The sequence below is a fragment of the Ornithorhynchus anatinus genome, chromosome 3 (genome assembly GCF_004115215.2).
Source record: "Ornithorhynchus anatinus isolate Pmale09 chromosome 3, mOrnAna1.pri.v4, whole genome shotgun sequence".
Taxonomy (NCBI): Eukaryota; Metazoa; Chordata; class Mammalia; order Monotremata; family Ornithorhynchidae; genus Ornithorhynchus; species Ornithorhynchus anatinus.
In genome coordinates, this window is record NC_041730.1 from 54,809,848 (window position 1) to 54,954,026 (window position 144,179).

The window sequence follows — 144,179 nt, forward strand, 5'->3', positions numbered from 1 at the left end:
CCAGGGAAACAGTAGCAATTGGTTTAAAATCAATCTATCATATTTATTGAGCATTTACTGTGTGTAGGACACTGTACTAAGGTATTGGTATTGGGCGAGTGCATTAAAACAGAGTTGGTAGATACATTCTCTGCCTTCAAGGAGTTTATAGTCTAGAGGAGGAGACAGTCTTTAAGATAAATTATGGATATTTACACAATAATAATGATGGTATTTGTTAAGGGCTTACTATGTGCCAAGCACTGTTCTAAGCACTGGAGTAGATACAAGGTAATCAGGTTGTTCCACGTGGGGCTCAGTCTTAATCCCCATTTTACAGATGAGGTAACTGAGGCACAGAGAAGTTGTGACTTGCCAAAAATCACATAGCTGATAAAGTGGCAAAGCCGGGATTAAAACCCAAGTCCTCTGACTCCCAAACTCATGCTCTTTTAACTAAGCCACAGTGCTGTGGGACTGCAGTTGGGGTGAATAAGATGTACAAGCCCAAATACAAAAGCAAGACATTTAGATGGACACTAGGAAAATCAGGTTTCACATTTGTGAAATAGCATGGCCTAATGGAAAGAGCATGGGCCGGGGATCCAGAGAACCTGTGCTCTAATCCTGGCTCTGCCACTTACCTATAGTGTGACTTTGGGCAATTCACTCAACCTATCTGTCCCTCAGTTGATGATGATGATATCTGTTAAGCCTTACTATCTGTTAAGCCCTTTCTATCTGTTAAGCCCTTACTATCTGTTAAGCACTTACTCTTTGCCAACCATTGTTCTAAGTGCTGAACACTGATCTAAGCGCTGCCTCAGTTCTCTCATCTGGGGTGGCCTTGTGGATGGAACATGAATCTGGGAATCAGAAGGTCCTGGGTTCTAGTTCCAACTATCTCTTGCCTGCTGTGTGACCTTAGGCAAATGACTTCACTTCTCTGTGCTTTAGCTACCTCATCTACAAAATGGGGATTAAGACTGTGAGCCCTATGTGAGACAGGGACTGTGTCCAGCTTGATTAGCTTGAATCTATTGCAAGAGCTTAGAACTGTGCCTGGCACATAGTAAGCACTTAATAAATACCATTATCATTATTATTATTATTATTAAATGGGGATTCAAGACCTATTCTCCTTCCTACTTAGACTCTGAGCCCCATGGGAAACCTGATGATCTTGTAGTTATCCCAGGACTTAGCATAGTACTTGGCACATTATAAGTGCTTAACAAATATCACAATTATTATTGTTTGCAGAATTTCCATCAGCATGATTATTTTAGAGAAGAATAATCCATATGAATTTTTCTTTCTTATAAAAATACAAACTCTTTTGAGAACATTCATTTCTGATCATTGTCACCCTCCTTAGTGACAGTAGCTAGGGACCCTGTCACTTGTCCCTTAGTGGCCCAAGGGCACAAATTCACCTCCCTCCCTGTGCCAGGAGATCAGACACTACATAGTTAAAATCCAGGCCTAGGATTCAGAGTTTCTGAATTCCCTTTGTTACCCTAATTTATTCAGTTTGGTTGCCCAAGGACAAAGGAAATGCTACTGCCATGCATTTTCCTAACCTCAAAGAGAAGAGGGCCCCATCTTCTCTGAACCTTAATAGCCTCCTGAAACTAAAGGCACAAAATAAGGCTAGTGTTCCCTTTGCTCCTCACTTCTCTCAGCTCTGGTGGGACATTCTCACAGAGGGACATGGGCTGTTATAAACATAGAAAGAGTTCCTTGAAATGCCTCCACAATAGACTATATGCCTGATGTAGAACAGGATTGTATCCAATTTGATGACCTTGGATTTACCCCAGAGCTCCTCACAGGGCTTGGCATATAGTAAGCACTTAACAAAAAGCACTACTGTTATTAGTTATTATTATGAAACAGTTACTTTCCCAGCTACTCAAACCCACTCACACATTTTCAGACTAACAGTGTTGAGATCAATGGAATTAGCTGCAGTTGTAGGATGGGCAAACAAAGCAGTTCCTTTCTGGAGTTGGACTCTTGTCCAGAGGGTGGTGGCCCCAGGAGATCTAGGGAACATTTTAGTGGGAAACAAAGAAAATGACCCTAAGTGAACTGGGCCAGGTTAGAAGAGAGTCACTGAATTGTAAATTCTTTGAAGGTTGGAATTTTGTCTACCAGTTTTATTGTCTTCTTCCAAATGCTTGGTTCAGTGCTTTGCACACAGTAAGCCCTTAGTAAATATGACTGATGGACTGACTGAAAGAGCAAGGCCCAAGGCAGAGCTTGGACATGATTGTGAATAATGTAACTGCTGAGTGTGACCTCTAAGAAGGGCATAACACTAATGACTGCCAGAAAATTACTTTTGCATGGAGATGCACCTATATGGTAGACAATTTCTGTGTTTTGAGTAACTGAAGTGTCACCTGATTGCATATGTTCTTCTGAACCATTATGGTCTGTGGAGGGACACTGCAGCTGTGACCTGAACTGAGGGACCTCTCCACCCACCACAGCGTCTGTCCACAAGACTTGGACTTGTGCCAACTGCCTCAGGCTCATGGTCCCACTGCTGGGCTAGAAATAGCTCAGGGTATCCCCAGGTCTGTGACAGATCTGTTAATTGGTGGGGAGGGAGGGGGATTGCAGCAGACACCAAAATGGAAGGCCTAGTGACCTTTTTAAGATTCAGTAAACCCTCCTAATTTCATGTTTGTGAGTTGACACAACTATTGAGGACTCTCTAAAATACTATCCCTGGTTTCTAGGTTGGAAGATGTCCTGGGATCCCCTTATCCTGCCAAAGAAGGTAAGGGCACAGGAGTAACAAATAAGTGTGTTTGGACAGGGGAGGGTGAGCCAGTGGGAAGGTGTATAAGAATGCTGAAATGTGATTGATCAATCACGTTTTTTGAGCACTATCTGTGTGTGTATCTCTAGATTAAGATCTTGAGAGAGGGCAATGTAACAGTTGATAGACATGTTCCCTACCCACAAGGAAATTACAGTCGAGGGGGAGGTATCTGCAGATATAAATGTTAAGTGTTGTGGAGCTGAAGGTGGGGTGAATCAAAGGTACAGATCCAAGTGGCAGAAGGGACGCAGAAGGGAGAGGGAATAGAGGAAATGTGGTCTTAGACTGTGAAGGTATCTTGAAGGAGATGTGATTTTCACAAGGTTTGGAAGGTGGGGAGAGTGATAGTCTGTCATATATGAAGGGAGAGAGAATTCCAGGCAAAAAGAAGGAAGAGATTGAGGAGGTGGGTGATGAGATTGAAGTACAGTGATTAGGTTGGTGTTAGAGGAGTGAAATGAATGTGCTGGGTCGTAATAGTAAATAGTAAATCAGGCGAGGTGATGGATTTTTTAAAGCTAGCATGTAAGAATGGGTATGGTGGATTTGACCAGATATTGATCTAGGTAAGGTGAGCCCTCAACAGGCAGATTTGCTCACCAATCAGATCGTCCCTGGAGAAACTAATATAGAAGTTTGTGGGAGGGGCAGTTTAATTAGCAGGAATCTGAAAAACAAAAGTTACCTGGAAGCCATTCATTATCAGAGGAGTCACAGATTAGATATTGTGTACCTATTGTGTACCCCCTGGAATTTTTGTGCTATTATCACAGCCTGGATTTCCAGATAAAGGTGCAGAGCATGGGCACTTTAGTAGTGGGAGTAATAGTATTAAATGTTTACTTTGTGCAGAGCATTCATTCAATCATATTTATTGAAAGTTTACTATGTGCAGAGCACTTTACCAAGTGCTTGGAAAGTACAATTCAGCAACAGATAGAGACAATCCCTCCCCACGACGGGCTCACAGTTTAGAAATAATGATGATATTTGTTAAGCGCTTACTGTGTGCCAAGCACTGTTCTAAGCTCTGGGGTAGATAGAAGGTAATCAGGTTGTCCCATGTGGGGCTCACAGTCTTAATCTTTGGAGAAGCAGCATGGCTCAGTGGAAAGAGCATGGGCTTTGGAGTCCGAGGTCATGGGTTCGAATCCCAGCTCGGCCACTTGTCAGCTGTGTGACTTTGGGCAAGTCACTTAACTTCTCGGTGTCTCAGTTACCTCATCTGTAAAATGGGGATGAAGACTGTGAGCCCCACGTGGGACAACCTGATCCCCCTGTGTCTACCCCAGCGCTTAGAACAGTGCTCGGCACATAGTAAGCACTTAACAAATACCAACATTATTATTATTATTATTAATCCCCATTTTACAGATGAGGTAACTGAGGCACAGAGAAGTTAAGTGGCTTGCCCAAGGTCACACAGCAGACAAGAGTGTACTAAGTGCTGGGAAAGAATATACAAAGGAGGCAAAAGGATTTACTTTATAATTTTTTTAGCTGAGAATAAGGATGCCAAATTCTTATACAATTTGAATCTCTTTGAATTAGAAACACCTGAACGTAGAGGCCTCTTTTTCTCAGACAGGCCCCTACAACCGATGGCACTAATAGTTCTGCTATAATTAGTGATTTTTGGTTTCATGTTAACAAATGACAGTTGGTGGCTACCATTTTTCAGGATAATGTATTCAGGATTTAATTAGTGTCTATCTTTCCATTCTTTGTAGAGCTCTACACTTATTCAAACACTTTATCTGAGTGCTTTCACCAGACACAGGTCAAAATATCTTTCTGTCAAGTGTGTTTTAGGAAGTGGTATGTAAGAGTGGAGGAGAAAGAACTTAAAGCATCACATTAATGTAGCAGATTACATTTTTTTGAATAATAATTAGGAGATTCTTATAACAGAGGAACCAACACTGTGCAATTCTTGAAATCTTATGGGAAAAATGTTAAGTTTATTTTAAGATCCTTACTTGAAAAGATTCTGACAAGATTGAAGCAACATGGCCTAGCAAATAGAGCACAGGCCTGGGAGTCAGAAGGGCCTGGTTCCTAATCCTGACTCCTCCATTTGTCTCCCTAGTGGAACTGTCATTGAGTCACTTCACTTCTCTGTGTCTCGATTATCTCATCTATAAATGAGAATTAAGACTGTGAGCCCATGAAGAACTTGGCCTGTGTCCAACATGTTTAACTTATACCCCAGTGCTTAGTACAGTGACTGGCACATAGTAAGCACTAAACAAATTCCATTAAAAAAATGCCTAAAGGGACTTTAATATTCTACCCTTAGATTGTGGTTGTACAGCAGCCTTGAAAATAAATGCAGAATTCCCTCCAGCCTCATAATTTTAATGAGCCCCGCACATACCCCTAACAGTGGTCAAGAAATGAATGGAATTTTTTCAAATAACATTAAAAATTGGAAGAAAAAAGTATATTTCATGTTATTTGGAAGTGTGCTTTCACCTTTTAACCTTCCTTTTACCCTTTTAAGGGGAATTTGCTTTAGCGATTCCCATGGTATTTGTGTGGTACGTGGGGCTTTCTAATGACCACGTCACTGTGTGAGGAGAGAGGGATGATTCCCAAGCATGCATGAGCAGACCTGCCTGATCCACACTGTGCCAGAAACTTAAATTTAAAATGAACTGGGTCGTTGGCGTAGTTGGTGACCTCTGAGTCTAACTTTTTATGCTCATCATAAAAGTTACAATCAAACTGTTACATTGGCTTAGAAAATAAGAAATTAATTATGAACACCCCATTTAATGCAAGAAGGGTCCAATGTCCACAGTTTCTTAAAAGCATCATTGAAGTAATTTCACTACTGCCAATTGAACATTTATATAGAACACATCTAAATGTGCTCAGTCAATGAATCCCGGGAGAATTTCTGCTTCATTAACTGTTTACATGGTGACCTCAATAGAAAGGTTTTAGCCTGATGAAATGCCTGTTTCTCCTTCTGCCTCGAGCAACAGTGTAATAGGTCTCGACTATTTTTCATGATACATTGAGAATCTAGAAATATCACATTAGCATTCTTAATCTTTACCACACTGAACACTGAAACACCCCTTGTTGAGTTAACCTCCAAATAGCCTCTCTAATGCTGTATCATATGCTAACAAAGTGATCCATCCCTTAAGTCCTCCGTTTCCACTCAGCTGGAGTAAAAGATACATTTGTGTTGGTGTCTCATGCTCATATTTCAAGCATCTCTAATCCTAGATTTCTCAAGCGGCCAGCCTAAGTAGTCCACTCTTCCTTAATGGCACTATTATTTGCATCATGTATTACAATGTCAAGGAAATCTGAGATATTTCAATTTTACAGAGTCTCCTCTTGCCAAAAAGGAACCACTTTCAACTCACCACACAATGAAAAATGTTTTCCGGTTGGGGGAAAGAAAAAATATCAAAGAGGACCATATCTGCCAGAGATTATCTCTGGGAGAGGGAGGGGTAAGGGCATGGAATTTAATTGGGCAGTCCCCTCTGACTGAGAATGCACATTGGCCAGAGGGACGTTTGAAGATGAAATGACCCAAGAAGGTGATTGGGAAATGAAAATGACTCTGTCATGCAGTCAGTTCACCCTTTTCCTCTGCAACAAAGTGCAAAAAGTTTCTCTGGGAATGGGAAAACTTGGTAAAATTCTTGGTCTTCTTGACAGAAGAGTTTGCTGTAGGATCAATACCCTCTCCACTTTCCGATTCTACCCTTTTCCTTTCCCTCCTTTCAATGTGAGTGGCCTTTGTCCTGGAACTATTTCTTTCCAAGTTCCTGAACAGCAATCTTGCTTTGGAGTTTGAGATGGCTCCCAGTAAAATGCTATAATAGAGCTTTCACCTTACGATGTCCCAGAGAAGTGCCCAGTCAGTTAATACCACCTCTTCAACCCTGGATAGGGAAACATATAAATATAGGCCACAAACAGCTCAAAAGTGACTCTGCCATCTGGGCAGTAATCCTTCTGAATGTGCTCACTTTTTTAATGATATTTGTTAAGTGCTTACTATGTGTCAAGCACTGTTGTAAGCTTTGGGGTAGATCGATTTGAGGTAGATGCAAGTTAATCAGGCTGGATACAGTCCTATCCTACAAGGGGATCACAGACTAAGTAGGAGGGAGAACAGGTATTGAACAGGTATTGAGAAGCAGCGTGGCTCAGTGGAAAGAGCACGGGCTTTGGAGTCAGGGCTCATGAGTTCGAATCCCAGCTCTGCCACTTGTCGGCTGTGTGACTGTGGGCAAGTCACTTAACTTCTCTGTGCCTCAGTTCCCTCATCTGTAAAATGGGGATTAAGACTGTGAGCCCCATGTGGGACAACCTGATTCCCCTATGTCTACCCCAGCGCTTAGAACAGTGCTCGGCACATAGTAAGCGCTTAACAAATACCAACATTATTACCCCCAATTTGCAGTTGAGGAGACTGAGGCTCAGAGAAGTGAAGTGATTTCCCCAAGGTCACACAGCAGGCAAATGGTGGAAGTGGGATTAGAACCCAAGTCCTCTGGCTCCCAGGCCTGTGCTTTAGCCATTAGGGCATGCTGTTTTCCACCTGATGGGTTTTTAGTGGTTTATAACTGTTTGGCCTTAATAGAAAATGTTAGAGCATTCAGTCATTCAGTCATATTTATTGAGCACTTATTGTTTGCAGAGCACTGTACTGAGCACTTACTGTGTGCAGAGCACTATACTAAGGGTTTGAAAAGTACAATTTGGCAACAGAGACAATCCCTACCCAACAAATGTCTCACAGTCTAGAAGGGGGAGACAGACAACAAAACAAAACAGGTAGACAGGCATCAAAATAGATAAATAGAATTATAGATATATACACATCATTAATATATAGAGTAATAGATATGTACAAATATACACAAGTGCTGTGGGGAGGGGAAGGGGGTAGAGCAGAGGGAGGGAGTAGGGGCGATGGGGAGGGGAGGACAAGCAGAGGAAAAGGGGGGCTCAGTCTGGAAAGGGCTCCTGGAGGAAGTGAGCTCTCAATAGAGCTTTGAAGAGGGGAAGAGTTTGGTGGATGGGAGGAGGGAGGGCATTCCAGGTCAGAGGTAGGATGTGGGCCAGGGGTCGATGGCTGGAAAGGAGAAAACGAGGCACCGTGAGGAGGTGAGCGGCAGAGGAGCGGGGTGTGCGGGCGGGGCCGTAGAAGGAGAGAAGGAAGGTGAGGTAGGAGGGGGCAAGGTAGTTGAGAGTTTTGAAGCCAGTAGCGGGAAGTTTTTGCTTCATGCGAAGGTTGATAGGCAACCACTGGAGATTTTTGAGGAGAGGGTTTCTGTAAAAAGATAATCTGGGCAGCAGAGTGAAGTATAGACTGAAGAAGGGAGAGACAGGAGGATGGGAGATCAGAGAGGATTGATTATTGACTGTGTGCGGGGAACACTTCTATCAACTCTGTTATAGCATACTCTCCCAAGTGTTCAGTACTCTGCACATAGTAAGTGCTCAATAAATACGATTGATATTTATCTCATCTAGGCACTTCCAAGAAACTTGAACCAACACAATGCTGGTCAAATGCTCAGAAATCTTCTCAGTTTGCTATTCCAGTGTTAGTCACCATCTGGAAGTTCTTCCTTAGGTAGATTTCTCTTCTGTGGTTTTAAGTCCATTTCTTCTTGCTTTACCCTCAGGAAAATCTAAGGTCAAGGACACTTGAATACTCTTGCAAATCAGGACCAAAAATGTACCAAACCACAAAATGTTTTAACCAGCTCACCCTAATACAAAGGTAGTTATTTTTTAATAATAATAATAATAATGTTGGTATTTGTTAAGCGCTTACTATGTGCAGAGCACTGTTCTAAGCACTGGGGTAGACACAGGGGAATCAGGTTGTCCCATGTGGGGCTCACAGTCTTCATCCCCATTTTACAGATGAGGTAACTGAGGCCCAGAGAATTGAAGTGACTTGCCCACAGTCACACAGCTGACAAGTGGCAGAGCTGGGATTCGAACTCATGACCTCTGACTCCAAAGCCCAGGCTCTTTCCACTGAGCCACGCTGCTCCTCAAACTGTTATGACACTCATATCGTAATCTACCATGACAGCAGAATATCTGCTTTTTTAAATAACATGGTGAGTTTGGTTGAAAAGTTTTACCCTAGTGAAATACCTGCCATAGCTCCTTATCTTCCCTCCCAAACCCTGTCCTCTTCCTGACTTTTCACTGTCACTGTGGACAGCACGACTACTATCCTTCCCGTCTCACAGGCCCGCAACCTTGATGTAATTCTTGACTCTGCTCTCTCATTTACCCCACACATCCAATCCGTCACCAACACCTGCCGGTCTCACCTTTACACTATGCCAAGATCCGCCCTTTCCTCTCCATTGAAACAGCTATCATACTGATACAAGCTCTCATAATATCCCTACTGGATTATTGTGTCAGCCTTCTCTCTGATCTCCCTTCCTCCTGTCTCTCCCCGCTCCAGTCTGTTCTTCATTCCGCTGCCCGGATCATCTTCCTGCAAAAATGCTCTGGGCATGTGACTCCCCTCCTTAAAAACCTCCAGTGGTTGCCTATCAACCTCCGCACAAAGCAAAAACTCCTCACTCTGGGCTTCAAGGCTCTCCATCACCGTGCCCTCTCCTACCTCACCTCCCTTCTCTCTTTCTACTGCCCACCCTGCACGCTCCACTCCTCTGCCGCTCACCTCCTCACCATCCCCCGTTCACACCTATCCCACTGCTGACCTCTGGCCCACATCCTACCACTATCCTGGAATGCCCTTCCTCCTCACCTCGGCCAAACTAACTCTCTTCCCCTCTTCAAAGCCCTACTGAGAGCTCACTTCCTCCAAGAGGCTTCCTCAGACTGAGCTTCCCCTTTTCCCTCTGCTCCCTCTGCTCCCCCTCTGCCCTCTGCTCCCTCCCCCTTCCCCCTTCCCCTCCCCTCAGCTGAGACCCCTTTCTCTCTGCTCCTCCCCCTCCGCTCAGCATTGTGCTCATTTGTATATATTTTTATTACCCTATTTATTTTGTTAATGAGATGCACATCCCTTGATTCTATTTATCATGGTTATGTTATCTTGTTTTTGTCTGTCTCCCCCAATTAGACTGTAAGCCCGTCATTGGGCAGGGACTGTCTCTATCTGTTGCCAAACTGTACATTCCAAGTGCTTAGTACAGTGCTCTGCACATAGTAAGCGCTCAATAAATACTACTGAATGAATGAATGAATGAACGGTACAAGCTCTCATAATATTATTGGATTATTGTGTCAACCTCCTCTCTGATCTCCCTTCCTCCTGTCTCTCGCCACTCCAGTCTAGTCTTTATTCCACTGCCTGGATCATCTTCCTACAGAAACGCTCTGGGCATGTCACTCCCCTCCTCAAAAACCTCCAGTGGTTGCCTATCAACCTTCGCAGGAAACAAAAACTCCTCACTCTTGGCTTCAAAGATCTCTATCACCTTGCCCCCTCCTACCTCACCTCCCTTCTCTTCTTCTACAGCCCTCCCTGTACACTCTGCTCCTCTGCTGCTAACCTCCTCACGGTTCCTTGTTCACTCCTGTCCCACTGTCGACCCCTGACCCATTATCTACCACTGACCTGGAATGCCCTCCCTCCTCATATCTGCCAAACTAACTCTCTTCCCCTACTGAAAGCTCACCTCCTCCAGGAGGCCTTCCTGGACTGAGCCCCCCCTTTCCCTCTGCTCCTCCTCCCCTTCCCATTCCCCCTTCTCCCACCCTCTACTCTTCCTCCTTCCCCACAGCACTGTGCATATTTGTATATTTTATTTATTACTCTATTTTGTTAATGATGTGTATATATCTATAATTCTATTTATCTTGATGATATCTAAGCCAGACTACTTGTTTTGTTCTGTTTTGCTTTGCTGTCTGTCTCCCTGTTTAGAGTGTGAGCCCATTATTCAGCAGGGATTATCTCTATCCGTGGCCAAATTGTACATTCCAAGCGCTTAGTATAGCATTCTGCACATAGTAAGCACTCAGTAAATATGATTGAATGAATGGGTCAGACCAAAGGCCGATCTGGACAAGTATTTGGCCTCTAAAGTTGGCCACAGGATGCTTAGTCAGTTGTTCAGTCAGTTCTATTTATTGAGCACTTACTGTGTGCAGAGCACTGTTCTAAGCACTTGGTAAAGTTCTGCATAATAATTTATCAGACATATTCCCTGACCACAACGGGCTTACAGTTTAGAGACTGCTTAGAGAACATTCTAATGCTTTTCCACCTTGACATCCATTCTAATAGTTAAGGATGTATCATCTTTATAGAGCTATATTGTAAGCTCCCCAAGGGCATGTATTGTGTTTACTCAGATTATTGTGCTCTCCCAAGTGCTTAGTGGAAAGCTCTGCACATGGATATTGCTCAATAAATAACACTGATTGGTTGAATGACCTCTAACTGTAATTATTGTATTTGTTAAGCACTTTCCCAATCACTGTACTAAGCACTGGGGTGAATAAAATGTAGTCAGGTCAGATGTGGTCTCTGTCCTGTGTGGGACTCATGGTCTAGAGTAGAGGGAAAGCCTGTAATTCTTCTCTGACTTGAGTGGAGAGAGAGAGAACAGGTAATCTTTCCCTCTACATCCTTAACATTTCTCCTAGTGACACATTTTCTAGGCGTGTATCCTAGTTCATTGATGTTCAGCTGCCAATTTCCTAGTAAATTCTCTTTTCTTATCACCTGTTTGGTGAAAATTAAAAAAAAAAAGTTTTCTTCTATAACCTTCACATGTCACTGAGGATCCTGTTGTCCCAGTGTTGTGGATATAATGGACAGTTCCATGTTGGCCCTGTCCATACTCATCATGATGTTTTAACTTCATTCCTGCTTTCTCCCATATTGCTTTTGAAAACTGAAGAGCCTAATCATTTCAGGCCTGCTAATCATCTTGGTTGCCTTCCTCTGAAACTCAACCAGTTCTATGTGGCCCTTGAAAAATATAGCAACAAGAAATGCCTGCAGCATCACATGGATTGATATATCATATACCTGCAGAATGACTCAGACTGAGTGGTGTCTCTTCACTGTGAAAGAATAATCCCTCCAACAGTTCCTCGGGCCTAGAATGTAAATAAATGTTTTTAATGAACTTTCACTGTGTGCAGGACACTGTACTAAGGTACAAGACAGTACAACACAACAAACAATATAGCAGACACATTCCCTGCTCACAACAAACATATGGTCTATAGTAACTTTCCCATCTCTCTGTCTTGTAGTATCCACAGTTGCTTATTTCTCAGGATTTGGCATGACAATTATAACTGGTTGTCCCTGACCGAGGTCTTGTTTTGTTTTTTCAGACTTTTGTGGTATCCGACTTGAAATGCCACAGGGCTGTCTTTATCAGGTCACTCCTGAAGACTCCCTGGAAGCATTAGTTGATGGAGAATGAGGCAGTCAGAGTCTTTACTCCTGCCAGCCATATGGAACAGATTACACTTCTGTGCTGTTGCTTGACAATATGGCTCCCAATTTGCTTTTCTGTGTAATTTAAAGGGTTGAATTTCCTCTTTCCAGGGTCAAGCATATAGGGCCTGTAGAAGTGGAGAAAGGTGACTTTCTTATCAGGGAAACAGATATCATCATGGGCTTGGGAGTCAGAGGTCATGGGTTCAAATACCAGCTCTGCCACTTGTCAGCTGTGTGACTGTGGGCAAGTCACTTAACTTCTCACATGAGCCTCACATGGGACAACCTGATTACCCTGTATCTACCCCAGCGCTTAGAACAGTGCTCTGCACATAGTAAGTGCTTAACAAATACCCACATTATTATTATCTCCAACCTACCCCTGATCTGATTCTATTAGTCCTTGAATTTCACCTCTAGGATATTAGGCACAGGCTAATTCCAAGCATAAAATGTCTCCAGCTCTGAAATTCAACTTTTCTTGGTGTGACAAAGTTCAGTGATCTTTAGGGCACTGAGCAAAATGCATCTGCTCAATGTAATTCATTGCTGGAAGGAGATGAAATGAGGGATGTTGCAAAAGGTTGTGGCCAAATTCATTTGTATCCAACTGTTTTATTGTTGGGTTTTTTTCTGGCTTTTGTTATGCTGCATTTTTTTAAGTTGAATATGCCCCTAGACATAATAAGATAGACACATTTTATTAGTCTAAAACATCAATAAAGCCAACAGGGCAATGGTAATGTTTCCAAATCCCACTTAGAAAGCATACTTAAAAGAAAACCCTAGGCACTTCTAGGATCGTTTTTTTTTCTTGAGTTCTTTGAATTGGCAACCAATGTAATGAGTTTGAAAAAAAATCTTATAAAGTAGTCATCATGTCCAAATCTCAAAACACAATCATTAAGCATTGCCAGTGAACTAATCTGATCCCTTAGTCCTTTAGGGTTTTCTCAGATAGGAGGTTACAGTCCACCTCAGATGGAGTTGCTCTACTTGAAGTTCAATGGTGGATAGGTCAAAAAAAAAACCCAGAAACAAACTGAAGAAGCCACTGAGGTATTGGAGATGGAAGCCATTGCAATCACAGTTCAGGACTGAGTCTAATTAAGAAAACGTGAATGATTTCCAGATAGACAAGAGATAATGATGGAAGGGGAAGGGCCTAAGGACTCATTAATCAGCAAGCCCCTGGGAGGAGTAAGGGAGATTAGCTAGGGCCAAATTGTTATGGTAGATGTAAAGACAAACTTTTCCTAGAGGAATGGGAGGGTTGGGACAGAGGGGATAAGGGAGAACTCCAAAGTGATTTGCCTGGAGATCAAGATAAAAAATCCTGAGATGTGATGGGGTTTGCTGCTCAGCGGGTTTGCTGCTCAGCTGAGTTATGGATCCAGACCTCTTTCTTAGGAGGGAAAGTTACTTTTCCTAGGTAACTCAGTACACCAGTTACTCAGAACACCAGACATTTAGAACACCAGGCACCCATAACACCAGTCACTAAACACCAGACACTCAAAAAGTCATTCAGATCATCAGTCATTCACAAAAACAGTTGCTCAGAGCACCATTCAGTAAACCAGATACTCAGAACACCACTCACTCAGTACGCCAAGTCACTCAGAACTCCTGGCACTCAAAGCACCACTCAGTAAACCAGGCACTCAGTACACTTGTCACTCGGGATATTAGTCACTGTAAGCACCACTCAATACACCAGACACTCAGATAATCACTCAGTACACCAGGCACTCAGAACTCCAGCCACTCAGAATACCACTCAGTACACCTGTCACTCGGAATGCCAGTCACTTAGAATTCCAGTCAATTAGAATGTCAGTCTGCAGCCTCTATTGAATAGTCACTATGGGCGAGGCACTGTTCCAGGCACAGCCCAGGTCTCTGCCCTCAGGGAGCTTGCAATCCAGTGGGTGATTCTTCAATGCCACTGCTTCTTCCTCAGAGGGCAACATTTACTTCTCATAGAGAAGCAGCATGTTGAGGTGGAAAGAGCATGGGCCTGGGAGTCAAGAGGACCTTAGTTTTTTGTGTGACCTTTGGCCAGTCACTTCTCTGTACCTCAGTTTACTCATCTGTAAAATGGGGATTAAATATCTGTTCTCCCACTTATTTAGAGTGAGAAGCTCATGTGGAATGGAGACTGTGTCCAGCCTGATTAACGTGTATTTACCCCAGTGCTAAAAGCATGACATTTAGTAAGCACTTAACAAATACCATGTTTAGAGAGCGGCATCCATCCTTCAGGAAAGATGCTCAGCCTGAGCATGTGGGAGGTAAGCCACCTGTGTTTGGGTCCTGACCCCTCCCTCATATTTCCCTCTTTCCTGGTTTGTCTGTCCTCTATGGGAACCATCACCACCATCAAACACCATTTTGTTTCTATGCGGATGTACCAGGCCAAACATTGGCCTGACGCCTTGGGCATAGGGCGTTGAGGAGATGAACATAAGGGAGAAAGAAAAAGGGAGGATGTAGGTTAGAGAGTGACGTAGTGGAAAGAGCCCAGGGGTGAGAGTCTTGAGACTTTGTTTTTAATCCCAGCTCCTCTGTTTGCTATCTCTGTGATCTCAGACAAGTTACTTAACATCTCTAGGCTTTAGTTTCCTCATCTGTGAAATGAGAATTAAATACCTGTTCCTCCTCCCCTTTAGACTGTGAGCCCCATGAAAGACTGGGACTGTGAATGAGCTGATTATTTCGTGTCTATCCCAGCTTTTAGGACAGTGCTCAGTACTTAGCAAGTGCTTAACAACTACTGCAATTATTATGGAGAGAGGGAGAGGTTAATATTTTCTGCTCTCCACCTTGATATGACCAAACTCTCATTACGTGCCCTTATGCTTGCTCTCTGCCAAGAATGAGAGGGAAGAATTGGTCTCAATGGGCCCACTGCAGAAGTCAATCAGTACGAAGTCTGTGCAAGACTTCTACAGATACAAGACCTCATGTTGATGCTTAGTCTAGTCAGAAAATAGGCATAGTCCCTGAAGGGATTTTACAATCCAATAGGGCAAATGATGCAGATTAATCCCACATGACTCTAGCCACATCAACTACTCCAATAACTATAAAATATGTACATCTCTATCCAAACCCCTTATCTGTTTCTGTCCTTTCTGCTGTATCTAATTTATGCTGTATATAATGTTTGTTTAATATCTTTGTTTTCCCTCATAATCTGCTCAAGGGTAGGAAATTCTGTAGCACCTCCCTGAAATGTCCCCTTTGTTTTATTCAGTGCTTTAATCTCAGTGAGTGCTCATTAAATGCTGACTGACAAATAACGAACAATTTACATATCTCTTCTTCAAATGCATGAATTAAAAAAATAGATATAACTACTGCTCCATTTTTTCCCACATATTTGTCCTTTAATCCTCAAATTCTCCATTGAGCAAGTCACGCCTAGCCAAACTGTAAATGTCCTTTCCCATGCCTTCTTTCTCTGTTTCTTTGTTTCTCTCACTTTGACTCAGTTTTTATCCATCTGACTCTAACTTTCCTTATAAAGGTCTTGAAATTTCTCCCTCTCTATATTTCTCTTTCTTGTAGATCTTGCCTCATTTGGTTTTCTGTCTATCTCTTTCTATCTTTACCCTGTGAATCTCTTTGTCTTGCCCTATCTCTGTCCCTGTCTTTTCAGGCCTCTGGGGGTCTGTCTCTTTTGGTTTCTCTTGGTGTCAGCATCTCTATGTATCTCTGCCACTTTTTATGTTTCTGCCACTCTTCATCTGTTGGATTTCTTCAAAACTATTTTGTTTTTCTCTGCCTCTATATATCTATGAATTTTTCCCCCTCTTTCTGTATCTATCTTACATTTTTCTCTTTGGATTTCTCAGTCTTTATCCTATTCAGCTTCTTTTTCTCTACCTCACTGTCTCCATCTCTCTCTCTGGGTCTGTCTCTTGACTCTGTATCTTATTTCATATATCTCTCTACCTCAGGTTCACTGGAAATCTGTCACTCTATACCTGGATATAGCTGCGTGTCTCAATATGGGAGATCGTACTTATGTATAAGACTGTGTGATTTCTCCTCACCACCTCCAGGAAACATGACCTGCCTTTAAATGTTCAGTTTCATCAGCAGTTCCCCAAAAGTATTCAATAGAGGCCCAGTAACTGGGGACCTATACTTACTTTCCTTATTTCACTTTCTGTGGCTAAGAAGGCTGTTTGATTTTTTTTTTTAATGTGTTTGCCTGCCTCCATTGCTATTTGTTCTTTCTGTTTGCTCTTTCTAATAGGGCTGGGGCTCCCTAATTCGTTAGTTTTGGCCACGTGCAGTAGCTGAACTGATTAGAGACAAAGAAGCCCCTGGGAAATTACATATAGAATAAATTCATCTACATACAATGCAGACAGTTTGGGAAAATGGTAGTGAGTCACAGACATGCAGGTAAGGATGGAGACTCTGCCTTTCACTTCAATTGTACTTCCCCAAGCACCTAGTACAGTTCTGTGCTTTGAATAGACACTCAGTAGAGATGATAGAAAGAAGTTGAACAATGGCAGACGGGAGAATAGGATGGGGAAGTGCCTTATTTTCCTTAGTCATTAAGTGACCTTCAGGAACTAAAGACACTTGAAATGAAGCAGTGTGGTCTACTGGAAAGAACATGGACAAAGGTTGAACCCTGGCTACCACACTTGCTTGCTATGTGACCTGGGGCGAGTCACTAAACCTCTCTGGGCCTCAGCTTCCTCATCTATAAAATGGTGACTAAATAGCTGTCCTTTCTCCTACTTAGACTGCAAGCCCTATGTAGGGCAGGAATTGTTTCTGACCTGCTCATATTGACTCTACCCCAGAGCATAGTGCAATGTTTTTCTGTTGTTTTTTTAATGGTATTTAAGCATTTACGATATGCTAGGCACTGTACTGAGCACTGGGGTAGATACAAGTTGATCAGATTGGACACAGGTCATGTCCTATGTGGGGCTCAATCATAATCCCCATTGTACAGATTAGGTAACTGAGGCACAGAGAAGCTAATAATAAAAATAATAATAATAATGGTATTTGTTAAGCACTTACTACATGCCAAGCACTGTTCTAAGCTCTAGGGTAGATACAAGATAGTCAAATTGTCCCACGTGGGGCTTACAGTCTTAATCCCCATTTTCCAGATGGGGTAACTGAATCACAGAGAAGTTAAGTGACTTGCCCAAAGTCACACAGCTAGGTGGCGTAGCCAGGATTAGAACCCATGACCTCTTACTCATTCAATAGTATTTATTCAATAGTATTTATTGAGCGCTTACTATGTGCAGAGCACTGTACTAAGCGCTTGGGATGAACAAGTCGGCAACAGATAGAGACAGTCCCTGCCCTTTGACGGGCTTACAGTCTAATCGGGGGAGACGGACAGACAAGAACAATGGCACTAAACAGCGTCAAGGGGAAGAACATCTCGTAAAAACAATGGCAACTAAATAGAATCAAGGCGATGTACAATTCATTAACAAAATAAATAGGGTAATGAAAATATATACAGTTGAGCGGACGAGTACAGTGCTGTGGGGATGGGAAGGGAGAGGTGGAGGAGCAGAGGGAAAAGGGGAAAATGAGGCTTTAGCTGCGGAGAGGTAAAGGGGGGATGGCAGAGGGAGTAGAGGGGGAAGAGGAGCTCAGTCTGGGAACGCCTCTTGGAGGAGGTGATTTTTAAGTAAGGTTTTGAAGAGGGAAAGAGAATCAGTCTGGCGGAGGTGAGGAGGGAGGGCGTTCCAGGACCGCGGGAGGACGTGACCCAGGGGTCGACGGCGGGATAGGCGAGACCGAGGGACGGTGAGGAGGTGGGCGGCAGAGGAGCGGAGCGTGCGGGGTGGGCGGTAGAAAGAGAGAAGGGAGGAGAGGTAGGAAGGGGCAAGGTGATGGAGAGCCTTGAAGCCTAGAGTGAGGAGTTTTTGTTTGGAGCGGAGGTCGATAGGCAACCACTGGAGTTGTTTAAGAAGGGGAGTGACATGCCCAGATCGTTTCTGCAGGAAGATGAGCCGGGCAGCGGAGTGAAGAATAGACCGGAGCGGGGCGAGAGAGGAGGAAGGGAGGTCAGAGAGAAGGCTGACACAGTAGTCTAGCCGGGATATAACGAGAGCCCGTAATAGTAAGGTAGCCGTTTGGGTGGAGAGGAAAGGGCGGATCTTGGCGATATTGTAGAGGTGAAACCGGCAGGTCTTGGTAACGGATAGGATGTGTAGGGTGAACGAGAGGGACGAGTCAAGGATGACACCGAGATTGCGGGCCTGCGGGACGGGAAGGATGGTCGTGCCATCCACGGTGATGGAGAAGTCTGGGAGCGGACCAGGTTTGGGAGGGAAGATGAGGAGCTCAGTCTTGCTCATGTTGAGTTTTAGGTGGCGGGCCGACATCCAGGTGGAGACGTCCCGGAGGCAGGAGGAGATGCGAGCCTGAAGGGAGGGGGAGAGGACAGGGGCGGAGATGTAGATCTGCGTGTCATCTGCGTAGAGATGGTAGTCAAAGCCGTGAGAGCGGATGAGTTCACCGAGGGAGCGAGTGTAAATGGAGACCAGAAGAGGGCCAAGAACTGACCCTTGAGGAACTCCAACAGTTAAAGGATGGGAGGGGGAGGAGGCTCCAGCGTAGGAGACCGAGAATGATCGGCCAGAGAGGTAAGAGGAGAACCAGGAGAGGACAGAGTCCGTGAAGCCAAGGGGTGAGATAAGGTATGGAGGAGGAGGGGATGGTCGACAGTGTCAAAGGCAGCAGAGAGGTCAAGGAGGATCCGAATGGAGTAGGAGCCATTGGATTTGGCAAGAAGGAGGTCATGGGTGACCTTAGAGAGAGCAGTCTCGGTAGAGTGGAGGGGACGGAAGCCAGATTGGAGGGGGTCTAGGAGAGAATGGGAGTTAAGGAATTCTAGGCATCGATTGTAGACGACTCGTTCTAGGATTTTGGAAAGGAAGGGTAGTAGGGAGATAGGACGATAACTGGAGGGGGAAGTGGGGTCAAGAGTGGGTTTTTTTAGGATGGGGGAGACGTGGGCATGTTTGAAGGCAGAGGGGAAGGAGCCCTTGGAGATTGAGTGGTTAAAAATAGAAGTTAAGGAAGGGAGGAGGGCAGGGGCGATGGTTTTAAGAAGGTGAGAGGGAATGGGGTCCGAGGCGCAGGTGGAGGGGGTGGCACTTGCGAGGAGGGAGGAGATCTCCTCTGAGGATACTGCAGGGAAGGATGGGAAAGTAGGGGAGGGGGTTGGTGGGGGGGAGGGGAGAGGCGGAGGGGTGACTTTGGGGAGCTCAGACCTGATCGTGTTGATTTTCGTGAGGAAATAGGTGGCCAGATCATTGGGGGTGAGAGATGGGGGAGGGGGAGGAACAGGGGGCCTAAGGAGAGAGTTAAAGGTCCGGAACAATCGGCGGGGGTGACGGGCATGAGTGTCGATGAGGGAGGAGAAGAAGCTTTGCCTGGCGGAGGAGAGGGCAGAGTTAAGGCAGGAAAGGATACATCTGAAGTGTGTGAGGTCGGCTTGGTGCTTGGACTTTCGCCAGCAGCGCTCAGCAGCTCGAGCATAGGAGCGTAGGAGGCGGACGGAGGAGGTGATCCAGGGCTGTGGGTTAGTGGAGCGAGAGCGGCGGAGGGAAAGGGGGGCGAGAGAGTCGAGATGAGTAGAGAGGGTGGAGTTGAGAGCGGAGACCCGCTCGTCGAGAGTGGGAAGAGAGGACAGGGCGGCAAGGTGAGGAGAGATGCTATTGGAAAGACGGATGGGATCGAGAGAGCGGAGGTCTCTGTGGGGCAGTAGCGAAGATTTGCAGGGGGAGGGAGTGTGAGAGATGAGGCAGGTGAGAAGGTTATGGTCAGAGAGAGGGATTTCAGAGTTGGTGAGGGAGGAGATAGTGCAGCGGTAGGAGATGACGAGATCGAGGGTGTGACCGAGTCGGTGAGTGGGCGCGGTATGGTGGAGGAGGAGGTCGGCAGAGTCGAGGAGGGATAGCAGGCGGGCGGTAGAGGAGTCGTCGGGTACATCCGTATGGATCTTGAAATCTCCAAGGATCAGAGTGGGCAGAGAGAAGGAGAGAAGGAAGGTGAGAAAGGGGTCAAGGTGGTTGAAGAAGTCGGAGGTGGGACCGGGAGGGCAGTAGATGACGGCGACAAGTAACTGGAGTGGGTGGTAGAGGCGAATGATATGGGCTTCGAAGGAGGGGAAGGAGAGGGAGGGGGGAGGAGGGATAGTGCGGAAGTGGCATCGGGGCGAGAGGAGGAAGCCAATGCCTCCTCCCTTACCGGTGAGTCTGGGGGAGTGGGAGAAGGAGAGGCCTCCGCTGGAGAGAGCGGCAGCAGAGACCGTGTCTTCGGGAGAGAGCCACGTTTCCGAAAGGGCAAGGAGGAGGAGCCAAGCCCGGGCTCTCTCCACTATGCCCAAGGTAACACAGCAGGCAAGTGCCAGAGCCAGGATTAGAACCCAGGTTATGTGACTCCCAGGCCCATGCTCTTTCCATTAGGCCACAGTGCTTGACACAAAGTAAGTGCTTTACAAATGCCACAATAATTATTATTAAAATAGTCTATCTTCCTCATACATTGATGGTCGCTCCCCCTCAATCATTCAATCAGTGATATTTGAGTGCTTACTATACAAAGCATTCATTCTACATATTTATTCATTCATTCATACAATAGTATTTATTGAGCGCTTACTATGTGCAGAGCACTGTATTAAGCACTTGGAATGTACAATTCGGCAACAGGTGGAGGCAACAGATGGAGGCATTCCCTCCCTAGTGGGCAGAGCACTGTGCTAAATTCTTAGAAAGTATAATTCATCAATAGCGATAGAGATAATCCCTGCCCACACTGGGTTTACAGTCTAGAGGAGGGGAGACAGTCATCAAAACAAGTAAACAGGCATCAATATAAATGAATAGAATTATAGATACATTTATATTTACATAAGTGTTATGGGGCAGGGAAGACAGGGGAAGAGCAAAGGGAGCAAGTCAAGGTGACGCGGAAGGGAGGGAGAGCTGAGGAAAAGGGGGCTTATTCTGGGAAGGCCTCTTGGAGGAGGTGAGCCTTCAGTAAGGCTTTGAGTGGGGAAGAGTGATTGGCGGATTTGAGGAGGGAGGATGTTCCAGGCCAGAGGTAGGACGTGGGACAAGGGTCCACCGTACTAAGCACTTGGGAGAGTATAGTATAACAGAATTAGGAGAGCTGTTCCCTACCCACAATGAGCTTTCAGTCTTCCCTGTTCTTTCTCTGCCCTTCCTCACAACCTCATTAGTTTCCAAATGGAATTGTAATGGATCTCTTGTCTTTGGCTTTGGCACAGCAACTTTATTAATGCTCTGGCTTATATGTTCATGCTTTTTGGTCAATTGCTTAGTAGCAAATAGATTTTTGCTAATCTCATTTTGCATTTCAGTAACCACTAATATTACCTAAGTATGATAATTTGGAATTATTAAACATACAAAGTCAATAAAAGAAGCTTGTTTTTATGTATCAGTTCCACATCCAGAATATTTTTTTGAGTTAGGCCTCTTGAAATTTGGGGAGTTGGGAGAAACAGAGCTTAATTCCAGGTTTAGGAGTCCCAGGGAGGAAATATGTCCTAATCAATGGTATGTGTGTGCTTACTATGTGTAGAGCTCTGTATTAAATGCTTAGGAGAGTATAATACAACAGAATTTATGGACACATTCCCTGTCATTAAGTGGCCTGATGGATAAAGGGGAAAAGTCCTGGCCTAGAGCTAGGGGGAACTGAGTCACTGATGGATTAGAAGCAGTGTTGCTGTTACGTCCCTATTAGTCCAGTTAGGGACAATGGGGTTTGGAACTCAACTTCACCGATGGAACAAACCTCAGTGTTCACTATTACAGTAAGAAAATACTTATTAGAACATTTATTAGCATGCACAAATAATTAACTGTAGAGGATCCTTCTTCCATTAAGACCTCCAACCCAGGAGTGATGAGATTCAGGACACCATTAGGTACAGGCTGAGACCAGTGCAGTCATCCCAGGCTAAAAGGTTTCCTTAGAAAATAGCGAGCAGGAGAGACAAGAGTTTTACCCCAGTCTTTATACTGTACTTGTTTACTGTGGAGCTTCTTCTGCATCCTTGCCCTACTCTACCAACCATAGTTCCTTTGTGTTCTGTTCTTAGTAGGTGTCTCACCTGACACCCCACTAGCTGTGTCAGTAGTTACTCAGAGTGTTCTTTGGCTCAGGCTGGTTGATAACAGGGAGCAGTTTATGCCAAAAGGCATCCTATTAAAAAAAGTTGTTTAAGAAGGTGCAAACTGTACCCTTCACTTGGCAAGTTGTTTAGCAAGGCGCAAACTGCACCCTTCAGGTGCCTAATAGAACAGGGCCACGGAGTCAGAAGGGCCTGAGTTCATTCATTCATTAATTCAGTAGTATTTATTGAGTGCTTACTATATGCAGAGCACTGTACTAAGCACTTGGAATGTACAATTTGGCAACAGATAGAGACAATCCCTGCCCAATGACAGGCTTACAGTCGAATCGGGGGAGACAGACAAAAACAAGACAACATAATCATGATAAATAGAATTAAGGGGCTGTACACCTCATTAACAAAATGAATAGGGTAATAGAAAATATATACAAATGAGCACAGTGCTGAGGGGAGGGGAAGGAAAGGGGGCTTAGCTGAGGGAAGGTGAAGGGGGAAGGGGGAGGGAGCAGAGGGCAGAGGGAGAGCAGAGGGAGTAGAGGGAAAAGGGGAAGATCAGTCTGGGAAGGCCTCTTGGAGAAGGTGAGCTCTCAAGAGGGCTTTGAAGAGGGGAAGAGAGGTGAGGAGGGAGGGCATTCCAAGACAACAGTAGGATGTGGGCCAGAGGTCGACGGCAGGATAGGCGTGAATGGGGGACAGTGAGGAGGTGAACGGCAGAGGAGCTGAGCATGCAGGGTGGGCAGTGGAAAGAGAGAAGGGAGGTGAGTAGGAGGGGGCAAGGTGATGGAGAGCCTTGAAGCCCAGAGTGAGGAGTTTTTGTTTCGTGCAGAGTTTGATAGGCAACCACTGGAGGTTTTGAAGGAGGGGAGTGACATGCCCAGAGCGTTTCTGCAGGAAGATGATCCGGGCAGCAGAATGAAGAATAGATTGGAGTGGGGAGAGACAGAAGGAAAGGAGATCAGAGAAAAGGCTGACACAATAATCCAGTAGGGATATTATGACAGTTTGTACCAATAGGAGAGCCATTTGGATGGAGAGGAAAGGGCGGATCTTGGCCATATTGTAAAGATGAGACCAGCAGGTGTTGGTGACGGATTGGATGTGTGGGGTGAATGAGAGAGCTGAGTCAAGGATGACATCGAGGTTGTGGGCTTGAGATATGGGAAGGATGGTCGTACTATCCACAGTGACAGGGAAGTCAAGAAGAGGACAGGATTTGGGAGGGAAGATAAGGAGCTCTGTTTTGGACATGTTGAGTTTTAGGTGGCGGGCAGACATCCAGGTGCAGAGGTCCTGGAGGCAGGAGGAGATACGAGCCTGAAGGGAGGGGGAGAGAACAGGGGAGGAGATGTAGATTTGCGTGTTATCTGCATAGAGAGGATAGTTGAAGCCATGGGAGCGAATGAGTTCACCAAGGGAGTGAGTGTAAATGGAGAACAGAAGAGGGCCAAAAACTGACCCTTGAGGAACCCCTACAGTTAGAGGATGGGAGGGGGAGGAGGAGTCCCCAAAAGAGATGGAGAATGAACACAAAAGAGATGGAGAATGAACGACCAGAAAGATAAGAGAAGAACCAGGAGAGGACCGAGTCCGTGAGGCCAAGGTGAGATAAGGTGTGGAGGAGAAGGGGATGGTTGACAGTGTCCTGCCTCTGTCACTTGTCTTCTGTGTGACTTTGGCTAAGTCTTTTCATCACACTCTGCCTCAGTTACCTCATCTGGAAAATGGGGATTGAGGCTGTGAGCCCCTTGTGGGACAAGGACTGTGCCCAACCACATTTGCTTGTATCCACCTTACGGCTTAGTACAGTGCCTGGTACGTAGTAAGTGTTTAACAAATACCACAGTAATTACTATTTTTATAGCTTAACTTGGGCAAATCCTTAATCCTCCTGGACAGACTCACTTTTCTTCTTCGAAAAATGGCAATCTGCCCTTCCCTGGGTCAAAAAGGCACAAATAACTGGGAGAGTGGGAGATCAAAGTGGTTATCAGATGGTAAAGAAAATTAACGAATGGATCTCCAAGAAACAAACTGCCCGGCACTCTGAAAGCAAATGACAACAAAGTCAATGGATCACAGATGTTTCTAAATGTTAACGATGTTTTTAACTTCATGAAAGAGGGTTTCATAACTGGAAGTTTGTACTGCAGTCTACTCCGTAACTGTGAAAAAAGGTGTTGGGATGATGAAGGCAAAGAAGGTTTGGTGGGAGAGTGTGTCCTTATGTCTGCCGCTTGATTGGCTACAGAGTCAGCACCTGCTTGGCTGCACTGGCGACCTGGTGATTTCTGCTCTTCCATCACCCTCCTTCTTGGCTTCTGCCAACCAGGTCTCCTGTCTGTCACAGGATGGTTGAGGAGTGGCAGAATAGGGATAAAGGAGGAATTCTCAAATATGACAGCATCCCTGAGGAACACTGATCAATCAATCAGTCCATCAGAAGTGTTTACTGAGTGCAAAGCACTATGGTAAGATGATAATAATAATAATAGTTGTGGGATTTTTTGAGCACTCAATGCAGAGCATTGTACTAAAAGCTTGGTAGAGAACAAGGGCCGGGGAGTCAGAAGACCTGTATCTAAAAGCCTGGATCCTTCACTTGTCAGCTGTGTGGCCTTGGGAAACTCACTTAACTTCTCTGGGCCTCAGTTGCCTCATCTCTAATGTGAGGATTAAGACTGTGAGCCCCATGTGGGACAGGGACTGTGTCCAATCTGATTTGCTTAAATCCACCCCAGCGCTTAGTTCAGTGCCTGGCACATAGAAAGGACTTAACAAATACTATTATTTTTATTAATATTACAGTACAGTAGAATTAGCAGACAATTTCCCTGTCCATAACAAACTTACATTTGTGGTATTTGGTAAGCCCTGATTATCTATGTGCCAAGCACTGTTCTAAACACTGGGAAAGAGACAAGATAATCTGGTCAGATACAGTCCTATCCCACACAGGGCTCACGTTCTATGAGGAAGAGGGAAGAGGTATTGTCTTCCCATTTTACAGAAGACAGAACTGAAGCACAGACAAGTTAAGTGACTTGCCCAAGGGCACAGAGCAGTCAAGTGGCACAGCTGGGATTAGAACTCAGGTCTTTCTGAAAGGATATCAACAGCTTTTACCAGTCCTCTGTCATAGCAGCTATCAACTGTGCTAGCCCGCTCTGAACCCATTCTCTCCCCATCACACCTCCCTTCCCCAAACTCTTTCTTTACAAATTCCCACTCAGCTGACAGGTTATGCTGATGTAGCAATCCCCAGAGTGTCTCAGAGAAGGGGACATGTGTGTTTCTCACTAATTTAAGGCAGCAGAAAAGAGGGATTTAGGGAGGCTTTAGGGATTGTCTGGATTTGTAACAGTTTCTGATACTTCATTGTATTATGCTACCAAATAATAATAATGTTGGTATTTGTTAAGTGCTTACTATGTGCCGAGTACTGTTCTAAGCGCTGGGGGTATATAAAGGGTAATCAGATTGTCCGGTGTGAAGTTCACAGTTAATCCCCATTTTACAGATGAGGTAACTGAGGCACAGAGAAGTGAAGTGACTTGCCCACAGTCACACAGCTGACAGGTGTCGTAGTCGGCATTAGAACCCATGACCTTTGGCTCCTAAGCCCGGGCTCTTTCCACTGAGCCACGCTGCTTCTCTGTACTATATGAGAAGGAGCATGAACTAGTGAGAACAGCCCTGGACTGGGAGTCGGAGGACCTGGGTTCAAATCCCACTCCACCACTAGTCTGCTGTGAGATCTTGGGCAAGTCACTTAACTTCTCTATGCCGCAGTTACCTCATCTGTAAAATGGGGATTAAGCCTGAGAGTCTCATGTGGGACTGGGAGTGGGTCCAACCCGATTACCTTGTATTTTCCCCAGTGTTTAGTACAGTGCCCAGTGTATAGTAAGCACTTAACAAACACCAAAAAAATCCCAAAACAAAGCAAATAAAATAGCTGTTGGGGGAACCTTATTAAATGAAACAGGGGAGGGAAAACTCTCTTCCCCACGAGGAAGAGAGAAAATATTATCAAGATGATCTCCAGTTTGATAATAACAGCCTTTTCTCTTAGAGTTGTGAAGTGCAGTACCAATTAATCCTTGTAGAGAAATAACTGCACCAATTGGTCTCTACATGGTGTTTACCAGAAACTGCAAGTCATTGTAATGGTTATTTGCCATTCTCCTCACTGTACACTTTGTATACAGCTTAAATTTTTGTTTTTCTTCCATAATTAATTTCTCTTTTGCTCTTATTTGTTCTCTCTGAGAATAATAATTATGCTATTTGTTGAGTGCTTACTATGTGCCAAGCACTGTGTTAAGTGCTGGGGTACCTGCAGGGTAATCAAATCAGACAATCAGACACAGTCCCTTTCTCATTGTTCCTCAATGTGAAGGAATGAGAACAGTTATTTGATCTCCATTTTATAGTTAAGGAGACTGAGGCACAGAGAAGTTAAGTGACTTGCTCAAGCTCACACAGGAGGCAGGAGGAGGATCCAGAATATAACTAGAAGTGTTAAGGCTTTGGAATCTGAGGGAAACTGACAGATATGGACCAGGACCATTTTTTTCTAGTTCCTTCAAGAAAAGATCCTTGTAATAGCACTGGGAATAAGTACTAATTAATTTAAATTTGTGGTGATTTTTGTGAGCAGTTGACCAGATTGATTTCAATTGTCTTGAAATTAGTTTTGCAGTTGACAAAAATTCAAACCCTTCCCTCTCAGAAGAGTTTTCTGATATGTGATAAAACATCCTTTCATGCTACTGCAATTTTTCGCTATGTTGCTCCTTGTTGGAACTGGGAACCATAATTCCCTTTTTATTTTTATTTCAATAACAGTTTGTATGATTTAATCAATTCCTCAAATTCCATGTCATCATTTGACAAAGTTTATCCAGGTCCCTTTGCTTTGTTTTACACACAATTGAATTTTACTTTAAATGCTCAGTGATAAATTAAACAGATTTTCAGTTAGTTTTTCTAATGTGATTTTACCAAAATACTTTTGAGATCATTTGATTTGCGATGGGATGTTTATAGACTAAACCGTATTTCAAGCAATTTATTCCATTCAAAGAAGTAGAAAGTAACAGGTATAATTTAATGACTTCAGCAAATAATGGAAATTTATGACTATGAGTTACCATAACAGGAAACTGTGTTAAACCAAAAGCATTTTATGACTTTCTAAATGCCTTCGACGATACAGAATATGGATGAGGGAACTCTGAAGAGGAAAATTATTTTCCACATGGTATGGGATGTAGCAGGTGAAAGCTGTGAGCCATAGAGAAGCAGCATGACCCAGTGGATAAGAACACAAGCCTGGGAGTCAGAAGGACTTGGGGTCTAATCCCGGCTCACTTGTCTGCTGTGAGACCTTGGGCAAGTCTTTTAACTTCTCAGTGCCTCAGTTACCACATGTGTAAAATGGGGATTAATATTGTAAGCCCCCAAGTGGGACAGGGACTGTGTCCAGCCCAGTTTGCTTGTCTCCACCCCAGAGCTTAGTACAGTGCCCAGTGCATAATAAGTGCTTGATAAATACCACAATTACTATGATAGTGTTTCACTAGCATCCTGAACTGTTTCTACATGGGAGGGATGTTTAATGAAACTCTCACAGATGCTGTTTTAATTGCTAACCCCAGGGCCTGTATGCATTTCTTCAGTGGTGGAGTGTGACTTTGGGCAAGTCACTTAACTTCTCTGGGCCTCAGTTACCTCATCCATAAAATGGGGATTAAAACTGTGAGCCCCACGTGAGACAACCTGATCACCTTGAATCCCCCCAGAATTTAGAACAGTGCTTTGCACATGGTAAGTGCTTAACAAATACAATTACAGGTGTCAGAAGTTGGAAGGTTCAGTCAATAAATCAATCAATGATTCATATTTATTGAGAGCTTAATGTGTGCAGAGCACTGTACTAAGTGCTTGGGAGAAAACAATGCAACAGAGTTGGTAGACATGTTACCCGCCCACAATGAGCTAACAGTCTAGAGGGCGAGTCAGACAATAATATGAATAAATTGTGAATATGTGTGTAAGTGCTGTGGGGCTGAGGGAAGGGTGAATAAGGCATGGCAAATAAAGTGCAAGGGCATCACAAAAAGGAGTGGGAAAAGAGGGAATGAGAGCTTCCTGGAAGAGAAGTGCCTTCAATAAGGCTTTGTGAACAGGGAGAGTGATCATCTGTCAGCTAATTAGGGGGAGGGAGTTCCAGACTAGAGACAGTATGTGGACAAGAGGTCAGAGGCAAGATAGATGAGATTGAGGTGCAGTGAATAGGTGGCCATTAGAGGAGCAAAGTGTATGGACTCTGTTGTAGTAGAAAAGCAGCGAAGTAGGAGGGGGCAAGATAATGGCGTGCTTTAAAGTTGATAGTAAGGAGTTTCTTGATACAGAGGTTGATGGGCAAATACTGGAGGTTCTTGAGGAGTGGGGAAACATGGACTGAACATTTTTGTAGAAAAATGGTCTCGGCAGCAGAGTGAAGTATGGACTGGGAAGGTGAGAGACAGGAGACTGGGAGGTCAGCAAGGAGGCTGATGTAGTAATCCAGGTCGGATAGGATGAGTGCTTGTATTATTAATAATAATAAGAATAAGAATTGCATTTAAGTGCATACTATGTGTCAAGCACGGTTCTAAGTGCTGGGATAAATACAAGCTAATTAGGTTCGACACAGTCCTTGTCCCAAATGGGGCTCACAGTTATAATCCTCTTTTTCAGGACAAGATAAGTGAGGCACAGAAAAGTTAGCTGACTTGCCCAGGGTCACACAGCAGACGAGTGGTGGAGCCAGATTTAGAATCCAGATCCTTCTGACACCCAGGCTCTATCCACCAGGCCATGCTGCTTCCCTATTAACATGATAGTTTGGATGGAGAGGAAAAGGGCAGATTTTAGTGGTTATGAAGATTGAACAAACAAGATTCATTGACAGATTAAATATTTGTTTTGCATGAAGAGAGATGAGCAGAGGATATTGCAAGGTTATGGGCTTGTTAGTCAGGAAAGATGGTGGTGCTGTCTACAGTGAAGAGAGTCCTAAGGACAGGGTTTGGGAGCGTAGATAAGGAGTTTTGTTTTGGACATGTTAAGTTTGAAGTGTCATTGGGACATCCAAGAAGAGAGAAGCAGTGTGGCTCAGTGAAAAGAGCACGGGCTTGGGAGTCAGAGGTCATGGATTCTAATCCCGGCTCCGCCACTTGTCAGCTATGTGACCTTGGGCAAGTCACTTAACTTCTCTGTGCCCCAGTTCCCTCATCTGTAAAATGGGGATGAAGACTGTGAGCCCCACGTGGAACAACCTGATTACCTTGTATCTACCCCAGCGCTTAGAACAGTGCTTGGCACATAGTAAACGCTTAACAAATACCAACATTTATTTTTATTTTATTTATCCAAGATGTCCTAAAGGCAGGAGGAAATGTGAGACTGAAGAGTAAGAGAGACATCAGACTTAGCAATGTAGATTAGAGCATCATCTGCATAGAGATGGTAGTTGAAGCCAGGGGAGGGAATGAATTTTCCAAATGTTGCCTCTACAAATGGTGAAGGGGAGATGGACAGAGAGTGAGGAAGTGGAGAACAGGTGGGACTAGGGCTTCAAGCAAGGAATTAGGCCTAGTGGAAAGAGCATGGGCCTGGGAATCGGAGAAGATGGGTTCTAATCCCCACTCTGCCATTGGTCTGCTTTTTAACCTTGATCAAGTCATTTAACTTTTCCATGCTTCAGTTTTCTCATCTGTAAAATGGAGATTACAGTTGTGAGCTCCATGTGGGACAGGGACTGTTTCCAACCTGATTAGCCGTATCTATCCCAGTGCTTAATACAGTTCCTGACAGTTCCTGACACATACTAAACACTTAACAAATACCATTAAAAAATAAATAAAAGGTATATATGCCCTCATTACTGCTCCCAGTTATTCTCTGGTCCATTTAAAAGTTTCCAATAAATGACTCCAGACTATAAGCTCATTGTGGGACGGGAACATGTCTGCTAACTCTGTTGTATTGTACTCTCCAAGTGCTTACTCTCCAAGCACACAGCAAGCCCCCAGTAAACTGCATTGTTTAATTAACATTTTATGATCACAGTCCCCCAAAAGGTATGCTCTATTTCCTCTAATGCCCCAAGATTGAGGCTGCTTCTTCTACATTAGTCTCCAGCAGCAACTGAGTTGCCCTGAGGTACAGTAGTCCATCACAAAACCTCAACAGCCTATTTGGCTCCTCTTCCCCTCTACATTGGTGCTGGCATGCCACGGAAAGGACCTGGGCTTTAAGGTTGTGAATTAGAACACAGAATTGGAGTGTTTCCAAGAGCTAATTTCCCAATCCATGTAGCTATGCAACCCAGTGTTCTGTCAATTCTGAGTAGGAACTGGGGAGTTAGTGTTATGATGTTCTTGCCACCTCCAACATCCCCTCTCTCTGCTCTGGTTTGGGCTAGATGGTCTGTGCTAGGCATTGGATATTTCCAAGATTGGATAAGCAAAGGCAAGGAGTCAGCCCTCGCAAATAGCTACATATGGACATTTGTCCATAGCTACATTTGGAGAAGCAGCGTGGCTCAGTGGAAAGAGCACGGGCTTTGGAGTCAGGGCTCATGAGTTCGAATCCCAGCTCTGCCACTTGTCGGCTGTGTGACTGTGGGCGAGTCACTTAACTTCTCTGTGCCTCAGTTCCCTCATCTGTAAAATGGGGATTAAGATTGTGAGCCCCACGTGGGACAACCTGATTCCCCTATGTCTACCCCAGCGCTTAGAACAGTGCTCGGCACATAGTAAGCGCTTAACAAATACCAACATTAATATGGACCAGCACCCTCACTTCCCATTCCTAATTCCTACCCATCTTCCCAACAAATTCTCAGCATCTATCCCCTCTGAATTGGAATATGTACCAGTGGAAGGAGCCCGGGCTTGGGAGTCAGAGGTCATCGGTTCGAATCCCGGCTCTGCCACTTGGAAGCTGTGTGACTGTGGGTAAGTCACTTCACTTCTCTGGGCCTCAGTTACCTCAACTGTAAAATGGAGATTAAGTCTGTGAGCCCCTCGTGGGACAACCTGATTACCCTGTATCTACCCCAGCGCTTAGAACAGTGCTCTGTACATAGTAAGCGCTTAACAAATACCAACCTTATTATTATTACCACCAGTCTTACAGACAGATACCTAGCTCCCTAAGGGGTCATCTTAAATTCGTCTCATCTAGATGTGTCTTACATCATCATCAGAGACATTTATAGAATGCTTACTTTGTGCAGAGCACTGTATCCAGAGTTTGAGAGAGTACAACGGGGTTGGTGAACATGTTCCCTCTCCACAATGAGGTTGTAGTCTAGTGGGAAATAAGGTGTTTATCTCTGTCCTACCTAGGTGCTCAACTTAACTGAAACAAACAAACCTAAGCAACAACAACAAAAAAAAAAGTCAAGAGTAAGGTCAGGAATCTTCCACACTTCTTGACACTATGGAGAAAATAGCTCCCAACCATCAGTTAGCTTAACAAGACTGTGCGTGATGTGCCTTGTATCTCTTCTGACACAAGTCCACTTCCTGAACCTGAAGGGGAAAAAAAAAATCTAAATTTTCAGGTAAATGTTTCCATGAACACAAAGTAATAAAAATCCCCACTGGCCTTATAACCAGTTGGGTGTTAGCAGCCTAGTCACCTTGAATAATGAAATATGTGCAGAGATGTAAATTGGATTGCAAATCTTTGGAAGAATAAACAGGCTACCATCGAATGGTGCAGATGGTTATGGCCACCAACCAGCATTTTTTCTCATTCATTCATTCACTCATTCAATCGTATTTATTGAGCACTTAGTGTGTGCAGAGCACTGTACTAAGAGCTTGGAAAGTACAATTCAGCAAGAGACAATCCCTACCCAACAGTGGCCTCACAGTCTAGAAGGGGGAGACAGACAAAAAAACAAAACAAGTAGACAGGCATCACTACTATCAAAATAGATAAATAAAACCATAGATAAATGCATATCATTTATAAAATAAATAGAGCAATAAATATGTACAAATATATACAAGTGCTGTGGGGAGGGAAGGGGGTAGAGCAGAGGGAGGGAGTAGGCAACCCACACCAGAAAAAGCTCCACAAAAAACCAAAGACACTTGTTCAATTCAAGTTTAGCTAATGGGACCAGTCAGTCAGTCCGTCGTATTTATTGGGAGCTTACGGTGTGTGTACTACTGTACTCGGCTCTTGGGAAAGTACAATATAACAGTAAACAGACACATTCCTCAGTCTAGACAGGGAGAATAGAAGGGGATGACAAAGGTAGGAAGGTGAGAAACTTTTGATTTCTGGGGGTTTTAAGAAAGCAAACACTTCCCGATAAAACTCAGAATAAAATGGACACTAAATGTAAACCAACAGCAACAAAAAAAAGTAATGTTATACAAAATCTTGGTATGGCATGCTGTGTGCAGTTCTGATTGCCGCATTTTAGGAAGGAGCTAGTATAATAAGGAAAGGTATAGAGAAAGGAAATCAAGATGATCAGGATGAAGGAGAACATTCCATTTAAGAAGAGACTAAAAAAAACCACATCTTCTGGAAAAAGAGGAATGTAACTGAAGTCTAAAAATCATGAAGGATTTGAACAGGATGAACATGGAATTATTCATCAAATCTTTTACCATCAGGGAAGTGCTTAAGGGCAATAGGCTCAAAGCACACAAAAGGTAAAGCATCTCACACAGCAAGTGGTACGCATGTGGAATTTACCACAGGAAATTGTGCTGAAAATATCAAAAGGCTCAAGAAGGGCTTGGATATATTAATGGAATAAAGGTAAATTACAGATACCAGGAAAGTCTATTTTAACCATTAAGTGAGGTCTTGTACAGTGGTCTGTACATAGTAAGCGCTCAGTAAATACCATTGATTTATGGATTGTGTTCCTTAGTGAGTACAGGAATAGCTTTATAAAGCAATGAAATAATGTTGCCTAGTGGGAAAAGTGCCTGGCCCGAGAGATAGAGGACCTGTGTTCACTCCCAACTGCTACTTGCTTGCTATGTGAACTTGGGCAAGTCATGTATCTTCTTTGTGCCTGTTTTTTCATCCATAAAATGAGGTATAAATACTTGTTATTCCTTCCTCTTAGATTGTGAACTCCATATTGGACAAGGACTGAATCCAACCTGACCCTCCTGTACCATAACAGTGCTTACTGCAGTGCTTGGCACAAAGTTCTTAATACTGCAATTATAGGAAGGAGATTGAGTTTGTTCCCTTTGAGTGCTTCAGCACAATGAAATTTGCTCCTTTGATGACTAAGTAGTAAATTCACCCCAGTTGAACCCCTGCTGTGTCCTTTGCTATTTCTGTCTCCTGTCATCAATACAAGGCAGGTGAATTTCTCAGAAGTTTCCTTGACTGTCATTAAATTTCCAGCTAAGACACAGTAACTAGACATTATATAGGGATGGATCCAGGGCTTATCACCTAGAACCTTATATGCAGTGAACATGGCTTTGAGGTCGAAACTCAGGAAGGAAGACCCTGGGCCTGGAAGCCAGAGGACTTGGCTCTGCCACTTGCCTGCTGTGTGACTTTGAGAAAAGTCACACAAGTTCTCTGTGCTTCATTTTCTTCAACTGTGAAATGGGGATTCAATACCTATTCTCCCTTCTATTTGGACTGTGAACTCTGTGGGGGACAGGATTGTTTCCGATCTGATTATCGCAGCACTTGAAATAGTGCTTTGACACATAGTAAGCACTTCATAAATACCGTAATTATTAATTATGGTTTTTATTATCATTATTATCCTTCAATCTCCTCTGCTGTTCTTTGGTCTTGGTCCCTGAACTGGAAAATTGTCTGCTCAGGAAATTTCAGGAAAATGATTCTGAGAGACAGAAATACTGGCACCTTGTGCAATGAAAAAGCAATCCTATGGTAATATTATGCATTGGCTAAAATGTCAGAAATGTTTATCAGTGGCAGAAATAACAAGAAGGGAAATAATGCAAACTGTATATTAAATTATACCTGTAATAAAACAGGAGCGGCAAATTCTTTTTGAATTTTTCTTAAAATGCTTTTCAAATCTTTTTTACAGGCTGGAAAATTCTACTATCTGTTCTTCGGTTACCTATTGATAAAAATTGTGTTATATAACATACCCTGCACATTATGCTAGAAAAGAATTGTCAAATGTATACAGGTAAGTAGGAGGACAATATGAATATTGTAGTAAGACCTATATTGCCTATCCCAGCACAAAATACAAGACATCATAAAGCCAAAAAATACATTACAACCAGATTTATTATAATTTCCTAGTGTTTTTTCTTACTCCTGAAACAAGGGAACATAACTGTGAGCAATAACATTTTGGGAGAATGTAATGCATTAGAGTAGTAGTTTGATGAATACCAGAAAAGATTGAATACAAAATTATTCATCTGGGCAAATAGTTCCAGATTACCAGAACATAAAAAAGTGATCACAAGGCCACACTGAACAGTATGAATGAAGGCATTCATGGGATTTCAAGGAACACCATTAATAGAAAGGGAATCATTGGTAAATTAGATAATTGCAAAAATTTAGATTCCTCTTGCACTTGTATGTATTCAAATGGATGATTTACCCAAATGAGTGCTTTGTCAGTCAAGCAGTTAACAGTATTTAATGAGCACCCTTTGGGTGCAATGCGTAGAAAATCATTTTGATCTAGATAGGATGAATATGAGACAGTTGTTCACTAAAGCCCATAACACCGATTGTGTCAGTGCATCATCAGACAAAAAAACAGGCATGTTCTTGTTTTGACGCCTGCTTTTCATCTCAAAGCCTTTGGGAAAATAAATAACATGAACAACAGACAGTTACTGAAAATTGAGAACACATCAGCAGCAAGTGACACAGTATTTGTGTTTGTTTTGTGTAGAAGGACTTATTTTTTATTTATTTTTATTTTTAATGGTATTTAAATGTTATGTGCCAGAGCATACCATATCTTGGGGTAGGTACAAGATGATCAGCTTGGACACAGTCATGGCCCCCCATGTGGGGTTCACAGTTCTAATCTCCACTTTATAGATGAAGTAACTAAGGCACAGAGAAGTTAATTGACTTGTCCAAAGTCATAGAGCAAACAAATGGAGAAGGAACATGGTTAATTCATTCAGTCTTACTTATTGGATGCTTATTTGCTGCAGAGCACTGTACTAAGCACTTGGAAAGTACAGTACAGCAATGAAGAGAGACATAGAGCATAGGCCTGGAAGTCAGAAGGACCTGGGTTCTGATCCCGACTATAGGGATCAGATAGCAATATGTGCATATATACACAAGTACTATGGGGTGGGGAGTGGAGGTAGAGCAAAGGGAGCAAGTTGGAGTGATGAGGAGGGAAGGGGGATCTGAGAAAAAGGGGGGCTTAGTCTGGGAAGGCCTCCTGGAGGAGATGAGCCTTCAATAGGGCTTTAAAGGGGGCAGGGTGGGGGGGATTGTGATTGGCGGATATGAGGAGAGAGGGCAGTCCAGGCCAGAGGTAAAATGTGGGCCAGGGGTAGACAGTGGGACAGGTGAGAACGAGGATGTTAGCACCAGAGGAGCAGAGTGTGTGGGCTGGACTGTATAAGGAGAGAAGGGAGGTGAGGTAGGAGGGGCCAAGGTGATGGAGAGTTTTGAAGCCAATAGGAGTTTTTGCTTGATACGGAGCTTGATAGGCAACTACTGGAGAATTTTGAGGAGGTGGGGGTGACATGCCTAGAATATCTCTGTAAAAAGGTAATTCGGGCAGCAGAGTGAAGTATAGACTGAAGTGGGGAGAGAGAAGAGGTTGGGAAATCAGAAAAGATGCTGATGCAGTAATCCATTCGGGATAGGATGAGTGATTGTACCAATGTGGTGGCACTTTGGATGGAGAGGAAAGGGTGGATCTTGGTGATGTTATGCTCTCCTAAATCTTCTCCTCCTTCTAACATTCCAATCACTGTTTTTAATACCAATCAAACAATCATATTTTTTGATAGCCCATTGTGTGGAAACCATTGAACTAAGTAATTGGGAGAGTATGTTAGAGAATTTACTAGACTGTAAACTCATTGTGGGCAGAGAACATGTCTACCAACTCTTTTACATTGTTCTCTCCCAAGCTCTTAGTACAGTGCTCTGCGCACAGTAAGTGATCAATAAATATGATGGATCAATCGTTTAATACAATATAGTGGAGTCGGTAGACAGGTTCCTAGCCCACAATGAGCTTACATCCTCATCATCTCTCAAAGCTGTATATTCTTCATTCTGTCATTCAATCAGTCTTATTTACTGAGCACTTACTCTGTGCAAGGCACTGTATTAAGCACTTGGAAGAGTACAGCACAACAATATAACAGACACATTCCCTTTCCAGATTTCTCTTTCTCCAAACCCTAAATTCAGTTTGTTGACAAATAGTGTTGGTTCTTCTCTGACAATGTTTCCAGGCTCCTCTTCATCCTCTTCCACCAATCTGCCACAAATCTGGTCCCAGCACTTGTGATATCCCAAGGTGACAATTGCATCAATCTCTTCACAGACCTCCCTGCTTACTGTCTTTTACCTCTCCAGTCCATACTCCCCTCTTCTGCCTGGATCACTTTTCTGAAAATATTTTGTGCATGTCTCCCCATTCCTCAAAAACCTCCAGTGGTTATCCACTGGATAACATAACATCAATTAGAAACTCCCGACCATTGGTTGTAAGGCACTTGGCTCTCTCCCTGCTAATATTCTTCACTTTACTCCCTGTACTCTAGGCAGCAGAGTATGGACTGAAGCGGGAAGAGACAGGAGGCAGGTTTCTTTCCTCCACATTTAGCAAGTAGGAAGCATTTAATAAACACCATAATAATTCTTACGTACTTATAAAGATGACTCAACTGCATTGATTTATTTGTTATCCATAAGGCCTGCAGCTTATTTTTATTTCCCTCTCAATCAGACCACTGTGTTAGGCACTTGGGAGAGTATGATTAAAAAGTAAAATTAAAAGACAGTCATCTGACCTTGGGGGGCTTATAATCTAACAGGAAAAACATGCAGATATAAATTGTATGCATGCAGTTCGAAACCTCTTTTTTTATTCCCCTCTTCATTCAAATCTAGATCTGGTTGAATTCTAGTTACCGCTCAGCCATCTGCTGCTATGTTACACTAAGCAAGTCAATTAACTTCTCTGGCTCTGTTTCCTCCCTTCGTTTTAGATTGCAAGCCCTTTATGGGTAAGTGACTGAATCCAGACTGATTATTGTGTATCTAAACTAGCACTCCACACGGATAAAACCCTTGTTCCCCAGGCTTCTCCACCTTTCATCCCTAATGACCTTAATACCTATTTCATCAGTAAAATTGAAACCCTCTGGCATGATCTTTTTTTTAATTTTGATGGTATTTGTTAAATGCTTACTATGTACCAGGCACTGTATTAAGGTCTATATGCAAATCGAGTTGAATGCAGTCCCTGTCCTATGTGGGGCTCAAAGTCTCAATCCCCATTTTAAGGATGAGGTAACTGAGGCACAGAGAAGTGAAGTGACTTAACCAAGGTCACACAGCAAACAAGTGGTGGAGCTGGGATTAGAAAGCATGACCTTCTGATTCCCTACAATCACCCCTGCACCTCTCCAGTTCTACCCTTCTTCTGCCCCTTCTTCGACTATCTGTTCCTTCTAACAGTATCTGAAGAAGATATCTCCCACCTCTTCTTAAAATGTACCCTGTCCACTTGCATTCTCCCCCTGACTTCAGGACAACTCTACTTGTATTTCCTACCTACACCTCAAATTTAGCATGTATAAAACAAAACTCATCAACTTTCCACCCAAATCCTATCCTCCCCCTGACTAATCTCGCTCATTCAACCCACTTAGTCTATTAGTAAATCCTGTTGGTTTCACTCTCACATCTCTAGAATCTGATCTTTTCTCCCCTTCCAAACAGCAACAGTGCTGATCCAAATACTTATATCCTTCCTTGACTACTACATTAGCCTCCTCCCTGACCTTCCTGCTTACTGTCTCTCCCTACTTCATTCTCCAACTTATAGCACTTTTCTAAAAAAAATGTTCAGACCATGTTTCTCCACTCCTCAAGAAACTCCAGTGGTTGCTATCCACCTCCACATCAAACAGAAACTCCTCTGGGGTAGACACATCTCAGAGATGACTCAACAGCATAAAACAGAACAAAAAACAGTGCTTAACAAGTATAAAAAACAAAACATAAACAATAAAACCACTCCTCTGGGGTAGGTTCCTGAGGGGAAGGGGAGTTCACTTATTCTTGCCTGGCTGATCCTGGAATGAGATTAGATTCAAGAGGGCCACTAGCAAATCCCTTATTGGGCAACAAGCGGAGGGGTAAAGACAAGGCTTTCCATATGATAATCAAGCTGGGAGCTGGAAGTAGTAATAAATTTAACCTGGGGGTGGGGAGAATGAGAGGAGTCCTCCTATACGAGAAACAGTGTGGCCTATTGGAAAGAGCAAGGGCCTGGGGGTTGAAAATGACCTAAATTTTAATCCTGGCTCTGCCACTTCTCTGCTGTATGACCTTGGGCAAGTCACTTAACTTCTCTGTGCCTCAGTTGCTTATTTGTAAAATGGGGATGAAGACTGTGAGCCCTCTGTGGGACAGAGACCCTGTCCATCCTAATTATCCTGTATCTACACCAGTGCTTAGTACAGTGCTTGGCACATAAGCACTTAATGAGTACCACATACTCAAGAAGCTGAGTCAAGGCATTAAAGTGCACCATCCTAGTTTGGGAGTGGGTTTAATAAGTAAGCATTCATATCTGCTTTGGGAATTATAACCCAATTTCCATTCATCCAGAATTGGTTAATCATTGAAGAGATTTACTGGTTATTTAGGATTTGTGAATATTTTCAACCTAAAGTTGGTGTCACCTGGTGCGTTCACATTTGATGGATCTAGTAGGCATTAAGGAAACACCTTACTTTGTCTTTGGCTACAGTGTCATCAGCATGCTCAGAGTCTGTCTTTTATATTTCTTTCTCATCAGGTCTCTAGGGTGCCAAACGATACCTTACCTTGAGTCTGACATTGTTAGGGAATCTTAAAGAAAATAAAGTGGTTGGAACTCAAATCAAAAAAGTTATAATGTTAGTAGTAAGAGAACTTGAGGGCATACTAGATGAAAAGCACTGTGCTAAGGATGGGAAAAAAAATGCAAGTTGGAGTATCAGACATTGTTCCTGGCCCACAAGGGGTTCTCAGTTAAAGGCTATCCATGATGATAGGGAACTGAGGACAGGTACATAAAGAAAAAAAATAATAAAAAGTAAGGACTATCATAAAAATAAGTACAAAAAGGGCAATAGAGTTCTTTTAAAATGCAAAATAGTCACTTGTATTTATTGGATAATAATTGTTTGTTAATGTTTGTTAAGTGTTTACTATGTGCCGAGCTCTGTACTAAGTGCTGGGGTAGATCCAAGATAATCAGATCCTACAAGGGATTTACAGTAAAAGTGGGAGAGAGAACAGACATTGAAACCCCATCTTATAGATGAGGGAATTGAATCACAGAGAAATTAAATGACTTCTCCAGAGTCACACAGCAGGTATGTGGCAGAGCTGGGATAACTGTCGACCATCCCCTCCTCCTCCATACCTTATCTCACCTTGGCTTCACGGACTCTGTCCTCTCCTGGTTCTCCTCTTACCTCTCTGGCCGGTCATTCTCGGTCTCCTTCGCTGGAGCCTCCTCCCCCTCCCATCCTTTAACTGTTGGAGTTCCTCAAGGGTCAGTTCTTGGCCCTCTTCTGTTCTCCATTTACACTCACTCCCTCGGTGAACTCATTCGCTCTCACGGCTTTGACTACCATCTCTACGCAGATGACACGCAGATCTACATCTCCGCCCCGTCCTCTCCCCCTCCCTTCAGGCTCGCATCTCCTCCTGCCTCCAGGACGTCTCCACCTGGATGTCAGCCCGCCACCTAAAACTCAACATGAGCAAGACTGAGCTCCTCATCTTCCCTCCCAAACCCGGTCCTCTCCCAGACTTCTCTATCACCGTCGATGGCACGACCATCCTTCCCGTCTCTCAGGCCTGCAATCTCGGTGTCATCCTTGACTCGTCTCTCTCGTTCACCCCACACATCCTATCCGTTACCGAGACCTGCCGGTTTCACCTCTACGATATCGCCAAGATCCGCCCTTTCCTCTCCACCCAAACGGCTACCTTACTGTTACGGGCTCTCGTTATATCCCGGCTAGACTACTGTGTCAGCCTTCTCTCTGACCTCCCTTCCTCCTCTCTCGCCCCGCTCCGGTCTATTCTTCACTCTGCTGCCCGGCTCCTCTTCCTGCAGAAACGATCTGGGCCTGTCACTCCCCTTCTTAAACAACTCCAGTGGTTGCCTATCGACCTCCGCTCCAAACAAAAACTCCTCACTCTAGGCTTCAAAGCTCTCCATCACCTTGCCCCTTCCTACCTCTCCTCCCTTCTCTCTTTCTACCACCCACCCCGCACGCTCCGCTCCTCTGCCGCCCACCTCCTCACCGTCCCTCGGTCTCGCCTATCCTGCCGTCAACCCCTGGGTCACGTCCTCCCGCGGTCCTGGAACGCCCTCCCTCCTCACCTCCGCCAAACTGATTCTCTTTCCCTCTTCAAAACCCTACTTAAAACTCACCTCCTCCAAGAGGCCTTCCCTGACTGAGCTCCTCTTCTCCCTCTACTCCCTCTGCCACCCCCCCTTTACCTCTCCACAGCTAAACCCTCTGCTCCCCCCTTTTCCCTCTGCTCCTCCACTTCTCCCTTCCCATCCCCACAGCACTGTACTCGTCCGCTCAACTGTATATATTTTCATTACCCTATTTATTTTGTTAATGAATTGTACATCACCTTGATTCTATTTAGTTGCCATTGTTTTTACGAGATGTTCTTCCCCTTGACTCTATTTATTGCCATTGTTCTTGTCTGTCCATCTCCCCCGATTAGACTGTAAGCCCGTCAAATGGCAGGGACTGTCTCTATCTGTTGCCGACTTGTTCATCCCAAGCGCTTAGTACAGTGCTCTGCACATAGTAAGCGCTCAATAAATACTATTGAAGAAGAAGAAGAATCCCAGTCCTCTGACTTCCAGACCTGTGCTCTTTCCACAAAGCCAAGCTGCTTCTGGCAGCATGGGTCTAGTTGGCACATGCTCTGTGCAGCACTATATTAAGCGGATGGGCAAGTACAGTAGAGTTTGTAGACAGGAGATCTTTGCCCTCTAGGAGCTTGAAATCGAGTAGAGTCTCAGGTTTCTTGGGCAGAGGATACAATGGCCTAGTGGATAGAGCACAGGCCTGGAAATCAGAAGGACCAGGCTTCTAATCCTCGCTCTGCCACTTGTCTGCTGTGTGACCTTGGGCAAGTCACTTAACTTTTCTGTGCCTCTATTCACTCAACTGTAAAATGGGGGTGAAGACTGAGAGTCCCATGTGGGATAAGGACTGTATCCAACCCGATTACCTTGTATTTACTGCGGTGCTTAGAACAGTGCCTGGCACATAGTAAGCATTTAACAAATATTATTAATAAGAAACCCAATAATGACAGTTGCAGCTGCATTCACAGCCCCAGCAAGTGAAAGCCTTCCCCACATCTTTAAAGTTGGGAAGGCCTCACACAGCTGCTGCTGCTTTTCCGTGCCCTGGTGGAACATTCATTCATTCATTCATTCATTCATTCAATTGTATTTAATGAGTGCTTACTGTGTGCAGAGCACTGTACTAAGAAGTAGAATTCAGCGGCAAATAGAGACAATCCCTGCCCACAAAGGGCTCACAATCTAGAAGGGGGAAGACAGACTTCAAAACAAGGAAAAAGGCATCAATAGCATCAATATAAATAAACAGAATTATAGATGCATACACATCCTTTTTAAAATAGAATTATAAATATGTCCATATATACACATAAGTGTTGTGGGGCGAAGAGAGGGGTAGAGCAGAGGGAGCAAGTCGGGGCTATGGGAAGGGGAGAGGGAGCAGAGGAAAAGGGGTGCTTCGTTCGGGGAGGCCTCCTGGAAGAGGTGAGCTTTCAGTAGGGCTTTGAAGGGGGGCAGTGTGCTAGTTTGGAGGATTTGAGGAGGGAGGGTGTTCTAAGGCCAGAGATAGGACGTAGGCCAGGGGTCGATGAAGGGACAAGTGAGAACGAGGCATAGTGAGAAGGTTAGCACCAGAGAAACAGAGTGTGCAGGTTGTGTTGTAGAAGGCAAGAAGGGAGGTGAGGTAGGAGGGGTCAAGGTGATGGAGTTTTGAAGCTATTAGTGAGGAGTTATTTTAGCAGAGCAGGGGCTGATGGGAAGTCCCCACTGCACTGAGTAAAGCTGTTTTTCTGAAGCTGAGTAAAGCTTCCAGTCTGGTGGAAAAGAGACTGGCAGAGTTCTTTTGCTAAGAGGTAATCTAGAGATGAAGCTGGTTGACAGGGGAAGCACAGAGAGAAGGGGCAAAAATAATCTCAATCTAGCAGATGTATTCAGTCCACATTTTCCTGCTCCTCAAGAATCTCCAGTTGTTGCCCATCTACCTCTGGATCAGTCAGAAACTCCTTACCAATGGCTTTAAAGCATTCAATCCCCTTGCCTCCTCTTACTTCATCTTGTTGCTATCCTACTTCAACCCAGACTGCACACTTTGCACCTCTAATGCCAACCTACTCACTGTACCACAACTGTACCTCAATCTCATCTACCTTGCTGCTAACCTTTCACCCACATCCTGGCTCTGAGCTGGACTGCCCTCCATCTTCATAACCTACAAATATTTACCCCCACCCCAAAGTATTATTGAAGGCACGTCTCCTCCAAGAGGACTTCGCTGACTAAGCCCTTATTTCATTTTCTCTCACTCCCTTCTGCTTCACTCCTATTTGCTCCCTTTATTTTCCACACCCTACTCTCAGGCCCAAAGCACACATGTACATATATGTAATTTACTTATGTTAATGTCTGCCTCTCACCCTATACAGTAAGCTTGTTGTGGGCAGAGAATGTGTTATCAACTCTGTTATGTCGTACTCTCCTAAACACTTAATACAGTGCTCTGCACATAGTAAGAGCTGAATAAATATGATTGATTTTATGTGTTTTCTTAGTTGCTCAATTGGAAGACTGTGCAGTACATTTCTGGAGCTAAATTGGAAGCTACATTTAAAGTCTTGAAAGAGTAAGAGCATCTTACGCTATACCCCTGTATAGGGAAATACCCCTGTAAATACTCCAATTCCTTGAGAAGCAGCGTGGCTCAGTGGAAAGAGCCCGGGCTTGGGAGTCAGAGGTCATGGGTTCGAATCTTAATTCCGTCACTTGTCAGCTGTGTGACTTTGGGCAAGTCACTTAACTTCTCTGTGCCTCAGTTACCTCATCTGTAAAATGGGGATTAAGGCTGTAAGCCTCACGTGGGACAACCTGATTACCCCATATCTACCCCAGTGCTTAGAACAGTGCTCTGCACATAGTAAATGCTTAACAAATACCAACATCATCATCATCATCATTTCGTTCTTACAGTCCCTCTAGACAGTAAGCTCACTGTGGGCAGGGAGCATGTCTCCCTACTTTGTCCTACTGTTCTCTCCCAAGCACTTTATATGTGCTCTACATATAGTAAGTGCTCAATAAATACCATTGATTTATTGAATGGATTTGGAGAATCTTAAAATGAGTGTGAAACTATCCCTGTAAATCTTCCAATTCCTTGTTCGATCAGTCTTATTTATTAAGCACTTACTAGGCACAGAGCAGCATATTAACAGCTGGGGAAAGTACAATACAACAGAATTAGCAGACAAGTTCCCTCCCCATAAAGAGCTTAGAGTCTAGAGGGGGAGACAGGAAGTAAAATTTGAAATTGAATCAAATTCAGTTAAGTATTACCACCGAATAGAAGGAATTTTCCTTGACCCTGCGTGTTCACACTAGTATTGGTTCAAGTTGTTACATTTTTCAAATGAAAAAATTGCAAAGAACATTACATGAGATCATTATTGGTCAACGTAATAGAAAAGAGACAGAAAAGAAGAATCAAATAGCATACCCATATGTCATTTGCAGTGGAGTGCTGGAAAACTGCTATGAATGGGTGTGTCAAAATAGTCACTGTTCAGTAGTTTAAGCCCAGTAAGACCCAGTGGGGAGATTCCCTCTAGGTAATAGAGATGGCCTCCCTGCAGTGCTCTGGCACAAACACTTCCATTCACTCATTCAATAGTATTTATTGAGAGCTAACTAGGTGCAGAGCACTGTACTAAGCTCTTGGAATGTACAAATCGGCAACAGATAGAGACAGTCCCTGCCTTTTGACGGGTTTACAGTCTATTCGGGGGAGACAGACAGGCAAGAACAATAGCAATGAATAGAATCGAGGGGATGAACATCTCATTAAAGCAACAGCAAATAAATAGAATCAAGGTGATGTACATCTCATTAGCAAAATAAATAGGGTAATGTAAATATATACAGTTGAGCGGACGAGTACAGTGCTGAGGGGGTGGCACGGGAGCGGAGGGGCGCAGAGGGAAAAGGGGGGAGCAGAGGGTTTAGCTGCGGAGAGGTGAGGGAGAGGGGTAGAGGGAGCAGCGGGAAAAGGGGAGCTCAGTCTGGGAAGGCCTCTTGGAGGAGGTGGGCTTTAAGTAGGGTTTTGAAGAGGGGAAGAGAATTAGTTTGGCGGAGGTGAGGAGGGAGGGCATTCCAGGCCGGCGGGAGGACGTGGCCCAGGGGATAAATAACAGCGGGATAGGCGAGAACGGGGGACAGTGAGGAGGTGGGCGGCTGTCACCCGTCGCCGAGGACAGGTTCTTTCGGAATCAGCGCGGCGAGAGAGAGAGAGAGGCCGGGGATGGAAAAGTTTTGGTATAGAATTTATTCCGCGGGGCAAATTGAATTAATTATTTAGACGCGACAGTCGGCCTTCCCTTTTGGGGGAAACATGTTGTTAAAGCTTCCCCTTCGGGAGGAATATGGTGTTAGAGCTTCCCTAACGGGAGGAATACTCTGATACGATACTCGCGTGTGGGCGGACAGCCGAGCCCACTTATGATTTACTCACAACGTGGTGGGGCGGCTGGCTCCCACCAGGTGCTCGCCCCACCCGGGAGGAATCCACTTATGCGTTAAACACTAATGAGTTACATACACATAGGAGTTACATCCACTTATGCGTTAAACCCAGTTATGGATTACCCACTTATGGTAACTGGCACTTGGTGAGGGGGCTAGCTCCCATCCTGTTCACGTCCCACTGGGGAGGCACCCACTTAGACATCAGATCCACTTATGTGCTACTCGCTCTCGGTGAGGCGGCTAGCTCCCACCCGGTTCACGTCCCCCGGGGGAGGCACCCACTTAGACATCAAATCCATTTTAAACGTTACATACCCATGGTGAAGCCTCTGGCTTCCAACCCCACGAGCGCTCAGCAGGACGGGACACTCACCCATCCCACGGCTCCTCACTCGGTGCAGGCAGAGCGGCCTTCTCACGCTCTGCACAGAGGCGACCCGCAGCCGGCTGCTGCAAGTCCCATTCCCCTGCACAGAAGGGTAGAGGCGGCAGGTATTTATCACCTGTGCCCTTAGGCCATTTCAGCTTCCGGCCTCAGTTTATCCAATCTCTGCCCTCCCCCTCCTCCATTCCTAATTTGATTGGCACGGGGGCCAGGGACACCTTCTGTATTCCCAGCTTGGGCTGTCAATCTGGCAGTTTGGGTTGTAGGGGCGGTGTCCCACCCTCACTTCCGAGTTCCGCCTGCTGGCTCAGGAGGTCACGAGGTAGCATTTGACCTTGAGATGGTCGGTACCCCAGGGTCACCTTGGGACACACCACCCCTTGGCCCTCGCCATCCGTGCCCACCTTACTCCACCCCTTCCTATGTCCCCTCCGGGTGGTGTGGTCGTGGGGTGACACTGGAAGCCGTGCCTTCCGATGCTGTCTCCCCCCCCCCCCCCGCCCCCGACCACATAGACCGATGATCTCCCTGTCTTGCCACGGGAACCAGGAAAGCAAATCCATGGGTCGGGGCAGAGGACCAGAGCCAGGGCCAACAGAAGGCAGCTCCCCCGCCGCCCTTAAGGCATGCGAATAGGAGGTAGGGAGGTATGGAATGTGGTTGGTGGACCATTCATTCAATAGTATTTATTGAGCGCTTACTATGTGCAGAGCACTGTACTAAACGCTTGGGATGTACAAATCGGTAACAGATAGAGACAGTCCCTACCCTTTGACGGGCGTACAGTCGCACCACCATGGGTTTGAGGCACTGCACTGAAGAAAGGGGCCAGGGATGGTTGAAGTGTCTGCTGCATGCTGAGTGCAACAGCAGTGGGACAGATATCAAGCCCCCTCCCCCAATAACACACCCTTAGTTAATAACCCATGGATTTGGGAGCTGCCTCAGTTCTCGACACCAGCAGATAGTCTCAGTGATCTGGAAAGTTCAACCTGAGCAGATCTGAACTGGACCTTTTGGGCTCAGATGACTTGGGAGGACCCTGTTGTACTTTGATTACCTTGCCTAAATGTATTTTTAATATACAACCACACTGGATTTCATTTCTGTCTCTCTTCCTCAAAGGGTGATTTTCATGCTATATATTCTATGGATTGGATGATTATTTTCTTTTCGATTTCCAAACTAGAGCTTTGGCTTGCCATTCCAAGCTTGCGTGCCTTTCTCCTCCCTTGGGATAATCATGAGAAGGATGAGGGGAAGTATGGGATTAATGACCCTCAGCATTCTGAGATGTCCAGACCACACATTCCAGAACGCATCAGGATATAAACTGAGCAAATCCTGAGCTTGCTGCAGGCTGAATGTAAAACTACATCTGGGGAGTGCAAGGCTGAACAGTACAGTTCTAATTCTGTGATATTTGTTCATTTTTCTAAAATAGTCATAATCTACAAGCATCCGGGACTGTTCTGATTAAACTGGAATGTGTGTTCGATATACTGTGGGGAATTTTTAAAGAGCTAGGAGAATTTGACAGTTTCTTGGGCACTGGGCTGTATAGACAACTATAGAGATTGCAGCTAAATATGTGAAGCAGCGGAGCCTAGTGTAAAAAGCATGGGCCTCGGAGTCAGGTCCTGGGTTCTAATCCCACCTCTGCCACTTGCCAGCTATAAGACCTAGACAAGTCACTTAACTTCTCTGTGCCTCAGTTTTATCAACTGTAAAATAGGGATTCAATACCACTTAGACTGCGAGCCCAGTGTGGGTTAGGAATTGTGTCTGACCTGATTAACTTGTACCTACCTCAACACTTAACAGTGCTTGACACATAGTAAGCACTTAACAAATGCCATTAAAGAAAAGCCTGAAGAAATGTAGGAAGGTGGCTTCTGTTGGTGCAAGGTAATTTTCTGTTGTTGTTGTTGTTTAATAAACTTGTTGAGGTCTAAAAGCCATGCAGCTTTCTCTATCACATTAAATATCTTCAAACACAGTTCCATTCCCAGATCCTCATTGACACCATCTGGCTTGACCTCCTGCTGGAAAGTACTTTCAGAATGGCAGTGTTCTTTGGGCTGGATCCTGCAGGCCTGACACACATGGAACTTCTATTTTGTTTTAATCATTTACTCTGCTTTGCAGTTAGGCATAATGAATAAAATATTACCATCCCAGTGTGCCCCAGAGGAAATGCCTCCTATTGAAAAAAGACACATGAAGGCTCAGAAAATGGTTTCAATTTCAAGGATGATAATACTCGTGTAAACACAGGAATGCTAAACTTTGGCTTTGGAGCAGCCAAGACAGCTCTTAATTAGTTGCTTAATGCTAGAGCTCCTTTTGCCTAAGTAGTAGTAGTAATTATAGTACTACTTATCATAATAGTAGTAGTATAACCCTGTTATATTGTACTGTCCCAAACACTTAATACAGTGTTTAACATAGAGCAAACACTCAGTAAATATGATTGATTGATTGAATGACTGATAGGAGTAACTATGGTAATATTAGTAGCAGTAATTGTAGGAGTAGAAATAATCGTAGAAGTAGTAAGTGTAAAAGTTACAGTAGTAGTAATATGTACCCTTTAAGCAGATAGCATTCACCCCATGCTCAGCCATACACACTTATATTCATAGCTGTACTATACCTATGTATATTTATGTAGTATACATGCATATATGTTAACATTTATGTCATCCTCTCGACTTTAAGAGCTTTGTGGGCAGGGAACATGTCTACCTAGTCTTCTATATTGTATTCTCCCAAGTGCTTAGTTCAGTGCTATACATAGAGTAGGCACTCAAATACCATTGTTTGATTGATTGATTGACTGCCCACTTGTTGTGCTACACTGTATTAGGTACTTTGGATATGGCGAATAATCAATTAACACCTACCCTAAGTGACACCTATCCTACCCACAAGGAGCTTACATGTTAACAGAATGGCTGATCTTCATCCTGGACCAATTTTTTGGAGGAAGTCAATGCAGAGGCATTTATTCTCAGGATTGAAGTTATTCCCTAGAAGAAAACTTTTAAATTTAAAAGCCCTCTCTTCTTTTAAAACACCTCTGAAAACACATTTCTTCCGAGGAGGACAAGCCTTTCCTTTATCAATTAGTCATTTTTATGTTTTTGTTCTCTCTGTGCAGCCTGGGTGAGGTAGTAAGTGGCTGGATTTTGACCATGTCCCATTTCAGTTGCTTGGTAACAACCCCTTCCACCCTTGGATAGCACTTATGTCCACAGCTTTTAATTCCACTGCTTTTCCCTGTAATTTATTTTAGCATCTGCTCCCCTGCTAGATTGGGAGTTCTTTGAGGTTAGGAAATGTGTCTACTAACACTACTATACCCTCTGACACATTTGGTATGGTATTCTGCACACAGTAAATGATCAATAAATGCTATCGGTTCTTTATACCTACCACTCCACTAGTCTGTAAAATTCTGCAGGGCAAGAACTTGCTTTGTAACTTCCTCTGAAGAAGGTGGGTCATTTAATATACCTGACTAAGTAACCTTTAGAACCTTTGGTAACTGCTTCAGGTCCCTATGGTATCTCACAGATAACTAGTGTTTGGTGGTGGGCATGGGCTGAAGTTGGAATAACAAAGTATGAAGTTCAAGTTACCCAAATGCCAATTACTTTATCTTTTAGCCATACAGCGGTGCTGACACGTTAATCTGTATGTTTACGTGAACTCTAGACATGCTCATATTGACCTCTCCCCCAGTCTCATTTTTCCAGTGATCCAAACTAAGATGTCCACTGATGGCAGGTGAGAATATTGGAATCTCTGAGGCCCATGACTGTTATGTTGGACATTTCTTTGAGGGCTCCCTTACTTCACCATTTGTCTGTCAGTCAATTTTTTTTACTGAGCACTTACTGTGTTCAGAACATTTTACTAAGCATTTGGGAGAGTTCAGTGTCCAGCACTTAGTACAGTGCCTTGCACAGAGTAATCACTTAACAAATATTAAAATTATTAATGTAATTGGTATTACGATATAACAATATAACAGACACATTCCTTGCCAACAGTGAGCTTGTGTTCCGGAGCCTTTACCATTCCCTCTCAGGTGCCTTGAGACTCGGGTACCACTTCCAAACCACATGAGCTGGAGCAGAGGGAGACTGGGGCTTCAAATGGAAATCCTGGACTTAAAGGAAGTTGGTGCTCTATCCCTACCGGACAAGAGGCAGACCAGAAAAAGAGTCAGGTTCAAATTTAGACATCAATCAGTCAATCGTATGTGAGTGCTTACTGTGTACAGAACACCATACTAAGTGCTTGAGAGAGCACAGTTCAACAGAGTTGATAGGCATATTTGCTGCCCACAGTGAGTTTATAGTCTACATATGGCTGTTCTCTCTAACCTACTGGCTAGGGATCTGGGCTGGTGACAACAAGAGGTGGTCCCAGAAGATTACTCTCTTCTCTCTTTAATCTCAAAGAAGATGAGAAAGCAAGCTGTATAGGGAGGCAAGGTGGTGTAGTGATCCAGTGGAGCAGGCCCACAAGGCAAAATTCTCCCCCTAGAGGGAACAATCCTGGTTTGGGTGCCCTGATTTAAGTCCGGGCATTTCCCAAAGGAAACACCCCTGATCAACGTAATTTTCCCTCAGCAATGAAAGACTGGTGGTAAGTTTGGACATTGGGTCATGTCTCCAAATCCTTCTTAGAGCCTTCCATTTTCCAGGTTCCACTCTCTGACATGCAAAGCTGAAGGGAAATCATTTCTCTCCTGCTCAGGCTTCCTTGCAAGTGACAAGGCCCAGAATCTTCAGTGCAGTTCCGAGCCCCATCCTGTGCAGCAGCAAAAGCCAGCCTTGCCTTTTACAGAATTTACAGTTTGAGGAGAACAATGAGAGTCTTGGAGGCTGTAATTGCTTCACCACAGGGAGCTTGTGATTCTCAAATTGCTCGGTGACTGGACTCTAAATTTGCCCAGGTTGCTGTTAGTTAATTCTGCCAGAGAACTGCCCTGGGAGCCTCTGAAATGGCATTTTCTACCCCTTCAGCATCCTAACAATGTGAGTGCAATTAGGAAAAACCTCATCACAGTAGCTTGGCTAGGAGTAAGCAAATGGCTAAAGGTCAGAATTAGTAAATTTGTTTTTAGAAAGTCTCCCCATGCTTCTTCCATAGGACATGACTGGAATCAAAAGCTCAAAGCCAAACAGAACATTTGAACAAGGGATAGTCTCTGGCATCTATCAAATCAATACGCATATTCTCTGTGCCTTTTATTTGTCCTGATTTGCAATCTTACCCTACCACAGGCTGGAGCAGAGTTCTGTGTTTGTGCCTCTGAGTGAAAGTAGTTTTGGGTGAATAAATACAGGCGAGAGAGCTTCTTCAGCACAGGGGGATTACAAAAGGCCACCACTGCTCTTCAGAAGACGGGAACACTAGAATAGCTTCCTGAGAGAGAGTATGGCATTTCCAACCTCGGAGGTGTTAAAAACCAAAGATCAAAACAAAAAGAAAAGCTACCATCTGTGCAGGGAGTTATATACCTATCTGGATAGAGGTAACTGAACCAGATGAGTACCCAGAATGCTTCTCGTTTTAGGGCTCTTTGATTCTGGGAGACAGGCTCAAGGAAATATAACTAAAGCCTACAAAGATTTCTTCATCAGAATAAATGAAAAAGCAAGAGACTATGGACAAGACATCTGGGAGGAGGAGAGAGGTTGTGAGAGGTATCACCAGGGACCAAGTGGGTTCCAGACCATCTGTGTTGGGCTATTAAAGTCAGAGAAAAATTGGATGGAAAGGAAAATCCAGGTCATCTGGTCTTTCTCCCACCATTGGGCAGGAGGATTTGATCTGCCAAAAATCTCCAGTGTGGGATATTGCACATCCATCAGCAACTGTTCCAGAGATGAGGGAATTTGATTATCAGAACATTTAACCCAAACCTCTTTGGTTGTAGATCCAATCGGTTAATCATTGCTGTTTCGTGGGGGTTGGGGAGGAGGCAAAATGATCCAGTGGTAGTTGTGCCTTCAATAACAGTGAACTGCTTGTTTGCAGACTCACAGTCTCTCCTCCATCCTCCTACCAGACACTTTCATTCATTTGTATTTACTGAGTACATAGTGTGTGCAGGACATTGTTCTAAGTGCTTGGAAAGTACAATTTGGCAGCAAATAGAGACAATCCCTACCTGACGGACTCACATTCATTCATTCATTCATTCAATAGTATTTATTGAAAGCTTATTGTGTGCAGAGCACTGTACTAAGAGCTTGGAGTGTAAAATTTGACAACAGATAGAGACAATCCCTGCCCAATATTGGGCTCATAGTCTAAACGACGGACTCTATAGCCGTCTAGACACTCCCTTAGGCTTAAAGTGTGTAGGTCCTCCATGCTATTCAGAGCTCCAATTATAATACTAAAAATAATTGTGGTATTCAAGTGCTTACTTGGTATGGAGCACTGTAATAAATCCTGGGCTAGAGACAAGGCAACCAGGTCAGTCACAGTCCTGATCCCCATAGTCTAAGGGATTCATTCATTCATTCAATAGTATTTATTGAGTGCTTACTATGTGTAGAGCACTGTACTAAGCACTTGGAATGTACAATTTGGCAACAGATAGAGATAATCCCTATCCAATAATGGGCTCACAGTCTAAAGGGGTAAGGAGAAAGTAAATATCAAAATGGTTAGAAGCTGCGTGCCTTTGTGGATAGAGCATGGGCCTGGGAATCAGAAGGACCTAGATTCTAATCCCAGCTTCCCCACTTTTTTCTGTGTGACCTTGGGCAAGTCACTTAACTTCTCTGAACCTCAGTTACCTCATCTATAAAATGGGAATTAAGACTTAGAGCTCCATATGGGACATGCACTGTGTCCAACCTGATTTGCTTGTATCCCTCCAGTTCTCAGCACCATAGTAAGTGCTTAACAAATACCACAAATTATCATTATTATTATGTGCATAATCAATACAGAAGGGAGGGTGGATAGGGAAAATGAGGGGTTATTCAAGGAAACGTTTGATAAATATGATTGAATGAATGCTTTAAAACCAAAGGTAATGAGTTTCTGTTTGATGCAGAGGTGGATGGGGATCTAATAGAGGTTCTTGAGGAGTGGGGAAACATCAACTAAACAGAGAAGCAACATGGCTTAGTGTAAAGAGCACAGGGCTGGGAATCAGAGGACCTGAGTTCTAATATTGGCTCTACCAAATACTTGTTGTGTGACCTGGGACTAGTCAGTTAACTTTTCTGTGGCTCAGTTCTCCTGTTTTCCCTCCAATTTAGACTATGAGCCCCAGAAGAGACAGGAACTGTGTCCAACCTAATGCATTCCTACCTCAGTGCTTACAACAATGTTTGATGCATAATAAGTACTTAAATGCCATGTGAAGAAAAATGATCTGGAAAGTAGTGTGAAGTATGGACTGGAGTGGGGAGAGATAAGAGGCAGGGAGATAAGCAAGGAGGCTGATACAGTAGTCAAGGTGAGAGAGAGGATAAGGTTAGGATCAGCAGCATAGCAGTTTGGATGGAGAGGAAAGCTACATCACTGTAAAAAAAAATTTTACCCCCCGCCCATCAGTATAATAGTAGTAATGGTGGTAGTAGTAGAGACAGTGGAATAGTTTTTATTAAGCACTGATTGACGTGTTGTATTAAGCTCTGGGAGAGAGCACAAAGATGGGAATTAGACAGGGTCCCTGGCCCTCTCGGGGCTCATCCTCATCTTCCCTCCCAAACCCGGTCCGCTCCCAGACTTCTCTATCACCGTGGATGGCACGACCATCCTTCCCGTCCCGCAGGCCCGCAATCTCGGTGTCATCCTTGACTCGTCCCTCTCGTTCACCCCACACATCCTATCCGTTACCAAGACCTGCCGGTTTCACCTCTACAATATCGCCAAGATCCGCCCTTTCCTCTCCACCCAAACGGCTACCTTACTATTACGGGCTCTCGTTATATCCCGGCTAGACTATTGTGTCAGCCTTCTCTCTGACCTCCCTTCCTCCTCTCTCGCCCCGCTCCGGTCTATTCTTCACTCTGCTGCCCGGCTCATCTTCCTGCAGAAACGATCTGGGCATGTCACTCCCCTTCTTAAACAACTCCAGTGGTTGCCTATCGACCTCTGCTCCAAACAAAAACTCCTCACTCTAGGCTTCGAGGCTCTCCATCACCTTGCCCCTTCCTACCTCTCCTCCCTTCTCTCTTTCTACCGCCCACCCCGCACGCTCCGCTCCTCTGCCGCCCACCTCCTCACCGTCCCTCGGTCTCGCCCATCCCGCCGTCGACCCCTGGGTCACGTCCTCCCGCGGTCCTGGAACGCCCTCCCTCCTCACCTCCGCCAAACTGATTCTCTTTCCCTCTTCAAAACCTTACTTAAAAATCACCTCCTCCAAGAGGCGTTCCCAGACTGAGCTCCTCTTCCCCCTCTACTCCCTCTGCCATCCCCCCTTTACGTCTCCGCAGCTAAAGCCTCATTTTCCCCTTTTCCCTCCGCTCCTCCACCTCTCCCTTCCCATCCCCACAGCACTGTACTTGTCCGCTCAACTGTATATATTTTCGTTACCCTATTTATTTTGTTAATGAATTGTACATCGCCTTGATTCTATTTAGTTGCCATTGTTTTTACGAGATGTTCTTCCCCTTGACGCTGTTTAGTGCCATTGTTCTTGTCTGTCCGTCTCCCCCGATTAGACTGTAAGCCCGTCAAACGGCAGGGACTGTCTCTATCTGTTGCCGACTTGTTCATCCCAAGCGCTTAGTACAGTGCTCTGCACATAGTAAGCGCTCAATAAATACTATTGAATGAATGAATGAAGAATAAAAAACCATGGGAGGTGGTGGCTATCCACCATACCTTCATAACTTAGCTTTTCCATGGGGAAAGTAGATGAAGCAAGCAAGGATTGGTCTTCATGCAGTTGTCCGTATCCAAGCATCAAGGATTGTTTGCTGGGGCCTATAAGGTTTCCTGGGCACATCTAAACCCTAAATGGACATATTTTCCATCCAGCTTTGTATGTGAAAGGCTGTAGTTTGAACTTGACATGCAGCCCCAACAACTAATGTTTTCAAACTCTGGACTAAACTCTACAAACATATGAATGAACTTTATTTAGCTACTTTAATTCTGGGAAGAGTGATTCATGTGTCTTGGTTAAGAACAACTGGCTCTCAGGATTATATGCTCGCCTGTTAAAATCCCCAGTCCTAAAATTAGCAGGTATCCTATGAGGTCATATAGTTCAAACTTTTCTCCCTGAGGAGGTTTACAGTGGAAATTATTCAAGAAAGAAATCTGTTCTCTCATTTTCTTAAAAAAGGAGAGAGAGTCTATGTTCTCTCCCTGGAACATGGTTCCAATGAATTGCTCTAAGTACCACTATTCTTGGAAGTAGCTTCATTCATGGATGAAGTTCTTCACTGATGAGTCAGGGGTTTTGAGTTTTCCAGAGATAAATGAAAAAAAGAGTATGAAGGAAATAAGCAGAGAAGAGGCTCTCGGAAGCACACCAGGGAAGTCTCTGGCCCCTGAATATCTTTGGTGCATTTGTCTTCATCATCATTTCATGATGGCAGTTGTCTGTGCCCAAACCAGACTTTCCCAAAATGGTTGCAGCAAACGCATGATGTCAGAAGGTGTGAAATGTGAGTCCACACTGCTTAAATCCCTCCCTCTATTTAGGCACAGTGGCTATTTTAAATTTCTCCACTCTGTATAGTAGAAGGAGTCTGATGGGGGAGTAGGAGAGGAGAAACCTAGGGCTGGAGGGGATAGGGAGCAAAAGTGAATAGTTTTTGGGCCCATGAGGATCTCAGTCTAGTCCTGGGTGAGGCTGCTCTATGGTGAGCCAAAATGAAATAACTTTGAATAAGGCAGACAAAAAAAGTGTTAAAAACATAATGATGCAAAATCTGAAATGATGTGGCATGGTAGTGAACAACTGGGAGACGACAGCAGAATACAGCTCAGTCTGGCATACAGACAGTCCTCTTATAATGTGGGGATTGTGTTTATGAACAACCTCACATTCAGTGCTTATGGTTTGGTCAACATGGCATGCAGGCACAAAACATATTTTCAAAGATGATACTTGTCGCATCTGGACCACACATGTGTTCTGTATCCCCATGGCTTTCTGGGGCTTGGCATCCACCTGTTCTGCCCCCGGGGAAATCTCCATTTGTGCTGCATGTTGTTGCAAGTTGCTCTCAGTGTGAAGGAGGAGGGGGGCTACTTCTAATTGATTCAGGTCACTCAACCTTCCTCCTTGCCTCACTTTCTTCTCTTCCTTTTTTCTTTTTGTCTTCTTCCTTTCCAGTCTCTTCTCCTTGATTTCCCCCACAGCACTAATCTTTAATTTATTCATTCATATTAATGTCTGTCTTCCTCTCTAGATTGTAAACTCCCTGTGAGCAGGGAATATGTCTGTTTATTGTTCTATTGCATTAATTCAGTCGTTTTTATTGAGCATTTACTGTGTGCAAAGCACTGTACTAAGCACTTGGGGGAGTATACTGTAGCAATAAACTGACACATTCCCCCAAGCACTTCGTACAGTGCTCTGCACACAGTAAGTGCTCAATACAAACATTTGACTGACTGATTTCCCATATTTTCCATTTTCCCATCCCCTTTCTTTCCCTTCACTGCTGGCAGAAACAACCTTTGCTAAAGAAGCTACCATGCAGCACAATGATGTCACCTGGAACATGTGTTACACCAGGAGCCATAAAATTTATGATTGGCTCTTTGCACACCAAATACTTAAAGGTTTAATTTTGGTTGGTTTTTCCACAAACTAAAAGGTCACCAACCCCTGAGGTAGAATAAACAGGAGGGAGATCTGAGCCTTTGCTTTGAACAGTTTAAACTAGATTTCTAGAAATCTGTATGAGGAAAGCGTTGACATAATCCTTTTTCCATCTGAGGTAGGTGAGCTCCCTCTCATTTTCCAATCTTTTCTTTTTCCTTTTTTGTAAGAATTCGGTTTTTGTCCTTAGGCCTTTGTTAACAATGTTGGCATGCAACTTAAAACGAACAGCCTGGCCTACAGAACATTAGTCACCCAATAAAGGCTTAATATAATTTATTTCAGAACAGAGCCACATATTCATTAACATTTGAGACAAACAAACAACTCAAGAAATTACTCATCCTTTTTGTTGAGTTCAGCTCCAAGTTTTGATATATTCACACAGACAACTGTCGTGAGTTTATTTCAAGGCAAAAAGGACAAAGGAGCCAGTTCACTAGCAGTTTTATGTGTTTTTCTCTTTAAATATTCATTTTTCCCTTATATAAGCACGAATGATTTTTCTTTAAAAAATGGATACTGTGAGGATTGGCATATAAAAAGGGCTTTGAGGACTTTTTTGCATTGAAAAGTATGAAAAATCATATACCCTTAAGTCATTTTAGTACTGGCGACTTGTTTTAGCTTGCCAATAGCATCTTTACAGTTCTCCAGTCCAACACTACAAATGAATACACAAGCTGCAATGGACTGTAACCTGGAGACTGAAAATATCAAGCCTCTGATGCCATCCAATTCATTAATCAAAAACAGTGGATTAGTATGAGGCCTGTGTCATTTCCTTCTCCATCTCACTCTGCCAATTGGCAGCCTGGTCAGTTTAAAACAGAGCATTTGGAATGGGATTTTAGGGGATCTCCAAGGAAACATGTATCCCGAGACAAATTTGAACTGGCATTGATTAATTCAAAGTAGCGTTGGGAAACAAATCACGCTTTAGAAGTACCTTTTTTATGGTATTTAAGTGTCTAATATGTGCCAGGCACTCTATGTACTAAGTACTGGGATAGATACAAGCTAACCAGGTTGGATACATTTCATGTCCCACATAAGGCTCACAGTCTGAATTCCCATTTTATAGATAAGGTTACAGAAGCACAGAGAAGTGAAGTGAATTGCCCAAGGTCACACAGCATTTATGTGGCAGAATAAGGATTAGAACCCAGGTCCAGTGACTCTCAGACCTATGGTTTTCTCATTAGGCCACACTGTTTCTCACCTGTTCTTCCTTTCCTGCTCTATCAGTCAAAAGGGTATGATTCAGGTCACCAAAGAATAGTACTCAATCTAGAAAACAGATCAGTCAGTCATGAGAAGCAACACGGCTTAGTGGAAAGGGCACAGACCTCGAAGTCCAAGAACTTGGGTTCTAATTTGGGTTCCACCATTTGTCTGCTGTGTGACTTAGGGCAAGTCATTTAACTTCTCTGTGCCTCAGTTACCTCATCTATCAATCAATGGCATTTACTGAGCACTCTCTATGTGCAGAGCACTGCACTAAGCACTTAGGAGACTACAATACAACAGAATTAATAAACATATTCCCTGCATATAACAAGCTTACAGTCCAGAGGGGGAGACAGACATCAATATGAATAATCTATAATATAGAATTGAAAGATATGTATCTAAGTGCTGTGGGGTTGGGGATGGGGTGATTATCAAATGTCCAAAGGTCACAGAACCAAGTGCATAGACGATGCAGAAGGGAGAGTGAGCTGGAGAAAAGAGGGCTTAATCTCAGTATGGGGATTAAGATTGTGAGCCCCAAGTGGGATATGGACTCTGTCCAACCTGATTAGCTCGTATCTACCCCAGCATTTAGTACAGTGCCTGGTACATAGTGAGCACTTAACAAATACCATTTAGAAAAAATCAATCAATGGTATTTACTGAGTGCCTACTTTGTGCAGAGCACTGTACTTGCTGTACTTGGGAGAGTACAATACAACAAAATTGATAGACATGTTCTTTGCCCACAAGGGATTTACTGTCTAATAATAATTGTTAAGTATTTATTATGTACCAAGAAACTGTACTAAGTGCTGGAGTAGTTACAAGATCAGCAGGTCCCTCACGGAGCTTCCATTCTAAGTAGGAGGGAGAACAGGTATTGAATCCCGATTTTGCAGATGAGGACACTGAGGCTCAGAGATGTTAAGTGATTTGCCCAAGGTCACATAGCAGACGAGTAGCAGGCAGAGTTGTGGTTAGAACCCAGATCCTCTAGACCTGCTGTGTGACCTAGGGCAAGTCATTTAACTTCTCTGTGCCTCAGTTACCTCATCTATCAATCAATGGCATTTACTGAGCACTCTCTATGTGCAGATACATGCAAAACATGTGGTACCTTTGCTAGATGATGTGAGTTTAATGCTTTCTGGCCTCTATATACTTAAAATGTTGGCCAATTGCATTTTCTTTCATGCTGCACAAGGTTGGGAGCTATTTTGATGGGGAGGGAAGTGGGGAGTGAAATAGAGGGGGATGGCTGTAGTCCCCTGTAATCCCAGCCCAAGTCATGTCCAAGACCCATTTCTCATTATCTAGAGTGTTGAGGGGGGAGATTCTATCTAATCCAGGAGAAGCAGCATGACTCAGTGGGAAGAGCACGATCTTGGGAGTCAGAGGTCATCGTTTCTAATCCCAGCTCCGCTGCTTGTCAAATGTGTTAATTTAGGCAAGTCACTTAACTTCTCTGTGATCCCCACATGGGACAACTTGCTCACCTTGTAATCCCCCCCACCCCCTCAGTGCTTAGAACAGTGCTTAGAAAGCACTTAAATACCATCAGTATTATTAATCCAATCGCTGAAATTGATAAAAGATGTAAACCCATACAATTAATTCAGTGTTCCCCTGTCCCATGTTGCGGCACACTGGGCCTTTCTGGCTTAGTGAGAGGGATCCAGGATTGCTTTTCCACCCTGACTGGGGCTAGAGCAGCAGTAGGCTGTTGCTTCTCAGTTCATGCTTTATCCCAAAAGAGCAGTGAAGTTTTGCCTTTGGAATCATCCAGTTTCCCCAGACAAAACTTAAACCATTCTGTGTTCTTTCAAGTTAGTTACTGCTAGTGCAGGAAGCTAAAAGCAGCTTTTTGTTCATCTGCCCTTTTAATAAAAAAAGCAAAACCACACAATACTTCCCATTTGCCAATACAGTGTTGTACACAAACTGCCCTGGCCTATCTCTGCCAGGGAGATTTTTACACAAGAGATTCACATTTGGGTTTGGAGGCTATTCTCTGGTGCTGGGGCTGTAAAATTCCTATTGTCCCATAAATAATATAGAATCTTTTATTTTTAATCTTTAAAAAATCAGTTTGATATAAAGTTCTATGAACATTTAAGAAAGTGAATGAATCTTTATGAAAAATCCCTTGTTTTGTTGTTTTCTGCATTTTCGGTTGAGGACATCTGGGGTGAGTTTTGGTCCAGACAAAATGCAAGGAAACAGGACTGGGCAGAGAAAATCCATTTCTCAATGATGTCATGTGATAGGATGATGTAATGTGTTGGAAGGTCACAACCAATAGAAAGCTGTTGGGCTGATGGATGCGGAATTTGGACAGCCAGAGGCTTGGCTTGCCTTGAAGTCTTTCTTTGTAAAGTAAATCTGGAAAACAAATTTGCAGTAAATAATGACTCCAGTATGTACACCACAATTAGCAACTCTGACAGGACCCATTGCTAGCTGATAGAAGCTATTTTTCTTTTCAAAATTGGCTGTGAGGTCTAATGCTTGGAGTCTGGCTAGCGCGTTGAGGCAGCTTGCTGACTTGGGTAAATAATATTCCCTCCCTAAGACTAAGCCTGCCCATCTGGAACAGGGGGGGAATTGAACTTAAAACCTTCCCTCCCACAGGGGATTTCGAGATCAGTAGGATGTCATAAGCAGAATACCTTGAAAGTCTATGAAAGATGTAATAGAAAAATTCTCCATATTCCAGAAGAAGGATTCATTCAATTTAATCGTATTTATTGAGCGCTTACTGTGTGCAAAGCACTGTACTAAACTCTTGGGAGAGTACAATATAACAATACACAGACACCTTCCTTGCCCACAATGATCTTACAGTCTAGATGAAGATACAAGTCACTCTGTTGAGAAAAGATCACAGCCCATTTGGTAATCAACTAAGATTGTGGGAAGCTGACATAAGAGTGACCAAGATCCATTCTTAAAAAAGAAGTTTAGGGTTAGGATTGGGCCTAAGATCTGGACCTAGAGTTAGAGCAGGGGCTGCGGCTGGGGTTAGAGATCAGCGTTAGGGATTTGGATAGGGCTCAGGTCAGGGATAGACCATACTGTACAGTGCCATCTTGGCTAAATTTTCACATTCTACAGTGAAGTTTTCCTCAAGGGCACACTGCTAATTTTGGCTCTCTTTTTAGATTTAGCAGATCTGTTCTTCTTGGTAAGACTGGTTTGTTGAGTCTGATAAGAAAAGGTGTTGGATTAGCCAATCTCTCTGATTTCATGACTTCCACTGAGAGTATATTGATGTGAGGTTTTCTCTTGGGGACTGAGAGAAATCCTCCCTGTCATTCTTCTTCATCTGGCTCAGAATCATGAATCTAGCCCAATGGGTAGACACGCAAACCCAACTGTGGAATGGATTGAGTCTCCTTGGTTGGCAAACTGCCCTATGTTCTGTCCATCTAATTCCATTCTGCCGCTGGGGAGTTGGGTAGAAGAAGGGGAGGGTTGGTTCGCTGAAATGTGAATGGGGTGCTCTGAGCTACAGGTGTGGTAAATTAATGACAGTGAATCTGTGGGGTTACTGAACAGAATAGGGGTGGGCAATGGGTCATTCAAAGGACAAAGAGGAAAAAAAATGCTGTATGAACCATGTATCATAAAAGTGATGCTCTCTGGATTATCTCTCTTGGGACCTGACAAAACATGTGGTACCTTTGCTAGATGATGTGAGTTTAATGCTTTCTGGCCCCTGAAATATTGTTTTTGCAGCTAAATGTGTCTTATTATGACTCCCCTCTAGTTTTTACTAAGGAACAGGCATAAACCCTGATGGACTTCCAAGATTAGAGAATGAGAGAATCATTCCTACAAGGCAACCTTTCAGTAAAATGGGCAGACCCAATGGATTTTCCAGGAATGGACAACCTTCCTCCTTGCCAGTTGGACATAGAAACAAGTGGATTCAGTTAAGAAAGTGAAATTTAAATGGCACGTAACTCACCCTGTTTTTTTTAACAATATTTTGTTAAGCGCTTACTATTTGCCAGGAACTGTACTAAGCTCTGGGATAGATATGAGCTAATGAGTCTGAATATAGTCCCTGTCCCACATGGGGCTCATAGTCTTAATTCCCATTTTAAAGATGAGGTAAGGTAACCGATGTTCAGAAAAGTTAAGTGACTTGCCCAAGGTCATACAGCAGATGAATGCTGCTTTTCAAGAAAGTGGTCTCTAGGTTTCTAATGTTAATTGGAGAGATGTTACTGTGTTGTACTTGATTCCAGATTCCTTTGTTATCTCTAGACTGTAAGCTCGTCAAAGGGCAGGGACTGTCTCTGTCTGTTACCGATTTGTACATTCCAAGTGCTTAGTACTATGCTCTGCACATAGTAAGCGCTCAATAAATACTATTGAATGAGTCGCTCACCTGCGCTTTGGCAATTATGGTCCTTACCATACTCTATGGCACAGGCATCCCCTCCTTGTCCTTGTCTCTCCTTGTAGTTTCTGTCAAAGTTGTCGCATCACCATTTCCTAATCATGTGCCCCTTGAAGATCTAGAATTTTTCTGGATGAGGTCCACATTCCTCTCCCTTTGCTTCAAAACCCATCTCCATTTTTTCCCTGTCTAACTCACTTTCTGAATCCTCCTATTTCCAAATCTGCCTTCTTCACTCTCCTTTGTGGAAAATGTGCCCCTGGTCTCTTTCATCCTTCCCTGACTGAACCCTCATTTCCTCTTCTCCCACTCCCTTCTGCATCACCCTTCCCATTGGATTTGTTCCCTTTTTCATCCCTCTCTATGTCCCATAACACTTATATCCGTATCAGTAATGTATTTATTTACATGAATGTCTGCCTCTTCCTCTAGACTGTGTGTTCGTCATAGGCAGGGAATGTGTCTACCAACTCTGTTATACTGTTATATTGTACTTTCCCAAGTGCTTAATATAGTCCTCTGCATGCAGTAAGCTCTCAGTAAATATGATTGATCACATTTTCTCATTTCTATCTCTGGGCTTCTCTAAGGCCATCACATCCTAGATCTGGAATGTCTTTTCCTGATAATTTTCTAGTTCACTCCTGCTAGTTTGCTAAACATTTGAGGCTGCAATCCCAGAAAGCATATGTATCATTTCTTCACTGAAGACTGCATGGTAAGGGAATAAGGGATAAAAGACACATTTTAAACATTTGAATTCACAGCCTGATTTAATGTAAATGAAATCAGAATTAGAAAACCACTGGGTCCTAATTGCTTTCCTCTGTATACTTAAAATGTTGGCCAATTGCATTTTCTTTCATGCTGCACAAGGTTGGGAGCTATTTTGATGGGGAGGGAAGTGGGGAGTGAAATAGAGGGGGATGGCTGTAGTCCCCTGTAATCCCAGCCCAAGTCATGTCCAAGATACGAAGTAATGATGACCAAGTCAGGACTCAGGGTGGTGGGGTGAGGGTCCTCCTTATGGAAATCCTGACCTTATGGAAATTATGTGTTAGCAAAGCATCTGAGAAGTCTTCTAAGTGTGAAATGAACAGGAGGGCAGCAAGAACTCCTTCTGTCTCTCCATTCCAAGAACTAATATGGCCCCAAAGAGGGAATCATAATGGGGAAGATGCTAACAGAGGCTCTCTCAAAGGTGGCCTAGTAGAAAGAGCTTGGGTCTGGGAGCCAGAGGACCTGGATTCTAATTCCAGCTCCACCATTCACTTACCTGCAGTGTGACCTTGGGCAAGTCACCTCACTTCTCTGAGCCTTAGTTTTCTTATCCGTAGAATGGGGATTCAATGCCTGTTCTCCTACTTAGACTGTGAACCCCATGTGTGATCTGATTATCTTGAAATAATACCCCAGTACTGCTACCCCAGTGCTTGGCACATAGTGCTTAATAAATACCAATATTATTATTATAGAAGCAAAGGAAGAAAAAGGATAAGATACAGAGATAGAAATGAAATAAAGAGGGGGATTAAGGATGAAAAGAGCAGAAAAACATCCCTATTGATCTGAAAAGAAGCCTCCCAAGCCTTTATGAAAGAAAATATATCCCTGGCTTTACATTATAAGCATCTTGAATAAAGGGACTATTTGTGTTAATCACATTATAAATTGAATGTTTCCTTGGGACAGGGCCTTGTACTCATGGCCTAAAAGAACTACATGAAACTAGAAGTCTGGAGACCTAATTTCTGGTTTAGAACAAACAGCATGGCTTAGTGGAAAGAGCATGGGCTTGGCAATCCTCACCCACCTAGTGGGGAGGACATGAGTTCTAATCCTGGCTCTGTCACTCAACAGCTGTGTGAGTTTGGGCAAATCTCTTAACTCCTCTGTGCCTCAGTTACCTTATCTGTAAAATGGAGATTAAGGCTGTGAGCCTCACATGGGACAATCTGATTACCGTGTATTTCCCCCAGCACTTAAAGCAGTGCTTGGCACATAGTCAACACTTAACAAATGCCATTATTATCATTATTATTATTGTTATTAGTCCCAGGTCTACCACAGGACTGCTGTTAAACCTTGGGTAAAACACTTTAATCACTCTGGGCATCAATATCCTCATCTTTGAAACAATGATAAAATGAGGCTAAGCTTTACATTCTCCCATATGGGGTAGGGACTGTGTCTGTTTTGATTATCCTGAATATTCCCTGCCATTCAGCACAGTGGTTGATATCAAATAAGTGTTTACTAAATATCATAATTACTACTATACAGTATGGAAGTTACAGAGGAAGGAACCTAAAATGTAATAGGGGAACAGAATTCTCTCAGGTCTTTTAGTAATAGTAATGGTATTTATTAAGTGTTACTTTGTGCAGAGCACTGAACTAAGTGTGGGGACATATTGACCATAAAACCACTCTCATATTTGGCCTTAATAACTGATTTCAGTTAGGAGGAAGATTTTTGAAAATGAGGCAGAAAAAGATGATGAGGGTGATAAAGATAATAATAATAATGTTGGTATTTGTTAAGCGCTTACTATGTGCCGAGCACTGTTCTAAGCGCTGGGGTAGACATAGGGGAATCAGGTTGTCCCATGTGGGGCTCACAGTCTTAATCCCCGTTTTACAGATGAGGGAACTGAGGCACCGAGAAGTTAAGTGACTTGCCCACAGTCACACAGCCAACAAGTGGCAGAGCTGGGATTCGAACTCATGAGCCCTGACTCCAAAGCCCATGCTCTTTCCACTGAGCCACGCTGCTTCTCAAAGATGTCACTGGTGATGATGATAGAAGTCATCATGACACTGATCACAAAGAATGCATAGGAATTCCTCCATTTACTTATCAAGCAATGAGCATTGCTGCTAATTTGGGGAAAGACTCCCAGTAATGTGTAAACTCTAGAGCTCTTCAACCCCTTGGAAAACAATTCTTCACACCAGGGTTGGATTAGTTCCAGACCACACTTCTTGGGGCTTTCAGGCTAGTGCTATCCTACTTCCTATGAGAAGCAGCTTGGCTTAGTGGCTGAGAAGTAGCTTGGCTTAGTGGAAAAAGCATGGGCTTGGGAGCCAGAGGTCATGAGTTCTAATTCAGGCTCCATCAATTGTTAGCTGTGTGACCTTGGGCAAGTTACTTAACTTATCTGAGCCTCAGTTACCTCATCTGTAAAAATGGGGATTAAAAAATGTGAGCCTCACGTGGGGCAATCTGATTACCCTATATCTACCACAGCGCTTAGAAGAATGCTCAGCACATCATAAGTGCTTAACAAATACAATTTAAAAAAAAAAGAGCACAGGCTTGGGAGTCAGAGGCTGTGGGTTCTAATCCTGACTCTGCCACTTGTCTGCTGTGTGACCTTGGGCAAGCCACTTAACTTCTCTGTTCCTCAGTTACCTCATCTGTAAAATGGGGATTAAGAGTGTTAGCCCCATGTGGGACAACCTGATGACCTTGTATCTATCCCAGGTCTTAGAACAGTGCTTAGTAAGTGCTTAACAAATACCATAACTATTATTATTATTAATAATTATTATTATTCCTGGACATAGCCCAAAACTGAATTTCAAAGATAGAGTTTGGGTTGTCATCCATCTTCCTATGTATTCCCAACAATTTAACTCCTTATTGGCTTGCATATCTGATAATATCCCTGCATTAGTAGATGTTGACTCACTAGCATGGAGCCCATTCTTGAAAAGCCTTCTGAAGAAAGAGATTGTTTTGGCGTGATGATGTTGGCATAGCTTTGGGATAGCCATGCTGAGATTCTTCCAAACCCAGAATGAGATTTGGGATTTGTAATGGGAAAGAGGGTTTGGTTACAGCTGAGGAGAGACTGAAGATTCCCCACAAATTGGGAAAAAGAAGAGAGATCAGCATTGCACCCTAAATTCTACAGAGTCAGGATGAATTTAGAGAGCTAACTAAGCTTGAATAAGCTTATTGTTTAGTCAGTGGCCCCCACTTGAGATAAGAATTACCATCACATCCAATTATCATGTATTCACTATATCCATTATCCTAATACTTAGAACAGAGTAAACGCTTAATAACCAGTATTGTTTCTCTATTGGTTCAGACAAAGGAAGGTAGGGTGGAAAGAAGTACTTGGGTAATTTGTGGAGGAAAAAAACAACCCTGCTGTTTTGAAGAAAGAGATGGCTTTTTGTCCCAAATTATCCACACTGTCATGGACCAAATTGACGACTGACCTCCACATGGCTACCTAAGGGAGAAGATGATTGAAATGTTGTGTTCCTTTTGGGTGGTCAGAGTGGTCTGAACAGTCTAAATTCAATCCATAATTGCCCACACACTGTTATTTGTGGGGTACAGACTTGTTCTTACCGTCATCCTCATTTCCACCTTCACTATCCTTTTCCGTCCCCTCATGATGCTGAATAATAATGAGGTCAATTTTTCCATGAGATCCCCTGAAATAAAAGGACACACTCTCAGGTGAGGCCCAAGATCAAACAATCCCCACCCACCCTCCTCTCCTGAAGCAGGTAAGTGTGCTGGCTGGCAAGAGTTTAAACAGTTGTCCTCCCCTGAATAGAATGCTTCCCTTTAGCATTTCTTTAAAGCCTGTTGAGGAGATACTGGAGAGCATGAGATGAGAAATGCTTATAATAGAAATTCTGAGAACACATACCCATTGCCCCACCCTACCCTTTGACAGGCCACCCCCAGCTCTGTTATGTTGCACCCACAACCCAGATGGTGTGATTCACACTACAAGGCACACCCTGTACACAGTGCCATCAGACCTCCTTGCACAGTGTTAACACAAGTGTCTATGTTACTATGTACATCTGTGTGTTACCATTTATAAGACAATATGTCTCTATATGCAGATGGTGGGGGTCACAAAAGTTAATCAGAAAGGAATTCAGATATTTAATCAATCAATAATTAGTATTATTATTACTGGGAGAGTACAACAGAGTTGGTAAACATGTTTCCTGCCCACAAGGCGCTTACAGTTTAGAGGGGGAGACAGACATTAATATAAATTATTTCTTGATAGGAAGATAAGTCCTATGGCGAAGATTAGATGATATGTACATTAGTGAATGTGGGAAAGGAGACTGGAAAGCCAGAAACACAGAGGGAAGAGGAGAAATCAGATAAAACATGTTTTTAAAACCAATGGGGTTAGGATTGTTGTTTTAGAGAAGAGATTGTTATGAAGGAACAATGAAGACCCTTGTTGCTTTCTCACAAAAAAATAATCTAGAGGAGAATGAAGCTAGGGGTTCCATCTAATTATTTAGAACTACAAGAAATATTAGCACTACCCATTAACCAATCATAACTCCTTTAAGTATTTTTAAATGAATACCATAAAAAGGAGCAAGTTAAGAGAAAAGCAAATGAAGAGGCCTTTACTGTTCGTGAATGAGAGATAATGAAGAAAGACAAGTTGAAGGAAGTATGATAGTAATTGTTAATCCAAGCCCTGAGAATGAATAGCTGTTTTTCAAATTACAGGATATGATTTTAATCCTACATTGTATTTTTACTACAATGAATTAGTATTCCCAAAATACACACTTCAAAAAGAGCATCAAAAGGAGTTTCCTAGAAGCCCGGGTTTCACCTTTAGTGCCATCAAGTAACATCAGACCTGGAAAATGTTTGTAATGTAATTTACTGTGCACCAGTCACAACAATAAGATCAATGGGTCTGAAAGTTATTCTCCAGTATACAGAACAATAAATGAGCCAACAGGGCAAAACATGAAGCAGACAAGAGCAGACAATTAGAACAGCAACAACAAAAAAAACACCCAGTAAGCTTAGAAACAGCTGGGAAGACTTACCATTACAAAAATAACCAGGGACCAAAGAAATAAATAAAGTTGGCTGGATAATTACTCCCCTTGCACTAAATGACAAGCAAAGACAAATTATAGAAATAATGGATGCAGGCAAACCAAAACGAACTGCTTCTCAAAAAGATCATGAGGATCTTAATCCTTTTCCAAGAAAGAAAACATTGTAATCCAGACTTCCAGGGAAATCAAAAGACATGTTCAAGGTAATGGAAAATGGGAGAAAGATGATTCTAGTGAAAATTTCCCATTGATTAAAGATAGAATAGAATTCTGATCAACTATTTGAAAAGTTCCTGGAGGCATAGCACTGAAATGATCGGACTGCAAGAAGAGAAAGTCTGAACAGATGGAAGTGTGAAAACGTTACCTTCTGCATTGTCTGAACAAAAGATGGATTGGCAATATCTCCATCAAACTATCAATCAATGATATTTATTGAGCACTTACTGTTTGTAGAACCTGGGAAATTACAATAGAAAAGATAGACACTATCCCTGGGTGAATTGGCCCCATCATGGCACTGACACCAGTTCAGATAAAGTGGTCCAGTGTCCAGGGTTCCTACAGCTCAGGGAAGTGATATAACTCATCATCCATTCAGTCATATTTATTGAGTGCTTACTATGTGCAGATCACTGTACTTGGGAGAGTACAGTATAACAATAAACAGACACATTCTCTGTTCACAGCAAGCTTACAGAATAGAGGGGGAAGTAGCTTTCTCCTGACCCCAGTTATTTTGCCACCTCACTAGCCTTTCCTACCCCCACCTCACCCAGATTTGACCATATGAATTCCAGGAACTCAGGAGGCCCACCAGAACTCCTGTGATAAAGATACTGATCCCACAGTAATAAGGCAGCAGGAACATATTGTTAAACCACTAAACTGTTAAGTTTGTTAAGCCATTGAAGATTTGTTACCTACAAATTGTGAATCTAGGCATTAGAAGTGTCATTTTGGAATGAGGCTACACCCACATTCTTTGTGGTGGAAACCTGGGTACCTTGTGGAAAGAAAGCCTAATTTATTGGTATTTTGTACCTGAAAATATAACTCTTTCATTGCCTGCCATTAAGATCAACACCTAATTTAGCTTTCTACTATTATTATTTATATTAATAATTGTGGTATTTGTTAAGTGTTTACTATGTGCCAAGTAATGGTAAATGCTGAAGTAGATAAAAGATCACAGGTCCCTCTTGGGGCTCACAGTCTAAATAGGAAGCACAGGTGTTGAATCCCAATTTTGCAGATGAGGTAAATGAGGCACAAAGAAGTGCCCAAGATCAAGGAGCAGGCAAATGGTAGAGGCTGGATTAGAATCCAGGTCCTCTGATTCCCAGACACTTGCTACGGTCACTAGGCCATGCTGCTCCCCTATTAGTGAAAAAAAGGTAAAAAGGATTCAGTTTTTGCCGGAGGATGGGTGGTAGGAGAAGGCAGCAGCAGCTGAGTTTTTGGTGAATTCATGATTCTGAGGTTCTACGAAGGAAAGAATCTAGATAGGGAGAACACCTGGTTTGGATTTGTTCCAGAACACTGTCTCAAGGCATTCACAGTAGCATCTGGAGCTTTGGTAAGATGTTCATGAAAGAGCTAACATCAGACTAACCTTCACACTGTGGCTCATTGTACTCTCCCACTGCTGACTGTGGTGAGCAAGAGTGAATCCATTTTGTAATGCAGAAGCCATTTCATCAGAGACTGTTCTTTGACCCGGTGAGCAACAATATCACAGGAGGAACTGGAGGAGAAGCTAAAATGTCTTGCTGAGAAGTTTGAGTAGGAATTGAATTGCCTTGCTATAGAACAGGAGAAAGACTGCCAGCTGCTTCTTGCAAAGATAGCCATTGGGGTAGGCATGGGGGGAGGAGTAGCTGTCCCCCCGGCTTTACCCAGTAACGAGGTTGAGACAGTAGGCAATCGGAGTAGTAAATCAGGATTCCCTCTGCGACACCCCCCACCCTGAAACAACTGCCATGTGTGGATAAAAAAGGTCCTTGTGTGATAATGGCAAAACCACCTAAGAAATGCACTGAGTTGCCTATGGCAGCCACCAGGAGCACCTAAGACTCAAGCCAGGATGCTGCAGTCAGACTCCTAGAACTTCTCTGATGTGGGGCCATTTTCACAAACTTGGGGCAAAGAGTAGGACAGGTAGCTATGCTTACTGTAGTAGTGTGTGTGTGTGTGTGTGTGTGTGTGTCTGTGCATTTTACTGCTTCTAATTAGACTAAGCATGGAATAAAAACTTTCCGCTGTATACACCAGTGGTTTAGTTTCACTTTGGACTTGTCAGTGAGTGCCTGACCCAATAAGAACTTCCTGTTAATTAGGGCTGTCCACTGGGGGAGGTGAATCCATGGATCTTGCCAAGGGATCAGGAATCTGGGTGAGGTGAATCTTTAGCATCCTGGGGGCTGCCAGGCAGGGCAAATATCTCAGTTGGAGCTCCTCATCCTAACATCCTGTTGTTCACATCCCTACCTTGTCCTGGAGTTCCCTTCTCCCTCATATTTGACAGATTACTGTCTTACCCATCTTCGAAGTCCTTTTGAAATTGCATCTCCTCCAGGAGGCTTCCTGGATTAATTTCCAGTCTCCCCACTTTATATTCCATACTGTTACCTCATCACTTCTGAACCACCTAAGTATTTAAGTACTCTCAGTCTTCCATACCACTTAGTATATATCTTTACATGTCCATTAACATTAAGCACGAACTTGTGTACATAAATCCCATTTACTTCTTCCTCTTATCTGTAATTTATTTCAATGTTTCTCCCTCCTGCTAGATTTTAAATTCTTTGAGGGCAGGGGATTGTGTCTATTCATTCTGTTGTACTCTTCTAAGGTCTTTTAGAAGTGCTCTGCATAGGGCAGGTGGTGGAGAAACACTGTTGATTGATTAATTGAATGCTGCAGGAGTCGGAAGAAATAATTTTATGTCATCCGGAAATGGCTTGCTAATATTTTTTGCCTGTCGTCACATTGTTTTGTATCCAGGGAAATTGATAATATTTGCCTATCATCATCAGTTTAATGATACCCATTTGGCTAAGAAGATTTATTCACTTTGTTAAACAAATTGCAACAAGGGTGATGAGCAGAAAGGAAGTCTCAAATTATGACTTGACTATAAAGGACAGGTCATTGTGGAATGGAATTGGGCTAGTTGATTGAGCTATTAAAAAACAGGCCAACAGTAGTTGAGCATAAGTATATTGATTTCAAAGAATCCTATGACTCAGTTTCCCATTGAATTTAATATCAATCTTGGAGGATTAAAAGACAGATCCTTTGTTAATATTTTGTATCAAGCAATTGACATATGGACAAGCAGAACAGCACCCTATTAAATAGCAAACTGTCGGTCACACTGAATGCCAAGCTTGAAAAGAGAACATATTTCAAAGAAGCTCATATCATCCACTTTGGTTCTATTTGAAGCTGAATCTCTTTAGTGAAAAACTAAATCATATTGGTCATAATGTTGTGATAAAATATGAGGAAGAACATCATATCCTCGGTCATTTGTACTATGTGGCCAATCTGAAGCTCTATGCCAAATCTGAACTACTAAAAATGACAAAGGATTTTAGTGATGAAATTCAAATAGAGTTTGGTCCAGATAAATGAAAGCTGGGTCAAATGGTGATAGGGCAACTTACTGGGATGGATGAGCTCACTGTCAAGGAGAACAAATTACGTTTGACCTCCTGAAAGGAGAAGCCAGCAGGTACTGGAGTTACTAGCTGTTGATCAGGATTAAATGGGTAACATATGAAACCAAACTGAAGAAAACCTTCCATTACCAAGGGGAGGAATCAAAACCTTCTGCAACAAAGGTAATATAAAAACTGGGCAGTAGAGTGGTTGTAAACAACACTTAAAAACACAGACCAAATAGATGTATTTGGCATAGTGTGCATTATACTGGACTTGTAATAGCAGTAGTAATAATAGTATTAAGCTCGTCCTAAGCACAGGGAGAGAATATGCCAGTGAGAATTAAACATAATCTCTGGCCCAACCGACAGTGGGCACATAAGGAGAAAAAAACACAATAAAAAATGAGTGGACAGAAAAGTTGAGGACGGGGGTAAATACAAAATAAAATAAAAACTGTAGGGTACTCTGGTGAGAAAAGCAGCATATTACACTTCTGGCTCAGAGTCCTCTAGCCCCTAGCCTCACTGGCCGCAGCATCAAACACAGTGATGTCATTACACCATTTTGTGGCAATATATTAAATTCATCCAAATCACAAACATTTTTTTCAGGGGGATCCCACACTTCCCTATTGCTTCAGAGTGTCTTTGTTCCCCTCTCAGTCCTTATGCATGCTGGCCCCTCTTCCAAGCTGTAGAACTCAATGGCAGGAGTTAGGGTAGAGTGAGGCTGGGTGTTTAAAATTAAAATACCCGATTTAAAGGCACCTGGTGCCAGTCTTTCCCCTCCAGGGAAAGACAAGCTGTAAACCACACAGCCCACCAAAAAAACAGACACATGAGCACCCTATTTATCATAACTGATGAAATCACAAGAGTTTAGAATGTTTTGAATGGGCCAACTGTAATTGATAAGGGGGCAGATCCCCCAACCTGGCTTAGCTGCCAGGTTGACCCCAGCCTCACTGAGTTCCGCCAGCATCAAATAGAGCCCAGACTATGGGAACACTCCACAAAACGGAGGATGAGAAAATAGTTCTCTATACTCCCTAGGGTATGAATCTATTCTATTTTCTTCTCCCTTCTGCTCCCTAGAACTGCCCTAATCAACACATATACACCTCAGAGAATGATTTTGCTAAGGACTCAACATCAATCTTTGTTCTGTTAGTTCTATGGGAAGTGGGTTGCCCCTCCTCCTTTCCTTTTCACCCCTCTCTAACTCCTCACCCCCTGGATCCACATCATATCAGTACTTACCATGAGCTGATATCATATACCCCATAATACACAGAAGGGCTGGAAAGTCTAAATATATAGTTTTTTCCCAGGAACATTGCAGTTCTTTCTTTTAGTGCTAATATTAGATAGCTTAGTTCCCGCAAAGCTTAGTGGAAGAGCAGAGAACTAGGAGTCAGGAGACCCAGGTTCTAGTCTTGAGTCTGCCGCTTACTTGCTGGGTGATTTTAGGCAAGTCTCATTTTACCACTCTGTGAGCCAGTATCCTAATATACAAAATGGGGAAAATATCTCTACCTTCCCTCTCTCTTAGACTGTGGGCCCTTTGTGCGATAGGGATTGTGTCCATTCAGATTACTTTGAACCTCTCCCAACACCCAGCATAGTGCTTGGCACAAAAAGAATGCTTAAAACATTATTATTAATATTATTATTAAGAAGAAGAAAAATAAGGAGTTTAAACAAATTACTCAAGGTCACCCAACAAGTCAGAGGTAGAGTTAGGAACAGAAACTCAGTCTCCTGATGCATCCCCTAGTATTTTTGCTACTAGACCAGATTCGTTTGAAAAATAAAATGCAGAGGGAAGGAATAAGTCACTTTTGATGTCTTTCTTGGTCCTATAATTACGAAAACACATCATGGGCCATACTAAATCACAGCTGTGTTCTGATGTGCATGGTGAGAACATTAGACTGCTAAAATTGAAAAATAAGTTTTCAGTTTTCAGTCCAACATTTGGAACGTGTTAAAGAAAATGAGGGAGGATTCCAAGCTGACTAAGAATAGAAATGTTTTCCCAAGTGTCTCTTTTCTTTTGCCAATATAAAAAGGGGCTATAAAGATGCCTCCCCATATTGGAAATCTGAAGAAACTCTAAAGATTAGGAAATATTAATGATTATAATTGGGAAGCAATATGGACTAGTGGAAAAAGCATGGGCCTGGCAGTTAGAGGTTTTGGGTTCTAATCCCAACTCTGACCCTGGTCTGCTATGTGACCTTGGGCAAATCACTTACTTAGCTTCTCTGGGCCTCAGTTTCCTCATCTCCCTCGTACTTGGATTGTGAGCCCCATGTGGGACAGGGACTGTGTCCGACATGATTATCTTGTATCTCCCCCGATGTGTAGAACAGAACTTGATAACATAGTTTATGTTTAATGTGTACCAGAATTATTATCATTAGAGAAGCAGCGTGGCTCAGTGGAAAGAGCCTGGGCTTGGGAGCCAGAGGTCCTGGGTTCTAATCCCACTCTGCCACTTACCAACTGTGTGACTTTGGGCCTGTCATTTCACTTCTCTGTGCCTCAGTTACCTCATCTGTAAAATAGGGATTAGGACTGTGAGCCCCACGTGGGACAGTCTCATCACCTTGTATCCCCACAGTGCTTAGAACAGTGCTTTGCACATAGTAAGCACTTAACAAATACTATTACCATTATTATTATTATTATGTCATTAACATTCATCCACCCGGTTCAATTACATTTTTAAGGTGAAAGAAGGGAGAAAAGGAAATAAATTTCCTCTAGGGTATACAATTAAAATTGGATCTTCAAGCTATTTTAATAATTGAAGTTTCTTTGATAGCCTAGGTAAAGAGAATTTCATGAGTGGATGCTATTTTTACTGAATGTTTCTTTTTTTTCCCCAAGCTGTTCTTGTTTTCTTTTTGGCTACCCTCAACAAGAATATATAGCGTAAATATTGTTTTTCATTTTTATTAAACATCAGATTTTCAGGTAGGCTGCCCTATGTTTAATCAACTCATTCTTCCCCCTGACTACATCCACCCCTTAAGCACTTAATTTTCCCAACCCAGGCCTGTAGTATCTCTGTACATATCCTGTCACTCTGATCTTTCCCCTTTCTGTGATGTATTTTAGTGTCTATATTCCCCTACTAGACTGTGAACTACTTGAGAGTAGGAATCATGTCTACCAAATTTGTTGTACTGGACTCCACCAAGTGCTTTCAGAGTGCTCTGCACATAGCAAGCACTTAAAAAAATACCACTGACTGACTGACTGATAGGTAGGTACAGAATGAAACTCCTCCCCACTTTCTTAACCAATGAATAGACCAGATGTACACTAGGAAAGAAAAGTGGAGATGGAAGGCAATTATCTAGATAACTGAAACCAAAAATACTCCAAACACTTTGGTCTGGATGATCATTCAATCGACTGATAGTGTTTATGGAGCACTGTGTGCAGAACACTGTGTTAGGTCCTTGGCAATGTACTTTGGAGGAAGCAGCCGTGATCCCTGCCCTCAAAGACCTCATAATCTAGCTATGGGAGACAGACAATACAATAAATTACAGGTAAGAGAGACAATTTATTATTAGGTTATGTGTGTAAGTGCCGTGGGGGTAAGAAGTGGATGAGTACATTAGTGTTTAGGGGATATGGATTCAAATATTGGGAAGCAGTATGGATTAAGTGGCCAAACTAATTCTCTTCCCCTCTTCAAAGCCCTACTGAGAGCTCACCTCCTCCAAGAGGCCTTCCCAGACTGAGCTTCCCCTTTTCCCACTGCTCCCTCTGCTGCCTCTCTACCCCCACCTTCACCTCCCCTCAGCTAAGCCCCCTTTTCCCCCATCTTTCCCTCTGCTCCTCCCCCTCTTCCTTCCCCTCCCCTCAGCACTGAGCTGGTCCGCTCATTTGTATATATTTTTATTACCCTATTTATTTTGTTAATGAGATGTACATCCCCTTGATTCTATTTATTGCTATTGTTTTAATGAGATGTACATCCCCTTGATTGCTATTGTTTTTGTCTGTCTGTCTCCCCCGATTAGACTGTAAGCCTGTCAATGGGCAGGGATTGTCTCTACCTGTTGCCGAATTGTACATTCCAAGCGATCAATAAATACTACTTAATGAATAAAGCAGGGACCTGGGAACAAGGGGACATGGGTTCTAATTCTGACCTAGCCACTTAACTGCTGTGTGACCTTGGGAAAGTTACTTAACTTCTCTATGCCTCAATTTCCTCAACTGCAAAATGAGGATTCAACACCTGTTCTCCCTCCTACTTAGATTGTGTACCCCATGTGGGACTTGGACTGATTAAGTTGCATCTACCCAGCCCTTAGTACAGTGCCTGTCATGCAATAAGTGCTTAACAAGGATCATTAAAAAATACATGTCAAACAGATAATTGCTCCCCCCGACTTTCTACTCCAAAGGACCTTCCTTCAGTAAGCCCTCCTCTCCTCTTCTCCTACTCCCTTCATTCATCCTCCGTCTCATCCCCTCAGCACATATGTGTGTGTGTGTGTGTGTGTGTGTGTAACTGTTATTTATTTATTTATATTAATGTCTCTCTCCCCCTCTAGACTGAGAGCTCAGTGTGGGCATGGAATGTCTCTTTTTTTGCTGTTGTATCGTATTCTCCCAAGTGCTCAGTACACTGCTTTGCACACAGTAAGATTCAGTAATGAATGAAGATGGCAAAGGATGTAGATAAAATAGAGTGGGGCAATGAGAGATTAGTCAGGGAATGCTTCCTGAGGATGATATGATTTTAGTATGATATGACTTTAAAGAAAGGGAGAATGGAGGTGGGTCAGAAGCAGCATTGCCTAGTGGCAAGAGCATGGACCTGGGAGTTAGAGAATGTTGGTTCTAATTCCAGCTCCACCACTTGTCAGCTTTTTGACCTTGGGCAAGTCACTTAACTTCTCTACACCTCAGTTATCTCCATCTATAAAATGGAGAATAAAACTGTGAGCCCCACATGGGATACATAGTAAGTGCTTAGCAAATATAATAATTATTATTATAAATAAAGGGAGAGGAAGATCAAGGCCAGAGGGAGGAAGTGGTCAAGGGATCTAGATAATTCCGGTGAAAGTGCATTGAAGACTTGCTATTCATAAACGGTTCCAAGACCTACTCGAAACTATCAACTGCTGCCTCTCCAACTTCCAAAGATAACTTTAATCAATCCTTCAGTGGCATGCAGTGCATTACGTGCTTAATCAATCCTTCAGTGGCATGCACTGCATTACGTGCTTGGAAGATTACAGCAGTCCTAAGGCACATGTTCCCCAGGGAGCTTACCATTTAATGCAGGAGACAGACAAAAATGATTTACAGAGTATGAAAGAACAAGGAAAAGTCAGGAAGAAGTACAAAAAAATCCCAAAACCCATCAGGATAAAATATCTAAACAATTAACTGAATGTACACTTCACTGTTTTTAAAAATGTACAAACTTATATAAGAACTGAGGGGTTGTTGGAAAGTGTAGCTAAACAGGAGGGTCAGTTAAAGATTAGTGACGCAGGTCGTGGAAACTCTTAAAAATCCATAGAAGAAGCTATAAGGACTCTGCTATTTTTTGAGGTGGGAAGTAGCAGCTCTGCAGCTGGAACATACTGGGATGGGGAGAAGGGGAGGCAGAGAGACAGCAAAGGGTTTATTAAAGTCTATGAGAGGATTCTTTAGATCTTCTATTGAAAATTTAGACATAAGCTGTTGGGAAATGTTAGTGCCATGTGAAAAGTACAATCACTTTTTTATTAGTCCCAGTGGTGCATCACCATTACTGTGGTGAAATTCTGTAAAAAAATATTAAAGCATCTCATCAGTCCCTTTGTCTTGGCACACATGCCCACACACTACAAACCCAAATATCATGAATGTGCCACAAGCTTGCATATGCACATATACACTCACGAAAAGATTGGCAATTCTACTGGCTTGTATTTCTATTGAACAGGCCAATAGCTCCTCAAAACAATAAGGAAATCATTTGAAACAGGAGGTCTCGTGTTCTTATTGCCCCAGTTATATCAAATCAATCACTCAATAGCAGTTACTGAGCTCAGTTTGTGAGCACAACATTGAACTAATGGTCAATGGTATTTATTGAGCACTTACTGAAACAGAGCACTGTACTAAGGAGAGTACAGTACAAAGTAGCTGATAGACACTTTCCCTGCCCACACTAAGTGCAGAAGAGTATAATAAAATAAAAGGCATGATCCTTTCCCACAAGAGACTCAAAATCTAATGGGGAAGACAAGTACAAAATAATTTACAGAAAGAGACAGAAAAAAATATATGAATTGCCTAAGTGCTTTAATAGCAGTTTATTTAAGTCATTATGTCCAGATGTGCTCTCGGTGGGTGTGATTATCTTGATGGGCATCTGGCACAGGATTGCTGAGGGGATATGATGATGGTATTCTTTAAGCTCTTACTATGTGACAAGAACTGTTCTAAGCACTGAGTACTGTTTCAAGTGCTGGGATATGACCTGGGAAGATGAAAAATCAATTGGGGAGGGGTTTCTGAAGGAGATGTGATTTCAGAAGGACTATGTATTTGGGCTGACCATCATTTTGCCGAATGCTGTGCTGCTCACCAGCGAGCAATCAATAAATCAGTGTACTTACTATGTGCAAGCACTGCCCTAAGCTCTTGGGAGAGTGAACTACAAAAAATTTGGTAGACACATTTCCTGCCCACAGTGAGTTTACGGTCTAACGGGGACACGATCTCCAACTGCAACTTCACTTCTGGCCACTGGCCTTCTCCTTTGCCTCTTAATAGTTCCTTCTTCACACCCAGCCTTCTCCTTCCTACCACCCTTCCCCCTCTCCACCCTCATCTTGACTGCTACTTTTGAGACTCCACTTTTTTCACAAAATTGTCCTTGACTCCTGTGGTCAATTGTATAGCTTACACAAAACCTTTTCTACTCTTTCTTCTTCAGTGGGGACAGCAACAGCTTCACAGTGATGATGGATTTTATGGAGAAGAGATCATGCTAATAAGCTAACAGCCCACTGGACATGTGATATGAGCAAGCTGTGCTAAAAACAAATTATTTCCAACACCTTATCAATCAATCAATCGTGTTTATAAAGGGCTTACTGTGTGCAGGGCATTATACTAAGCATTTGATAAAGTACAATACAATAGAGTTGGAACACATGATCTCTGACCACAAGGAATTTAGCATCTACAGGGGGAGACAGACATTAAATTACAAATAGTGCTTAGAAGATAAGGGTATCTCCATGATGGTCACTTCTGAGTTGTCAGGGTGAGCAATTATAGTCAAGTTTGTTGTCTCAGCAGTCTGCAGAGTACTCCTGTAGATGGGTTTTGCAGATGGAGAAACTGAGTTACTCTGCAACTGCTATCTTTCCATAATCTCTGAAGGCACAACAATAAATATTCACCAAGTATTTTGCAAACATGCTGTCACTAAGATCAATTTTCCCCTAATCTGACAGGTGTCTACATTTATCTGTGACACTTAATTTGGCCGAAGTGTCATGAACATCCATTAAGCACCCTCATGTTCTCATTGTACTTATAGACTTTGTACCTGATAAACATACTACCAGCATAACTGTGCTATGAGGCTAAGGAAACTCTGGAATCCTATTCTGTGCTTCTAACCTCCCCACCCTTCTTACAACCCCACCACTCCACCTTCTTCCTTCCCTTGGTGACAGGAGGGAGCCATTTTGCATTCTGACTGACTACTTGGTCATTTGAGGTCACAAGGTTAGGAGAATCTCCCTCATCTTTGTTCAAGCAGTATTGACTTGTATGGGGTGGGTCTGAGCAATGTATTTCCCGCTTCACTAGACAGGGCTGTGTGGCATGGGGTGGAAGCAGGGATTATGTAGGGAACACTCTATAAGGCTTCAAAAGGAAAAGACAGTCCAGGGAGAGAAGGCAGCAGCAAAGCTTTCCAAATCTCCCTCTGGGCAAGGTCTCTCCACTACTCATAAGTGGCTGTAAAGACCATCCCCACTTAGCAGGAGTAGGTCAGTTGTTAAAGAGCTAATTTACTAGGACAGCCATATCCTTGGGACTGAATCTGCCTCTCCTGAACTGTTTTAACCATCCATTACTCATTTCTCACTCTGTAAACTATTCAGCACTCAAGAATTGAATATCGCTTAAGCATCCAGGCCTCTCTGGGTGTGATTTTTGCAGTGTTTTATTGCTATTGTTTGGTATCCTATGGTTACCATGTCTGCAACCAGTTTGCCTTGTGTTTTCCAGACAAATGTTTAGGCATAATATTTTCCTATTGATGCTTTGTGCTGTTTTTCCTGAATTAAATGGTGGACATATAAAGGAAGCATATTGACATTCCTCAAAAATAGCATGTTCTCTTTCTTCAAATTTGGAGTAGAAGAATGGAAAGGAGACAGGAGGATCAACCACAGTGAGATTTGCTTTTACCTCCTACCCGAAACAGTGCTCTATCTTTGGGATATGGGGATTTGTTAGGTCTTGCAGTTAATGATTTCGTTATTATTACTCGAGTATCTGTGTTCCCTGCTAGACTGGACAGTCTGTAAGGGCAGGGAGCTTGTCTATTTTCCCTATTGCTCACTCCCAAACTTTTAGTACAGTGCTCTGCACATAGTAGGCAGTTCTGCTTATTTTGTTGGGCTCATTTAAAAGAGGAACAATAAATCCTTCTATTAATGTCCGAGCAGGTGAATCTGTCCTTCAGCTAGAGGAGCTCCCTTGGCTGCCAAATTGATAAATATGGGTGATGGGAAGGGGGTTAGTGAGAGGGGCCAGAGAGGAGAAGACAGAGGAGATTTTCTCCCACCCAGTGTCTGGGAGAATGAGTTGCTACCCTCTGGCCAAATGCAAAGGGGAGTGTTGAATTCGACGTCAAGATTTACTTATGAGTCTATCACTATAAGTATATGAACTAAGAGACCACTGCCTGTGAGTCAGAGAGACCTAGGTTCTAATCCCAGATCTGACACTTGTCGCTGTGTGACCTTGGGCAAGTAACTTTACTTCTCTGAGCCTCAATTACCTCAGTTATAAAATGGGGATTAAGACTGTGAACTCCATGTGAGACACTGATAGTGTCCAACCTGATTAGCTTGTATCTACCCCAGTGCTTAGTAAAGTGCCAAGGACATAGTAGGTGCTTAATAAGTACAATAAAACAAAACATTAAATCAAGCTAGTCAGCAAAAATGTCAGAACTTGAAAATACAGTTTGATTGCAGATCATCTTTTTGTGCTTACAATTCTTTTGTTCATCCAACAGAGCTCCCCCCTCCCTCCTTTTCTTTTGAGAAGCCAGTAAAATTGTAGATTTAATATGGCTTAATATCCAAAGAGTTGCATATTTGGCATGACAATGTTTATGATGATCACAGCTTTCCTTATTCTCTATTTTCCTTAACATAATTGTTTTTGATTGGGCAGATCATGTTGTTCTCATTGTAATGTCATTGCAATTTATGATTCCATAGGGCACTTGAATAGAGTTTTGTTTTTATTTGCTTTGCACTTCATTTTAATGCCACCCATGGAAATTACCTAACAAAGTGGAGCATGCTACCTCTTATGAACTTGTAAATGTTTTCCTATATTTATATTTTCAAGTCACAGTGAATTTTATTTTAGTTTCATAATGAAATTACTCACTTAAAATAATTATAAATAATCAACCTGCAAATGTATTTTCATGAAAATGTTTACTAAGTTGTTATTCAATATATGTATAAATATATACATATATATATACAGACATACATATGTAAGTATATACATAAAGACACATAGGTACATGTATAGAGAAATCTTTACATATGCATACAGATCATAAAATAGGTATATGCACTACCCCAAATCAAATATCACTGTTATGTGATGGAAATCTTCATTTTATCATACTATATATTTTTGATGCATTTAAAAAAATTAGAACCTCGATTCAAATTCTAATTGATTCCTTCAATAGTCCAAAATCAGAATCCCCTGGCCTTGCCCCTTGGGCTCATACTAACCTTCTGTCAAGGCAACTTCCTTTGATATAGTTGTGTCACAATTTCTATTCTTAAAGTTAATCACAGGCAAAATAAGGCCATTTGATTTTCACATACTTCCCTGGGAATGAAGGCTTTCACGTTGACATTAGTGAGTATTTAGGAGTGATAATAATGATCATGAGGATACCATCAATCTCTTAATATTAAGAGATTAAACTGTCCGGTTTCCATTTGTGTACTCTCCCCAGGTCTTAGCACAGTGCTCTGAACAAAGTAAGCACTTAATAAATAATATTACTACCACTACTATGTGCCAAGCAGTGGGATAGACACAAGATAATTAAATTGGACATAGTCCCATTCCCACAAGGGACTTACCACTTCAGAGGGACAGAGAAAAAGGGTATTTTACACCAATTTTACAAATGAGGAAACTGGGACACAGAGAAATTGTCACCTTCCCAAGGTCACAAAGGCAGCACATTTTGGAGCTAGAATTAGAACCCAGTTCTCCTGCCTTCCGATCTTATTCTCTTTCCACTACTCCCCATGGAAAATATTAATGGGAATTAATGTCAACCCACATTATTACTTATTAAAAGATTAACTTTCAATTCTTTCATTCTCTTTACTTTTTGAGATTGGGCATACCTCATTTTCTTCTAGGGATTTCAGCTCAGCACTCTCTTCCGTTTGCATTTGCATGAGTTCCCCTTTGCGGTGTTTAACCATTCATAATTCAATTACTGTTCTTTTCTGTATGAAAAAATGGCACCTAAGGATCATAGGGACTTAGAGACTGAAGAGACTTTGGGCTGGTCATGTCCTGTTTCCAGGCTGATTAATAGCTAAACCATCCAGAACAGATGGCTGTCAACTTGCCTAAAGATTTTCAGGGTTGGGGATTCCATGGTCTTTCATGGCAGCTCATTCCAGTATTGAATCCTCCTGATAGTCAAAAAATTATTCCTGGGTCCAAACTTCTGATTTCGTTTGTTTCCTCTTATGCAACCCTGACTGGATATGATAAACATTCAACATCATCCCCATAACAAATCCATCACACACTTAAAGGCAAATCTAAGCAAAAGATTGCATCAGTCACTCATGTTTATTGAACATTTGCTGTGTGCAAAGCACTGTTCTAAGCACTTGGGAGAGTATAATATAACAGAGTTGGTGGACATATTCCCTCCTTAAAAGTTGCTTACAGATAATAGTGTAAACCTCTTTTAAATTATAATTGTAGGAAGCTGTTTGAGGGCTGCTTCCTATTAATCAGAATCTGACCAGTGCTGAGTATAGGAAGATTACCTCTCAACTCTTGCATATAATGATCAAGATGATCAGTCAATCAATTGTAATTATTAAGTACTGTATGCAGAACACTGTACTAAGCACTTGGGAGAGTATAATATAACAGGTGAGATGATGATATACAGTATACAGTATACAAACCCTCCTTTGTTTTCAATTAATTTTCTGTCCTGCCACAAGCTATATAACTGCTATATAAGATGGATGGCACTGGGGCAACTGGGTAGAAATGTCCTGGAGTCAGGAGAAGATGTGAGATTGCAGAGAAGAAGAAAGGAGAGAGGGTTAGGAGCAGAGGTTAAGGAATCATTCTCATGTGGTGATAATGGAAACCATGGGAGCAGATGGAGTCCCCAAAGAAATGAGTTTAGATTGAGAAGAAGAGGGTAGACAGAATCAAGCCTTGAGGGATGCACACAGATAGGGAATGAAAGGCCGATGAAGAAAAAATGAAAAGACTAAGAAGGATCAGTGAGCAAAGTAAGAGGAGACACAAGAAAGAATGGTGTCACAAATCCAAAGTTAGTTTCTTTTTATTGGGATGGGGAGCTGAGGGTGAGTTTGAAAGCAGAAGAGAAGAAGCCCACAGAAACCGAGTAGTTGAATGTGACAGAGTGGAAAGAAGAATTGGTGCAGGTGTTTCTATCAAGTGAGAAGGGATGGGATTGCAAGTATTATTATTATCAAGTGCCATTGAGTTGTTTTTATTCATAGCGACTCTATGGAAATACTTTCTCCAGAATGTCCGGTCCTCTGCCATAATATATAACCTTTCTAATGGTTCTTCTGTTATCGTTATGGTCTCTATCCATCTAGCTGCTGATCTGTTTCTTCCACGTTTTCGCTGGATTTTCCTTAGCACTAGTGTCTTCTTCAGAGAATTAGTCCTCCTGATTAAGTGTCCAAAATATGCTAATCTAAGTCAAGTCATTTGGCCTTCCAAAGATCACTTTGGTTTAATACAGATAAATTTTGAAAATGGACAAGAATCTCTTCTTAAGAGATGACCAAAAAGTATGAGTTAATTGAAGAGCAGAGTGGGAAGAAGATTGGGAGGAGACCGGGGACTTTTAGGAGCTTATATCTGATGGCTTCCATTGTGCTAATGTAGACACTAAACTCATCGTGGGCAAGGAGTGTGTCTGCTTATTGTTGTATTGTACTCTACCAAGTGCTTAGTACAATGCTTTGTACATAGTAAGCACTCAAATACTATTGAATGAAATAATTTTGTCATGTCTTAGAGGTGAATATTCAGGATTGTGGGGGCACTGAAACTCTCGGGAGGAATTAAAGACTTGGAATAACTTGGGGTAATGGCCATGAGAGCTGATGAAGGAAGATATGTTGCATTGCTGAGCAGAAGAGAGGATGGACTTGTAACACCTCCCCTTGTCTGCTGTGTGACCTTGGACAAGTCATTTAACTTCTCTGTGCCTTTGTTACCTCATCTGTAAAATGAGGATTGACACTGAGCCCCAAGTGGGGCATGGACTGTGTCCAACCTGATTTTCCTATTATCCTGTATTTATTCCAGTGCTTAGTACAGTGTTAGGCATATTGTAAGTGTTTAACAAATGCCATTAAAAAAAAATTAAAGTAGCCAAAGTCACTTGGTGCTTGGATTCCCACCCAAAGTGCTCTGAGGTATAAGTGCAGGATGTGAGATGACATATTCTGGAGAAGATAAAGAGCTGGGGGTTGGTTGTGCAAGACTGACAGAGAGAAACATTGGTGAGGAAGCTGAATTTGGTGGAGAGGGTGGCATTAAGGGTGTGGGTTTGTGCATCAAGAACGGGGAGGTTGGATTGGGAAACTAGATGGAACTTGATGGCCTGGAATAAATAGACAGCCAGTATACTGTTCAAACCACTTATATCCCAAATTGACAGCTGCAACAACCTCCTAACTGATGTCCCTGCCTCCAGTCTTTTCTCTCTGTTGACCATATCTGCCATGCAGATCATTTTTCTTTTAAACTTCATTTTGCAAACAGCTCCTTATTCCTTAAAAACCTCCAATGCCTGCCTGTTCCTCTGTGCATTAAACAGAAATTCCTGACCATTGGCTTTAAGACACTAAATAACCTCTCTCCCTCTTACTTAACCATTCTTTTCTCCCACAACACCCCAGACTCACAATCTTAGTACCTCTCAAAGTAATCTACTATTAGCCTTTCTTGACTCTCCCACCATCAATTTATTGGTCATACCCTCCCACTTAACTTGAGGTCCCAGCCCTTTCAGATCTGGGAGACTACTGCTCTCCTCATCCTCTAAGCCATTCTGAAATTACATTTTCTCCAGGAGGCCTTCCCTGATCAACTTTTAATCCCCACAGGTTATATATTCCCAACTGCCATTTCAGCATTTCTGTCCCACTTAAATTCTTAAGTACTTGTATTCATGTCTGTCTCCCCCCTCAAGACTGTGAACTCATTTTGGGCAGGGATTGTCTCTCTTTAATGCTGCGTTGTACTTTCCACTTGCTTAGTACAGTGCTCCATACAGTGAGCACTGAATAAATAGGATTAAATTTATGAATGAAGTACTCAAAATTTCTACAGCAAGTGTCTATATATTTTCTACTTTATTCTTCCTCTTATCTGTTATATATTTTAGATTCTCTCTTCACAGTTAGATTGTAAGATCCTTGAAAGTAGGGATCATGTCTACTAGCTTCATTGAACTTTCCCAAATACTTTGTTCAGTGTTCTGCAAATAGTAGCTAATCATTAAATACTGTTAATTCACTGACTGATCATTTATACAACCTAGTCTTCTGCAAATCCAATGGATGACCAAATCCCTCATATAAAGAAACCACAAATCCAATAAAGACATTCCTAATTCCCTTAAAAATAACAATGTATGATGGCGGGCACATTAGGAATGTCTTTACTCCATGTCATCAAAAAAGGAAAAAAAAATCAAGGGAATGGGAAAAACCTTATTTTTACAGATTCACTGCACTCACAACCCAGTTTATCCAAAATTAAGCCGATTTTCTTTTCTATTTTTTTCTAATTTGGCAAAACCTACTTCCTGTTTCAAAGAAAAAGCCCTTAAAATAGCTTGTGAAAAAGGCTCATATGTCTTCTTGGTCATCAAAAAGTCCTAAGAAAACAATGTTTTTGATGAGTCATGGGTAAATGGATCAGAAACATGTGTATTATATTTCCATAGGGGAGCATGAGACTTTGGAACCAAAAGGCGAGAAGATTTTGATCAAATACACTGGGTCTTTCTGTAGACCTTCAACTTAAGCATTGAAATGTCAACTCCAAGACCTGGATAGATGCAACTGACAACTGAAGAAGTAATCTTCAGAAACAAAAAAGGAGGGCAGACATCCAAGCCTGCAGGTTCTCATGAAGGTGAGCCCATTACTCTAAGAGATTTTGGCCTGCATGTCCAGCGGTTTACCACACTTTTGCCTCAGCTTTCCAAGTCTTTGGGAAACACTACATTTGCTTTGCCAAATTAAAAATTGTTTCAGATTTCTAATCTTGCTTAAGAACTGCACAAATAGAATGCACATGTCACCGTGTCTTCCATTCCCATCCAGGAGCCCGGGTTTTAACAACAGACCTCCTTCTATAGATACTAGAATTTTTAGATACTAGTAGTGTCTAGATTGGATTGCTGAAAATAGTGCAGTATGGGTTTTTCAATAAAAATAGAAGAAACCAAGCCTAGTGAAAAGAGAACAGGGCTAGGTGACAGAGGACTTATGTTCTAACCCTGATCTGCCACTTGTCTGCTGTGTGAACTTGGACAAGTCACTTTACTTCTCTGTGCCTAATTTACCTCATCTGTAAAGTCAAGACTAAAACTGTGACTCCCATGTGGAATAGGGACTGTGTCCAACCTGAGTGTCTTATAATTATTCCAGCACTTGCTACAGTGCTTGGCACATAGTAAATGCTTTAAATACTACAAAAAAGAAAAAGCACAAATCTTATTTACTTGAATAACTACCTCAACCATATATTTGACTCATCCGATTTTTGAAGAGGATATGAAAGGGTATTTTTGTACCACATAATTGTAAGCAGTGACAGTGACATGTGTTAGAGGAAGAGGAAGGGGTTGTTGAGAAGGGAGTTAATTTTTTTTGTGCCAGGTGTATGCTGCAATTGGGAAAATGCAGTAGAAATAAGAGACACAGTCTCAAGTGCTTTCTTAGCGTACTCTTTCTTCTTCTATCTTCTTTTTTAACCTCCCCCCAACTTATTCCTTCACTTAATTCTTAAATGACACTTATAATTGCATCACCCATGTTTCAAGGTAACAAAAAGTGGGGCATTTGTGTGAGTAAATGTGGTAGGTTTTTGAGCTGTTTCTAGATGAACCTCTAAATTTTAAACTTCAACTATGAAGAAAGTGTCCTTAGCTAAATTAACAATAGCTAAATGAAACTGTCCTGGCTTATGTGTCTCTAAGGAAATACTAGTACACTTTCTTGCTATGGCACTATATTATACACACAGACATCTCTGTATATATCTTTCTCTCTTTCTCTTACTTTCTCCTCTTTCTTCCTCCTCCATTATCTATGAGAGAGCCAAAAATGGACTGCTGGGGCAAGTTATAAGTGTGAAGGGGAAAGTTAGGGATGGTAGATATTAATCTTCCCATTAAAATGGATGTCATGCAACTGATGCCAAGCAACTGTCAATTGGTTCCTCCAAGCATCCTGTTGACATTGCTAGATTTATTTATCTTCTGAGAAACTTAAAACGTTTGAGGGAGCTAAAGACAGAATTTTCTCTTTCACACTCGTTCCTTCATTCAGTCATTTATTGAGCACTTACTGTTTTTCAGATCACTGTACTGAGCTCTTGGGAGAGTAAAATGCAACAGTTAACTGACACATTCCCTGCCCACAGTGAGCTTTCAGGCTAGACCCAAGATGACCCAAGACCACTTCTCCACCAGAAAAACCCCCAAATTCATTTATTCATTCAATAGTATTCATTGAGGGCTTACTATGTGCAGAGCACTGTACTAAGCGCTTGGAATGTACAAATCGGTAACAGATAGAGACAGTCCCTGCCCTTTGACGGGCTTACAGTCTAATCGGGGGAGACAGACGGACAAGAACAATAACAATAGCAATAGTAACAAAAACTCTTAAACCTGTCTTGAATTTGAATCTCAGAGAAATGTAAGGTCCCCAAGGGCAGGAACTATGTGTGCTATTTTATGTTTTTTCACGCAAGTCTCTAGTACAGTGCTCTGCTCACAGTAGGTGCTTGTTAGATGGCTGGGTCACAGCCAGTCTTTTGGATAAGCGCTGTGTGCTTTCATTTCCTCTAATTATGCCTGATTGAAAGCTGCTGAGGGAATTGCAAGGAAGGAATGGAAAAAAATGTCTATATCTTCCAGGAGCAGTGGAGCTGAATGCCTCTATTTTTCCAGAGGACAATGGGACTCTCTCGGAGGTACTCATTGCTGGAGGCAGAGTACCGACCTCTTAAAGAGTGGAATTTAACCTTTTTCAGAAATTTTCCAATTCTGTACCTGTCTCTGCTAACTGCCTGGCTGTTTTCTTCTTCCTGATCTGTTCCTACCTTGGATTCTGCCATAACATTTCCATGGGGAGATTCTTTCTCTTGGTTTAACTGATATTCATGGTACGAGAGACCAGGGACATCAGACTGCCTTTTGGGTTGCTAGATTCCACTGTTTTCTCCAAACAACAGTTTTAGGGGCCTGGTGGTCCTTAATCTGGTCACCTATTAAGGAGCCTTTTTATCCCTTAATCAATGCAGGTGGATGTAGAGTAAATCTCCACCTATGGATAACTTCCATTTTTTCCTTCTGTTTGAATTCATTCTGATTGTAATACTGATTAAGCATTGACTTGAGCCATTTAAGTCTGGGAATCTAATGCAGCCTAGGTTCCAGGCCTTCTGTAGACCTAGCAAATGGATCCTGGCCAGTTTCCCTGTTCACTTTTTTCTCCTTCAGTGCACTGAATACAGGAGAGTTCATATCGTTAATTTTAACAGTTAAAGTGTTCATTGTAACTTAGCAGGGCAGCCAGCCCCATCCATCTCACCCAGCATGTGCCTATGAGTCTTGAAGTGCTCAGTAAAAACTAATGCATGAATGACTAGGTATATATGGAAAATATATACTTTATTGGTACTTTTTAAGCACTTACTATGTACCAGCTACCTCACTATATGCTGAGGTAGATACAAGCTAATCATATTGGATACAGTCCCTGTCCCACAAGGGGTTTACAGTCTAAATTGGAGGAAGATTTAATGCCCATTTTACAGATGAGGTAACTGAGACCCAGAGAAGTTAAGTGACTTGCCCAGGGTCACACAGTAGACATGTGGCAGAGCTAGAAGGAGAACCCAGGGCCTTCTGATTCCCAGGCCCATATTCTGTCCACTTAGTACACTGCTTGAAGCACAGTAAGCACTTAGTAAGTACCATTTTAGAAAGTGGTAAACAAAGCATCATTGCAGGAAAACCTCTCTTTCCAGTACACGCAATGTGAAATGGATTGCTAACTGTGCATATGTCCCTTTCTTTAGCCACATCTTCCTATCTGGATAGGACCTCATCTGCACACATCCACACACCAAGTTAAGGAAGATCCTTTGGTTTTAGGATGCCTTATTTCAGAGACAATGGAAATCAACCAAATCAAATAGTTTTATACTCCCAATTCCTCAGTTAGTCTAAGAGTCTGCCATGTTTCACCCTCACAGGTCTCTGCAGAAGCTGTCTCAGCAGTCACTGAGCCAAAACATTCCTTTCTGCTTATCCGCATGTCAGTATTCCTGGAGAACCTACTCAATATGGTGTTCTGAAATCACTTTTGTTCCTAAGTTATTGTTGCAGTGTTGCTGTGTGGCTTTCAAACAGATGCCACGATCCATTGCAGACATGGTGGCTAGCCTTCAGAGGAAGCTGAAATGATTAATGGAGAGTTTGCAGCTTGGAAAGCTTTTTGGGGCTCTGACAAAAGAAAGAGAGCACCATCTACATAGTAAATAAATGATAAAGATATTATTTTTCATGAGACATTAGTTCCCTAAATAGAAATGCATTAAGGCTGACTCTGGCCTGACTTGAAGAGAATTCCAAATAAGCTTTCCAGGGGCGGTGCTGGAAAACGAAGACCATGGCTGCAGGGCACCTGGAAATTGAGACTGTGGGAATGCCTCCCTCTACAGGGTTGGGGTTCTGGTTAGACCACTCCATATGGAACAGATCACTTCTTTATACCTTGCTCTGAGCTTCTACCTTGGCATTTCATAATGTGAATTCAGAAATTGAATTCAGAATTCAGGGGAAGCAATATGACCTAGTGAATAGTGTATGGGCCTTGGAATCAGAAGGACCAGAGTCCTAATCCAGGCTCTACTTCTTGTCTGCTGTGTGACCTTGGGCAAGTTAATTCACTTTATTATACCTCAGTTGCCTCATCTATAAATGGGGATTAAGACGGTGAGCCCCATGTGGGACATGGACTGTGTTTGTATTATTTGAGCTAATCTGAGCAGAACAACGTACTAAGCACTTGGGAGGGTACAGTATAACAATATAACGTACATATTCCCTGCCCAACCTGATTAGCTTGTACCTACCCCAGCAATTAGTACAGTACCCAACACTTAGTAACAGTAACAAATACCATAAAAAGTGTCTACTATGACTTATATGGGGATTTAAGCCAGAAGATTATTGTCTTTAGCCAGACTTGTCTTAGTTATGCCTACAGTTGGGCTTAATTATGTGCAGCCCTAATTCTCCTCTACCCTGTTCTTCTCTTTCCACTCGGTGTCATTTTTTGTTGTACACCTCATTATATTGCTCAGAGGTGAATGAGGGCTTTGGGGAAATCCTCAAAGGACTTCACAGAGTCCCTTGGAAATCAGTTACCTTTAAAATGATTTCTGCTTCACTGCTTTCATAGGACTTATGTAGATATTTTCATACTTTATTGCTTCCCCCACTGGTAAGTTATTTTACTGTCTGTCTCTTACCCTAGATTTCAAGATCCTTAAGGGCAACGATCATGCTTACTCATTCTGTAGTAATAGTAGTAACAGTATTTATTTAATGCTTGCTAAAAACCAATACCTGAAGGAAGTATAAACAGAGTCCCTGGTCCCTCAGAGGCTCACATACTAAGAGTGAGGAGGGGGATGGGAAGAAATTTGACAACAGGGATCCTGCAGGAAGTGATTTTTCTCCTCAGAAGATGGGTTAGTGCATCATGCAAATTTGCCAATATGTCAGTCCATCAACAGCATTTATTGAGTGCTTATTACATGCAGAGCTCTGCATTAAGCACTTAGTATAGTCCAAAGCAATAGAGTTGGCAGACATGATCCCTGCCCACAAAGAGTGTACAGTCTAGAAGAGGAGACTGGTATTAAAATAAATTACAGACAGAGTCAATGGGAGAGTATAAGGATAAGTTTTTAAGTGCTGTGGATCTGGGTGTGAAAATCAAGCCCTGAAAAGATACAAATCCAAGTGCATAGGTGACACAGAAGGAAGGACAAACAGGGGAAATGAGGGCCAAGTCAGGGATTGCCCCTTGGAAATATGATTTCAGTAAGGCTCTGAAGGTGGGGAGAGTGATGATCTGTCCGATATGAAGTGGGAGGAGGTGCGAACAAGTGATCGGTGGTATGACAGATAAGATCGAGATTCAATAACCATGTTGGTGTTAGAGGAGCAAATTGTACAGGCCAAACTGTAGTAAGATATCAGCTAGGTAAGGTATGAGAGGTAGGGCTGATGAGTGCCTTAAAATTGAGGGTGAGGAGTTTCTGTTTGAAGAGGAGTTGGGTGGAGTTGGGTGGCCACTACTGGAGTTTTTTGAGGAGAGTAGAGCTATGGACTGAATGTTATTTTAGAAAAATGATCCAGCCATTAGAGTGAAGTATGGACTGGAGAGGAAAGAGATAGGAGGTAGGGAGTTCAGCAAGAAGGCTGATGCAGTAGTCAAGGTGAGATATCATATGTTTAGGTCATTATGGTAGCAGTTGGGTGGAGAGGAAGGGGCAGATTCTAGAGGTATTGTGAAGATAGAACTGACAGGATTTGGTGACTTGAATCTGTGGGTTGAAAGAAAAAGATGAGTTGAGGATAAACCCAAAATTATGGGCATTTGAGACAGGGAGGATGGTTGAAGATGGCACTCAGAGGGGGTAGAAGGATAGGGACAAGTGTTTTAATAATGTATAAAGTGATGGTGTCCAAGATGCCTGTGGAGGAGATTTTGAGAGGAAGTTGGAGGTCTCTTGACATACTTTTGGAAAGCATACAAGTGTTGAAGAGGGGGCAGGAGGAGTGTGGGACTTGGGGAGTGTAGGGAAGATTTTAGGGAAATCAGGACTGATGGTTTCAGTTTCATTAGTTTTTTTCAGTTTTTTTTTTCTGGTCTAAAAAATATTCAGCAGTTTTAACAGTCAAGATGCAGCTAGTGCAGGTGAGCACCAGTAACCTAAAGAAGATCTCTACACTTTCTTAATGGGCTACATATGAAGGGCTTCAAACCTCATTGTCATTTACATCCTGGTTATTAGATCATTCAGGGTCATGTAATTTTCAACTTGGAGGTTTGACTGTAAGAACATTACAAATAACACATATTCAACTCTTTAGAAATGTTATTAAACACTTCTACAGTAAAAATTTCTATTCCATTGCTATTTTATGACACAGTCTTTGAAACATTTTCGGTGAATAGCACACTGAATAACTCTCCCCTTCTGTCCCAACTCAACTTGAACCCTTAGTTTTTCAGAGATATCCATTTCCTATTTTCTTCACAGATGAACCTTTCAAAGGGATCATTATTATTATTATTATTATTATATTTTTCCAGTGCTTATATGTGGTAAGCACTGTACCAGGGGCTGAGGTAGATACAAAATAATCAGATTGGACACACTCCCTGTCCAACATGAGGCTCATGGTAGGAATGTGAACAGGTCTTTAATCCCCATTTTCAGGTGTGGAAACCGAGTCACAGAGGGATTTAATAATTTGCCCAAGGTCACAAAGCAGGCAAATGACAGAGCTGGGATTAAAACCCAGGTCCTCTGACTCCTACATCTATGCTCTTTCCATTAGGCCACGCTTCTTCTTGTTGACATTTTCTACTTGGAAAGTTCAGCATCATTTTTTATGTGTTTCTTTGCATAACATCTGGTGCGGTCTTGTTTGGCCGGTAATATTTCAGCTAGGACATTCTGTTCCCATTAATAATCACCCATAGGAGGGGGGTCCTGATTTTTGTTTTATTGCATGGAGGTCCACATGCTAAAAATGGGGTAAGACATCTCTCTAACAAGATGTTATGTGAATTGCCAAGATGACACTACAGCCCTGTGAGCAGATGCTGTGGAAAAAGGAGAGAGCATGAGTGTTGAAGCATCTTTCCTGGTTTACTAAGCTCTGCTTATAGATTGTCGCATCAGTCAGTGTTGCAAAGATTTCGATCAGCAATCAGTGTCCTGAGAAAGGAGTGGCCGTCACTAGGCCATGAGAAGCAACATGACCTAGGAGAAAGAGTACAGGCCTGGGAGTCAGAGGACGTGGATTCCTATCCCGGCTCCACCTACTTGTCTGCTGTGTGACCTTGCATAATCACCTAACTTCTCTGTGCCTCAGCTTCTTCATCTGTAAAATGGGAATTCAATACCTGGTCTCCTTCCTCCTGAAATTCTGAGTCTCAAGTGGGACAGGGACTGTGTCTGACCAGATTAAGTGGTATTTACCCTAGTGCTTAGGACAGGGTTTAGAGCTTAACAAATGCTATCATTACTATTATTATTCAAATGCATGCCCCCCAGGAATTCCCACAGCACCTTGTATGCTAATGTTGCTTTACCTAAGTCTGTGCCTGTGTACATAGAGTCCAAATCTTGGCTTGTATACAAATTTTGAACACACATGCAACCTATAATATTACAGATTCTGTAAAGTATCTCCTTTTCAGTAAAACAGTAACTTGGGTGAGTCAAGTTGAAAGGCTGCCTGGCACCTTGTAAGTGAACTTGAGGACTGCATAACTGTGTATTGGAGTGAGCTTTTTTTCCCCCATATTTTTGAAATCCTGCCTTTTAGAATACTCTGAATGAGAAAAGAATTCGTAGACATTTTACACTGAATTGTTCTTGCTTTTTAGGATTAAGATCTCTAGACAGAGACAAGAAAAATTAAATTTTCTATATTTGTTCTACCTTGGGTCCTGTAGTTGATTTATTTTTCAATCATAAAATCAATCAGTGACATTAACTGAGCACTATATTGACCTCCTCCTTCTTCTTCTCCTCCTAATCATCATCAACAGTATTTATTGAGCACTTACTTTGTGAAGAATATTCTTCTAAGTGTTTGGGAGAGTACAATACAACGGAGTTGGTAGTTATGGCCCTTGCAGTCATTAATCCCTGCCCACAATGAGCAACATTCATTTTTAATTATCCTTACTATACCTCAGTGAGGCTTGGCTGAGCATTGGCATCTAAAAATGTATAATTATAGGGCACTAAGGCAAGGCTTTCTCCTAAAATTATTCTACTCAGCCCCATTTTTTCAGGTCATTGTCCAAAGTCTCTAGGCTGATCACCATTCCAGTAAGCAGTCGGGGGTAGAAAAGTCAGGCAAGGGATTTAAATAAAGAAACAACCTACATATATAGAGAGATAAAGGCTTGTCAAAGAGGCTCTCAAACCAGGAAATTGCTCCTAAAACAATGGAGGCCTCAGCAGAAGCCAAGAAACAAAGACACCCTCACATTAGTGTTTTTACATTACAGGTCTTTCCTATTCATCAAAACACAGTGAGATCCTTTCCATATGTGCAGGTGTTCCTGAAAAAGGAATGCACTAAGGACAACGAATCCTTTAGTCTGTGCTCACAGAGATTTTTCCTTTGCAATGTGGCTGTGTTTGCTATTTGCAACACCTGTCACTGTTTTTAAATTTGCCTCTTGGTAAACCGATTTTCTCAGATGTCTTTAGATAGAGCCACCGCAGTGCTGAGTGTCTTTCCTCCAGATTCATCTGCCTGGACCTGCTTCCCAACTGCGGGTTTCAGTAGAAAACCATATGACACCGTGTTCTTTTATGTTTTTAAAGCTTATGGTCTGCCCTCCTGCTTCTTTATGCTCTATCTTAGTTAGCCATATAGCAGCAACAGGGGCAGCTTAGCTATCCTGCAGCCATTCATTCTTTCCTCAATAGTCAATGCAGGAAAATTGTTTGAGTTGCCATAGCCCTAGTCCTGGTGAACTACCTTCAATCCAGAACCTCATTGCTGGTGTTCTTCTTTTCCACTGTGATATCAATACATTTTTAAGGCTGAACAAATTGTCCAAAAAGCCCAAATACCATCATTTTGTGTTTGCCAAGTTTGGACAGTTTTTCCCCAGGTTTATAGGTGCATCCCAGGATAAGCCTGGTTTATAGTCTGAGAAAATGGGGCTACTTCATGGATGGTTGTATCTATTCTCCATAGACATACATGTGTTTAGATAGGTTCATTCATTCAATCAATCATATTTATTGACCGTTTACTGTGTGCAGAACACTTACTAAGCACTTGGAATGTATAATTCGGCAACAGATAGAGACAGTCTTCTGCAGAAATAGGCCCAACCTGACAAATATGTTCCTTATATTCATAAATGTGGTAAGAAACTATAAATTTCCCTCCAGCATTCCCGAATTTCACCCAAACCCAAAACAGCCTCCTCTGCTGCTTTCGCAGACACTTCCACCACACTGCTCCGATATTTATTTCTTTTAATTTCAATTATAGCCATAACTATGGTTGCTGACATCGGAAATATTACACCGTCCTTCCCCTTTCTCTTCTCATTTTCAGTTTATAGTCACCTATCCCCACTTCAGCCCCCACAGTCAATAACAAACCAGGAAGGAAAGGGGAAGGGTGGCATAATGATGTTGGTGACTGTGCCCAAGTGACCACCGTTGGGTCTATCATGACCTGCTACTCTGTATCCTCATTCCCGCTGCAGAGGCAGGGATGGAAATGAGGGGTCACAAGCTGGGTAGGGAATCTAGGTACGATTGTGATTGGCTTGGGGTGAGAGCACTACAAATTATTGTTACCATTATAATTTAAGTCAATCTTACCATTTAAGTAAGGTTGATTTAAATATAAAAAAAAATTATGGGAGTAGGAAGGGGAATAAGGGAGAGGAGGAGGGCCACATCTTGGGTGTGGAGGAGGAAGAAAAACCCCTGGGAAAGGGAGAGTGTGAGAAGGGAATGGGGCTGGGGGAGTGAGGGGTCTGGGCAGGAATTGATTAATCTTCAATTATTGAGCTACAGAATATAGAAGCTGGGTTAATTCCGCAAATGACTCCTTAACTCCCATTCTCTCCTAGACCCCCTCCAATCTGGCTTCCGTCCCCTCCACTCTACCGAGTCTGCTCTCTCTAAGGTCACCCATGACCTCCTTCTTGCCAAATCCAATGGCTCCTACTCCATTCTAATCCTCCTTGACCTCTCTGCTGCCTTTGACACTGTCGACCATCCCCTCCTCCTCCATACCTTATCTCACCTTGGCTTCATGGACTCCGTCCTCTCCTGGTTCTCCTCTTACTTCTCTGGCCGGTCATTCTCGGTCTCCTTTGCTGGCGCCTCCTCCCCCTCCCATCCTTTAACTGTTGGAGTTCCTCAAGGGTCAGTTCTTGGCCCTCTGTCAGTTCTTGGCCCTTTTCTGTTCTCCATTTACACTCACTCCCTCGGTGAACTCATTCGCTCTCACGGCTTTGACTACCATCTTTATGCAGATGACACGCAGATCTACGTCTCCGCCCCTGTCCTCTCCCCCTCCCTTCAGGCTCGCATCTCCTCCTGCCTCCAGGATGTCTCCACCTGGATGTCGGCCCACCACCTAAAACTCAACATGAGCAAGACTGAGCTCCTCATCTTCCCTCCCAAACCCGGTCCTCTCTCAGACTTCCCTATCACCGTGGATGGCACGACCATCCTTCCCGTCTTTCAGGCCCGCAATCTCGGTGTCATCCTTGACTCGTCTCTCTCGTTCACCCCACACATCCTATCCGTTACCGAGACCTGCCGGTTTCTCCTTTACAATATCGCCAAGATCCGCCCTTTCCTCTCCACCCAAACGGCTACCTTACTGCTACAGGCTCTCGTTATATCCCGGCTAGACTACTGTGTCAGCCTTCTCTCTGATCTCCCTTCCTCCTCTCTCTCCCCGCTCCAGTCTAATCTTCACTCCGCTGCCCGGCTCATCTTCCTGCAGAAACGATCTGGGCATGTCACTCCCCTTCTTAAACAACTCCAGTGGTTGTCTATCAACCTCCCCTCCAAACAAAAACTCCTCACTCTAGGCTTCAAGGCTCTACATCACCTTTCCCCTTCCTAACTCTCCTCCCTTCTCTCTTTCTACCGCCCACCCCGCACGCTCCGCTCCTCTGCCGCCCACCTCCTCACCGTCCCTCGGTCTCGCCTATCCCGCCGTCGACCCAGGCCACGTCCTCCCGCGGTCCTGGAACGCCCTCCCTCCTCACCTCCGCCAAACTGATTCTCTTCCCCTCTTCAAAACCCTACTTAAAACTCACCTCCTCCAAGAGGCCTTCCCAGACTGAGCTCCTCTTCTCCCTCTACTCCCTCTACCATCACCCCTTCACCTCTCCGCAGCTTAACCCTCTTTTCCCCCATTTCCCTCTGCTCCTCCCCCTCTCCCTTCCCATCCCCTCAGCACTGTACTCGTCTGCTCAACTGTATATATTTATTACCCTATTTATTTTGTTAATGAAATGTACATCGCCTTGATTCTATTTAGTTGCCATTGTTTTTACGAGATGTTCTTCCCCTTGACTCTATTTATTGCCACCGTTCTTGTCTGTCCGTCTCCCCCGATTAGACTGTAAGCCCGTCAAACGGCAGGGACTGTCTCTATCTGTTGCCAACTTGTTCATTCCAAGCGCTTAGTACAGTGCTCTGCACATAGTAAGCACTCAATAAATACTATTGAATGAATGAATGAATGAATGAAATGAAGTGTGATGCATCCCCAGGTTTCATGTATGTGGTGGGGACTATATCCACAGTGCATCTGTGGTTTTTGATTTGTTTCCATTTCATTGTCTGTGTATCATTCATTCATTCATTCAATAGTATTTATTGAGTGCTTATTATGTGCAGAGCACTGTACTAAGCACTTGGAATGTACAAATCGGTAACAGATAGAGACAGTCCCTGCCCTCTGACAGGCTTACTGTCTAATTGGGGGAGACGGACAGACAAGAACAATAGCAATAAATAGAATCAAGAGCAATAAATAGAATCAAGAGCAGTAAATAGAATCAAGGCAATAAATAGAATGTACTGCCCACCTTGTGGAATTTAAAGACAACATTATACATGCTTCTGCTTTTGTAAATGTCTATTATTTGATGGTATTTTTAAGCACTTACTAGGTGCCAAACACAGTATTCAATTAATCAGTGATACTATTGAGTGCTTATTGCAAAGAGAACACTGAGCTAAGCACTTGGGAGAGTATGATATCAGAAAGTTAAATTAAGAGCTGGGGTAGATGCAGGCTAATCAGATTGGACACAGCCCATGTCCGACACAGGGTTCATAGTCACAATCTCTGTTTTACAGGTAGGAAACTGAGACACAGAGAAGTTAAGTTACCTGCCAAAGGTCACCCAGCAGACAAGTGATGGAGCAAGGATTAGATCCCAGATCCTTCTGACTCCCAGGCCCATGTTCTATCCACTAGGCCATGTTGCTTCTCGGATTTTGAGTTTTGGGTAGGGGGCATGGGAGGGTTGTCATGTAACATTAGTCTGACACACCTACATTTTCTGTATTCCAGATTGGGTCAAGATAATTTTTAATTTGAAATTTTTACAAGCCTTCCAAATCAGATTATCTTATTCCTTTCCCCCTGATATATTTGAATCAAAACCTTAGTCTAAGTTACCCCAATAAATGTTTACACCCTTAATGATGGAGTCTCCCTTTAGGAAAGGCGGGTGGGCTCAATCCTGAGACTTCAGGCCCATCTATATGAAAAGTCCCCTGATATGAGTTTGCACATAATATTGGCTTTCTTCAAGTTTATTGTTAGCCCACAAGGCTGAAATGACTCTATGAAATAATTCATAATCACCTGCAAGACTCCTGGTGAGCCCCACGTGGGACAGGGACTGTGTCCAACCTGATTATCTCATATCTACCTTAGTGCTTAGAACAGTCCTTGGCACATAGTAAGTGCTTCACAAATACCATAATGATGATGATGATGACAGTCATCTGTATACAGCAAAAAGTTTTGGAAGTCTCTTTCACTGACCTTTGCTGCTCCTTATAGCCCATCAAGTTGGGAGAGTTTCCCAGTCAATTCTATTACCTACTTCCACCTATCATGTACCCCTACTCAATACCCATGGTAATGTAGAAAGGATCAAGCAGGTTTATTCATCTCTGACTCAGCCAAACAATAAGAAATCAGAGAAGCCATAGGTTCTTGGGGAGCTTTTCAGAGCAAATTAATTTACTTAGTGGCTGCCAGATTTCAGGTCTTTCTATAGTATCAAATGCTTCATTATTTCTGAAAAAGTAGTACCTGATGATATCAAAAGGGAGGGCTATAGAAGACTGGGATGTGATATGCAGATAAAAATAAGGAACATGTAAGGCAGAATGACCAGTAAAATATTTTCATACTTATGCTGATCCTCTCCAAACTTTTTTTTTACCCTATTTTTTTCCCCATTACTGGAGAAGCCCTTTAATCCCTATACATTTGCTGAAAGGTGCAGTTGGTGTTATTCTATTCAGCACCGTCTTCATCAATATTTATTGAGCATTTACTTTTCTGAACACTATACCAGGAGCTTGGGAATATACACTAGGAGTAGTAGAAAAGGATCTTGCCTTTGAGAAGTTTACTATTTAATGAATAAATATTCAGACAAATTACAGCCTTACTTTTGAAACAAGAGTAAAAGCATAGATATCTGAAAGAAGAAAATTAAGCCAAAATAATTAGGCAAAAATTAAGCAAAAACAAGTATAGTTATAAATGAATAAATGCTAAGAATAACTGAAGATATGACATTACCAGGATGGTGGATATTTATCAGAGAATACCTCTTAGAGGAGGTGGCTTTTCAGGAGAGTTTTGAAGGTGGGGAAGGATGGGATTTCCCTTCATCCTATGGTTCCCTCCACCTATCACCTTCCTATTCCTCTGCTAAGTCCTTGAGTAAGTTGTCCTCCCTGACTGCCTCCACTTCCTATCCTGCAATTCTCTCCTTGACCCCCTCCAATATGACTACTACCCTTTCATCCCACAGAAACTGCCTTCTCTAAATTCCCCAGTGATTTTCTTCTTGCCAAATCCACTTGCTTCTAATCCATTCTAATCCTCCTCAACCTCTCTGCCTTCAACACTCTGGACCACCACCTTCTCCTGGAAATGTTATCCAACTTTGGTTTCACTGGCATTGTCCTCTTCTGGCCCTGCTCTTGTCTCTCTGGCCACTCTTTCTCAATCTCTTTTGCGGGCTCCTCTACCTCCCACCCCTTAACTGAGGAAGCCCCTTAAGGTTCAGATCTGGGTCTCTTTCTCTTCTCCATCTATGCACTTCCATGGCTTCAACTACATCTCTTCATAGATGATTCCTAAATATACTCTCCAGCCCTGACCACTCTTCTCCTCTGCAGTCTAACATTTACTCCTTCCTCCAGGACATTTCTACTTTGATGTCCCCGTGATGCCTCAAAGTTATTATGCATAAAACAAAGCTCCTCATCCTCCCTCCCAAACCCTGTCCTCCTCCTGCCTTTCCCATCACTGTAGATAACACCTCTATCCTTCCTGACTCACAAGCCTGTAAATTTAGCATTTTCCTCAGATCATCTCCATCAATCCAGTCAAATACTCAATTTGTTACCAAATCATGTCGGTTCTACCTTTACAACAATATTAAACATTTACCTCTATATCTAAGCTGTTGCTATGCTGATCCAAGCAACTATCATATTCCATTTTAATTACTGCATCAGTCTCCTTGCTGACCTCAAAGCCTGCTATCTCTCTCCATTCCACTTCTTACTTCACTCTGCTGCCCAGAGCATTATTCTAAGAAAACTGTTCAGTCCACATCTCTCCACTTCCACATCTCTCCACTCCTGAAAAGAAACTCCAGGAATTGCCCATCAACCTCTGCAACAAATGGAAACTCCTTCACCATCAAATTCAGGACACAGATTTTCTCTTCCCATCCTACCTTTCCTCACTGATTTCTTGCTACAACCCAGACTGCACGCTTTACTCCTCTTATGCTAACTTACTCTCTGGACTTCAGTTTCATCTATCTCATTACCAACTCTTTGCCCATCCATGTCCTTCTTCTGGCTTGGAGTTCTCTCCCTGTTCATGTATGACAGAGCACCACTCTTTTCACCATCATATCCTTATTAAGATCACATCTCCTCTAAGATGCCCTTTCTGATTAAGCCCCCCCATTTTACCTACTCCTTTTCCCTTCTGTGACATCTGTGCCCTTGGATCTGTACTCTTCAAGCATTTGATAGTCACCCCACTCTAAACCCTTCAGCACTTAGGTACATATCTGAAATTCATTTTTATGTATGTCACCCCTCTAGACTGTAAGCTCTTGGTGGGCAGGCCATTTGTCTACCAACTCTGTTGTATTGTACTCCTAGCTTAGCACAATGCTCTGCACACAGTAAGCACTCAATAAAGCAGCAAGGACTAGTGGAAAGAACACAGACATGGGTGTCAAAGGACCTGGGTTCTCATCTTGTCTTGCCTGCTCTGTGACCTTGGGCATGTCACTTAACTTCCTCTGTGCCTCAACCTTGTTACCTGAATCTACAGTTTGATAGCTGCCTTATAGAGAGAACAGATTCACTGTTTATATTGATATTCATACCTGAGAGATTTGTTCCAGTAGGGCTGCTGCTGTGATAATATACAGCATTGTTATGGTACCAATATACCATATTACGTATGGTCAATCCAACATGCAGCACTTGGTGTGCCTGCAGGGAGCCATACATCCATCAATTCTTGCTGCTGGTAGCTGAGAAATTCATTGAGATGCTGTTGTTAAAATCTTGGCCCCGTCTCTGATGTCATTTTTCTCATCAGGGGGCCAAATCCAGCAACCTACGCAATACGATACTCGGAACTTCCTAGTATATTTAATGTTACAACCCCTACAGTCAATGAGACATCATGCCCCAGGCAACCTACATTAGTCAACATGACATCACTGTACTCTATGATAATGATAAAAGACATCCCAACCCAGATGTAACATGAAAGGATATTTAACTCAAAGCAGAATCAGAGAATAAAATTGAAATAGGGCAGTCAACACCCAAGATGCATCCTGAAGATGCCTTTTAATCCTAGATGAAACAGCAGTGGAAGAGCAGGAATTTTATTCCATCAACATGGAGTACAAACTGAAATAATATATATACATACATATATTACATATGTAAAAAAATATAAAATTTCATATCATCAGTTACTTTTATTGACCACCTACATTATGCAGATATATGTTATGTGCTAAAATATTTTCAGATGTTTTTCTCTTCTGATATATTCTGATATTTTCAATTTGGATTTATTTTGGATTGAATGGTTTTATGGCAAAAAAGTTTTAAAATAAGGGGTCTGGATTGAAGGTGTTTTAGAGGTATTAGAGCAAGATAAAGCTTGATTTGGGATATAGTTGTAGTAGTAGCTGTAATAGTAATAGTAATAATTATGGTATTTGTTAAGTGCCAAGCACTGTAGTAAGTGCTGAGATGGATAAAAGTGAATTGGGTTGGGGACTATCCCTAACCCACATATGGCTCACAGTCTCAATCCCCACTTTAAAGATGAGGTAACTGAGGCACAGAGAAGTGAAGTGACTTGTCCAAGGTCACACAGCAGACTTGAGTTGTAATACTACTACTATTTATTCAATTGTATTTATTGAGTGCTTACTGTGTGTAGAGCACCACTACTACTACTAGTATACTACTAATACAACTTCTACTACTACTAGTAGTTGAAGGGCTAGTATTGGTGAAAGAAACTTTTACGCACTTAGTAGATGCAAAGCAGTCAACTAAGTGCTGGGAAAAAAATACATGGATTATACTATATCAAAACTGAACAACTTCACAGCAGCAGTCCCAATGGAACAAGTTTCCCAGATATGACTATCACTATGAACAGTGAATCTGTTTTATTTAAAAGGCAGGCGTGGTCCCTGGCCCTAAGGGTTTGGTGAAAAGCACATAAGGAAAGGTGAAAACAGTGGTAACACAAATACAGCATAAATGACAAGGTCAGATTCCAACAAATCTTGAGGTAATAGAGACCAGGAGGGGCCAAGAAGAGTTGCTACCAAGAACTTCCAGATTCCATTTACAACCAAAGCTTCCCAACACTCTAAAGGAAGTTTAGAAAAGGAATGTTTAAAGGAAGTGTGCTGCTGCAACTAAAATCCCTTGCAGCCTGTAGGATCAATCTCTGATATTTACTGAACATTTATAGTGTGCAGAGTACTGTGCTAAGCGCTTGGGAGAGTACAATATATGTTCCCTGCTCTCAGCGAGCAGAGTCTAGAGGGTGAGAGATGAGGCATGTTTGGGCTGCGAGCCCTGGATGGTGTGGTAGGAAAATGGCAGCCGATCCCAGTGCTTTTGTTTGGTTGTCCAATGGGCTAGGTGGCCAAAGGGGCACACCACAGCAGCTTGAATTGGATTGAGATTCTTATGCAGGGAAGACAAGACATGAAGGATTTGTTTTCATCAAAAGTCAGAAGATTGAGATGCTTCTGTTTTGGGATCGTCCTGTGGACAGAGAGGCTATGGTTCATTGTATTTTCTTGACCAACTGGTAATATCTTTTTTCCTCTGGAGAATCTGACTGGCCAGTGGGCTAACGGTGGTATCTACTCATCTAGCACAAAGCAAAGCCAAATAGAGCAGCTTGTAGCAATTCTTGGCAATACAGCAATCATGCCACTTTTGACATCTGGAGCAAAGAGAAAATTTGGAGAAGAAATTAGACTTCATCAGATTTCATTTCTATACCAAATCTGCAGTTCCTGTCTTTAATTAAAGAGAAAATAAGAGTTCCTAAAAATGCTGCTACGCTGAGATGACATATTCTTGTATTATATTAAGAAGCATTCAGAAAGCCTAATTCCAAAATGACAAAATCGCTCCCAGAATATAAAATGAACCACCCAGGCTAATTAGCCGTTTATTATCTAAATTATTAATGGGAAATGTTTTAAAGCTGAAATTAATCCAATTATAACACTGAATTTCAAGCTATTTAGTGACAATTTAAATCACAAATAAAATCATTTTGACCCCGTGTTCCCTTATTCATTAATGCACTCCAGTCAATCGCACACTTAGAGACTGTAAACTCAGTTTGGGCAGGGAGCTTGTCTACCAACTCAGCTGCACGGTATTCTCCCAAGTGTTTAGTACAGTGGTCTGCCATCATTACATGGTATTAATTGGGCTCTTACTGTATGCAGAGCCCTGTACTAAGGGCATGAGAGAGTTCAACGCAACAGAGTTGGTGGACATTTTCCCTCCTCTGCATGAGCTAACATTTTAGAATCTACTGCCCACAGAGAGAGCTCAATAAACACGACTGATTGATTATAAACAACCCCCACACATATAGACACACATTCACATTCTCTACCTCTTCCCTACCTACATTCACCAGCTCTCTCTCACATGCAACTTGACATAAGCCTACCGTCACACTCTCATATTTACCCTTACAAACACCTGTTCTCTGGGCCCATTCAAACTACCATGTGGAAGCTCTTTACACACCCCCATCCTGCTTTCCAGAAAGTTACTGACTTGATAAATGAAGGAAATAAACCAAGCCATTTATCCTTAAAATTCCAGCTGGTGTGTGATCTTGGCCTACAGTACATGCTAATTAAATGGAGAAACATTCGAGATAAAAAGTTAATTTACTAATTAAATGACAAGTACTCTTTGCAAATTGTCCCTTTGGCTTATTGTGCATTTCAAGAATTAATTAACAATACAATCAGACTGCAGTTGTGAAATGCCAATATGGATGTGATTCGAAAGTACAACTTCTGTTTTCCATCACTAATTTTTGTTTTATGACAGCTGCACCCTAATGAAGATGCTTGGCTCTTCCAATTTTTTTCTGTGAAGTCAAAATAAATGTGTTATTCCTTGCTGTCTATGTGCACACATAATGGTACATTTAATGGAGTATTCCCTTGTTCTAAGCTCTTGGTGCCAGCAACTTTCTCTGTTCAACTTCTTTAATTGTAAAATTGTACACATACACACACACACATATCGAAGGATATAGATAGATAGATATGCATATATATATAGATATGTATATAATGCTTATGGGAAGAAAGAATCATTAAAAAGACCAATAATTTTAGGATTTAGGGCTATTTCACTGTATGCTAATGGGCTTATCCCATATTTGGCTTCTCTCCAATTTCAAGGCTGCCTTGTCTTGTCTTCATTTTCAGACGTCCTCGTAAAGGAGAGTAAGCAAGTTTCTCCTGAATGCCCTGCATCAGGCTGGTTTATCTGCTGCAATGGTCTCCCAACATTGCACTACTATTCTGCATGTTTTGACACCATGCTTCACATTGTTTTTGTATCCTTTATTCTGTACTCCTTGTTTATGGGTTCTCCTTCTTGCTTCACCATACTGCAATTCCGGTCTTAAGAACAGTGCCTGGCACATAGTAAACACTTAGCAAATACCATGTAAAATAAAAAAAGAAAACTACTTAAGCATTCTACTACTGTTTTTCTCATGCTTTTCCCAGTGGAGCTGCATTTCTATGGACTTTGCTTCAATTTGGGTGAGTTGACTCTGTTGCTGGAAACCCTGCCATGTCATTTAATGTTGAGTAAGTTTATTAATAATGCCATATGGCCCCTACAGTCGGTTCAGATTTTGACAAAGCAATCAATCAATCAATTTGTTTACTGTACAGTTTCTTTGGGGAGGTGATGTCCATGTGCTGAATCATTTTGAACTAAATGATAATAATGACTGGATTGGGAACCAAATAATCTATTAAACTTACATGAACTGTGTAGAGTTACTGAGCTCTGAGAGAACAGGTATCATAGAAACATTTTTATTTAAGTCACTAATTTAAATGCAGCCCAGATAACTGTAGCATCCAAATATCAGGCAGAGCATCACTCTGAATGAAATAATTTAGGGTTGCCAAGTGCGTTTTGAGGCCTCTATGTCCTCAAGCTTCAGTCTAATTGACATTGATTATCTGATTTTCTGGTAGGATTATAATAAGTGGTACCTTTCACTAAATGAGCTCAAAGAACCCATCAAATGTGAGCACATTCATCCTCCTGTGCCTAATGGAAATATGACTCAGGTTTACCTTTGGGGAAACTGAGTCACAAGGGGTCCTGGGATGGAGAGCCTGAGCATGTCTCTGGAGTCAGGAGAAGGCAACTCATTCAGTTGACCAATGCATTCAGCTCACGGGAGCATCCCTGGCCTAGCGGAAAGAGAACGGGCCTAGGAGTCAGAGCGCCTATGTTCTAATCCCAACTCTGTGACTTTCCTGCTGGGTCACCTTGGGCAAGTCACTTCACTTCTCTGGACCTCAGTTTCCTAATAAACAAAATGGGGGATTCAATATCTGATCTTCCTCTTACTTAGACTGTGAGCCCAGTGTGGAACAGGGATTGTGCCTGACCTGGTTAACTTGTAGCTACTGCAGCCCTTAGAACAGTGCTTGACGTAGACCAAACACTTAGGAAATGCCATGGTAGTTATTATTGTTATCTAGAGTAAATATTGGGTAGAGGAAAAAAAGTCCTTGCCCTGTGCCCTGAAGGCTGTTGCCAAGTGTGGGGTGGGAAACTGGAGGGGCAGTTGGCCTCATGGGGGTCTCACATTGCATCTGATCTGTGGAGAAAGAATTTCATGCTCTAGGGCTGGGTGGTTGGCCCCCTCTGCTAGCACAGAGCCGTGTTCAAAGAACACCCTGGTGTTTCAAACAGCCAGGGGCAGGACGCTCTGAGGAGCATAGAGTGGAAAAATACCCAGCAAAATATGCATAATCTTTTTCAGATGTTCCCTGTTGGAGCCGTTGCAAGCACGCATTACCATTTTCCATTTGGTGCACTGGAAAGTTGCTTCTCCAATCCTGAGTGACTAAATATTACAAGAAAGTGACTATATACACAAAAATAGATATTTGAACACTCTAAAAGGAGAAAATTGATTACTTTGTGTTCAATTAACTTTGATTTTTCTGTCTAGTCAATTGGTGCCTACAGAAGAAAACAGTAATAAATCATTTATAAAATCAGCCCAATCCCTTCTACAGGGAAATCCAGTGAGGCAGACTGTCTCATAAATTGTTTAGAATAATGTGGCTCTCTGGTGATTTAGTCTGATTTGTTTGTTTAAAAACACAGCCACCCTCAGATGGTGATTTTATGGCAGGGGGAAATTTGCACATTTAAAACAAAAATAATGAGGTAAAGTACTTTTTAATGTTCTTGTAGACAATGTAGATGACATCACATTAGTAAGCAGACTATGTGCCAGGGAAAAGCAGGGAGTGAGAAGCAATGTAGCTTAGTGGAAAGAGCCTGGGCTTGGGAGTCAGAGGATGTGGGTTCTAATCCTGGCTCTGCCACTTGTCAGCTGTGTGGCCTTGGGCAAGCCATATAACTTCTCTGTGCCCCATCTGTAAAATGGGGATTAAGACTGCAAGCCCCATGTGAGACAACCTGATTACCTTGTATCTACCTCAGTCCTTGGCACATAGTAAGCGATTAACAAATACCATAGTTATGACTGTGGGAAGGGGACAACATCCACATTATTTATGGGCTCAGGATGAAAATTCAAATTCACTTATGTGGCAAAAAACTTCCAAAGAAAAATCTTGAAAACCCAAAATAAATTTGGTCCTAACATGAGAAAAAAGCAATCATTTGTCCCTAGAGAGAAACTAGTTTTCTTCCCCCCAAAACAACTCCAAATTGTCCCCTAATTCTATTGCATTGCATTCTCCCAAGCTCTGTACATAGTAAGCTCTCCATGAATTCCACTGATGGGTTGTTTGATTTGCTTAAAATATGTCCTTATTGCTGGATCTTACTTGCTTTTAGCCTGAGCTCTTTGGGATTTGGGGTACTGGGATTATAACATTCTTTGATGATATTGAGAATAGACTATTGTAGCAGCTCTGGTGTCCCTGCCTCTAGCCTCTTCCCCCTCAAGTTTTTATTGGCCACTGCTACATAGATGATTTTCTTAAACCATTGTTCTACTCACATCTTTTATCTCCTCAGAAGCCTCCACTGGATTTTGTTCCCATTGACCTTCTCGGGTAACGGGGCTGTCCCTTTAGGTAAACAATCCCAAAGGGACCACATACCAGGATCATAGTTTGCCACAGATCCTCTTTATTAAAGTGGTCCAGTGATCCTACATACCAGGGTGAACCACCCCATCATAATCTCAGACTTGATATGTCCAAAAGAGAACTCCTTATCTTCCCACCCAAACCTGCCCTGCCCCTGATCTCCCCCCAACTGCAGACAGCACTACCAACGGACATATTCAATCTGTCATTAAATATTGTAAGTTCAACCTTCATAATGTTACTAAAATCTTCCCTTTCCTCTCCATCCAAACTGCTACTCTATTAATCCAAACATTTATGTTATCCTGCCTTGATTACTATCTTGGCCTCCCTCTTGACCTCTCTCCCTCCTGTCTCTCCCCACTGGAGTCCATACTTCACTCTGCCTTATGAAGCCATCAGCCAGCACTCATAGGTTCAAAAATACGTTTACCTATCCTCAGCTCTCTTGTATCTATGTCTATTCAGCTGCACAGTCCATTATGCATTTTGACCACTCCCATTACCATTGCTATGTTTGTCTCCCAAATTAGAGGGTAAACAACTTAGGGGTAGGGAATCTTACTTCCTAATTTCCATAATTTAGTCTAATATATGACTTCCTCTGTAGACTGAAAGATCCTTGTGGGCAGGGAATGTGTCTACCAACTCTTATTTTACTCTCCTTAAACACTTCGTGTAGTGCTCGGCACACAGTAAGTGCTCAATAAATAGCATGGGTACAGTACAGTGCCCTGTAGGAACTATGTGCTCAATAACGAGAATAAATGTTGATATTGGTACTAAATCATCTGGTATTGTTTGATACCCTCATGCTAAAACACCCACTGAAATAGCCACCCCAAGGAATACCATCTATATTGCTGATGCCTCACCCTAAGCAAAACCTCAACTGTCCAGTCCTTGTGGTAGAGTGCTACGGGTGAGTAAATCCCTCTCCATTTGGATTGATATTTAATATGAATTAATGTTTTATCAATGAAATAATCTTGACAGAAGCTCTGCCTATAGTTTATTTCATGTTCTTTTGAGGGAGTGGGGCAGTACTCGTTTAAGCACTTACTATGTGCCAGGCATTGTACTAAAGTTCTGGGACAGATACATATTAATTGAGTTTGACACGGAACCTGTCCCACATAGGGTTTACAGTCTTAATCCCCATTTTCAGATGAGGTAACTGAGGCACAGAGAAGTCAAGTGTATAGCCCAAGTTCACAGAGCAGACAAGTGGTGGAGCTGGGATTAGAACTCAGGTCTTTCTGACTTGCAGGCTGTGCTCTAGCCACTAGGCCACGCTGCTTCTCTATTTTAAAATATTCTCATATTTTCAATGCATAGAAAGAACTCTGAGAAGATAAACAATAAAATTGATGAAGGAGGGAGCCAACTTCATTTAGACAGAGGTAATGCAGATGTCGATTAGTAAATTGCATCTCATTCAGAGGAATCATTGTCCAATGAGGACCTCATTGAACTTCCGTGATTGTAAGAACCTGAAACAGAAGAAGGAATTATGGTTTTGCCGTGACTGGATAAGATTTGGTGATCAGAAAGTCAAGCATCAGCTTGTAAGAAAGCTGACAAATCATAAAAGCAACTCCATGTTTTTTTAATGTTGTGATGTTATTCTTCGAATTGCTTTAACAAAGATTAAACAGTAATTTAGTGATGTTCATTGAAACAGAATATAGCATAGAAAGAAATTTTATTTACTTTTTCTAGAAGTTCTGGAATGGATTCAAATGTGCACCATGGTTGTCTAAGAGAAAACCTCGCCCATGAGATAGCCATATTTTTCAAGGAACATAACTCTGTAAAGGAAACAGATGTCGAATGAAGTAGATTATTCGTCATTAATAACAACTTTGTTTTATTAATTAATAATTGATAATAAATTAACAAATGTTAAGCTAAGAAGCGATTGAGTGAGGTGTAGAAGAAGGAAGCAAGAGTGAAGAGCAAGGGGCTGGCAAAGTGTGAGTCTGCCCCAAGGCATTTTAGAATCTAATCACTGGGAAGGACAAAGCTGGACATGAAGGAAGTCTTAGGCATAATTGTTGAGCTTTTTAAAAAGTTATTTAAGGAAGAGGGTAAGATGCTATAGAAGGGATGGGAAGGTAATTCCCCAAGATAAATATGACAGCTAGCAGCATGGCTCAGTGGAAAGAGCCTGGGCTTCGGAGTCAGAGGTCATGGGTTCGACTCCCGGCTCTGCCACTTGTCAGCTGTGTGACTGTGGGCAAGTCACTTAACTTCTCTGTGCCTCAGTTACCTCATCTGTAAAATGGGGATTACCTGTGAGCCTCACCTGGGACAACCTGATTACCCTGTATCTACCCCAGCGCTTAGAACAGTGCTCTGCACATAGTAAGCGCTTAACAAATACCACCATCAAATACCATCAAATTATTATTATTAGCTAAAAAGAGGGACAATTAAGAGTAGAGATTTCAGAAAAGGAGGTTACTAACATGGTAAGAGCCCTAGAAATAAGAAGATTTCTCATCTTGGGGGACTGAGGATGGACTTTCATAAAGAACGTGTGCATTAGTCAATTAGTCATTTAGTTTTCAATGCATGCAGAGCACTGTATTGAGCACTTGGGTGAGTACAATATGATAAAGTTGGTAGACATGATCCCGGCCTCCAGGAACTTACAGTTCAAAGGATGACAGATGTTGCATTAAATTGCAGATAGGGGAAATAACAGAGTGTCAGCATATGTACATAAAGGTTGTGGGGATCAGTGGGATAAATATCAAGTAATAATGGTGGTATTTGTTAAGGGCTTACTATACACCAAGCACTGTACCAAGCGCTGGGGTAGATACAAGGTAATCAGGTTGACCCACGTGGGGCTCACAGTCTTAATCCCCATTTTATAGATGAGGTAACTGAGGTACAGATAAGTTAAGTGACTTGCCCAAAGTCACAAAGCTGACAAGTGGTGGAGCTGGGATTAGAACCCATAACCTCTGACTCCCAAGCCCATGCTCTTTCCACTAAGCCACACTTCTACTGCTTTTAAACATCAAGTGCTTATAGGATACAGATCCAAATGTGTAGGTGACACAGAAGGGAGAGGGATTGGGGGAAATGAGGAGTCTCAAATGAGCAAGGGTTTGGTGGCAAAAAAGACAAGACTGAGATTGGAAAATTTAGGTTGGCAGTAGAGGAGTGAAGCATGTGGGCTGGGGTGAGGTAGGAGGTCAGTGAGGTAGGATGGGGAGAACTGTATGAGATCTTGAGAGAAAGTGTTTAATGCGATATGGAGGGGGAAGAAAATGGTGGAATGATGAGACCAGATGCTTGCACTCTCCTGTCCAAGAAAGGTGAAATGGAGGACATTAGGACCTGGAAGGCTCTCACTGTATTGTTTGTCGAGGAGAAGATCTCTGTGGATGTGTTCCTAAGGAGCCTGAAGGTAATAGCAGATACATTGATCCAGAGAATGCAGAGGGCTCTGGTAAAAAGGAAGACTGTAGATTGTTTGGTGCATATGAGAGAGATCTTTGCACATATTGATAATAACAATTCTGGTATTTGTCATGCTCTTAATGCAAGCCACACATTGAATGTACCAAGTTCTGAAGTTGATACAAGATAATCAGGTGGGAAGTAGCCTTTGTCCCATATAAGACTCACAATCTTGGGAAGGTTTACGAGAGCAGGTATTTTGTCCCCACTTTACAAATAAGGAATCTGTGCCTTGTCCCAGATCACACGGCAGGCAGGTGCTGTAGCTAGGATTAGAATGCAGTTACTCTAACTCCAGGTCTGTGCCTTTTTTCCCTAGGCCACACTGATTCTCCAGTTGGATTCCCATTCTCTCCTGGGTTCTCTGGCTCTGCCCATCCACTTCTTCTGCAAAGTGCCTCTGTACAGAGCATAAAACCCAGCTGAAACTGACCTTTTCTTGGGTAGAGGGATCAGGGACTAGGGGCAGGGGAAGAGGAGAGTGTCAAGGAATAAAGTGCCTAGGGTTGAAGGGGATGGCCAAGAGGGCCCAGACTGATGGAAAGGGATGTCTCTTTACTCACCTCCCTGCTTTCTTTCTCTCCTTATTCCAGTCCACACTTCACTTTGCTGCCCAGATCATTTTTCTACATAACTGTTCAGTCCACATTTCCCCACTCCTCAAGAACCTCCAGTGGTTGTCCATCCACTTCCACATCCAACAGAAACTCCTTACCATAGTCTTTAAAGCACTCGATCAGCTCACCCTCCTCCTATCTTACCTCGCTGATTTCCTTCTGCAACTCAACATGCTCATTTCAGTCCTGTAATGCCAACTTCCTCACCGTACCTCTGTGTCATTTATCTGGCCACAAATCCCTGGCCTATGTCCTCCCTCTGGCCTGGAATAATAATAATAATTATTATGGTATTAAGTGCTTACTCTGTGCCAAGCACTGTTCTAAGCACTGGGGTACATACAAGGTAATTGGGTCTTCTCATGCCGGGCTCTCAGTCTTAATCCCCATTTTACAGATGAAGTAACTGAGGCACAAAGAGAAGCTAAGTGGCTTTCCCAAAGTCACACAGCAGACAAGTGGTGGAGGTGGGACTAGAACCCAAGTCCTCTGACTCCCAAGCCCATGCTCTTGCCACTAAGCCGTTCTGGAATTCTCTACCCCTTCATAAACAGCACGCCACCACTCTCCCCACATTCAAGGCCTTATTAAAACCCATGAGGCCTTCCCTTATTTCCTCTAATCCCTCTCCCTTTTGCCTTGTCCTTGTCCTTTGATTTGTACCCTTTATTCACTCCCTCCTCATCCCCACAGCACTTATGTAATCAATCCATCCTACTTATTGAGTGCGTACTGTGTGTAGAGCACTGTACTAAACCCTTGAGAGAGTACAATGTAGCAGAGTTGTCATGTGCTTATATCCACAATTTATTTCAATGTCTGTGACGCTCTCTAGACTGTAAACTCCTTTTTTATTCATGGTACTCATTAGCTCTTACTATGTTTCAAGCACTGTTCTAAATGCTGGGGTAGACTAAAGTTAATCAGTTCAGACACAGTCCCTGTCACAAATGGGGCTCACAGTCAAGTCAGAGGGAGAACAGGTACTGAATCCCTATTTTACAATTGAAGAAACTGAGGCACAGAGAAGTTAATTGATTTGCCCAAGGTCACAGAGCAGGCAAGTGGTGGAACTGGGATTAGAATCTAGGCCCTCTGGCTCCTGGGCCTATGCTTTATCCATTAGGTCACTGCTGCTTCCCTATGGGTAGAGAATGTGTTTACCAACTATTTTGTATTGTACTCTCCCAAACACTAAGTACAGTGCTCTGCACATAGCAAACACTCAGTAAATACCATTGATTGATTGACTCACTATCAGCAGGCTCCAAGTGGGTCAGGAGCAATGTAGTTATCCAAGAGTAACTCCAGGCCAGCCGCATGGCTCAGCGGAAAGAGCCTGGGCTTCGGAGTCAGAGGTCATGGGTTCGACTCCCAGCTCTGCCACTTGTCGGTTATGTGACTGTGGGCAAGTCACTTCACTTCTCTGAGCCTCAGTTACCTCATCTGTAAAATGGGGATTAACTATGTGCCTCACCTGGGACAAGCTGATTACCCTGTATCTACCCCAGCACTTAGAACAGTGCTCTGCACATAATAAGCGCTTAACAAATACCAACATTATTATTATTCTCATAGTCAGTCCCACACTTGGAATATTCATTCCCCACTGCTTCATCCTGATTCACATCTAACAGGGCATCAGAAAAGCATTAGAGTGGACACCTCATAAGACACCCCATCAGCTTGCCCCTGGAGAAGGTTTTACACATAAAGAGCCATGATTTTTTAATTCATGTATTGGAGGTTTATATGATGATGATGATGGTATTTGTTAAGTGCTTACTACGTGCCAAGCACTGTCCTAAGTCCTGGGGTAGATACAGGTAATTAGATTCTCCCACGTGGGGCTCACAGTCAATCCCCATTTTACAGATGAGGGTAACTGAGGCACAGAGAAGTTAAGTGACTTGCCCATGACTTGCCCAGAGTCACACAGCTGATAAGTGGCAGAGCCAGGTTTAGAATCCACAACCTCTGACTCCCAAGCCCGTGCTCTTTCCACTAAGCCACTCTGCTTCTCAACCACACTGCTTCTTATATACCAGAGAGGATCATAAGAGTTTTCGGGTCAAGGTATAAGGATATTACTAACATCCCCAATGTGAATTATTAGATTAGTGAAGAGATAGAAGTTTAGAGAGAGAGGTTTGGGGCTGGGGGCGAGGTCCCTTTCATACATCCTAACTCTAAGCTCAATTGCTCTGCACATCCTGGTGGTCAATTCATTCACTGCTGGAATGTAAGCACCTTGAGGGCGGGTGTCTATTTTATTCTCCCAAGTGCTTAGTGCAATACTCTGCACACGGCAAGAACTCAGTAAATATAATTGATTGATTACCTCTGGTGTCCAGTGACATGTTAAGCCCTTTTGTATGCAGAGAAGAGGGAAGGATGAAGTGTCAGTAGGAAGTAGTAAAGCCATTTGTAGATCATATTATGAGAGCAGCTGAGGAACAAGGAGTGGACCATTGCTTCCAGATGTACGAAGAGTATATGAGATGTTTGAGGGCGAGAACAAATAGTCAGTCAGTTAATCATACATATGAGCACTCAACTGTGTGCTGAGCACTGTACTAAGCACTTGGGAGAGTACAGTATGAAAATGAAAATATAGCAGACATCAATATAATAAGTAAATTACTGATATGTACATAGTTGCTCTGGGGTTGGGAGAGGGAGTGTAATATTAATAATAAAAATGGTACCTGTTAAGTACATACTATGTGCCAAGCACTGTTCAAAGCACTGGGGTAGATGCAAACTAATCAGGCTGGACACAGTCCATGTCCACTTGGAGCTCACTGTCTTAATTTCCATATTACAGATGAGGTAACTGAGGCAAAGAGAAGTGAAGTGCATAGTGTGGCTTAGTGGAAAGAGCATGGGCTTGGGAGTCAGAAATTGTGGGTTCAAATCTTGGCTCTGCCACTTGTCAGCTGTGTGACTTTGGGAAAGTCACTTAACTTCTTTGTGCCTCAGTTACCTCATCTGTAAAATGGGGACTAAGACTTGTGAGCCCCACATGGGACAACCCAATAATCTTGTATCTACCTCAGCCCTGTGCCAACAGTGTTTGGCACATAGTAAGTGCTTCACAAATACCATCATTATTATTATTAAGGTCACACAGCAGACAAGTTGTGGGGAGTAAGTCAGGGTGACAGAAGGAAGTTGAAGAAAAGGAAAAGTGGTCTTATTCAGGGCTTAGTAAATAAATGAATGACTGCATAAATAAATAAAGAGAAGTCTTCCATAATTAGGTTTGGAAGAGTAGACACCCAGACAGTGGAAAATGGGACAAAAATGGAAAGATGTGTGGTCAGAATATTAATATTCTCAAATAGGGGACAACATAATGGAAACAGAACTGGGAGTTGAAATCAGAAGAGATCCAAAGATAGACAAAGTTATAGGACCTATGGAAATCACTGCTAAAGAACAGAGTAAGATTGACTAAAAAAAACCAAACTGTTTTAATTCCCTATTTTATTTACACCAGTTATGAATGGTTTGTGCCCTCAACTCTTTAAGAGCTTGGCTCATGCTCCATGGGAAGGCTGGATGGATGTCACAAAATGAGAGCTAATGAATTTGGACAAGATTGATGAGGAGTCGGGGTTGACCATTCCAGACTAATTTTTATGCATTTTAATGGACGGAAAGTAAAAAGAGAAGAGGAGTGGAGAGGGAGATTTACTATATATGATCAGCAGCTGGGTAAGTGGTGGACAAACTCTGCCCTGCTGTCAAGAAGAAGTCGGGTGAGGGGCAGGGCGGTTGGGCTTTGAAGGCAACAGCTGAGGCATTGCCCCATGGATAAGAAAATGGGGCAAGCAAGAACTGTGCAAAAATGAAAGGACACTTCTATAAGGAGAAATTGTATATAGGCAGCAGTGGGGAGAATATGCTGATGATAGAGTCTCGTATCAGGTTTGGCAGAAGATCCTCAATCTTGTCTTCAGGATGAAGAATCTACTTGGAGGAATTGATTTTAGGGCTACTGGCTTGTACAGACCATTCATAATCACACGTTCCCACCAGTCAGATTCCTGCAGGGGTGAGGAATGCGAAGAAAGAGAGGCTGACAGAAGTGCAAGATATCATGAAGTCCATGGGAGTTCTTGGCTCACATTAGTCAGCGACAGGAAGAACTGGTACTTCAAACCTGGCCTGCTTCACCAAACATTGTTCTTTTCACTGGATCAATGATACGGTGGGAAGGACACACTGATGAATTCATTCATTTATTCCATCATATTTATGGAGTGCTTACTATGTGCAGAGCACCGTACTAAGTGCTTGGGAGAGTACAGTATAACACTAAGCACACATTCCCTGCCCACAACTAGCTTACAATCTTGAGTGGGGCAGATAGACATCAATATAAATAAATAAATTACAGATATGTTCATATGTACACATAAGCCCCATTTGTGCTATGGGGCAGGGAGGACGGAAGAACAAAAGGAGCAAGTCAGGGTGACGCAGAAGGGAGTGGGAAAAAAGGAAAGAAGGGGACTTAGTCTGGGAAGGTCTCTTGGAGATCTGCCTTCAAAAAGGCTTTGAAAGGGGGGACAGTAATTATCTGTCAGATTTGAAGGGGCCAGGGTATTGCAGGTCAGAGGCAGGATGTGAGCTAGGGGTCAGCGACAAGATAGGTGAGAATGAAGCACAGTGAGAAGGTAAACACTATGAGAGTGAAGTCTGCAGGCTGGGTTGTAGAAGGGAAGTTGTGAGGTGAAGTAGGAGGGTGCAAGGTGGTGGAGTGCTTTAAAGCCAATGGTGAGGAGTTTTTTGTTTGATGCAGGGGTGGAAGAGCAACCACTGGAGTTTTTTGAGGAGTGGGGTGGTATGTTCTGAAAGTTTTTGAAGAAAAATGATCCAGACAACAGAGCGAAGTATGGAATGAAGTGGGGACAGTCAGGAGGCTAAAGAGACAGGAGACTGGGAGGTCAGCAAGGAGGCTGATTCAGTAATCTAGGCATGCTAGGGTGAGTGATTGCATTAACATAGAAGCAGTTTGGAGGAGAGGAAAGGGAGTACATTAGTGATGTTGTGAAGGTGGGACTGAATGTGGGTTGAATGAGGGAGAAGAGTCAAGGGTAATGTCAACGTTACAGGCTTGTGAGATGGGAGGATCTACAATGATAGGAAAGTCAGGGGAAGGACAGGGTTTGGCTGGGATGATAAGGACTTCTGGTTTTGGACATGTTAAGCTTGAGGTGATGGGAGGATTTCCAAGTAGAGATGTCAGACAAAGACACAAACACACACACATAAAACCTTCTGAAGCCTGAAGAATTTGATTCTAAGTATGAGTTGGAAAGATCTGATGCGGGTGTGGTCCTGAATGGCAAACTGAGAGTTAGCGTTCACATGTCCACTAATTCTGTTGTACTCTCCCAGTGCTCTGCACATAGTAAGCGCTTAATAAATACCTCTGATTGATTGATAGACAAAGGTTAGGAGACATATAGACAAGTTATGTCCTAGGAAAAAAATGCAGAGGTACAGAAACCCCAAAACATTTTTTATCAGTGTTAAGGAGTGAAAGGCTTCAGGAGAATTTGAATCAAGGAACAGGGGGATCTAGGACTGGGGGCATTCTAATATTTATAATGAAAGAATGTAGGTTATTAGATGCAGGAAGCTGAATTTACAGGTAAAACTCCCTCTGATTATTAGCATATTATGGGAGAGCTCAAATGAAGGTGTCTTAACAGGGTAGAGCCCCACCACACACCACATATTTATCTATTTGTAGATAGATATATCTCACACACACACACACACACACGTACAGAGAGAGAGAGAGGGAGAGACAGACTCATGTACATAAAGTTGTACTTGATTGGCCATGAAATTTGCCCATTATTTGTCTGTTTTGTGGTACTTGTTAAGTGCTTAATATGTGTCATACACTCCTCTAAATGTTGGGGTAGGTCCAAGTCAATTAGTTTGGACACAGTCCCTGTTCCACATGGGGCTCACAGTCTGAAGAAGGAGGGAGAACAGGTATCGAATACACATTTTATAGTTGAGGAAACTGAGGCACAGAGAAGTTAATAGAGTTGCCCAAGTTCAACCAGCAGACAAGTGGCAGAGGTAGGATTAGAACCTTGGTCCTCTTACTCCCAGGCCCGTGCTGTGTGTCTGTGTCTGAAAAAGTCAATGTAGGTCCTACCTTTCTGGTGACATTTTGCTCACATGAAGGACACAAAGCTAAACCTTGTTGTTCTGATAAGTCACTTCTCAGCAGTGCCTGCCATTGTTTTTCCTTTTGCCTCCTAGTTTCGTGATCCTTAGGAAGTTTCCACTCCAACAGAGCTACTACTTGTCCGATTTACAGCAAATGACTCTCAACTTTCAGCTGGGCTGCAGCATTATCCGAGATTTGTTTTTTCATTATCCCTAAATTGTTTCCTCGGGCCTCCTTGCTTTCAATTTCCCAATTTCAGGTCTCCATTGAGCAGTTGCTTGGGTATCCTGCTGTCTGACCATTCTCACGTGCTCCACTCAAGTGCAGTTACTTTGCAGTAAGAATAGTTTCTATTTCCAAGAGGGCTAAGCATGAGGATGTATATGAAATGATGAAAAAGAAGATGGCCAAATAGAAAAGAAGGCAGGGAAATATGGGAACTTTACTTTTAAAGTGCTTTTAATATAAATTTTGATGTAATTTTCTCTTTAATGGAAGATTTTAATAATATGAAATATAGAAAAGCTTTTCCAGGAGCAACCTCCATTCCTTTAACCTTTCTTCAAAGGACTAATTTTCCATTCTTGCAATCATCTGTGTTTCTCTTCTTTGGACTCGCTCCAGTTTCTCCAATCAATGAAGCATAGCCAGAGCTGACGAATTTGAAAACGAGTCTCTTTGCCTCATTCATTTTTTATCTTTGACAATTTTTTCCAGCATGGGCAGTCATTCGTTCATAATCTCTGCCACAAAGATTGCCTGCCAACTTTTCCGGTGTAGAGACCAATATTCAATATATCTGCCCCTTCAGCCAGGATTACAGGGTTATCCACCCTCAGCAGCAATCTGGACACTTCAGAAGCCATAACTTTTGATATGGTATATTGAGCTCTGAACTCAGATTAAATTTTTTCTGGAGTTGGATTGTGTTGCATTCTAAATGGGTAAGATGGATCATACTGCATTAGATTTTGTTAAATGAGTAGAATTGACTGAATCCTTAATACAATGTAGAACTATAATAATAACATAATAATGGTATTTGTTAAGTGCTTACTATGTGCCAAGCACTGTTCTAAGCACTGGGGTAGATGCAAGGTAATCAGGTTGTCCCACGTGAGGCTCACAGTCGAAGCAGCGTGGCTCAGTGGAAAGAGCACGGGCTGGGGAGTCAGAGGTCATGGGTTCTAATCCCATCTACGCTGCTTGTCAGCTGTGTGAATTTGGGCAGTTCACTTCATTTCTCTGTGCCTCAGTTCCCTCAACTGTTAATTGGGATTAAGACTGTGAGCCCCACGTGGGACAACCTGATCACCTTGTATCCTCCCCAGTGCTTAGAACAGTGCTTTGCACATAGTAAGTGCTTAACAAATGCCATCATTAATTAATTAATTAATAATTAATACCCATTTTACAGATGAAGTAACTAAGGCATAGAGAAGTTAAGTGACTTGCCCAAAGTCACACAGCTGATAAGTGGCAGGGCCAGGATTAGAACCCTCAACCTCTGATTCCCAAGCCTGTGCTCTTTCCATTAAGCCACACTAGAATGTATTAGACAGTAAGCCCAAGTGGGACGGGGACTGTTTCTCAACTAATTATTTTGTAACTATCCCAGTGCTAAATACAGTGCCTGGCACACAACAAGCACTTATCAAAAGCTTCAGTTATTATCATTGTAATGTGATGTACCCTATGTGCAGTCAATACATACTTGCTGACTGGCTCATGTTCTGCTACCTCACTGATTGCTCCAACAATTGATATTGATTAATATAGTCAGCATGATAAAGGCAACTGAAAATACCTGTCTTCACCAATGTTCCCATCTCTGTTTGGAACCATTATTGTGTCTCCCCCACTTGCCTATAACCTCCTTGTGGACAGGGATCATGCCTACCAATTCCATTGTTATATACTCTCCCAAATGCATAGTACAGTGCTCTGCGTGCAATAAGTACTCAATAAAATCATTGACTGACTTATGGATTAACTGAAAAAAGCTCAGGCCTAGGAGTTAGGGGGCCTGGATATTTATCCTGGTTCCACCACTTTCCTGCTTTGTGACCTGGGGAAAGTCACTTAACTTCTATGTGCCTCTGTTTCCTCATCTATTTTAAAAAAAGTGGGATCACATACCTGTTTTTCCAGCTACTTAGGCTGTGATTATGGGACAGGGACTGTGTCCAACTTGATTATCTTGTATTTACCCCAGTGCTAAGTATAAGCTTGCCACATAGTAAGTACTTAAATATTATTGTTGTTATTAATATTATTATTATTATTAGCATCATCATTATTAGAGGTTTATGAGGAGTGCAGAAATGTGTGCAGAGTGAGAGTGCAAGAATTGCCCAAATAGAATATAAGCTCCTTGAGGGCAGTGATCACGTTTACATGTCCAAAACTGAGCTCCTTATCTTCCCTCCCAAACCCTGTCCTCTTCCTGACTTCCCTGTCACTGTGGATGGTACGACCATCCTTCCTGTCTCTCAAGCCCGCAACCTTGGTGTCATCCTTGACTCAGCTCTCTCATTCACCCCACACATCCAATCCGTCACTGACGCCTGCCGGTCTCACCTTTACAATATCACCAAGATCCGGCCTTTCGTCTCCATCCAAATGGCTAAAGTGCTGGTACAAGCTCTTATAATATCCCGGCTGGATTATTGTGTCAGCCTTCTCTCTGATCTCCCTTCCTCCTGTCTCTCCCCACTCCAGTCTATTCCTCATTCCGCTGCCCGGATCATCTTCCTGCAGAAACACTCTGGGCATGACACTCCCCTCCTTAAAAACCTCCAGTGGTTGCCCATCAACCTCCGCACGAAAAAAACCTTCTCACTCTGGGCTTCAAGGCTCTCCATCACCTTGTCCCCTCCTACTCACCTCCCTTCTCTCTTTCTACTGCCCACCCCGCACACTCGGCTCCTCTGCTGCTCACCTCCTCACCGTCCCCCATTCACGCCTATCCTGCCGACCTCTGGCCCACATCCTTCCGCTGTCCTGGAATGCCCTCCCTCCTCACCTCTGCCAAACTCTCTTCCCCCCTTCAAAGCCCTACTGAGAGCTCACCTTCTCCAAGAGGCCTTCCCAGACTGATCTTCCCCTTTTCCCTCTACTCCCTCTGCTCCCTCTCTGCTCCCCCTCTGTCCTCTGCTCCCTCCCCCTTCCCCCCTTCACCTCCCCTCAGCTAAGCCCCCTTTCCCTCTGCTCCTCTCCATCTCGCTTCCCCTCCCCTCAGCACTGTGCTCATTTGTATATAATTTTATTACCCTATTTTTTTGTTAATGAGGTGTACATCATCTTCATTCTACTTAGCGTGATTATGTTGTCTTGTTTTTATCCTTCTGTCTACCCTGATTAGACTGTGAGCCAGTCAATGGGCAGGGATTGTCTCTATCTGTTGCTCAATTGTACATTCCAAGTGCTTAGTACAGTGCTCTGCACATAGTAAGCGCTCAAGAAATACTATTGAATGAATGAATGCTTATTAACTCCTTTGAACTCTCCCAAATACTTAATATTGTGCTCTGCAGATGGAAGTTCCTCAGTGAAAGCTATTGATTGGTTGATGGAAAATAATAATAATATTTGTTAAGTGCTTACCTTGTGCCAAGCACTATTATAAGCCCTGGGGGAGATACAAGGTTATCAGGTTGGCCCAGGTGGGGCTCACAGTCTTAATCCCAGCTTTACAGATCAAGTAAGCAGCAAGGCTCAGTGGAAAGAGCCCGGGCTTTGGAGTCAGAGGTCATGGGCTCTAATCCCAACTCCGCCGCTTATCAGCTGTGTGACTTTGGGCAAGTCACTTAACTTCTCTGTGCCTCAGTTACCTCATCTGTAAAGTGGGGATGAAGACTGTGAGTCCTACATGGGACAACCTGATTACCTTGTATCTTTTTCAGCACTTAGAACAGTTTTTGGCACATAGTAAGCACTTAGCAAATATCAACATTATTATAAAGTGACTTGTTCATAGTCACACAGCTAATGGTGGAGCCGGGATTAGAACCCACAACCTCTTACTCACAAGACCATGCTCTTTCCACTAAACCATGCTGCTTCTCATAATCTCTGCAGCAGCAGTAGGGATCCTGGAGTGAAGTAAGAGAGAATGATGCGGGAGTCCAGCAGTGAAATGAATGGAATATCAGCTGTTTAAATGGAGAGGAAGGGTTAGATCCAGAAGAAGTTAGGGAGGAAGAATCTGGAAGATTTAGCAGTTGAACAAAATTAAACAAACAAAGGCATGTTATTGGGTAAAAATAGTGTAGAACCTTGTGCTACACTAATTGTAAACTGTCTCTCTGGGCATTCTCTTTCTTTCTAAGAAACCTAAGAGATGGTGATTAGTTTGTTCATTTGTTTTTCTGCCTCATTTTTGCCTTTGTCGTAGAATAGAGCTTTGTATTGCTAAGCAAAAAAAGCTATATTGAGCTCTTGGTCTGCTTTTGCTTATTTAGCTTGGATAAAGACAGTATGGTACACATCTTTGTAGTAACCTTCCTCCGACTAAGGAAACTCACCACATGGTATTGATCTTGAACATGTGTCTACTGACTGATAAAAACTGTATAACTACAAGAGTTTCTCGTTTTAACGAACCTCAGGGGATGCTGGACTAGGGTTTGTTAATCTGAAAATATGTTATATTGAAACTGATTCATCTTAGCTTGGGGAAACATTCAGACATTCACCCTTTCAAAAAAGAGCTTAAAAATGAGCCATTTGTTATTGTGCTGTCCAAACAAAAGTCCATAGATTTCACTTCCTCTCACTTCTGTCCAACTTTGCAAAGAATTGAAACAGAATGACGAGAATTGATCACAATTCCTAGCACGAAGTTGGCTGGAAGAAGAAGACATCTCATGTTCACTGCCTCAGGCCATCAATTCTGTATTTCAACAGCTATAAGATAGCTGCCCTGCTGACTCCAGCTAACGGATACCTATTTCCTGTGGATGATAACAAAGAATTGTGATTACCAGTGGAAAGATCATCAAAGTCTAGTTTAGTTCAAGGAAAGGAGACTTATTTTGAGAACTGCCTAGTCAGGGAAGGAGTTTAAAATCTAATTTAAGTAGGGAATTCAAGCTGTGAAATCACCATCAATTTTGGTTCGGTTTTGATCACTGGGCTCTTAGACTACTCTATATAGCTTGAAAGGGTGACCATGAGGACTCTACTTAATCAAGAATTATGAACAATTTGTCCTAATAAGCTAACAGAGCCTATTTAACATACTTATGTGTCCAGAATCCACAGAATCCAGCTACTGACCTAGTGTTTGCCAAACCTCCACTCCAAAAATGGGTGAAGGTATAAAGTTTCTGAAAGACCCGGGGAATTTTACAGGAGGATCCCAGAAACTTTTCCTCAAAGAACAGATGTGCTGAAGGATTTCTGATTTAAATTTGCTGATTACCTCATCTCCAAGCTTGTAACCAATGACATTACCAAGACGTGAAAGTTAAACCAGCCATCAGTAGTATTTTTTGAGCCCTTACAGTGTACAGAGTACTGTACTAAATGCTTGGAAGACTATAATAGAGTTAGTAGACATGATCCCTGTTCTTTATGGAACTTAAAGTCTAGCCAGGGAGACAGACATTAAAATAAACTGCAGATGGGAGGAAATAACAGAGTATAAAGATGTACATGTATGTAAGTGCTACAAGTGTTGTATGTGTTTAGTTGGGGTGAAAATGCAGATGTGGGAAGTTGGAAGATTAGAAATTAAGTAGGGTAAGCCTCTTGAAGGAGACTTGACTTCAGATAGACTATGAACATGGGGCATCTTGTGATCTGTCAAAAATGAAGTGGGGAAGAATGTCAGATGAGGGGAAATGTGTGAGCAAGAAATCGGCATAGGAAAGATTAGAGTGAGGTGCAGTGAGTAAATCAGCTTTGAGAGGAATTGAAAAAACAAGCAAGTGTGTTGTGGGAGAAGAGTGGATGGTAGGAAGAAAACGAGTTGATTGAGTGCCTTCAAACCAAATGAAATGAGTTTATGAATGAGGTGAAAAGGAATCAAAATCGATTGGAGGTTTTGCAGCAACGGAGAAATGTTTGCAGAACACTGTCTTGGAAAAATGATCTGAGTAACAGAATGAAGAATATGTATAAAAGAGGGAAACAAACGGAGAGGGGAGGATTTGAGAGGAGGCTGTTGCAGTTATCAAGATAAGATGTGTCAGATGAGTGGACCAGCATGGTGGACATTTATGATGGAGGAGAAGGAATGGATTCAGGAAATGTTCTGGATGAGAACTGATGGGATCCTGATGGGAATTAGGGACAGACCAAACATGGGGATTGAGGGACAGGGAGGAGTCAAAGATAATGCCAAATTCATCAGCAGGTAGCTCCTCTAATACCAACTTTCTCACTGTACCTTGATCTCATCTATCACCCCACCAACCCTTTGCCCATGTCCTGCCTCTGGCCGGGAACACCCTCCTTCCTCAAATCCAACAGAGAATTACTCTTCCCCCCACAAAACCTTATTGAAGGCACATCTCCTTCAAGAGGTCTTCCCTGACTAAGCCTTCCTTTCCTCTTCTCCCACTTCCTCCTGCATTGCCCTGACTTGCTCCCTTTTTTCATACCCCCTTCCAGCCCCACAGCACTTATGTACATAGCTATAATTAATTTATATTATTGTCTGTCTCCCAACTCTAGACTGTCTGCTTGTTGTGGGCAGGAAATGTATCAATTTATTGTTATAATGTATTCTTCCAAGAGCTTAATACAGTGCTCTGCACACAGTAAGCACTTAATATGATTAAATTGAATGAATGGTATTATCAACCAGGTTGGGAAAATTAGAGGAGAGGATTTAAAAGGAAAGATTAAGAGTTCATTTTTTGGACATATTGAGTTGGAGGTGTCAGCATGACATCATTGTCCTGGAAGTAGAAGAAAATGCAAGCTTGCACAGAAGAAATGAGGTCAGAAATAGTGAGGTAGATTTGGGAGTCATTTGCAAAAAAATTTAGCTGAAGCCATGGAAATGGATAGCTCCCCAAAGGAGAGAGTTTAAATTGAGAAGAGGATAGGACACAGAACTGAACTTTGAGGGATCCACACAGAAGGTGGGAGGGAGAGTAAGGCCTTTTGAAAGTGACTGAGAAGGATCAACCAGGGAGGTAAGAGATCAAACAGGAAGGAATAGTGTCAGAAAAACTAAGGTTAGATAGTGTTTCAAGGAGAAGTGAATAAACAGGTAATGTCAATAGCAACTAAGAAGTGAAAGAGGATTAGGGCAGAATAGACTTTTAGTTTTGATGAGAATAAGTTTCATTGGACAGAGTAGTTTCATTGGAGTGGATAGGGCGGAAATCAAATTATAGAGGTTTAAAGGGTCAGGCTCTGCTAAATCACTAAGATTTAGAATCACTAAGATTCAGTGTCAATCAATCAATTATATTTATCAAGCACTTACTGCATGCAGAGCAGTACATTAAGTACTTGGAAGAGTACAGTATAACAGAATTTATATGTTGCCTGCCCACAAGAAATTTAGAGTTTAAATCACTGCTAAATCATGAAGAATCTGAATTTGTCTCTAAATGACATTTAATAATGTTCATTTTATTAAAATCATTTTTGCTTTAAAAAACAACGATAACAACAAACTGATTTCAGTTGGTCTCTTACCCCCAGATTTCCCTTTTCCAATTCTACTGTCAGTAGACTAGCTAGTATTTTTCTCTTTTCTTAAGCTCAAGAGTTCTTAGAGTAACTTATTCTTTAGAGTATTTCTCAGAGGATATAATTTTTTTAATGGTACTTGTTTATAGCTTTCTATGTGTCAGGCTCTGTATTAAGTGCTGGGGTATGAGCAAACTAATCAGGTTGGACACAGTTATGTCCCACAGGTGGCTCACAGTCTTAATGCCCATTTTACAGATGAGATAACTGAGGCACAGAGAAGTCAAGCTGTTTGCCCAAGGTTAAACAACAGACAAGTGGCAAAGTCATGATTAGAACCCAGATTCTTCTGACTCCCAGGCCTCTGCTCTATCCACTAGACCAAACTGCTTCTCTGCATATAAATCGATTTGATCGTATTCATTGAGTGTTTATGTCAGGAAGACTGTGAGCCCGTTGTTGTTGGGCAGGGATCATCTTTATCTGTTGCCGAATTGTACATTCCAAGCACTTAGTACAGTGCTTTGCACATAATAAGCGCTCAATAAATGCGATTGAATGAATGAATATATGAATGCTATAATAGTATCATCAACTCTGGTCTTTACAGCAAACTTTACAACCGTCAATAAGTCGACTCAACATTAGTATTTATTGAGTGTTCTATGTGTGCAGATCACTGTACTAAATCCTTGGGAGAGTACAGTACAGTGGAACTGGTAGACACAGACCCTGCCCTCAAAGACCTTATAATCTAGTCACCCGAGACACTCTGTTCTCATAATAATCAAATTCCTCAGCCATTCCCTTAGTTTAAATAATCTTCCTCACCTGAAAGAAACAACATTAAATCCTTTCCCTCAAGGAGCAGTTCATAATCAGAAGTCACTAATTCCCACTGGACCTACCATGGTTTATAAAGATACTTTTCCCTCTTCTTCTGCCTGCTCCACCCAAACAGGGACTACGGTTGAGAAAGAAATAACCTTTCTTAGATCTGATTTCCCTTGAGACCCTATCTGATTGAATCACTACTTCAGTTCCAGCTGAAGGTTCCAACTTCTTCCATATAGGAAGGCAATTGACATCTTTGCAATCAAATCTTCAGAATGAATCAACCAATCAGAGTTTTCTATTCTCAGAAGTGCTGCATGTTGCATCAGTCAGGAGCTGGCAAAGGAAAATTGCCTTGATTAGGAAGTAGAACAGAGCTCCTGGATCTTGAGTTGAATCATAAAGACCCTACCTCTAGGAGCCCTATTTTAGAAAGGCAGAAAGACCAGCATAACAAGTAGCTGAAACATCTGTGGATGGGGTAGGGAAAGGGAAAGCTCATAGTTTAATTAAACCCACTAATGCATTTTAGTGTGAGCTGACAGAGCTGAGACTCCCCATTGGTGCAGGAGTGGAGAGGCCTGATCTGAAGAGGAGACCTTGGACAATGGCTCAATCATGGTAGGACAGGAGGATGGTGAAAGCCCCAAGTGGATTTTCATTCACACACACAATAATGCACAAAACCTTTTACATGTAGGCCAGTCCAAGGATTCCATCCTCTCCACATCAAACAGAAACTCCGTGCCATTGGCTTTAAAATACTCTATCACCTTGCCCCCTCCTACCTCACCTGTCTACTCTCCTACTACAACCCAGCCCACACACTTCTCTCCTCTAATGCCAACCTACTCCCTGTACCTCAATCCCTTCTTTCTTGCCACTGACCCTTGCCCACAACCTTCCTCTGGCCTGAAACTCCACCCCCTTCCAAATATGGCAGACCACCATTCTCACCACTTTCAAAACCTTATTAAAGGCACATTTCCTTCAAGAAGCTTTCCCTGGAAAGCCCTTAATTTCCACTTTTCCCACTCCCTTCTGTGTCAGCCTGACCTGTTCCTTTGATTAACCACCCCAGCCCCACAGCACTTATGTACATATCCATAATTTATTTTTTATATTAATTTTTGTCTCCCCCACTAGATGTAAGATCGATATGGGTGGGGAATGTCTCTGTTATATTGTTGCATTTTCCTCTCTCAAGTGTTTAGCACATTGCTCTGCACACGGTAAGCTCTCAATAAATATGATTGTTTGATCTCCAACAGCTTTGGCTCCAAGTTTTTCCACTGGCTTTAACCACCTCATAAAATCTACTATTTCTCTTCGCTCCTCCCAAACTCAACTACCTTGCACTTGACCCCCCCAATTCTGACACCTCATTCCCACTGGTCTTACAGCTTGGAACTCCCTCTACTTCAAAGTTCAGCAGACCACAACTCATCTCTAAAGCCATCTCAAAATCTCATCCATTCCAGAAAGCCTTCAACCAATCACTGGCATTTTTGAACACTGTTGGTACAGAGACTAGATTCAGTACCCCAGTCATATATATCTCTCTCATTCCTATCCTTAACACTTATGGACCTATATATATATATTCATTGTCATAATCAATAATTTATTTGGCTATCTTATTCTGATTCATTTGTATCTCTGTTCTTCCTCCCGCTCTTACAGTTTGTAAAGAGTTTTTTTGTCTTAGGTTGCAAGCTTCTGGAGAATATTGACTGGATTTCTTGCTTCTGCTGCACTTTCTCAAGTGCTTAATACAGTGCTTTACAGTGAGCAGCACTCAGTAAATAAAGTTAATAATGATGATGTTTTTATGACCTCCAAATCCTTCACAATAATAATGATATTTATTAAACTTACTACATACTATGTGCTGTACTAAATTGATTCAGATACAAGTTAATTAGGTCAGACAGACTTCCTGCTCAACATGGGACTCACAGTCTAAGTAAGAGGGAAAACAGAAATTTAATCCCCATTTTACAGATGAGGAAATTAAGGCACAGAGAAGTTAAGTGACTTGCCAAAGTTCATTTAGTAGAGGCAAGTACTGGAGCTGGGATTTTAATCCAAGTCCTTTGACTCTCGGGCCTATGCTCTTTCCACTAAACCATGCTGCTTCTCTGTGTCCCCATTTCTGTCATCACAGAGCAGGAAAAATCCAACACAAATAGAAGTTTAACCCTGCTGATGTCATTCATGAATAGTTGTTTTATTTTCAGTAACTGAGAGACTGAAGACTTTAGACTATAATTTTCCATTAGACTGTAAGGTCCTTGAGAGCAGGGATTGTGTCTACAAACTGTATTTTACTCTCTCAAGAGCTTCATGCAATGCTTTACACAGCTCAATTAATGTTATTGATTAATTGAAAGTAAAAAAGAGATCACTAGCAGCAGCAGAGAAGCAGCATGATCCAGTGGGAAGATCAAGGGCCTGGGAGTCAGAGGACCTGGTTCTAATCCCAGCTCTGCCATTGATTTGCGTGCTATGTGATCTTGGGCAAGTCACTTAACTTTTCTGTGCCTCAATTACTTCATCTATGAAATGGGGATTAAGACTGTGAGCCTCTTTTTGGACAGGGACTGTGTCCAAACTGATCAGTTTATATCTACCCCAGCACTCAGTGCAGTGCCTGAGATATAGTAAGTGCTTAACAAATACCGTTAAAAAAAGTAGCACACACCAACTGCTCTATTTCAACAGGAAAGGCCTTATTTTTTGTCCACAAAAATGCATATATTCACCACAGTGGGCCGGGGGGAAATATATAAGTAAATTTCAAGCTTTGATTTGACAACTATTTCCAATCTTAATCATCAGTGATTCTGCCACTGCAGTATTTCTTTATTCCTTTCCACATTTTGGGGTTATCTTTAGTGTGTGTAGACTCCCTATTTGTTCATCAGGTGCAAAAGACCTAGAGACACTGAAGTCTTCAGTTGGATGCGGCTCTCTGAGGTCCAAAAAAGTAGGGTCCTCACTCAGTGTCTGGGGGAATTTTTAAGAGACACTCTCAAACAGCCTTTGGAAAAGCTCTAATGCAAGTTGTAAATGATGTGTAAGAGAGGAATATAGATCACTGCTGAGCTATTTAGCCCTGGTGTCCTGGCCACATTCCAATATGTGTAATTACATTCTGCCGTCCTAAATTCCCCCCCTGCAGTTTCAATTGGATATGCTGTTTTTTCCCTTCCTCTCCTCAGCAGCTGTGTTGTATTGCTCTGTGCTATTAAACAGCTGCTGAGTTCTGCCCCAGAGGTGGCTACCCTTTAAACGTGGGGAGAGGGATTCCAGTTGGAATGGTTAATAAAGAGCCTTGGAATCCTCCTGGATCAAAGTCTTCAGAGCAAGGTAAAAGAGTCCTGGTTGGATAATTTCTAGCAATGAGAGTAGGTTCGGGGAATGGGTAAGACTAGTGACAATTAGCTTTAGGGAGATATAACTTGGAAAAATATGTTTTTAAAGTTCTGAGTTGAAAGCATGTACAATGCTATGTTTATTTCCATGGGGCTGGTGCTCCTGAGATAACCTTTGTAATTAGATTTTTGTAATTTTGTTATTAGATCCCTGTTAATTAGATTGTACCATCACCAGTTTCCTGCTGTCTCCCTGGGTTGGCCTAAAAGCAGGGAGGAGCTGAAAACACAAGCATATTACAGATAAGATGCAGGAGAGAAAGGAGGCTAGATACCATTGACCTACTGTGTCTCTTCACTCCCAGAATTCAATACTCAATGAGAAAGTTTTGGACCTATTTCACACAATATCTTCTGACAGTGATTTCTAGTGTTAGACATCTGACTTCCATGAGATTCTAATGGACCTATCTCTTTAACATATTAATAGGAAAAGGCACTCAGTCAAGCAATTAGTGGTAATTATTGAGCAGCTGCTGAAAATGCTGTCCTAACGCTTTGGGTACTACAACAGAGCTAAGATGCATACTCCTTACCCTCAAGAAGTCTGTAATCTAATGGGGAAAGATAGGCAGATGAAAAGCATTTACAGATAATGGGGAGGGGAGAGATATGAAAATATTATGAGTACAAAGATAATGTTTAAATTTGGAAATTGAAAAAAAATACTGGCACTGAATTAGGCATAGGTATAATAGAACTGCTACTTGGATAATTTCATCTCTGTAGATGACCAACCCAGAAAGTTCTCATCACTTTAGGTAACCCCCCTCTAGACTGTGAGCTCATTGTGGCCAGGGAATGTGCCTTTTTGTTATATTGTATTCGCCCAAGTGCTTAGTACAGTGTTTTGCACACAGTAAGCACTCAATAAATACAATGAATGAATGAATGAATCATCCTCCCTGTCTCTCAAGCCAGTAACCTTGGAGTTATCCTTGCTTGACTCATCTCTCTCATTTAACCCACATATTCAATCTGTCACCAAATCCTGATGGTTCAAGTTTCACAACATTGCTAAAATTCACCCTTTCCTTTCCAACAAAATGGTTACCTTGTTAGACCAAGAATTTGTCCTGTCTCTCCTTGATCACTGTATCACCCTCTTGGCTGACCTGTCTCCCCCAATTCCAGTCCATATTTCATTCTGTTGCCCAGATCATTTTTCTACAAATCCTTTCAGTCTACATTTCCCCACTCCTCAAGAATCTCCAGTGATTGCCCATCCACCTCTGCACCAAACAGAAACTTATTACCATTGGCTTTAAAGCACTCAATTACCTTGCTCCTTCCTAATTTACCTCTCAGATTTCCTACTATAAACCAACTCGCATACTTCATTCCTCTACTGCCCACCTATTCACCACTCTACCTCCTTGGTCTCATCTATCTCAAGGCAACCCCTCTTCCACATCTTGTCTCTGGCTTGGAATTCCCTTCCCATTAATATCTGTCAGATGATCATTCTCCTCATATTCAAAGTCCTATTAATATTACTACTAATAATAGAAATAATAATAATTATGGTATTTGTTAAGCACTTACAATGTGCCAGACACTGTACTAAGTGCTGGGGTGGTAATAAGCAAATAGGGTTGGACATTCCCCTGTCCCACACAGGGCTCACAGTCTTAATCCCCATTTTACAGATGAGGTAGCTGAAGCGCAGAGAAGTGAAGGGAATAGCCTAAAGCCACACAATTGACAAGTGGCAGTGCTGGGATTAGAACCCATGACTTTCTGACTTTCAGGCCTGTGCTCTATCCACTACACCATGCTGCTTTGGCACATCTCCTCCATGAGGCCTTTCCCAACTAAGCCATCATTTCCTCCTCATCTACTCCCTTCTATGTCATCCTTGTACTTGAATTTACACCCTTTATTCACCCACCCTCAGCCCCACAGAAATTATAACAAATCTGTAATTTACATTAATGTCTGTCTCCCCCTCTAGACTGTAATCTTGTTGTGGGCAGAGAACATATCTACCAACTCTGCTATATTGTACTCCCCCAAGCACTTAGTAAAGTGTTCAGCTCACAGTAAGTGCTCACTTAATATGATTGATTGGTTGATTCAGACCTCAATCCCTCCTTTTCCTAAAAGGCACGTCAGTAAATCTAAATACTTCCTTCAACAACCAAATTCACTTTGCTTCTAGACAGAGGGGAATTTTCCCAGATCCATGTTCATGAACCCAAGAGAGAGATTTTATATATACTTGTTCTTTGTACCCAAGGAAGGTGCCATTGACAGTCATTAAACTAGGGATGGGAGATCCTTGAGGCCTTGAGAGATATACAGATTCCTTATGTGTACATCAATCAGTAAAATTTTCAAGCTTCTAAAGTGTGCAGGACACCATGATAATTACGTCAGAGATTAAATTAGATGCTCCCATATTTGATATTTGTTGTGCCTGGTGCTGTTTATGCTACAGTCTCCTTGTCACAAGATCCCCTCTGTCTTGATTGTAGGGTTTCATCTTATCTTGTTAGTCACTCCTTCTCAGTCTCCCTAACTGTGGGAGTCTCTCCAGGCCCAGTTCTGAGTCCCCTTCTGTTCTCCATCTACACACACTCCCACATCAGCTATTATGGCTTCTCCTACCATCTCTATGTGGATTATTCCCAAATCTTCCTCTCTAGCCCTGGCCTCTCTCCTTCACTGTCTCACATTTCCTTCTGTAACTTTCGCAGTACTGCAGACAAAACATCCATAGTTCCTCTCTCACAAGCTTGTAACTTTGGTTTTATCTTTGACTCATGTCTCCTATTCAACTCGCATACTCTGTCACCAAATCCTGTCAGCTTCACTTCTCTTTTATCCCTTCCTTTCCATCCAAGCTCTTATCATATTAATTCATTCATTTCTATTTATCAAGCACACTTCCATGCTGCCTCCTCACCAACCTTCCTGCCTCCTGTCTCTCCCCTCTCCAGTCTATATTTTTACTGAGCTATATGGATTCTTTTTCTAAAATTCCCTTCAGTCCATGTCTCCCCATTCCTCAAAAACCTCCAGTGATTGCTCATCCATCTCCACATCAAACAGAAATTCCCTACCATCATCTTTTATTACTATTATCAATAATAATAATGATGATGGTATTTGTTAAGCACTTACTATGTGCTGAGCACTGTTCTAAGTGCTGGGGTAGATACAGGATCCTCAAGTTGTCCCACGTGAGGCTCACAGTCCCAATCCCCATTTTACAGATGAGGTAACTGAGGCACAGAGAAGTCAAGTGATTTGCCCAAAGTCACACAGCTGACAAGTGGCAGAGCTAGAATTTGAACTCATGACCTCTGACCCCCAAGCCCGTGCTCTTAAGGCACTTCAATCAGCTCTCTGCCTTCCCCCACCTTACCTCATAATCTCCTACTACAACCCAGCTCACCCATCTCACTCCTCTAAGGCTAACCTAATCATGGTACCTTTGTCTCCTCTGTCTCTGAATGAGTGGCTAAATGAATTAACTTGTATCTACTCCAGTGCTTAGAGCAGAGCTTGGCACACAGTAATTGCTTATGAAGTACCACAATTATTATTACTATTATTATTATTGCCAATTCTATTCTATTATACTCTCCCTAGCTCTTAGTACAGTGCTGTGTACACAGTCAACCATTCACTGATGGATTGATTGATCCATGCTGGTCTGTATGTGGTAGCTGACTCCCCTTTTTCAGCTAGTATACATCTTTGTCTGAGATTTTGTTTTGCTGTATCCTTGAAACATATCCTCTGTCCTCCTTGTTTCGGGGTTCCTTTTCATTCATTCATTCAATAGTATTTATTGAGCGCTTACTATGTGCAGAGCACTGTACTAAGCGCTTGGGATGAACAAGTCGGCAACAGATAGAGACAGTCCCTGCCGTTTGACGGGCTTACAGTCTAATCGGGGGAGACGGACAGACAAGAACAATGGCGATAAATAGAGTCAAGGGGAAGAACATCTCGTAAAAACAATGGCAACTAAATAGACTATTCAACAGCTGTTCGGGCAGCCTTCCATCTATTGTGCTCATGTGTCCACCCAAAGGGGGTGTATGGCACTGAAAATAACTTCAATAGTAGGCAACAAACTTCATTTCAAGACTTAGTTACTTGTGAATCTGACTTGCCATTTGATGTTGGAGAATACTGATATTTTTGAAATCTATTGGGAAATTCCAGCCTCAAAGGCTTATTGAAGGCAGATCTTTTCCAAGAGACTTTCCCTGACTAAGCCCTTCTTTCCTGTTCTCCAACTCCCTTCTCTGTCACTTTAACTTGCTCCCTTTATTTATTTCCCCTCTCGGCCTCACAGCATTTAAGTACAAATCTGTGATTTCATTTATTTATATTAATGTCCATCTCCCCTTCTAGACTGTAAACTCGTTGTAGCAGGGAATATGTCTGTTATATTGTACTCCCTTAACTGATTAGTACAGTGTTATGCACACAGTAAGTGCTCAATAACTATGACTGACTATAGAGAATGTTGGCCAAAATTACAGCTCAGTAGGCCTTTAACTTGATCTGGAGTCTGATTCTACACTGCTCCCATGTCTGCTTGACAGTCACCCAGAAGATGCCCTGACCTTCAGTTGACTTCCCCCCTTTTAAAAAAAATTCCTTATCTGTCACTGCATCATTGATCAGGGAGCTGTTTAACAGTATCCTGCGATGGTGTTTAGCTCTATGTTGCAACTATAGAATTTTGGTTGTGATTATGGCTTCCCTATCTATCACCTCACTTTTCCTTTAGACTTATTGTCAGTCCATAATACAGAGTGATTTGGCAAAGCAGTTTGCCATCAGTCCATCTCTTCTTGGGTTTGTGCCTCTAGGGGAAAAAGAGGAACTCTAGAAATATGTCCAGGAATCTGGATGCTATCTATAAGACTTTGTGTGATACTCAAGATCTATTGAGTTGGAATATTTTTCTAGAGGAGAGGAAATGTATTCTAGCAACTCAATCAAGCTCACTTGTTGCATATTCTGCCTTGGCTATGTAGAATAAATTTAAGAAGACCTGGGCAGTAATACGTCCGTACTACTGGCAATGGGAAAGAGATCAGATAGGGCTCTCCCCAGAGCTGAAATTTGTCAGCTATGCTATCATGAAGTAGTCTCCAAATCTTGATGAGTGTTTCAAGGTACCCAAATTTAGTAAGTAATTTGCAGAGTTTAAATCTCCTGATCTGTCAAAGACTTTTGGAAGATTTTTGAAAACTATAAAGAGGTCTTGGTGATTTTCCCTGCACACTTCCTAAATCCACTGTGCTGTGAAGTCCATTTTTGCTATGCCAGACTTTGATATGAAACGACACTGTGATTGAGAGTACAGTTAATGGTATTCTGTAGTAGTCAATTCAAGAGAATCCTGGCTAGGATATGTCTGTTATAAGGCATTTTAGTTTTGTTTTTATGGCATGTGTTAAACCCTTATTATGTGATAGGCACTGTACTAGACTCTGGGGTAAATACAAGATAATAATAATGATGGTATTTTTTAGGCACTTACTATGTGCCAAACACTGTTCTAAGCTGTACACACTAGCACTGTAGGCTCAGTGAAAAGAGCACGGGCTTTAGAGTGAGAGATCATGGGTTCGAATCCTGGCTCTGCCACTTGGCAGCTGTGTGACTGTGGGCAAGTCACTTCACTTCTCTGTGCCTCAGTTACCTCATCTGTAAAATGGGGATTAAGACTTTGAGCCCCACGTGGGACAACCTGATTCTCCTGTGTCCACCCCAGCGCTTAGAACGGTGCTCTGCACATAGTAAGCGCTTAACAAATACCAACATTATTATTATTATTATTATTAATTTTCATCCCCATTTTGCAGATGAGGTAACTGAGGCACAGAGAAGTTACGGGTCTTGCCCAAACTCACACAGCTGACAAGTGGCAGAGGCAGGATTAGAACCCATGACCTCTGACTTCCAAGCCAGTGATCTTTCCACTAAGCCACACTGTTGGATACAGTCCATGTCCAACATGGGGCTCACAATCTAAATTCCCATTTTATATATGAGGTAAGTCAGGTGCAGAGAAGTTAAGGGACTTGCTCAAGGTTACATAGCAGACAAGTGGCAGAGCAGGGCTGAGAACCTAGGTCCTTCTGACTCCCAGGCCTGTGGTCTATCCACTAGGTGACAACAACAAACCCATTAATACCTTCCTTGATCTTACATTTTACTATTTTAGAAATGCCTTTTCTTCTCAATTACCCTGTGGTCAGGGAAGAACAGTTATTTTTTTCTACGTGAACAGAAGCCCAGAAAGGTTAAATGACTTGTCCAAGGTCACTCCACAAATATGAGAAGAGTCTAAAATCTAAATTCATACCTCCTGTTTCCCTACCCTATTTTAATCTGGAATTATGACTCAGTTGTGAGCACAAAAGAGCTGTTTTGCTCAAGTGGCAATAAATTTGGTGCTACTTCTTATACTTCTGTGAATTTGGGGATAATTTCATTTCTTTGCAGAGATCCCTGCTCAGTTGCTGTGGACAAAGAGGAGAGTCAACCTTGCTTTCTTTCGACTGCTCTTAACTTCCCAGTTTGGCAGAGTTGAACCTGAGTTTGGAAAATGTTAGCTGGATTCTATTCTTTCTGACATTACTACCAATACTGAAGATTTCCATTCAGAATTTAGCAAAGAGGATATTTTTGGATGAGGTGGAAGTCAGCAATAACCTCCTGCTTTGGCTTCTTGGTACATTGGCTCTCCAGACCTAACAGGAGTAAAGCTTTAAATGAGAAGGAGCTATTTCTACATTACTCCTTTCTACAATGCCACTTCTAAAGGCGGGAACCAGAACAATGGTGTCTGCTGGAAAGAAGAAGGCTTCTTTGCCTTCTTCTGTGGCAGGATACCACAAAAGTTTGTGATTAAGAATAGCAACTGAAAACAAAGAACAAAAGGACATTTTATTTCCTCTAGAAATATCCATCTTTCCTACTGTGATTCAGAGTATTATTTTCTGTTTGTTTGGGAGTATAGCATTTGATTGCACATACATTCTTTAGGAAAAGTCAGCAGCTGTGATAGGGAATCAGTAGTACTCCTGTTTTGGTGCTCATTCCTCCCCAGCCCCCAGTTTTCTATCGGAAACAAAGTTAGATGCCTAGAGAGGAACCACTGGCCTTTCAAAGTAACATTTTGTAAATACGTGTTGCAAGACATGAAAGCACCCCATAATAGTCTGAAGAATGAATGCGACATCCTCAAAGTGTCACCATCTTTCCAGGGACAATCTGGTTCAACATGTAGATATTTTCCACATGACCAAAGGATCTCCAGCCTGCCTCTGTGTAGTCTCTAACCCCCAAATTATTCACACAGTACTGTGAGCCTGTTGTCGGGCAGGGATTGTCTCTATTGGTTGCCAAATTGTACGTTCCTAATGCTTAGTACAGTGTTCTGCACTCAGTAAGCACTCAGTAAATGCGATTGAATGAATGAATAAGCAACAGATTCAATCATTTCATCAAAAAAGCTTCCACCCTTCACCTCTCCTCATTGTAAATTGAGCAGTCCTGGCCCAAGGCCTTTGTCCATGCTGCATTGCAAAAACATGCTTGAGATAGTTTTACTGCTCTCCAGGATATCTGTGGGATTACTCTGTGCTCTTTCGCTTCCCTTACCTAGGGGAAAAAAAAAAAGCAGCTCTGAATGGTGTCTCCAGAGATAGATAGATGATCACTGTTTGATGGCAAAGATTTAAAGGGGAATGTTTATTATTTGGCTCGATAAGTGAAAAATGATCAAGCCAATAACAATAGCAACAACGATGAAAACCACATCAGGGTGGCTGAGGGTAAGAGAGATTTGATTTACCACACTGACATTGAGCTACCTCTAAAAAGAGATTTGAGGTATGAGAGCACCCAAGTACTGGTTTCCTGCACCATGCCAGTGGTCCTTTGAAAGATTCAGGATTCATGGTGTTGGCTGAATCATAGATTAAATTTTTCTTTTGGCTAAAGATAGGTGATCCCAGCCACATTTCAGGTTCACTGAGCGTCTTGAACCACTTTTCACATATTTTCAGTTCGGCAAAACCTCAAAAAACATGTTTTGTCAAGCACTTTTCCCTTTAATTATTAAACCCATGTGTATTTTAATGGAAACTTAATCCATATGTTTCTCATTCACTTGCACTCAATTCATCAAGTGTTGTTTCGTAAGAACGTTTGACGTCCAAGAAACAATGCAAGGTTTTTTTTCTTAGAAACAGGAAGTTGTATGTTGCCAAAAGAAAATGAACTCTAACCCTCAAAGGTTCAAATTCCATTTGGAAGGTTGAAGCCAGAAGAATTGGATAGGACTTGAACTTGGCAAAGCATCCCTTTCAACCGTACCTCCTTCAGTTTCGTTTAATGAAAATTACCTTGAAAACATAGAACTGAATCCCTTGACTCCTTTGTCTGAGATAAATTCATTCTCGGAGACAGACTTTACCTTATATTGGTCTGTTTATTGGTGAAGCAAAGAGAACTTTGTAAGTTGTCAAAACAGTCATGACTTCACTTTTGTAAGGGACATAAAAGCTTGTTGTGGGCAGGGACTGTGACTGTTCATTGTTGTATTGCAATTTCCCAAGCAGTTAGTATAGGGCTGTGCACACAGTAAGTGCTCAATAAACAGTCAATCATTCATTTGTATTTATTGAGCATTTACTGTGTGTTTAACACTGTACTAAACTCTTGGGAGAGTGCAATACAACAGCAGATACATTCTCTGCGCACACGATTCACCACTGGAATCAGACTAAGTAGTCAGAATCTCTTCAATAAAATCTCCCCTTTATCATTGATTTGCTGGACCACTTGCCTGCTTGGTGGCCTAGGGCAAGTCACATAATTTATCTGTACCTCAGTTTCCTAATCTGTAAAAATGTGTCCAACCAAATTACCTTCTATCGACCTGAACACTTAGTCCATTTCTTGACACATAGTAAGCACCTAAAACAACAAAAAATTCTTATTATTGCCGATAGTAGTAGTCAAGGCACATAATGACTCAGATTCCATATACCTGAAATAATATTTCTCTTGATTAATAACTTGTTTGAGCTTATACAATTCCTAGGAGACAATAAGATGACTACACGTTTTTGTCATGAAGTGATGCATTTGTAATGAATTGTACTAAAAATTACTGATACCCCTTTCTATAACTTAAAAATGAGACAGAGAAAATAGCTATCCTTTCAATCAGTTCTTCTTTGTCACATTCTTCAGACATTAGGTGTAACTGTTACAGTTTCAGAGAACATACTTCAGCACCTTTTACTGATGTTAATAGGTTCACGTGACAGTCTGTGAGAACACTCCTGCCTTTGCACATGCTTAAACAGATAGAGTCAATTGCCCAAAATTTATTGCTCAATTCTCCAATTGCCTAAAAATTTATGAGTGAAAGTCAATTTGTAGTAGTGGCATCCCACTTGATGTCTTAGCTCTTCTTTGTAATAATAAATTTGAATTTTAATCAATCTATCAATCAATCCTATTTATTAAGGCCTTACTGTGGGCAGAACACTAAGCACTTGGGAGAAAGCAAAAATCAATATAACTGACACATTTCCTGCCCACAATGAGCTAACAATTTAGAGGGATGTCCATATATAGTAAAATGCTTCCTCACTTCAGAATGTAATTTGACTTAGACACCTCCCTTCCTTTCTCCTTCAATCATTCAAGTATTTTGAATGACTTGAATAGTGAATTAAAGTCCTTTACAGTTTAGCATTAGAGAAGACCAGCTCCATTTAGCATAGATAGTATTGGATCTCAAGTGTGTTATAAGATGCTTTTTACTGAATAGGATATAATAGGACACGTTTTGAAAAATCACTCCATGTATTTCCAATGGGAGACTACTTTGTTTACCTCCAGTGTTTGCCGATCCACTTCCTCATCGAATAGAAACTCTTTACCATTGGCTTTCAACTACTCCATCACCTTGCCCCCACCCACTTCACCTCACTGTTTTCCTGCTACAACTGGCCCACACACTTCACTCCTCCATTGCCAACCTACTCACTGTACCTCGATCTCATCTATCTTTCCACAGACCTCTTGCCGACATTCTGCCTCTGGCATGGAACACCCTCCTTCTTAATATCCAACAGACAATTACTCTCCCCAACTTCAAAGCCTTATTGAAGGCACATCTCCTCCAAAAACCCTTCCCTGACTGAGCCCTCATTTCCATTTTCCCACTCCTTTTTACATCGTTCTGATTTACTCTCTTTGTTCACCCTTCCCTGAGCTCCACAAGACTAATGTATATATGCATAATTTATTTATTTCTATTAATATTTGTCTCCCTCTCTAGACTGTAAACTCGTTGTGGGGAATGTGTCTATCAACTCTATTGTTTTATATTCTCCAAGAGCATTATACAGTGCTCTGCACACAGTAAGAGCTCAGGAAAGCAGTAAGCACTTGTTTATCAAAGAAAAACTCCTATCGGCTTCAAAACTCTCCATCACCTTGCCCCTTCTTACCTCACCTCGCTTCTCTCCTTCTACATCCTAGCACGCACACTCCATTCCTTTGGTGCTAACCTTCTCACTGTGCCTCGATCTCTCCTGTCCTGCCACTGACCCCTGGCCCATGTCCTACCTCTGGCCTGGAACTCCCTCCCTCCTCAAATCCGCTAAACCATCACTTTTACCCCTTCGAAGCCTTACTGAAGGCTCACCTCCTCCAAGAGGCCTTCCCAGACTAAGTCCTCCTTTTCCTCAACTCCCCCTCCCTTTTGTGTCACCTTGACTCTCTGTCTTTGCTCTTCCCCACTTTTCCCCACTCCATAGCACTTACATATATTTGTATATATCTATAATTCTATTTATTTATATTGATGCCTATTTACTTGTTTTGAGGTTTTTCTCCCCCCTTCTAGATTGCAAGCCCTGTGTGGTCAGGGATTGTTTCTCTTTATTGCTGAATTGTACTTTCAAAGCACTTAGTACAGTACTCTGCACACAGTAAGTGCTCAGTAAATATGATTGAATGAATGAATGAATAAATTTGATTGTTTAGCACTCTCTTCCTTAACATACTATTTTCATAGAAACAATCATAATCAAAGCACTAATCAAAGTGTAGCATTATCTCCACTCTGAAGTGGGAGAAGACATCATAAACAGCAGTGATTTTGCTAATTCATGTTTTCCAATAGCCTGAGGGTTATATAAAGCTATAGCAATGCAGTTTAAGAAAGCGAGTGGCTTTCTGGAAAATGTCTTAGTACAATTTTTTATTTGGGCAGTGGGAATTTATGAAATCTTTTTATCTCTTGAAGCCCTAGTGAAATTTCACCTCCCCTCTGGGGGAATCTTAGCTGGGAATGTTCTCTCTACAGGAAACAGGCAAGGAAGGAACATGCAAACCACAGTATACAATGTCAGAAGCAAAAAGGCCATATGTTTGGCTAGTCGATTAGCTGGAAAGGACTAGAATCCTTGCTTTCATGGATTCTCTTTCAGTTGACAGCTTTTTGGGTATTGCATGTTCCCCCAGCAATGTGGGTTACTAGGGGCACTGCTTCAATCTCAGCAAATTGGCCAAGAACCTCATTGTTGGTACTCTTGTCAATCCATTTGATGTTGTGTACAATTCATCAGTGATACTGGCTTTATTATTCAAGAAGCTCCTTGAGGAGATGTCTTCCATATAGGTACAGGTCTTGCATTCAAATAGAGACTGGGTATCACAACAGCCTAATGAGCTTACAATTTAGTATGGAGTTTGATGCCTCACTGATATCACATGAAGAATTGCAGTACTGAAGGTATAACGGCCTTTATGATTTTGATTTCTATTTCTTTTTTTCACTGACTTTCATTAAATCACTGTCTGATTTCTTTTATACCCCCAATATTCTGGGCTAGAATCATTATTTTGAATACCTTAAAATGTCTTTCCTGGGCCTTGGTTCTGCCTTTGTCTTCTCCTTCCTACACCTGTCTTATCAAGAAATAGCATGGCCTAGTGAATAAAGCATGGGCCTGGGAATCAGAATGATCTGGGTACTAATTCCAGCTCTGTAACTTGTCTGCTGTGGGACCTTGGGCCTGTCACTTCACTTCTCTGTGCCTCAGGTACCTCATCTGTAAAATGGGAATTAAGACTGGGAGTCCCATGTAGGACAGGGATCGTGTCCAACCTGATTAGCTTGTATCTACCCTAGTGCTTAGAATAGAGCCTGGCACATAGTAAATGCTTAACAAATACCATAAAAAACCAAAGTCAAGGATATGTGTACCTGGGTAATTCTGGAAGTCCAGTTCACCTTTGGTCCGTTTGTTAACACCCTTTTTTCACCAAGGGTATGGATAAAGTCCTACTGCTTCATCCTGCCTCTTCAAGAGGTGTGTCTTCTATGCACATTTCCCCTGAGCTCCTGCAACCTCATGTTGGGGGTTCCTGAATGATCAGTCAATCAATCAGTGGTATTTATTGAGCTCTTACTATGTGCAGAGCACTGCACCAAGTGCTCTGACACATTACTGCCCACAATTAGTTTACAGTGTAGGATGACTGGTTTCTCACTCCAGCTCTGCTTCTGGCCTGCTGTGTGACCTTGGGCCAATCACTTGACCTCTCTGGGCCTTGGTTTCCTCATCCAAAAATGGGGAGAATCCAAACCCTCATCAAGATGTGGTAAAGAGAAAAAGAGATCATTGATAGAAAGAACTCTTTGGAAAAATAAATGTGTCAGGCCAATTAATAATAATTGTAGTATTTGTTCAGCACTTACTGTATACTAGGCAGTGATGCATAAATGTGCTTTCTGTAACTTCAAACACTTATGGCATTGCAACATATTGCCATTTGTTTCAAAGACTGAGCAGGGTAAGGTGAAGGAAACTTTTGAGAAAGGGGGAAGGAGTTGTAAAGAATGCAGAACTACTACTTCTCTTGAAACATTCTGCTGCTACCTCTAATAGCAGTGAACCAGTCTAAATGTATATCTCCAGGGTCCACTTTCCATTTACACCTTCAGAGTTCATATTAATCTTGGGGAAAATGTGCTGGACATGGTAAAGTCCTCTCACATTTCTCTTGTCCAATCTCTTTGGAAACTCTCTTATGGCATTTCTGTTATGTTGTATTTCCACAAGTGCTTAGTACAGTGCTTTTTGCACAGTAAGCAT